Source organism: Poecile atricapillus, chromosome 23 (genome assembly GCF_030490865.1).
Source record: "Poecile atricapillus isolate bPoeAtr1 chromosome 23, bPoeAtr1.hap1, whole genome shotgun sequence".
Lineage (NCBI taxonomy): Eukaryota > Metazoa > Chordata > Aves > Passeriformes > Paridae > Poecile > Poecile atricapillus.
This window is the reverse complement of record NC_081271.1, coordinates 4,576,601-4,711,883: the sequence shown is the minus strand read 5'-3', so window position 1 is coordinate 4,711,883 and position 135,283 is coordinate 4,576,601. Positions and strand designations below refer to the sequence as shown.

The following is a 135,283-nucleotide window of genomic DNA, read 5'->3' as shown; positions in this document are numbered from 1 at the left end:
AAAACTACACTGAGGAAGCTGCTCTGGAAGCTGAGTCTGTCCCAAGGTCAGTTTTTACCTCTACAGAGAGAGAAAATCCAATTCCTAATCAGCAATAAATAATTAAAGATGGGACTTCAGTCTCAGCTCTACAGCCAGGCTGAGAATGTCATGCTGCCACGAGTGAAACCAAAGGAATTATGTTACTGAACAAAGCCCAGAGCTTTCTCTCTTCATGCAGAGGTTTGCAAACCAAATCCCCCTGAATCGAGGCACTGAAGTGATTGTGCTGTGTTCAGAAAAAGCAAAATTACAGAATTATGTCAAATATCATATTTAACTCCAGGATTTTGTGTTGGATACAAAAATCCAAGAGAATAAATCGATGGAGCAGCATTAAGTGGCTTTGCTGCCCCAGAACTGACAGAACCAGAATCAGAACAGAACCCTGTTCTCCCTGGCCCAGCAGGACCACGAGGGATTCCCGATGTAAACATGCACTGAGAAAAGCCCCACTCCAGCCCAAACCTGCCTTGTCTGTGGCTGGAACCCACGTGTGAAGGATTAGATGGACTGGATACAGGAGATAGCTTGGCACAAGAACAGGGAGTGACTCAGGATCACACTGGAAGCAGAAGCATTCATAACTTTGTTCAGAGCTCCCAAGCTGCAGCAGGGCAACCTTGGAGCAGCTGACATGGCCTGCAAAGGGACAGCAGCTCATGGCAGTGTTCCTGAAGCCATCCACAAGGTCCCTCATGCTGCTTAGATAAGGACAAATCAAATTTCTTTTGACTTTCTCCCCTCTAACCAATTTCTGAGGGAAAAAAAAAAAGACAACTGTGTGAAAAGAACTAATGCTTTAAATGAGCCTCATTGGAAAATTGATCAGAACATGTTCTAAAAATCACTGTCAGTCAGTCACTCCCACTGTCCAGCCACTCCTGCTGCTAGGGTGCCCTTCCAGCCCCTGGGGACCCTGCATGGCTCAGGAATTACTGGTGTTTTCCTCACTGCAGAATTCCCCTCAGGCTGGGAAGTTCCATCTCTGGTTTCACTGGCATTTCCGTGGTGTCTGTTCACTGTCAGCCTCCTGTGTCTCCTGGAAGTCAGTGGGATACTGCAAAGGCTGGAGATTTTGAATTTCTGCCTTTTCAGAGCTGGACCTGGCTAATCAATCATCTTCAGAGGTTTTTCTCCTGGAACTCCTGAAGGGAAGGTTATTCCCATCAAACACTGGGTAGTGTCACTCTGCAGGGCACCCTTCTGCCTTTCCTGGGGTTTTCTGCTTCTGCTCTTTCCTGATGACTCCTGGTTAAGCATTCCCCCCTTTCAGCTGCTCCACAGTCACCTTATCACCACCAGGTGTTCTGCCTTGGATCCTTCCCACTGTTTCTGATCTTCCTGGCTTACTGAGATGCCTTTGGGGACTGGCTGACCTTCCTCCATTCCCATGGAAAACTCTTTTTTGTCATGATTTCTGTGGTTTTACTCTCACTCCTGGAACTGTCAGATTTATGTTTTGTTTTTTTTTCAGGATCCCCATTCCTGGGGCTGTGGAATCCCATGTGGGGGTGACCCTCAGCAGCCCCTGGCTTTGCTGGACTGGCAGATCCGTCCCTTCTGGTCCCTGCTTCCAAACTACCTTTAGTGATACCAAACCCAGGGCTGGAGGGACATTCCCATCTCTTCTGTATTTTCTGGGAAGAAGACTGAGGTGTATCCTGTCAGGCACAGCGTTCTCTGCTTGTTCCACCTCCTCAGACACCTGAACTCTGGTAAAGCTTCTTCTGGTGCTGGTAAATAGTGAGTTACGCAGATGAGGAAGCAGAATGGGGAGATGAAGATCATGGTGACTGCTCCTCATAGATTACATTTGTTGAGGCTGGATTGTTGCTATGCCAATCACCTGGAAGTGAACAATGAGAGATTTGACCAAATAACTACAAGAAAAGTAATAATCACTAAATATTTCAGAATTTCAGGACCTCAGCAGCAAATACTGAGCTCAATTTAAATAACATTATGGAGTGGCATATTCTCAAAGCCTTCTTTAGCCAGGTTTCTGTATTGTGTTTTTCTAAAAACCTGCAAAAACCCTGAGGATGTGATTTTGGAAAGAATCCCTGGTGCTCAGAATGCTGGATCCCTGCAGGACTGACACGGTCTGGGTTCAAAACAGTTTTAGAGCCTACACAGCAAAATTGCAAAATAGAAAGTCCCTGACCTACATTGTTTAATAAAGCTAAATGAACTGGAACTGTTATGCTAAAAAAGATTTGAAACAGTGGAAGGTTGGGGTTATTCATAGCAAGAGATGAAACCCAAGACTTACAGATTTACCAAGTCTTTGAGGAAAGAACAAGGAAACCACTGGAAGCCTTTAATGTTGCTCAGGTTCCACATAGGGAGAGACTGGAAGGAGCCAAACCTGAAGGAGTTTGGTGCTCCAGAGGCTCCTTCTTGTGGGATTCTGTTTGTCCCTTGGTTCAGGGTGTTTCTGTGAGCAGCGGGGCCAGGAGTGATGGTCAGAATCCTTTTTCATCTCTCAGGAGGAAAGAAATGAAGACAGTTCCAAGCAGATTTTCCTGCTTCCTGAAGTTCTGGCTTTGAAAAATAAAGCATTCTGTAATTTAGAAACTTAAAGCAGGAGTAAATCTGTACAGAAATATTTTTACAATATTTGAAACATTGAACTGAGCACTGGAGCTGAGAATTTTAATATAAATTAAAAGGCAATAAGAGTTAATCAGCACATTTCTGTAGAAAAACTTCATTAGTTGGGAAGAGTTGAGAGATTCATTACAAATATGTAATAATTTCACACTGTGCAATATTCCTACATACTTGTCATGTGCTAATTCTACCAAAAATATTCTTTATGTTTTAAAGAAAATATTTGAATTTTAAATTTTTATATTTTAATTTTCAATTCAATAATAAAGCACCTAGACTCTCTCACAAAGGGAAGTGACAGTGAAGAAACAGCAGAACCTCCTGATCCTACTTTCCTGCCCTGCCTTAGACCCTCAAAACCAAACAGCCAAATTTTGGCACAGTCACTGCGCTCAGCAGCAGCAGAACTTTGTTCCCTCAGCCTGAATCAGCTCAGTGGCTCCTGTGTGAGAGACGCCTTGGGTGGGCTCTCCATGGATTTCCACAATCTGGTCACCAACCCCAGGAGGAAAGAGCAGCAGGTCAGTCCTTGGGAATCTCTGACACTGGGGACTGATTTTTAATTGAGGAAAAAAATAATACAGGCAGGTTCTTCTGTTTTCCGTCTGGGGCTAAAATCCAGTGGCAGTGGTGACAATTCCTGGGATAAAGGCCAGGATGTGACCCCAGGCTCAGGAGGTTCAGAGGTGCATGCTGGGCATGTGCTCAGGAAAAGACTCCAGGGAATTGAACCCAAATTCCTATTTATTTACAAACAAACAGTAATTATTTATCTTCACATAAGTAGGAAATACATGAGGAGCTGTGTCACACCTGCCCGAGGTCACATTGCCCTGCAGGGGCAATAGGGATTTGAAGGCCCAAAAAATGGAGGAAGATTGCCAAATTATTTAAAGTACAACAGAGTTTTCCACAGCATAGCTCCAGGAAAGGTGAGGAACAGGTCCCAGAGCCACACTGGGGGAATGAGTTCACTGACAGGAATTTTTAACTGTTTTGTCTTCTCCCAAAAGCTGGATAAAAATTGGAGTATAATATCATTTTAATAAAGCCATTTTAAATAACTTCATATTATTTTCCCGTCCATGGAAAATAATGTTATTGTGCACTTTACAATAAATCCTGTGCATTTGTGGAAGAAAATTTTCACACATTTCAGGATACAAAATTATGCTGGCAGAAGGATAAGAATAAGGAGCCACAGCCTATGCAAAAAGCTGCCTCTTAGGTAGAACCTGAATGGCAAGAAGTGGCCTAAGATGGACTTTTGTGCTCAATTATAAATGGATAAACTCTTTTTTTCTGAAAAGATTAAAAAAAATCATCCCAAGCACCAAAACTAGAGATGTTCCAGCCTCATTGGGTGCATTACTGCATTTCTTAAGAACAAACAAATTCTATTAAAACATAAAAAAGTGCTCAAGCATCTTAAGGGAAGGGAAATTTAAAGCCTATTAAACTGAATTTTTCAGGTATGTCAGGCCTCCCAAACCCTCCACAGCACTGCTCAGAACCCTTCCTGTGACATCCTTAAAGAGGTTTTCCTCTGGAGTTAAAAATATCAACTTTCCTCCTGGTTCACACTCAGATTTTTAATTCAGAAGCACAGGCAAGGAAAATGCCATCTGTTGGTAGGAATCCTCCAGCCCTGCTCCCAGCTGACACAGGGCAAGAGATGACAGGCTCCTGCTTTGGCGAAAATGTTAAAAAGTCTCTTCTGGCGCAGGAAGGGATTCATTTATTCCCAGGAAAAAAATGCCAGGGCTGGCAGGGAGGGAGGGGACTCAGAACAGGATTTACTGCCAGGCTCAGAGGGCAGAGCACAAATTCTGCCAGGGCTGGTGCCCGGTGAGGCTCCACAGCCACAACAGAAAGGACATTTTGGATTCTCTGAAGCTGCACCCTGGGCTCTGCTGGCTGTGCAGCAGCCCTGGGAGCCCTCACTGACTCACCCCCATCGCTCTGGATTTCCCCTCTGCACACAGGGCTCTGCTGACAGCCAAACTCTGCTCCTGCAGCTGCATCCAGGGGAATTTTAAACTGGAGATTTATTCCCACTCCAGTGGAACAGCTTCTGCTCCTTTCTCCTTCACTGTCACAAAATTCTTTACATCTGAGACGCTAAACCGCAGCTCCCCTGAGCCACTGATTTTTTTCTGACTGATCTTCACTCTGGTTTCACCACCTTCTATTGAGGGGTTTTTATTCCCTCTTTTTGTTGAGTGTCCTCAGCTCCACTTCTATAATTGAGGCAGTGGGAAAGGTTTTTACACAGAATCCAGGTAAGGCCGTGCATAAATAATGACTAGAAACATGATATTCAGAAAACTTATTTTGGAAACAAGTGGAAGGGGTCCCTGCCCGTGGCAGGGGTGGAATGAAATGAGCTTTAAGGTCCTTCTGACCCAAACCAGTCTGGGATTCAAAGATTAAAAGCTGCAGAGAAGCAGGTCTAATTTAACCAACCCAAACTTCAGCAGCTTTATAATCACCCTGGGCAACTGCTTTGAAGTGTGTCCCTTCAAACTGGAATTAATCAGACTTGATAAAAATAAAAATCTTAATAGAAAAATAACAATTTATAGAGTTTTCTTTGCTTCAAGCATTAACAAAAAGGAATGTTAAGTCTTTGAAATTCTGTGTAGCAGGCTGAGATGTCACGTTAAATATTTGAAATGAATGTGAAATTAGAGAATCATCTGCTGGCTTTAGTCACAGACTGGCTTTAGGTATTTATTATTTAAAAGGTGAAAAAAGCCAACTCTCTGACAAAATAATGACCAGGAGATTAATTAAACCCATAAGCAGCAATCCAGAAAAATGCAGGGTTGAAAAACAGCTTTTCTCTCCAAATTATTGGATTTTATATACTTACATTTTTGTTTAGAAATAATAGCACAGTGTTGTGTGGGAGCTGTCATTAAACCCCAGGCTGGAGATGGGACTGTGCAGTCCCCAGGACTCTTCTGCTCAGGGTGAAGGATTTGCAGGAAAACACTGTCAAGGGTTTTTCCCACACTTAAAAAAAAAATTGTGACTCTTCTTCAAGGGGAAGTTTTGGCACAGAGAACCACGAGATGTTTCTGTCGTATCCCAGAGATGTAGCTTGGGGGAATTTGTGTGTTTTAACAGGGAAGAAAGGGGAAAGTCAGGGTTTAAATGGAGAGGTTTGGAGAGCAGGAGCACTCTGGGGGCACCAACCCCACTGGGAGCAAAGCCCTGGCAGCTCCTGCATCACCAGAGACCTGAGCAGGGGGAGATTTTCTCACTGAGCATCATCCCACAGTGCTGCACCCCCCTCAGGAGGGGTCATTTCCCCTCGGCTGGAGGACACAAGGTCTGGACAGGACCCGTTTCCATGTCAGCAGCAATTTCCCTCTCTCACACATGGGAACTTCTCTCATTTCACACCATGTTGTTAATTCTTGTATCTTCTTTTTGGCACAACCACCCTGGCATGTGCCTCGCTCTGCCCAACCTGCCTTCAGCTCTTCCAGAGCAATGAGCTCCCAACTCACTCACCTTCCAGGAGCTGATGATCACTGTGGATCCCACCCAGCTCAGGTTATTCTGGGACTCACTCTCTTTAATTTTGAACGTCTTCAAACACTTAATTGAAGCAAATAAACATCAGCAGTGACAAACATGAGACTCTGGCAGTGTGTTGGCACCTTCCTTGCCTTCCTCAGCCACCCCTGTGAAGCATGGTGCCCAGGTCCCTGATGAGCTGCAGGAAACTGTCATGGGAGAGCTCCAACATGCACTGGCCAAGATCCAGTCCCCCACCTTCAGCTTCCCACTCTGGCCAGCCTTGATAACCCTCCCAGCCCTGTGAGGAACCACCAGGAGTCAGCAACAGCACAGCAGCACCATCAGGACTCGTGGAATCGTGGAGTATCCTGAGTGGGAAGAGATCCACAGGGATCAGAGTCCTGCTCGTGGCTCTTCACAGGGCAGCTTTACGGATCCCACCCTGTGCATGTCAGAGAAGCATCAAACAGACCCAGAATTGCCTCAGTCAGAGAACCATGGAATATCCTGAGCTGGAAGGGACCTACAAGGATCATCTAGTCCAACTCCTGGCCCTGCACAGACATCCCAAATCCTACCCTGGGCCCCCTGGAGTGGTGCCCAAACATTTCTGGAGCTCTGGCAGGGCTGTGCCCATTCCCTGGGGAGCCTGGCAGTGCCAGTACCCTCTGGGGGAAGAAACTTCCCTGAGATCCAACCTAAACTCCCCTGACCCAGCTCCAGCCCTTCCCTGGGTCCTGTCCCTGTCCCAGGGATCAGCATCTGCCCCTCCTGTCCTGTTCCAAAGGGTGGCACTGCTGGTACAGGAAAAAGCTGCAAATAACGAGGGATGTTACACTGGAGGTGAGCGGAGACACCAACCCGAGCACGGCCTTGTCACCTGCAGGGTGTCCTGCCTGAAGGGAAGGAAATGGGTCACACCTGCAAAGGGATGACTGAGCCCATGAGGCCCCAGAGTGCTCTGGAGCACAACTTTTGCCACAAACAATGCAGTTTTCCATTTCAGGCACGGAAAGGAAATAATACAGAATAGGAAAGGAATAATACAGAAAGGTCTGGCTGACCTCTAGCTCCTGTGGGCAGCCTGTGACAGGGGATGGCTGCTGTCCTTCCTGGGGAAAAATCCCTAGCAGTCTTTCAGCTCCTGTTTGTGGTGTTGAGCCCCAGTCCAGGGGTTGCCTCAGGAGCTGAGCTACAGGGGTTAGGTCCATGTAAACACTCAATGGTTATGGGTTACTCTCAATGGGGCTGGAGGAATCAGCCCCAGCTGTAGGTTTGGAGACTCTGGTTTAGCCTTTCTGATCATGGACTGATCAGCTGTTAGTTTTGTGTCTGTAATCCATGACTCTGGTTTATCTGGGGTCTTGGAGCTATACCATGTGTAAATCCTAGCTTTGGACTCTATGGCCCCAAGCGAGGAAGAAGATAACCCCAAATTTGCACTTAGCTGGGAAGGAACACACGTTGCCAGTGTTTGAGGGGCAGATGAGAGATGGCCCAGGGGAGGCCAAGGCCAGGCCTATTTGCTGTGACAGCTTTTGTCTGGGAGCCATCCTTGGCTGCATTGAATTTCAGAGAAATTGGCACTGAATGTCTGTCCCAGAGTATTCCATGCTCTGGGTGCTAAGGGGGCATCAGGATTCCAGTATCTTGAGGAGAATGGCAGCTCTTTTCCACGGGAAGGGAAGAGTGCAGCCCCAGCATTTCAGGCACAGGCGAGAGGCAGCCCAGGGGAGGCCAGAGCCAGCCAGACCTGACAGTCCCAATTGTTGTAGTGCATCTAAAAATCTTGGTATCTCCCTAGGGTAAAACTCACATCTGGTTTGTGTAATGTTAGTTCTTACCTGAGAACTTTCTTTCCCTTCCCCCTTCCCATTGGCTGTGACCTCCCTGTATCCCCCGATCACCCCTGCCCCCTAGTATAAGAGATAAGACCCAAGGCTTTTCGGTCTCTTTCTTGCCACAGATGGACGCCAGACAATAAACCTGGGATTATGCCGTGCAAGTTTGGGCCTTCTGTGTCTAGACACTTTGAGTCCGTGTTGTATCCACTCCAGGACCTCCTGCGCTGAGAGGCACCGGGCTCTCGCCGCGGGGGGTGGGACAGAGGGGTCCCCCCCGAGAGAGGATTGCAACAGAGTGGCGCCCAACATGGGGCTGAACAAGCCCATGTTCAAAGGCTTATTTGAGCCAGGGCCAGCTGTTCTTTGGAGACTTTGGACGCCATTTAAAATACAGCAAAAAAAGTTTCCAAAAGGGAGTCAAAAATCCTTCAGCACCAGGGGACTGACTCCAGGGCAACGGGCATCTTTCCACCGCCAGAAATGACAGAACAAGGTAAGATTTAACTCCGACACCGGGCTGGGGGAGGGGGGGGTGGGACGTGGAGAGTGAAACAGACCCCGGGGCACTGTGTTCCGTGTAACCCCTTCCGAGCGGCAGCCATCCTGGGCCCCGCCACATTTAAAGCGGTGGGGTTCCCCCAGCCATGGGCAGAGACAGGGCGGGGGGGAGAGGAAATTCTCTCTGCTGTCTGTACCAGTGTGAGCTTAATTGTAACCCTTGCGGTGCCAGTTTGTTTTCTGCAGTAGGGAAAATAGAGTGTGTGCAGAGCTGCCGTAACCTCCAGAATGGGACCCCAGCCCTCCACACAAGAAAGGAGTCATACACAAAAAATACAGGATTTTTTAAACAGCACAAATGTAAAAATTTCAAAAAATATGTTAAAACAGTTTGTATCATATTTGACTGAGCAAAGTGAACTGATCAAATTGTTGCAATTAGACTCAGTAACTGCCTGGGATGAAATTGGAAATTTATTAACCTTAGAAATAGAAGGAGGAGACAAATCGGCTCTGAAATTCCTCACGGTTTTTCTTTTAATTTGAAAAGAATTGGTTAACAGAGAAATAAAAATGAAAGACAAACGGGCACCGCAGTATCCACCTAATTCTCCTAACTTTTCTCCCAAAACCTCTGCTCCTCCACTGGGAGAAATACCCAGGACAAACAATACAAGTTCTAGTCCCGTGTGTCTCTCTCAGCCACCCAGTTCTGCTTCACAAGCCATCAAGGCTCCCTCCCTATACCCTTCTCTTCCCAGTATTAAAGAAAATGTACCTTCCTATCCCCACATGGCTGACAGCCAAAATGGCACTGGCCACGTTACCTGGCCACCTGGTGAATTCCCCGGTGTATGCCTTTTCTCCTACCCATAATCCCTTCCACCCACTGCTTCCCGCCCCTAACCCTTATCAAAATCTCTTTGTTCCCCCTGACATTCCCCGCACTAACCCCCAGCCCTGCTTGGCCCGACCCTATGACCCTGCCCCCAGAGGCTGTAACCCTATCCCCTATCCCTCTGCCCCCTGCCCCGCAGGGAGGAGGGGTGGGGAGAGAGAGAGTTACACCCCTTGCTCCTGCAGGGGGGCAGGGGGAGGGGTGTCCCGGCCCTGCCCCCCGGGGAGGGGGGTCGGGGTGCGAGCCTTCAGGGCCTGGCGTGGGGGGGCGGGCTCTCTCCCGGCTCCTGCAGGGGTGGGGCTGGGTCTCTCCACAGTCCCGGTGAGGGAATGGAGACCCCGGAGCCTGGCATGGGGGGAGGCGGACCCCCAGGGCCTGGCGTGGGGGGATGGTGCAGGTCCCCGCATGGCTCCTGCAGGGGAGGAGCTGGGCCTCTCCCCAGGTCTGGGGTGGGAATAGGGCCCCTAGAACCTGGGGGGGGGCGGGCAGAGAAACCCAGAGAATACCAGCCCTGGAGAGGATGAAATGATGCTAACAGCGGCTCCTGTAATATACAATAGCAGCAGAGGAGCAATGCGATTACAACATCAACCTTTCAATTATCAAGTAATCAAGGATATTTGTAAAATTAAGAATGATTTTGGTCGTGATAGCGAGGTCTTGAGGGGAATAATAAGAACTACATTGAAATCACAGGATTTAATTCCTGCAGATATTAAAGATTTATTTCGGTGTCTGCTAAATCCCTCTGAATATGATCTTTGGGAAAGCTTATGGAAAAAATCATTAACAAAACTCCTAGCTGAACTCAAACAAAGTAATCAAAATGCATATGACACAGTGAACAATGAAATCACTTTAGAACATTTATGTGGGGAGGGAAATTTGATTAATCCTGCTGATCAAGTGAGAGTATTAAAAAAGTTTATTGCAGATAAAGTTTGTGATGTAGCTGAAAACATTTTTAACCAATTACCAACAGTTGATATTCAAGTCAGTTATGTTAATATTAACCAGCTCCCATCTGAGAGTTTCTTACAGTTTGTAGATCGACTTAGGCTACAGATACAGAAACAAGTTAAGGAACCAGTGACCCAGACGGAACTGCTTAAAGAAATGGCGCAAAGGAATGCCAACGAGGCTTGTTGTAGAGTAATTCTGAGTCTACCTATTAATCCTCCACCCACCATAGCAGATATGATTGAAAGCAGACTTGTACAGTGTACATGACAAGAAACCAGGCAACCCGAGGACAGTGGCAACAGTGACACCAGGAATGAACAAGCCACAGATGTCACCCGAACAGCTGCAGCACATCATCTGTTTCCAGTGCAAGAGGCCAGGACATTTTGCAAGGAACTGTCCTCAAACCCAGCAACAAGGGAAACACCAGAAAGAAGCTGTGGCTTTTCTGTCATAAAAATGACAGACCTGAAACTGGAAAAAGACTCTTTTAATGGGAAAAGGGGAGGAAAGGGGGTGGGGTGAGAAACTGCAGAAATATAATTGTGAGGAACGTTTGCCTAATAAGGTCTGGCAACCACAAAAGCGATTCAGACTTGTAACTGCTAAAGCTTTTTGTTTCAGATCTGATCATTGGACTGTCGTTGGAGTAGACTTGCAGGATAATTCACAAGACCTGGCTGGACTGGATAGTAGGTATTTTGTTATTGGAGACACAGCACACACACCAATAGAGATTGAGGTGGCTCCCATGACAATTAAGGGAGACCTAACACACCTCACTCTCTTGGCATGATGTCCTCAGCCACCCTTCTATGTAGAAAAAGGGTAGATAATAGCCCAAGTGATCTCACAATTAACAGGGAAGCCCCAATGAAACGGTACCACTGGACAGTATTACCTCAGGGGATGAAAGCGAGCCCCTTCATCTGCCAGTGGTAGGTGGGGTCTTTGCTGTAATCAGTGCGTGCTGAAAAAAGAGATGCCATCATTTCGCATTATATGGATGATGTCTTAGCGTGCTGTTCTAATAGCAACATGCTGCAAGACACCCTTGGCCTAGTGGTTAAAGTTTTAACCTTTGCTGGATTCCAATTGCAGGAAGACAAAGTTCAAATGATGCCACCTTGGAAATACCTGGGCCTGGAAATTACTGCACGGACTGTTGTTCCACAAAAATTGGAAATTATTGGTAATCCTAAAACTCTAGCAGATCTCCATTCCCTATGCGGGTCACTAAACTGGGTCAGACCCTGGCTAGGTCTTACTAATGAAGATCTGAGCCCCCTGCTCAATTTATTGAAAGGGGAGAGAGAGCTGCTGTCTCCCAGGGAGCTGACTCCAGAAGCAAAAACTGTGATTGAAAAGGCACAAAAGGCCTTGACAAAAAGACAGGCACATCGCTTCAAACCTGAGCTGCCTTTCAAATTTATTGTCCTGGGGAAATTGCCACATTTACATGGGTTAATATTCCAGTGGGCCGACAGGCAGAGAGATCCACTCTTAATAATAGAATGGGTTTTCCTCTCCCATCAATGACCCAAAACTATCACCAAGCCACAAGAGCTGATGGCTCAGCTGATTCAAAAGGCCAGGGTAAGGCTGCGGGAACTGGCAGGTTGTGACTTTATGTGTATTCACCTCCCAGTCAGGCTCTCTGGAGAAGGCAAAAGCTCCCCTGAGAGACTGGCCAAAGAGATGTTTGAGCATCTGCTGCAGAGCAATGCTAACCTCCAGTTTGCTCTGGACAGCTATAGTGGGCAAATTTCAGTTCATGCGCCAGCACACAAATTGTTTCATGAGGAATTCCACCTCATTCCTCGTGAGAAAAAGAGCTGAAGGCCACTCAAAGCTCTCACAGTGTTCACTGATGCATCTGGGACATCCCACAAGTCGGTGATGACTTGGAGAAATCCAGAGACTCAGCTTTGGGAAGCTGATATTGAGTTTGTAGAAGGATCACCCCAGATAGCTGAACTGGCTGTGGTCGTGAGAGCCTTTGAGAAGTTTTCAGAATCAATGAATTTGGTTACTGACTCAGCCTACGTAGCAGGAGTAGTGTCCAGAGCAGAGCAGACAGTTCTCAAGGACATTGAGAACGAACATCTCTTTAGATTGCTTTCAAAACTGATTTATTTGGTTTCAAATCGAGAACATCCTTTCTATGTGATGCATATAAGGTCGCATACCCCGTTGCCAGGTGAAATCGCTGAGGGAAACTGGAAAGCCGATTCCCTTGCTGCCCCAGCTGAAAAGGCACGTCTCCCAGATGTGTTTCAACCGGCAAAGATAAGTCACCAGCAATACCATCAAAATGTGCCAGGACTGATTCGTCAGTTCCAGCTGACACGGGATCAGGCTAAAGCCATCGTGGCTACCTGTCCCAATTGTCAGCTCCAGGCAGTGCCATCATTAGGCCTTGGGGTTAATCCCCAAGGAATTGAAAGCTGTGAAGTGTGGCAAACAGACATTACACATATCCCTAGTTTTGGTCACCTTAAGTATGTACACGTGAGCATTGATACATACTCAGGAGCAGTGTATGCCTTGGCTCATGCAGAAGAAAAATCTGTGTGAGAGTGAGTGAGATGGGGGCTGGCAGCTCAGACCCCCGGAGCAAGTGAGGGCCCTCTACTACTGCGGTTCCAGACTCCCATGAGGGGCCTGGCCAGGAACGAGGGGAAGCGATTGGATAAAGAGGGTTTGAGGCGTCTCCCTTAGGAAAACTCCGAGTGGGTGGAAGATATAATTTGGTGTGATGACCCGCACACCCCAAGTAGGCCTGGGTGCGTAGGGACTTGGGGAGGTGTGAGTCATGCACAGGGGAGTGCCGGGAGGGGGAGCGCTATCCCGTTTGGACCAGACTCTCAGAAGGGGCTTAGCTACCCCTGATCGAGGGTGGGCAGGGGGCCAGGGAGAGTCCCATTGGACTCATCCCTCGAAGGAGAGTTGAGGGAACTATAGACAGCTGGATTGAGGGGCTAGGCTTCAAGATCATCCAGGCTATAGAACCCTGCTAGGGTTAAGGGAACTATATGCTGCTGGATTGAGGAGCTAAGCCTCAAGATCATCCAGGCTATAGAACCCGGTTAGAGTAAGATCCAAGTTTGTGTTGATTAGAGATTAATTTGCCTCTCTTTAATTCTTTTGTTGGGGTAGAGGCACAAGAATGGGGAAGTGTATAAGTAAGGAAGTAAAACCCCAGAAAAAGAGGAAAACACAAAAGAACATCTCTCTCGACAGTCCATTGGGGCGATTGTTAGACAAATGGGAGACATATAATACCACAAAGGGCCTTGATAAAGTTAAAATTATTCATTATTGCATAGAAGTTTGGCCCAGTCTAGAATTGCAAGCAGAGTGGCCATGGTATGGGTCCAATGATCCCTGGGTTTGTTCCAAACTAAACCGCTATTTAAGGGATCAAGATACCCCTGATTTAGAACAGATAGCCTATGGGGCTTGTTGGGAAAGAGATCTCACTAAAGAAGAGACTGTTAAGATGTGTAAACTTAAGAAGCAAGAACAAGAAAGAGGGGCTAAAGAAGGAAAGGAGTCAGAGAAAGAAGTTCAGAGCAAATGGGATCCCCTAGACTATCTTCCTCCTCCCCCTGTATACCCAGCAATACCCCAAATCCCTTTCCTAGACCCCCCTGCAATTCAACCCTCAAACATCTCCCCAGTTACCCAAATAAACACCTCGAGTTCTTCCCCAGCTTCTCCTTCCACTGAAACCCCATTCCCTCACTCCTTGAAAACTGTAACTTCTATTTTTCCAGCAGAGGTGTCTTGGTTCTAGAAGACAGGTGTCTGCTAGGGAGAGCAGGAGCCTCCCTTGGGATGAAAGAATGTAGACCCCCTCCCTCTGAATTATTATAATTTTGAAATCAAGGGGCTTTCAGGCAGAGATCTGGGGATAGGAATAACAGTTCTTTACTAGTATAACCAGGTAAACAAACAAACAATAACTACAGCACTAACAAGAACACAGAACCAGGGACCCCCGTGACAGCTTTCTCGGCTGAGATGGGATGAAGGAGAGGCTTTGTTTTCACAAACCCCTCAGGCAGTCAGTCCCGGTGCTCCTGCAGGGCTCTGAGGAACAGGGCTGGGACAGGGACGAGCTGAGATCCTGGGCTGGTGGATGAGGTGGATCAGCAGCTCCGCGGCGGTGCCTAGCACTGCCACACGTCCTGGCAGGACAGGGGGTGCGAGGCCACCAGCAAAGAGGGGAGAAGGAGAAGAAGCAGCAGCTCTGTCTGGGTGATGGCGAAATTCCCTTCTCTCCACCGCAGCAGCTCCGCGACCCAGCACACGAACGTCCTTCCCCGAAAAAACCGAGGAAAAGCCAGCTAAAAACTGTCCCCACCCTCCTTTTCTGCCCCCTTCCCCCCCCCACCCTGGGCCCGGCCACTCTTTGTCCTTTGTGAGCACCCCTAAGTACCGGTAGTTAGGTTGTCCCAGCACATAATGGGTAAAAATTCCCTGGGCAGGCCAGAAGACAAAATAAAACAAAAAAAAAGAACACCTAACCCTCAACACTATCCACCCCGAATTTTTTCCCATTCCAAAATGTTACATCAAATATTAAACATTTAAATTATACACAAACACATACTACTTTAACTATATACATATGTACATGCAGATACAGACACAAGCACAGTGTTATGGGTAGTTCACCCTAAAACCAGGTCCCCTGGGGGTATGCACCAGGTGTCTCCATCTTTTTGCATCACCCACCAAGTGCAACCCGGTCCTTGAGCAAAGACAACCCCACGGATTGGATTGTCTTTGCTGGAGGCAGAATTAACCCAAACAGTTTTTCCCAGCATACCTCTCATATGTACCACTGGAACCTTATCTCCATCTGTCGTTCTAAAGGGCTCAGATTGGGCTGGGCCTGCTCGGTTAGTGGAACCTCGGGTGTTCACTAACCATGTGGCTTTTGCTAAATTAATCTCCCAGTTCTTGAAAGTTCCCCCACCCAGTGCCTTCAAGCTGGTTTTAAGCAGGCCATTGCACCGTTCAACTAAAGCTTCGTATTTTCGTGGCTCTGATGTGCCAGGCCATTGGATCCACACCGTCCAAAAGACCCGGTTTTCCCGTGCCTCTTCCTGGCTAGAGGCAGGGCCCCTCTAGCACTGGTCATCCTCTCCTCCCTGGGCATACATGCTAGAGGTTCCTTCAAGGGGATCATCCTCTTTTCTGTAATATCTGGCAGTTTCGTCACAGGAGGTTGAGGCTGCCTTCACTTTAGTGGAACCTTTCTGGTTACTGGTTCCCTGCCTGAGTTGACGCACTCGTGCTGCCAGGGCAGAAGTGGGTTTCCCATCCCACTTTCCCATGTCTTCCCCATGGTCACATAGAAAGAACCACAGCTCAGTTCGTGAGGTGTACCCTCTCTCTCTAGCTGGGGGATGTGGGGCTTGGAGTTTTGGGCTTGTGACCCGCACTGGTGCCATATGGGAACTGCTCTTCCTCATCTCTTCCCTCATTTCCCTCATCTCCTCTTTGAGTTCCTTAATCACAGCAGAAATCTTAGCCTGATGTGGGCCATGGACCATACTGTCGTAATTTCTAAGCCTGGTGGCAACAGAACCCACCGTCTCTCGGCTGTTATCAGCATTAATCGTTGCAATATAGGTGGTGTAGTCACGTGGCCCAAGATTTGCCAGACTCCACAACATCTGCCCAGTGCACCTGACTTTGTCGGGGTCATTATCATGCTGTCCACCCCTTCCAAAAAGGACCTTTAATATCGCCACTTCTCTCAGCTGTTGGATCCCTTCCTCAATGGTTTTCCATTCCCTTCTATGATAATGCTCTTCCATTCTCTCTCTATGGACAAACCTCTCTCTTACACTCATCAAAAGCCACTCCCAGAGGGAAAGGGTCCTTTGCTCCCTGACGAATATCTGATTCACACCTGAGTCCTGCGTCAAGGGTCCCACATTCCTTGCCTCACCACCATCCAGCTGCACGCCTGTACCCATAAGGTCCCAGACCCGAAGTAACCAGGTGGTATAAGGCTCACGCCCCCGCCTCACAATGTCTTTTTGTAACTTACGGAGACTGTCATATGTCAGAGACTCAGTGATGATTTCAACTTCTGGCTCCCCTGTGGGTTGTGAGGACCCTCCTTTCTTATCCTTATCTGCAGGGTGCTGTGATTTCATCTTAGACTTCCTCATTTCCACAGGGGCAACAGCTGCTGGCTGTGACTGTCCTTGTGGTTCAGCTGGAACCTGGACGGTTGTAACATCTGTGGGTTCCACTGCTGCACCATCAGACTCTCCCTCTTTGGGGCAGGGGGAGGGTTTCCCAGCAGCTGAGGAAATGCACTCCTTTAGCATCTGGCCCATCTCATGCATCTCCTTCACCAGCACCCCCACCCACTCTGGGTGGTTCATTTCTGAGGTGGGCTGTGGGGCAGGGGCAGGCTCTGGAGCAGCACTCCCTGTCTCTGGGGCAGGGGCAGGCTCTGGAGCAGCACCCCCTGTCTCTGGGGCAGGGGCAGGCTCTGGAGCAGCACTCCCTGTCTCTGGGGCAGGGGCAGGCTCTGGAGCAGCACCTCCGGTCTCTTTCCCTTTGTCTCTGAAGGCTAGGTAGAACAGGCCTATCAGCAACACCAGCCACTGTATGATGTCATTAGCATCCAGAGAATATTTTAACCCTTTGAAAACTGGTGGGGTAGGCCCAAGGAACTGGGTGAAAGGTTGGGAGAAAATTTCCCCAGCTGTCTTTTTCTCCCAGTAGGTACCATTATTAAAGTAACCTGAAAACCATCCAGTTAGTGTGTGACAGCTCTGAATCCATGAGCCTGCCGTCCAGAGGACGTTAAACATCCATGAATTCCTCACCTTATCACCCACAAAACAAGCTGGATAATAGCCACAGTAGCCTTAGTTATAGGACCCATATTTAGGTAAGGTGCAGCAAACGGGAGAAATATAGCTGTGACCACATGGCCCACGAACCTGGGTAAGCTCAACAACATGGTTCTACCTAACAAGGTTTCTAAATCCAGCACACAAAAGTTAGGTTATTTAAGAACTGTTATTCCTTTTTTGCCCTTTTTCTCTCAGTGCCCCACGTTGGGCGCCAAAATCTGTCTTGGTTCTAGAAGACAGGTGTCTGCTAGGGAGAGCAGGAGCCTCCCTTGGGATGAAAGAATGTAGACCCCCTCCCTCTGAATTATTATAATTTTGAAATCAAGGGGCTTTCAGGCAGAGATCTGGGGATAGGAATAACAGTTCTTTACTAGTATAACCAGGTAAACAAACAAACAATAACTACAGCACTAACAAGAACACAGAACCAGGGACCCCCGTGACAGCTTTCTCAGCTGAGATGGGATGAAGGAGAGGCTTTGTTTTCACAAACCCCTCAGGCAGTCAGTCCCGGTGCTCCTGCAGGGCTCTGAGGAACAGTCGGCTGGGACAGCAGGGACGAGCTGAGATCCTGGGCTGGTGGATGAGGTGGATCAGCAGCTCCGCGGCGGTGCCTAGCACTGCCACACGTCCCGGCAGGACAGGGGGTGCGAGGCCACCAGCAAAGAAGGGAGAAGGAGAAGAAGCAGCAGCTCTGTCTGGGTGATGGCGAAATTCCCTTCTCTCCACCGCAGCAGCTCCATGACCCAGCACACGAACCGAGGAAAAGCCAGCTAAAAACTGTCCCCACCCTCCTTTTCTGCCCCCTTCCCCCCCCCACCCTGGGCCCGGCCACTCTTTGTCCTTTGTGAGCACCCCTAAGTACCGGTAGTTAGGTTGTCCCAGCACATAATGGGTAAAAATTCCCTGGGCAGGCCAGAACACAAAATAAAACAAAAAAAAAAGAACACCTAACCCTCAACAAGAGGTGACCCCGCTACCACCTCCACCTAACACTGTAAGCTCAAACCTTCCACCAGCCCTGGTTATCCCTTCACCATCTCCTGCATCAAATGTAAACATCTGTGCCCAAAATCCAAAACCCCTACCTGTCACACCTTCAGCCCCCTCTTCAACCCCTCTACCAACTTCCTCAGTTCCCTTCCCTGTGTCTCCAGCTATGGGCTCATCTTCCTCTCCTGCTCCTGCTACTCTCCCACTACCTCCTCCTAATTGGGGACTAAGTTTATCCACCTCCTCTTCAAGTTCTCCCTCTAGTATACATCCGGCAGAGGGGCCATATTGCAATACCCGATCTAAAATCTCAAAAGTAGAAAAAATCTTTCCCCTTAGGGAAGTTCCTATGGGAGGAGTAGCTAGGGGAGTTGGCTTTGTGAATGTCCCCTTGACAGCTTCTGAAGTGTGAGGTTTTAAGAAAGAGCTGGGAAATTTGGTAGAAGACCCAGTAGGAATGTTATCCTGGGGTGACTTTATGATACTGGTATCCCCAATCGTCTGGTTTATGTTATATATTAAGTTCTGCACCTTTAAGGCTGGCTTTGAGAGCAAGAGAGGGGGAAGAAGAAGCTGCAGTTTGTGTTAAAGAAAAACATCACTCCCACACATCTCGCTCCTGGACTGTGGTGTCTGCAGCACGGACAGACAGCGGGACAGAGCTTCTCTCTGGTTTTTAGTTAGTTTTAGCTAGCTGAGGCAGAGGAGTTCCCTGGACCTTTGTTTTTTTTCCTTTTTTCTTGGATCTGTGCAAGCCTGCTCTGGACTGAACACCCAGCCAAACCCCGGGAGCTCACGCCTGTGGCCCACCGGGGCCTGGGCCTCGGCACTTTCCAGCTCCAGAGGGACTGATAAGAACCTGAGCGAGCCTAGCTACACCACATGAAAAGGACTTTTCTTCCTAGACTTGCCATCCCATCGAACAGCAAGAGGTTTTATTATTTAATATTATTTAATTTTGTGTTAAATAAACAGCTTTTTCCACTTCTCTCCAAGGAATTTTTTTTTTTCCCTTTCCCGGACCAGTTGGTGGGGAGGGGCATTTCCCTGGGGAAATCCCCATTTGGAGTTTTCCTCCCTAATTTGCCCTAAACTAGGACAAATGTCTAATCAAATAGACCAGTTCTTGGGTCCAAATATCTATACCTGGGGAGAACTAAATTCAATCCTGACCATGCTCTTTAACCCAGAGTAGGTTAGATTAATCAGAGCTGCAGGCATGAGAATTTGGGAAAGGGAGAACCGGCTGGGGCCTCCAGGGGATTGTAAACTACCTCAAGTGAACCCCAGGTGGGACCCAAACGAAGAAGAGGGGAGGAGAAATATGGAAGACTATCGATCTCTGATAGTTAGAGGGATAAAAGAATCTGTACCTCAAGGAAACAACACCAAATTGGCATTTGATGGGACTCAAGAGAAAGACGAAACACCAGCCTCTTGGCTTAACCGACTAAGGCGAAATTTTCAATTACATTCTAACATTGACTCTGATAGTCCTGAGGGCCAAGTGTTATTAAAAGTGCAATTTGTCACTAAATCTTGGCCAGACATTAGAAGGAAGTTAGAGAAATTAGAAGATTGGCAAGAGAAAGGAATGATCGAATTATTGAAGGAAGCTTTAAGGGTGTATCTGAGAAGAGAGGAGGAGAAAGCAAAAACTAAGGTGAGAATAATGGTGGCTGTGGCTAGGGAGGTGGATAAAAACCACTCAAGTGGAAATGAGACAAGATTTCCACCAAAGGACGGTAAGAATGCACCTAGACCACCTTGGGTTACCCCCAAAAGGGTCAGGGAGGACCAAAAGTGCTACTACTGTGAAGAAGTAGAGCATTTCAGAAGAGACTGTAGGAAACTGGCAAAGGACTAAGCTATTGAAAAAGAACAAGACACCCTAGAGAAAATCCTAAAGAGAGAGAGAGATTAGAGATTAGGCTCTACCTAATGGGGGACCCAATACACCATCATGAAGAGCCCTTGGTAAACTTTGAAGTGGGTCCCCAGAGCGAAGAATTTGAGTTTTTAGTAGATACAGGAGCAGAGCAATCAAGTGTTAATAAGCTTCCAGTAGGGATAAAAGCTGGGGAAAGAGCTTGTGATGTATTAGGGGCAGAAGGAAGGCCTTTCAAAGCCTTCATAGCAGAAGGCATAGAAATAAAGGGGAATTTGAGGCAGTGTTTTGCAAACTTCATTTATCTACCTCATTTAGAAAGCCACTTATTAGGCAGGGACTTACAGGTCCAATTAGGTGTAGGAGTTATCCCAAAAGGTGGAAAAATGGTAGTCCAGATCATGAAGCTAACCACTCAAGATTTAGAAGAGATAAACCCAGAAGTATGGCCCAAGAAGGAAAATTTGGCTATCTGGACATCCCACTGATCCAGGTGGAAATGCAGAAGGAGGGCCCCCCTGTCCGAGTAAAACAGTACCCAATATCTTTAGAAGGATCACAAGGACTAGGACCTGTAATAGAACACCACTTGGCTGAAGGTATTCTAGAACCCTGCATGTCCCCACACAACACTCCCATCTTAGCAATAAAGAAAGCAGAAGGAAAATATTGATTAGTCCAAGATTTAAGAGAAACAAATAAAAGGACAATTTCTAGACACCCAGTAGTGCCCAACCCGTATACCATGTTAAGTAAAATACCAAGAACACATGCATGGTTTACCATTGTTGACCTGAAGGATGCCTTCTGGGCATGTCCCTAAGCGGAAAATTGCAGGGAGTGGTTTGCTTTTGATGGGAGTGCCCTAAGAGGGGTAGGAAACAGCAACTGAAGTGGACATGCTTACCTCAGGCACTCACTGAGTCCCCTAATCTTTTTGGACAAGCGTTAGAAGGTATTTTGGAACAATTTACTCTGGAAGAGGGTGTTCAGATTCTACAATATGTAGATGATCTGTTAATATCTGGAGAAAAGCAAGATAAAGTAAAAATAACAAGTGTCCAGCTTCTAAATTTCTTAGGTACCAAAGGCCTGAAAGTATCTCTGAACAAATTACAGTTTGTACAATCGGAAGTAACTTACCTAGGACACATTATTGGAGAAGGATTTAATAAACTAAGCCCAGAAAGAATTGCTGGCCTGATGTCCATACCTGCTCCAAAACCTAAGAGGGACATAAGGAAACTATTGGGATTATTTGGCTATTATAAATTGTGGATAGATCAGTACACCCAAAGTGTCAAATTTCTCTATGAAAAGGTAGTAGACCCTGAGCCAGTCAAGTGGACAGCTGAAGATGAAGGACAGCTAAAAGATTTAAAGAGCAAACTATCTTCAGCACCAGTGTTAAGCCTACCAGACCACCGGAAAGAATTCCATTTATTTGTTAACACAGAGACAGGCACCGCATATGGTGTACTAACTCAGGAATGGGGAGAGAAAAAAAAAACCCATAGCATACCTTTCAAAATTATTAGATCCTGTCGCAAGGGGGTGGCCCACTTGCCTCCAGGCAATTGCTGCAAGTGCCATCCTAATAGAAGAAACAAAAAATCTGACCCTACTAGGAAAGATTAAAGTGTACACACCCCATGACCTAAAAATGGTACTTAGTCAGAAAGCCCAACAATGGTTAACAGACCCAAGAATATTAAAGTATGAAATTATTCTAATGACCACTGAAGATTTGGAAATAGTTACCTCTCAATGTCTGAACCCTGCTCAATTTCTTTCAGGCTACCCTCTAGATGAATTAGAACATAGTTGCTTAGTGTTGTAGTATGTTTATTCAGTTCTGTTAAAATTGTTATTATTTTGTCTGTTTGATATGTTCCTGGTTCTCCCCCATTTACTGCTTTGGTTGGTTCCATTTGTCTGTTATGTAAACCCCTCCCAGCTTTCCTGAATGTTCCCTGTCAATTGCCTTTACCCTGCCTCATCTCCCCATCCATCATCGTAAACCCCACCTCTCTTTCCAGCTCCTTCCATGTACATCATCCCTTTCTCGGCATGTTATTGGTTGTTATGTTATGTTCCCGCCTTCTTTGTATCTCCATTGGTCCCTGACATTGTAACCTCCTTCCCTTACCCCTCCCTCCATGAGCTCCCATTGGACCCTGGACTGTGCCCGCCCCTGAGATAAAACCCAGTGCACAGAGGTGCTCTGGGCTCTCTTCAGTCCTGACTTCTCCCAGCCCAGAGTCTTGTGCTCATCCCCTCTCCCGAATAAACCTGTTCCTGGGAAGTACAGCCAAGTGAGTCTCCTCCTTCCTTTTGCCACCACCCCTGACGCCTGATTTGGCAGAGCCCGGCAGGATTCGGTGCTCTGAAGGTTCTGCAGTGGGATTGCCTTTCCCCTGCAGTTCCCCACTCCTGGCGACTGCCCATGCCGGAGTGGCACTGTAGAGCTAGCCCGGAGCTCCGGTGCGGCCAAGAGCAGCGTTAGTTTAGAACTCATAAATTATCAGACCAGGATAAGGGAAGATCTTGAAGATCTCCCCTTACCCTATGGAAAGACCTTATTCATTGATGGGTCTTCAAGGGTGGTAAATGGAAAAAGAGCCTCTGGTTATGCAGTAGTGGCGGTAACAGAAGGAGAACAACTAAATACTGTAGGAAAGGGAAAGTTACCAACCAACAGGTCGGCTCAATGCTGTGATGTTTATGCCCTAAAAAGAGGATTAGATCTATTAGAAGGGGAGAGAGGGACAATCTACACGGATTCGAAATATGCCTTTGGTATAGTCCATATGTTTGGAAAGATCTGGGAAGAACATGGGTATTTAAATTCAAAAGGAAAAAATTTAGTACATGAAGAACTGATGAAATCCCTAATAGAGTTCTTACCAAAACCCTTAGAAATAGCTGTTGTACATATAAAAGGGCATCAAAAGGGAGATACCCTGGAAAAGAAAGGAAATCAATTAGCCGACCAGATGACAAAAGAAGCAGCCACAGATCCAGGTGATTCAGCCAAAATCTTAAAATTAAATGAAACACCAGCAGACAGGGGAAAGGAAAAAACAAAGCAAATTTTTACAGAAAAAGAATTAAAAGCAATAAAAGAATTAGGCCTACATCAGGGAGAATGTGGAGAATGGATAACATCTGATGGGCAGAAATTCCTAAATAAGGCCTTAGCCTGAAAAATCTTGACAGAAATCCATGGACTCACCCACTGGGGAACCCAGGGACTGTGTGATCATTTCTTAAGAGACAGTTTATGCATAGCGGTGTATAACCTAGCAAAGGCAGTCACTGAGAGATGTGTAATTTGCCAAAAGGTAAATCAAAAGGTCATGAGAAAGACCATACCTGGGGGAAGAGAATTTGCTCTGAGACCATTTCAAAATATACAGATTGACTTCACTGAAATGCCTACAGTGCAGGGCTATAAATACCTGCTGGTGATAGTTGACCATTTGACTCACTGGGTCAAAGCTTTCCCCACCAAACGAGAAACTGCCGAAGTGGTATCAAAAATATTAATAGAACAAATAATCCCCAGGTATGGTCTAGTCAATAACATCAACTCTGACAGAGGCCCCCATTTTATTCCCAAACTCTACATCACATCATCGAGGCTTTGGGAATAAAATGGAGGCTTCATACCCCTTGGCACCCCCAGAATTCTGGAAGGGTAGAGTGGATGAACAAAACCTTAAAAAACATAATAACTAAATTAATCATAGAAACCCACCTAAGCTGGCTCAAGTGCTTACCGCTCGCTCTTCTGAGAATTCGCACGAGACCCTGAGCAGACACAGGGGTGTCTCCCTATGAAATGATGTTTGGGCTACCCTTCCTACTCACCCCATACAGTACAGCAGACTATCTAGAAGGAGAGGCCTTAACCCGCACATATCTAAAAACTATCAACAAAACCTTAGAAAGTCTAAGGAAAAGAGGGTATCTTCCCCAAACTTCTCCCCTTGATGTAGATGTTCATCAAATTAATCCTGGAGACTGAGTTTTAATAAAATCTTGGAACACCACCCCACTAACCCCTAAATTTGGGGGTCCATTCCAGGTACTGCTGACATCCCACACCACTGTGAAAACTCAAGAAAAAGGCTAGACACATATTATTACCTGAGTAAAAGGACCAGTATCCTTACCTGATGGCGGACTGAGCTCAGATGAATCACCAAAGGTTTCCTCTCAGTGGATTGCCACCAGAGATCCAACCAACCTTAAAGTAACTCTCAAAAAACATTCCAAGGTGAACTGAAGAACTTACAGACTCAAACATATCAGCAAGAGACTAAGAGACTGTGGTAACTGAAGTTAAAGTTGCTGTTAATAGAGTACTACAATTGTTGTTACTGTTGCTAATTGTTGCTATTGTAAGTTTATATACTATTATAAAAGTTCACCTCTCCCTCCCACCGAGCATTTCTTGAGGGCTTACCAAAATTACTAAGCATTTCTTCACAGCTTACAAAAATTACTAAAAAGTGGGAATAATAAGAAAGGACTCTGCCATCCCCACAAAAACACCTTGTCCAAGAGGCAAGACCGGGTGAGGCTAAGGATGCGAGTGAGCCATGAAGCTTGCTGCAGGAAAACCAGCTCATACCGGACTCTTGGTAAAATTGGTGTTAAGCTTGCTTCTAGTCTATGTGAGAGGGAAGGAAAATCCCTGCACAAAATGCTACCAACCCCTTTATGATGGGGAGAATCTGGGATCCTTAATGAGAGTCCATACAAATATAAATCCCTCTTGCTTTGACCATTCCCAGTTGGACACATGCCAGGAAGATGGGAAAACCTATTGGATCACAAAGAACACAGCCACATTTAGGCAATGCCTGCCTGGGGAATGTCTGGTTGGAGAAACTTGGGTTTGCTTTGAAAATGAAGGAAAAAGAGACATAATTAAAGAGAAACAGTTAATGGTAAAGAAAAAACAGGTGGATGAACCTTTGGGAAAGAATTTATTTATAGACCTGATTAAAAAAAATTAGTAGAGAATTGAATTTAACCAATTGCTGGGTGTGTGGAAACACGCAGGTCTGGCCCTGGGAGGGGATTGGTTTAGGACCACTAGATATTCTAAGATGGAAATTAACAAAACCAAAATTCCAAACCAAGGGACTGAGAAGAAGAGAACAGTGGGGCTTAAAGGCAAAGATAATTGGAGAAGAGTGTATAAAAAAGACTGGAAAAGGATATACAACCTATGTAGGAAAAATGGCTTGCAAGAGGTACTTAATGATAAAAGATTCAAGTATAAAATGGGTCCTTCGAGAACCAAACAAGTACTGGTAAATTGGCAAAAAGGAAAAGGGGTGCATTTTCCATGAAAGATACCAACTATATGAATGTGCTGGAAAGGGGGTAAATCCCTTTTGGGGAATTAGGGAAATATCCAAATATTGGGAATACCCAATGGAACTAAAAGATGCATTTTGGACAGCTCCAGAACATCTGTTCTGGATCTATGGAAATATGGCCTATACCCACCTCCTAGGGGACTGGGAGGGGAGTTGTGCAGTAGGAATCATTAAGCCTTCTTTCTTTCTCTTACCAAAAGAATCTGGATCAAACGTACGGATCCCACTTTATGATGATCTAAGAAAGGGAAACCAAAAAAAGAGAAATATAATAGATATGGGGAGTTCCCAGGCATGGAAAGGTAAAATATGGACTCCTGAGGAAATAATTAAGACCTATGGGCCAGCCACTTGGGCCCAGGATGGGTCCTGGGGCTATCTACATGCTAAATAGAATTATCTGACCCCAGGCAGTACTGGAAATTGTGTCCAACAAAACAGCTCTGGCCCTAGATCACATCAGCAAGCAATTGGCTCAAACTAGAGCAGTAGTATACCAAATTTGACTAGCTGTAGACTACCTATTGGCTAATGAAGGAGGAATTTGTGGGAAGTTTAACTCATCAGAGTGCTGCCTGGAGATCGATGATAAGAGCGAAGTCATCAGAAACATCTCTAGAGAAATAAGAAAAATCTCATATGTAGGCACTCAAGAGTGGACCCCCTTAATAAATTCCAATTGGTGGAATGATTTTTGGTCTTTCAAAAAGGAGTGGTGGAAAAAAGTAGCCTTCATTGCAGCTAGTGCATTTTTAAGCCTTCTATTTTTACCATGTCTCCTTCCCTGTGTAATTTGGATCGTAACATTGACTGTGCAAGCCAGTCTCCAAATCCCAGAAATAGCTGGCCAGAAACAAACTAAAATCATGATGTTAGAAACCCAAGAGTCTGACCATAAAACAGCCCAAGAGATGTATGACCAATACCAAAAGCTAAGAGAATTATGCCCCCAAGAACCACAAACCGTCAATTGATGCAGGTTTGAAAACCTGATCAAATAAATAGAGGGGGGAATTGTCATGAATAAAATCTCTTAAGAAATCCACCCCGGTTAAAATACTGTGTTTACTTATGTACAGTTAATGTTCTTATCCCATTGTAAACCTTGTACCCCTTGTTTACTCCGATGGTTAATAGTAATGTTAATTACTTACCGGTTTCTGAAGTGTTTTAAAGGTTCTTATGAGACATTCCTCTATCCCTTTCCCTTACTTCCTTGCTACTATGTTAACAAAGCTGCTCCCATGGGGGTTGGGTCACATTAACAAAAGCAACCCATTAGAAAGGTATGCCGCAGAAGCTGCGCCCAGGGACGCTGTGCCACACTAGAACAAAGAAAGTCCCATGAAGCTGTGCAACCGAGTAATATGCAAACTAAGGCATGCAAGACACCAAAACAACAAGTTAACAGAGGAATAAAAGGTCAAGGAAACATATTCTAGCAAGCTATGTTGAAAGATCATCTCCCTACATCACCTAAGCCTGCTTAGAAACCATCTTCTTACATCACCATGACCTAAGAGGACTGGAAAGGACTGTCACCCCCTAGACAACAAGCCAAAACAACAGGCCTCCTGGCAACTCTCATGAGGAGGGAAGCTCTGCAGTGTGTGCTGTAAAGCTGAAATGTGTCTCCTTGGAGCTGCCAGTGTGGGAACGGCTGTGGTGCAAGCAGCCCCTCAGGCCCCCCACCCCAAGAGCTGAATCCTAATAAAGACATCAAACGGGAGTCTTGTCTCCTGGCCAATTTGTTTCACTAACCACATGGAACTAGCTGACAGAAACGAACCTAATCGGCCCACCAATCATGCGTGATGGGCGAGCTCATGGTAAAAGACAAAATGATCTAGAGTTTTCTTTCTTTCTTATTTTTGTATAATAGAAAAGGGTGAGGTGTTGTAGTGCATCTAAAAAATCTTGGTATCTCCCTAGGGTAAAACTCACATCTGGTTTGTGTAATGTTAGTTCCTACCTGAGAACCTTCTTTCCCTTCCCCCTTCCCATTGGCTGTGACCTCCCTGTATCCCCCGATCACCCCTGCCCCCTAGTATAAGAGATAGGACCCAGGGCATTTCAGTCTCTTTCTTGCCCCGGATGGATGCCAGACAATAAACCCGGGATTACTCCAGCAAGTTTGGGCCTCCTGTGTCTAGATACTTTGAGTCCATGTTGTATCCACTCCAGGACCCCCTCTGCGGCCTGTGTCCGGAGAGGCGCGGGGCTCTCACCACGGGGGGTGGGACAGAGGGGTCCCCCCTAGAGAGGATTGCAACACCCAATGGCCTCAGGTTGGGAGAAATCCTCGGATGTTTGAAGGTTTAGGAGGTGGAATCTCACTGTCAGGCAAAGGCACCTGTGAAGAGTGGTTCTTCTTCTCAGGAAGGAAAACCCAGCACCTCAGAGTTTGAGGAGCAGCAGAGGGGCCACCATGGAAAGGCTTGGGCCATCCACACCCAGAAGCGCCAGCAGCTTCTGGCTGGGAGCAGCTTTAGGACAAATGTTGGTTTCCAACGCTGAAAATTTTAGAATGAATGTTGGTTTTCCACTCCTAAAATTGCCAAAGGCTAAGGATTGGTCCCAGAAAAAAGCTGCTGGGAACAACGGCTCTGGTTGGATTTGGTCCTGCAGGGGTCATCCCACAGCTTCTCCTGAGACACCAGGGACAGCTCTTTTCTTCCCATGGAAAACAACTGTCTGTAAACCCAAATCTAAACCTAACACTAATGACTAAATCTAAAGCTAAATCAAACCCTCTTTCCCCTGATCCCAACCATAAACTCCAACACTAACACCGATACCTAACTTTAATCCCCTTACCCTAAACTTAACCACACATCCTAACCCTCACCATTAACCATAAACCTACCCCTAACACTAAAATCTAAACCAAACCATAAACCTGAGTCTAAACCCTAAATCCTAACCTGTAACCATTAAAGCCAACCCTAACCTTAACCCTAATACCAATCCTAACTCTAAGGGTAACCCTAACAAGTTAGGTTAGAAAGATAAATATCAAGGTGAGTAGAAAGTAGATACTTGAAAGATCAATAGCAAGGTGAATTGAAAGATACTAAAAAGTATCATAAAATGTACATACCAGAAACATGAATAAAAGGAAGAACAGGAAGTGGGTACCAGAAACATGAATAACAAACTGAATAGAAAGTAGACAAAAAAAAAAAACCAAAACAAAAAAACCCCAAACAGATATGAAAACTATAAATAGAGGAATAGAAAGTAGATATTAGCAAGATTGATAGATATATGGATACTCAGACCATAGGTACTTAAAATGTGGAAAGAGCCAGTTCCAGGCTGGGATTCTTTGTTTCTGATGGTCCTGGAGCAGTTGCCAGCTTTTTAATTTTTTGTAATGTGGTTTGGGTTTTTTTCTTTTTATGCTGTTCTATTTTGTACATGTGTGGGGTTTTTTTTTTGTGTTTTTTTTTTTTTTTTTTCATTTATTTTTGCCTTTTTTGCAGTTCTTTGTGCTGCAGGTGTTTGGTATTGGTTATGGGGTGGCAGTGGGAAAAAATTTGTCCCCTAATTTGCATATACAATAGAATATTTGCATAATTTGTCATTAGTATAATTATTCTTCAGTGCTCCATATGGGAGTAAGTGGGGTGGAGAATAATAGTAATACTATGAGAGGTGTTACTCCAATCTGGAGCACTGTTTATGGGCTTTATGCACTATAAATAAAAAGAAGACAAATAATACCGTCTGGTGCAGAAAATGCGACGCTGCCTAGAGGCAATTTTTAATTTATTTAATATTTTTAATTCTAAAAGTCTGGACAGAAAGAGCTCCTGTGTCAGACCGAAGCAGGCACTTCACCGGACCTAAAACGCCACAAGACAGGCGAGAGGGATCCAGGGCGGGGAATGAAACCGCGCCGCGAATTCCCTGGAAAAGCAGAAATCCCAAAACCCCAGGGAATGTCACCGCGCCGCCCCGGCAGGAGCCGGGTGGTGCCGTCCGCGCCCCCCCCCCCGCGCCCACCCCGTGGTCTCTCCCGCCCCTCCGGCCCAGCGGGCCCCGCCCCCCGCGCGTCACGGCCGTGCCCGCCCGCGATTGGTGGATCCGCGACCCCTCGCGTGCAGCGACCAATGGCGGTGCTGTGTCCCCCCCGAGCCAAGATGGCGGCGGCGCGGGCTGCGGGCGGGCGGCCCTGAGGCGGCTGCGGGGGCCGCGCCTTGCTCCGCGCCCCGCGCCGCGCCGGGGGCCGGCCGGCCGCGGGTTCCCGCTCCCCGCTCGCGGGCTGGCCGGCCCGCCGGGCCCGCCCCGCCCTCCGCCATGGCGGCCGAGAGCGGCAGGCAGTTCTGGAAGCGGAGCGCCAAGCTGCCGGGCAGGTGAGCCCCGGGGAAGTGGTGCGAGGGCCGCGCTCCCCGCGCTCCGGCTGCGGGCTGGAGCCGGCGCTCAGCCTGGGGAGGGGGCTGTCACCCAGGCTGGTTCTGGGGCTGAGGGCACCCCTGTAAGGCTCGGGGGATATCAGGAGGGTTTGTCTCGGCTGCGGGGCTGAGGAACTGGTTGGGGGCCCCGGTGTTCCTCACCGAAATAGGGGGAATGCCAGGGCCACCGCAGTCTATGGGACGGGAATTTTGATGGTGGAAGGCTTAATGTATAGGGGACAAGGGTAGGTCAGAGCTTCTTCCTCATCTGGAGGACAAGGCAGGCTTGTGGGGGCTGCGTGGGGCCCCTGTGCGCCCCCCATGGGAAGCAGGGTGGAGGGATCAGGGGGCCTTGAAGGCCTCTTTGGGGTATTCCCAGAGCCAGGTACCCAGTGTGCCATCTTCCTTTCCACAGATACTGAAGAAGACTCATCCTTGCCAAAGTCCTTAGAGGTGTCGCCTTGGGTGGCAGTAGCTCTGTCCCCAAGGGGTGACCCTGATAATGCACGGAACCCCCCATTACCCTCAGCTGTCTGGGTTGTCGCTCCTGGTCCCCCTCTGCTCCAGAGGAAGGACTGTGAGGGCTCTGTTTGTACCTTCCCTGCCTCAGTTCCTCTGGCTGTGATGTCCTGGTTCCTCTCAGGGCATCTTTACTCACTCAGGGATGGGAGAAACAAGTGAAATGTGTGACTGACATGGTATTTAGGAAGAAGAGGCTAGTGTTGAAGGAGAGGCTCCCTGCAACGCCTTGGGAGCAAGGCTGATGTGGAAAGAGGGCATCAACGTCTCTGTGGAGGCTCTCTCAAGTGCTTTTCCTTCCTGGTGCTCCTCACTTTTGCTCTCATTTGCCTTATCTGAACCCTGCCCTTTGCCTCCTGGGGTATGGGTGCAGTCTGAAATGCTTAGTTGGCTTTAAATCTTGCTGGGCCAGTTAAATATCTCTTTCTAATGTGCTTTCACTCATCTGCTTGTCACTGTGCAACTCCTTTAGTTGGCTGGACAGTCCATGTCTGTGGTGAGCAAAGGGAGTGCAAGGACCTCTCTATTCCTCCTCTGCTGCTCCTGTGGGAGGAAAATCCTGTGCTTTCCCTGGGTTATTTCCTAACTGCTCCTGTCTCTTACCTGAAGGTCTCAGCCATGCTCTCAGCTGGTGGTCTTGGACACCATCTCTCTTCTGCATGGGCTTCTGAGCTTTGCCTTGGAAAGCTCAAACCAGGTGAACCGGTCTGGCAGGCAGCCGGTCCTGCCTGTGACACTCTGCATCGGGAAGTTTTTGGCAGTGTTCTCTCCTTCTCCTAACTGCCTCCTTGGCAGATATCCTGGAACCAGGAGCCTTGTTACCTCTTGTGTGCTGTTTGTTTCCAGGGACAGCCACCAACAGGTCTTCAGCAACCTGACTCGGAGGGTGGAGGTGGGATGTGCTGCATCCATGGTCACTAGACATGAACCATGCTTTCTTCTTTTTTGTCCAAGCTTTGGGAGACCCTCCTGTACAGATTCTTGGCTGTCTCCTTTCTTTCCCCTGACAATCTGGCAGAGGGAGGCATTGTAGGAACTTGGATACTGTGTTAGCTTCCTTTTCCATGACACTTTGTGTGTTTGGTCACTTAGTTATATCAGCTTTTATTTGCTAATAAAGTTTATTAGCTTGTGGTCCCTGTAGATTTAGGGTGGATTTTAGATGTAGCTTTAGAATTGGTAAATGCTGTTTTGTTTTTCCAGTGCTATCTTGTGGTTTTTGCACTGGCTATTCTCTGCCTGGTAATTTTCTAGGGATGTGTTGGCTGAGTACTGTGGTGTGTTGTCCTCTGTCATGGGTTGTTTATTCCCTGCTCTTTAGACAGCCAGGGTCTGCTGGGGTTATTTAAATGCTGTTTTAAAAGGGGAGAAACGGCCTGCTGGAAGTAAATGTGTTGTGTGTCCAGAAGGGCAGTGGCATTTCATGGCTATGCTCTGCTGCAGTGTCAATAACCCACACCCTGGGATGATCCTGTGAGATGTCACACAGGGAGCACAGCCATTGTTACTCACACCATTGGTCACCCCTTGTACCCTGCACTGAACACCCAGGCAGCAGGAAATGCCTGCCCCAAGGAGTTTAAGCTGGGACAGAGCAGGGGACCCCTCCAGTCAGGCTGGGAGCACAGCTTAGATCAGCTTGAGATTCTTTGGGAGTGTCTGGGTTGTAAGAGTTTAAAAAGAGCTGTGTGCAGGTGGGACCCTCTGCCATCGTATCAAACATTGATTCAGAACCCCAGGAAAGGGTTTCCTCCCCCAGCACTGGCTGCCACACCCCCTCCTCTCTCTAACACACATCCTTCATTGGTCTTGTGAAGTCCGGGCCTTCACAGGTGAATCAAAGCAGTTCCCCCCTGGCAGCCTGTGGGTCCCTGACAGGGAGCAGGAACCTTGTGCTGGATATCCTGAGACAGTGTGACTTTGGCACTGGGCATGGGAGAGGCTCTGCTGGCTCCTGTCCTGCAGGGAGCTGCCACAAGTCACTGGGAAGCAATGCTGATCCGGAAGGCTTCTTCTTCTTTCTCCTCATCATCACTTCGCTATGTCCACCCATGGAAGTGCCTCTGCTTAATTGCTGTCCTGACTTCCAGATGCTCATTAGTCATCACACTCTGTCCTAGGCTTAATCCTCGATAATAAAGCCAGTGAGGACTTCCAGCCACGAGGGACAGCCACTGCAGGGGTGATTCCACCCCTAGCTCAGCTGCTCCACCAGGATCTCTCTGTGCTGTGGTTGTTTCCAGCCTCTGCCCTGGCTCTCTGCATCTCTTCCCTGCCAGCTGGACCTGTTGCTTCTGCATCCTCAGCTTGTTCCCAGCTGCACCAGGCTGCCATCCCTCTCCTCCATGGCTGGTCTCTGCTGGTTTTACTGCCGGGCACCATCTGCAGCTTCTAGAAACCAGGCCAGCTCTATTGACCCAAGAGAAGCTTGTTCCTTGTGTGCCAGCTCTGAAAGGGCCTTTGTCTCTGCCATGGCATTGCAGGACTTGTTTTCCAGAGGTTGTTTTCCAGGGTGGGGTGACTGTGAATAGCTCGTCCAATGCAGGTGATAACTCAGGATCCCCGTCTCACCTCCAGAGCCTGTAAAAACAGTGATGAGCATGTTTTCAGTAGTTGCTCTCTGAGGTGATGCTCCCCATGTAGGGCCTGGAGCCCTCAAGCTCCTTGTCCCACGATTCCCAAGGAAACAGGGACTGAGAGGTGGAGACTCACTTCAGGCCACATAGGAAGTAGTTGATTAAACTGGGATTTGGACCCAAGTCAAACCATGTACTGTACCAGGCATTCCTTTTCTGTGGCATTGGCTGTGATCCTGAGAAACAGCATGGGCTTCAAACCCTGAACTACATTTTTGGAGGAGCCCAGTGTTGGTGCATGGAGTCCTTCCCTGTCCCACAGGGCCTGGGAGGGTGACTTCCCCAAACTGGAGGTTCCCTTGTTGGAAAAGAGAACGAACCTCAGTGTATGCAGCAGGTAGACTGAGACACGTGGTCAAATGGAGTGAGCTGGTGGTGCAAAAAAGAGCAGATCTCAAATCCCAGCTCAGGCTGGACCAGGCCTAAGAAGTTAAACAATGCTTCTCTTTGCTGCTGCAAAGAACAAATCTTCGTCTGCACGTAGCATTTTGGATTTCAGGCTTGTAAATTAGAAGGTTTTTGCAGCTGCTTTTGTTCTTCCATTCAGCTCCCAAAAGCAGGCAAGAAGCGTGACCCCAGTTTAGGCTGAGATTATTTGTAGGACCTCTTTTTACAGCATCTTGGGTTTTTTTTCTTTTCTCCTTCCTGCAGCATTCAGCCTGTCTATGGAGCACAGCATCCTCCACTGGATTCCCGGCTCACCAAAAAGTAAGTGTTTGTCTCCTGGAGATGCAGGCCACAAGGCCTGGCAGGTTTGGGGCTCAGTTCTGCAGTAGGTGGAAGTCTCCAGCATCCCTGGCACTATGATACTGCAGCAGAGAAGGACAGCAGTGGGGTGTGGTGCTGCCTTGAGCTCTATGAAAGCTTGCAGGGAGAGCTTATCTGCTGGTGCCCTTTATGGCCAGGAAATCCATGCAGTAACATCAAAGGAAACAGACTTTTTTTTATTTTTTTTTAAAACAGTGTCTGATCCTTCTGCTCCTCTTTGGAGCTGGAGAAATTAAGGGAAAGGGAGGTAAAGCTGTCCAGCAGCTACAAGGCTGGAGAACTGCAGCAGCCTTTCCAGCAGGAAAAGGCAAAATTCTTGGTTTGAATTGCCTCCTTGACCCTGTCCTGTGCTGCGTCAGGTGGTGGACTTTGTAAGTTTCTGTAGCTTAAGGGTAAATTCCTTCTGTGTCTGAGGAAAGACCCAGGCTGGTCTGGCTGCTGAGAACAATTGCAGCTGTTTTGGGAGTGTCCATGGAAGGAGACCTGCTCTAACTGCCCTCTGACATGCCTCTCCCCAGGTTGCAAGACCTTTTTTTGGGTGTTAATCTACTTGTTTTGTGTAGGGTGGGGGAAGGCAGAGCTGGAGGAATTGTACCTGTCTACCTTTTGCCCTTCCTAGCCAGGAAGGCTGGCACTCCAGCTGTGTGCTGCCACTGTGACCTCTGAGACTGCTGTCACAGCAGCCTGTCACAGCCACTCCTGACGGTGGGCAGCGCAGAGAGACTTAATGTATTCCTTAGATCTGAGAGGGGAAACTGGAGAAAGGGATTGGCTGATTGGAGTGAGGGCATGGGGAAAGAAAATGAACTCATCCATGGCTCTGATCCTATTCCTGTGGCTCACAGCTTCATCAAGGACCGCTCCAAGGCCAGTGGGCTGCCCATGAAAAGCAAGAAAGCCTCCAGCTTCCACGAGTTTGCCCGCAGTACCAGCGATGCCTGGGACATTGGGGATGACGAAGACGAGGACTTCTCCTCCTCCTCCTCGTCCTCTTTGCAAACTCTGAACTCTAAAGTGGCCAAGGCCACGGCAGCACAGGTTCTGGAGAACCACAGCAAGCTGCGGGTGAAGCCCGAGCGCTGCCAGCCTGCCCTCAGTGACCTGCCCACCAACTGCAAGGTCATAAAGTCCAGCAGCGAGGCCCAGCTCTCCAGGACCTCTGGTAAGAGCCATCTTCAGGAGCAGCCTCGTGCTCCAGTGCTCTCTTACTTGGCCACTGAACTCAGCTGCTTGTTGCTTGCAGTATGGGCAAGAGGCTGTGACACAGCCCATGAGCACAACGGAGGCTTTTTCTTCCTTTTAGTATCCTGTACTCCAAGGAGCCATTTTCAGAGGCCTGGCTTTAAGGCTTGTGTCCTCAGCTGCTCAATATCCTGCATACATGTCTGTCCCAGAGTATTCCATGTTCTGGGTGCTAAGTCAGTTTTGAGGTCTGTTAAGTTCTTGCTGGGACTTGCTCACTGTCTGCTTCCACAGTGGTTTGGTGTGCTGCTCTTAGCACAGGTCTGGCTGAGGTTGTGTTGACACAGCTTGGGCAGGGAATTGGGCAGCAGCAGCCCCTACTCACTCTGCCTTGTCTGCCTGTGCAGTGAGATTACCTCAGGAGATGGCACTCGCAGCCCATCAGCTCCTCTGTCTGCACTAGCAATTAGCTTGATTGGTGTTTGGATTGGGAGAGCAGAGCAGATCTGGACATCAGTTCTGCCGTGTCTCCTCTGTCCTACCCACATGTGGAGGGAAGTCTGATCCACTTGCAGCCAGGTGTCTGGATGCAGGAGGAAGAGAAGGAGGGAGAAATGGGGGAAAGTTGTGGAAGAGCCACAACAGATGCCTGTGAACGGACCCCTTGGAGTGGGCCGGCGATGCTGTTCTGTGGTGCTGAGGAACAGAAGGGTGAAATCTGCAGTGTCTGACAGTGGCTGGGGGAGCGAGGTGGAGTTGGAGAGGTGGAACCTCCTTCCCCAGCTCAGTGCAGCATCTGGTTCTTGCTAGAGGAGGCCTGTGTGCGGAGCCCCCTGCAGAAGCAGCAATCCCTCCCCCTTCGACCTGTCATTCCCCTTGTGGCCCGAATCTCTGACCAAAATGCCTCCGGGGCTCCCCCCATGACCGTGCGGGAGAAAACGCGCCTGGAGAAGTTCCGGCAGCTCCTTTCCAGCCACAACACTGACCTGGGTGAGTGGGGCAGAATGAGGGTGCCTCTGGGTGAGCAGGGGAGGGCACAGGGGGCCTGCTGCCTGCATCAGGTCTGCTTTGGGGTGGAAAAAATCACTGTCTGCAGTTGTACCAGATGGGTGTTTGCAGGAATTGCTCTGTTGGCAGATGGTGATGTCCTCCAACCCCTTCCTGTCTGTCCCTAATGGTTCTCCATCTTGCACATGATGGTTGGGATCACTGGGGGCTGTTGGGCTCTGCATGAGAACTGAGGTCCTGGCACACTGGTGACTGTGCAGCTCCCAGTTCTGTGCCTGAGCTGGGCTGAAATCATCTCTGCTCTCCTTGCAGCAGACCCACATCCCCAGTCATTGCTAGTGTGGGAGCCTTCCTGGAGGCTCATTGTCTCCAGAGCCTGCAGGAGCAGACTGGGCTTTCCTCTCCTTCTAGGTGTAGTGGTGCCTGGACGTGCCTAGGATCTAATCCATTGCCACCACTGTCCGTTTGCAGATGAGCTGAGAAAATGCAGCTGGCCTGGTGTGCCCAGAGAGGTCCGGCCTGTGACTTGGAGACTGCTGTCAGTAAGTACTGGGAGCTGTGCCTCCGGAGTCTGGGAGGACTGGGCCACCTCAGGGACACATACTCTACACCTCCCTGTGTCCCATAGCTTGTGTGTTCCCAGTGCCCAGCTTCCAAGTGAGCTGTAGGGATTTTTGATCAGGGAGTGCCATTGCTGCATCCTCTCTGAGCTCAAAGCCCAGAGTGGCTTGGGGGACTGGGTGGTTCACTCTCTTTTGGGGGCTGGGAAGGCCAAATTCCATGAATCCTATTTCCTGAGCTCCAGAGTTGTGTGCCTGATGTCTGTGGGTGCACAGCTGGCAGGATTACAAGGGCTGGTGAGGAAAGAGGGTCTCCCCTGAGCTGAGTTTTCCCAACACAGGGCTATCTCCCTGCCAACTCGGAGCGCCGGAAGCTGACCCTGCAGCGGAAAAGGGAGGAGTACTTTGGCTTCATCCAGCAGTACTACGACTCCCGGAATGAGGAGCACCACCAGGACACCTACAGACAAGTAGGAACCCTCCTCCTGCCTTTCTGCTTTGGGAATAGCCCTCTCCTCTTCTCTTGTTGCTGCTTGTCCCCATGGGTGTGGTCATGCCAAGACTTGCTCTAGCTGTAGCTAGGAGGAGTCTCCTCTTTGGGGAAAAGGCACCATGGTTCTGTCCTTGTTAAAGCTTTTCCTAAATTGGTCTAATAGTAAATTTCAGCTCTGAACTACCTGCCTGCACATGAGCAGAGCAGACGGCAGATAACTGTAGATGATTTTCTCAGTACAGCTGTCATCTGTAGTCCATTGTGTAGCTCACTGTGCTTGTCAGCTCTTGCCTGATGGAAGATTCCCCTCTGTTAGCCTGTGACAAATTATGGTGCCCCTGGAAAGCACAGCTGGTGTGTGTAACCCACCTTCTTTTCCAGATCCACATTGACATTCCAAGGACCAACCCACTCATTCCCCTCTTCCAGCAGCCTCTTGTTCAGGAGGTAAGGGGGGGGTGAGGCTCCTGCCCTGCATTTGCCATGGGATGTGTGTATGGAGTGACTGCTCCTAGGGAATTAACTTTGTTGGGAAGCTTCCCTGCCTGACAGCTCCTGATGCAAATACCTCCTGGAACTGTCTGGTCTTGTCCCATGTTTCTGAAAGACATCAAACTTGGAGCTTTGGGGTTATGAGATGATCTCTTCTTTGGCAAGATGTAGCCAAGAGCTACATCTTGCCAAAGAAGAAAAAACTTGAAGCTTTTGTTTCGAGACAAATTGAAGGTGTTTGAACCAGAACACAGGAATAGTTCTGTTTTGCTTCAAAACCTCTTTTATGGGAGCAACCTGGGCAGGGATCGGTTTGATAGGTAGTCAGGAGGTGTGGGTACCTGTCCTCTCTGGAGACAAGCTCAGTGTGTGTCAGAGCATGGTGTCTAGGGACTTGGGGCAGTCTGGGAATGTTGGTTGTTGTGAGGGAGGCTACCCTGTTGGGAAGTGTCCTGATCTGTGGTGTTTTTCTGGAAGTGCTGTGCTGATACCTCATCTTCCCAACTGATGTTCTGCCAAGAGGCAGCCCTGTCCTGTGGATATTAAACTGTCTGGGATTTGAAAAGTTGGGTCTGCATTTCTTCAGGCAGAGGTTTTGATGAAGAGCTTGGACTATCTTGTCTGAAGAGTGAGCTGGCCTGTGTGTGGGATTTGTGGATGACACAGGAGTCTCTCCTAGGACTTTTATGCTTCTAACATTACCTTACTGCTACAGAAAAGCCTGTCAGTGCATGGTCTGCACTCCCTGAGCTTGGCAGTTACACTTTTCTGCCTTCTCTTTGTGCATGGCTAATGCAGGTACCTGCTTTCCCTGGTTCTTCCCTAGATTTTTGAGAGAATCCTGTTTATCTGGGCCATTCGCCACCCAGCCAGCGGCTATGTGCAGGGCATCAATGACCTGGTCACCCCATTCTTTGTTGTGTTCCTCTCTGAGCATGTTGGTAAGTGACACTTGCTGCTGTAAGCACTCCTGACCGTGGGGTTTGAAGTGGTGTGAAATGCTGACAGGAGGAAAACTTTCTCTGCTGGAGAAGGGGATGATGTTCTTTTCCTTCAGAGCGCCTGAGCCAGGCTGGAGTTGTACCTCTGTATCTCTGCTCTCTGGTTGAATTGACTTCAGTTTCATAATCTTGCTGAGCCCCACAGAAGGTGAAATACTAAGGGTGGGTTTGCATTTCTATGCACTTAACAACCTCACAGCTTGGAGGGGAATGGGATCTTCTAGGCACTGAGGGAGCTCAGGCAAAGCCCTGATCTATAGAATTGGAGGAGAGTCTTGCTCTCAAAGCTGGGACTTGGCAGACAGTGCCTGCTCTAGAAGGAATGTGTGAAGTTTAGAGACCCTGCTGAGAATGTAAAAGAAACTTTAAATACAGATTCCCTCCTTTGGTGCTAGTACAGGTGTGTGCCTCAAACTGATAGTTTCAGAAAGCAAACTGACTTCTCCCTGCTGCTTCTGGATTTCTTGTCAGCCACTGGCTTTTAGCTGGAGATCAAGTCCTTTCCACCCATGGTATTTTCATTCCTTCTCTGGCTCTAGCTGTGTTTTGGAGTTGACATTAATGCTGGGATGTCATAATCCCTATGTTTAAAGGCTCTTAGCATCCACTGTAAAGAGAAGGGAAAAGGAATTCATAAGGCTGTATTAGTGTCAGAAATCCTGTTGAATAAATATTTTTAAGATCTGATCCAAAAGTTGAAGTGAGTGAAAGCCTTGCACTATCAAGCTAAGGCTTTGTAAAGTGGTAGTAATCTGCCTCTGCTGAGGGCCTTGTGAAGGGCTGAGCCGCCTTGCTTGCCACTGAGAGAGCCAGTGTGGTCAGGGTTGGTCTCTGGGAAGTGCTGTTGCTCCTCACAGCCTGAAGGAGAGAAGGCACCAAGTGTGTCTCTGATGGCAGCTGGAGTGAATTCCCTTCTGTGGGAAGAACAGATCAGATCTGAGCAGGTTCCCTTTGAGGGACTTCTCCTATGGCCTGAGCAGCATCCATGGCATTCATGTGCTGGCAGAGGCCACTTGCTCAGAATTGATTTATTGGGTTAGGAGCAGAGCTGTGCACAGTGAGTGACCTAGGCAAGAAGGGAGCTGGTGTGAATCATCAGAGCTGCCTGTATTACCTGGTGTGACTTCCTGCAGTCTTGTACCCTGTTGGGTGTCAGGGATTAGCTCTCCCTGCATGTGGCAGCTGATGTTGGCCCTATTAGGCTCTGTGCTGGGTTTGTGCTTCTCACCATCTACCAGGGCTGTTTTCATCCCCAGCTGAAGCTTCTCCCCATCTTTACAGGGCTGTTTTCACCCCTACTGAAGCTTCCTCTCTGGATGTGGCCTTCCTGTTTCCAACTCTCTCTGAAACTTGGGTTGCAGGGAAAAATTCCTCTTCGGGAGAGCAGCTGTACTGAATTTGGCCAAGCAACAACAACCCTTCTGTCTCCAGAGCCTGTGATTCAAAGCCAGCCATTGGGTCATGAGCTGTCATGGTGGCTACCTGCTCCCTGGTCTGTGTAGCAGTTAAAAGACAAATCAAAAATTGCCTCTAATTTCCATGGGGAAGAGCTGGCAGTGGTCAGTCCCTTATAACCCCTCTGCAACAGGATTTATGTCATTGATTTGGAGCCTCCTCTCTACAGCTGCCTTTGCAGACAGGCCCCTGAGGAGCTGGGCAGGCAGGGCTGAGGGCTCTCCATGCTGGATCACTGATTTTCAGGATCCTTGGAGCCTGGATCAGCTCAGTCTGTGCTGCACCCAAGTCCTTGCAGCAGGAGAGGCCTTGCACAGGTTGGTAATCCTTGTGCAGCACACCCCAAGGGACAGCTCACCTTTCTGTGGGAAGTATCTTCAAAGGAAATTCTCCCTGTATTTTTCAAGCTGCATCTTTCTTGGGAAAGGGAACAGCCTGTATGGCTCAGCGAGTCCCTCCCCACGGAGCCACTGAGGGCTCACACACCTGTGTGTCACCTGTGGGTATTCCCATGCTCACAGGGGAGTGTACAACTGGCCTGGAAAATTTTCCCTTACATTTTCTGGAAAGCTTCCTCTGGGAAGTTGACACCAGCACTGGCTCCATCCTCAAATCTCAGTTTTGCTGCCCCTTCTCTCCTTTCAGAGCACGTTTTCTGCTGACCACAAGATCCCTGAAGGAGCCCAGTGTGCTGCCAGCTGGCTCCTGTGCTTGGTTGCCCACCATTGTCCCCTGGGATGTTTGCATCAGAGCTGTTCATGTTGCTTAGCTGTGAAGCACAAGGCTGGGATAGCACCCTGGTCTTCTGCTGCTCAGTCCAGGGACTTCTCATGGAGCAGCCTCACAGGCTGGTCCCAGCTGCCAAGTCCATTGTAGACTTCTGATCCATCATCCATGCTTTGGGCAGGTATTGCATTTGCAGACAACAAACCATCTTTTCTACGGATGAGTTAAAATCTCTCTTTGGAGCTCACCAGCTGATTGATGTGTCTGGTTGTTAATATCTTCACTATTTTTGTTACCAGCCCAAGGCCTGAAACATCCTTCAGTGGGCTTGTCTGGCATCCCCTGCAAGGACTGGAAAAGGGGAAGACGGAACGGGAAAAGGAGGGTGCTCTGGGCAGGGAACGGTTTGTAGCTTAGCAGTCATTTCCATGGAACAGTTTGGCAGCTTCCTTTGTTTGAAGTTGACACAAACAATGAAACAGTCAGCAGTTACCCAACTCCAGGTCCTTGTGTGCAGTTAAACACAGCTGCCTCGGGGCAGGGTGAGAGCACCCACAATGCAGTGCCTCTGACTTGATTTCTTTCTATCATCACCATGGAAGGTGCAGGAAGGATGTGGGCCTCTCCAGGTCCTGAAGGAGGGGGCAACTGAAGGGCAATCATTCACAGGAAGCTGTTTCTCTCAGCTGCCCTGGGTGCTTTGGGGACTGGATGAGCCCATTATTAACTTGCATCTCCTGATGCATCCCACTGACATCCCTCCTGAAGGCATCCCACTGACACTGTTTGCCTCTTCTTTCTGAGCAATACCTTGAATCCAGTGTGTGTGTGCCCCTTTGACCAGCTTCAGAAAACACCAGCTAGGCTGAGGCAGGAAGAAGCTTATCCCCCGAGTTTTCCAGTCCTTGTCTGAACTCCCCAGACCCCTTCTGCCAGTTGGGACCAGTTGCTTTTCCCATCCAGTCTGGATCCAGACCTGCTGCTTCTTCCCAGTGCTGGGCAGACTGCAGACTGCATCCGTGGCAGGTGGGGTAGGCTTAGCTGTGGTGTTTTCTCCTTTGCCCTAACATGGCAAGCTGGCTCATCTGTGATGCTCTCCCTGCCTCCTGCATGGATACCACTGCCTCAGCTACTTGGCAACAAGCATGGAAGCTTTGGGCTCCTGCCACTGACAGATCTATAGCTGGAGTAATTCTTCCTCCTGATTGATGGCTTCTGCTGCAGGTGCTGCTGAGGAAGAGCTTGAGGGAGGTGTTGAGGCTGCAGGAGCAGCTGAGCTTGTTATTGGTGCCCTCTGGATGGGTACAGGCTCCCAGCACCTCTGGAGAGGATGGGGATGAAGGGAGATGGTCTGGCAGCTGAGGAATTGGGGCAGGAATGACAGCTCAGCACCTCCTGGAGAAACCATATCCCTGTTTTTCCAGGTCATCAGAGAGGGCATAACAAGCACAGGGATACTGAGCTTTCAGTCCCTCCCAGCTCAGGCCCTGCAAGCCCCTCTGCTGAGTCACTCCCAGCTCTCAGGGCTTGTCTGCATTTAGGATGGCAGTGACAGCTGAGGTGAGTTCAGCATCCCCAGGAGTGCCCTGCAGTCTCTCCCAGTACTCTCTGCCTGTGTGACACCACTTCCATCCCTGATTCCAGGCCTTGCCTAAGAGGTTGTCCTGGCTTTGGGACCTGTTTGGTGCCACAGCAGGGCTGTAGAGAGGAGCAGTGCCATGGGAAGTATTGAGTTTGTTTGCTTCTAGCTGGCTTTGTCGCTAAATCCTAATCACAGTGCAATGAAGACACTGTTTCCCTGCAAGCAGGAGCAGAAACTTGGGTGAAGGGAATGGGGACACTTGTGTCACCACTCATCCTGACCTCCATGGGCCTGGGGCTCACTGCAGGCACTGCAGATTTGCCCAGAGCTGTGGGAATTTGTGAGCTGAGACTGGGCTTAACTCTCCTTCAGCTGTCCAGTCTTGCCCTGAGCCCCCACTGCCAGAATATGGAGAGTCATTAAAGCCTCCCTATAGAAAGCAGAGATGGGGGTGCATGGAGCCCTGGCCTCTCTGGTCTTTCACTTCTCCTGTGCCCTCCTTGAGCTCTTTTGAAATGTCACTCACAGGAACTTTGCTTTTGTTGAGCCCTTGTTGCCCCTGGGCTCAGTGTGGTCATCACCAAGCCAGTGGTTTCCTTTCAGTCCCTCTCAGAGCCATATGTTGGGCATCTCCTTTTCATGAGGCCTCTTCCGTGCTGCTGCTAAGCAGATGTTTGTGCTGAGCCACATCCCAGGCACCTGGGGTTTGGTTCAAAGCCTCCTGCAATGTGTGGTGGCTCCTGCTGGGAATCTCCGGCCACTGTTTTGCTTTGACATGGGGGTGCTGGCAGAGCTGCTTCTCTCGTCCCCATGCTGGTGCAAGCAGCAGGCTGTTCCCTGCCAGGTAACCACAGTCCCTGGTCCATCATGATCCTCCATCCACAGGCAGATTTTTGCACAGGGCTCATGCCCTCAGGGCTGAGCCAGCCTTTGCCACCAGTCCTGGGTGTCCACATGTCCCTGTCCTGGTCCTTCCTGCCCATCCACCTTCCTCTCTGTGAGACATCAGGAAGGAGATGCACACTAAACAGATTTTACCTGCCTTTGTCCCTACCTGGACCATGTGAGAGTGGCTGTAGAAAAGCCAGCAGAAGAGTGATAGTTTTGCACGGCGATGATGAAGTGCAGCTAGAAAACAGCTTTGCTATTCTTTCTGCACTACAAGATTGTGAGATGAGTGGGTTAAGCTCTTGTTTGTCCCTAAAGCTCCTGGTGGCAGTTTGCTCTGGAGCTGAACTCTGCCCCAGAGGAGAAGCAGAGGTGGGAGCAGTGTTGGAGTCACTGGCTCTGTCCTGCCTTTCCTCCTTCAGGCAGGATCTGCTGGTGTTGGTTTTCCCAAGCCTGTGGCAGTGCCTGCAGTGTATCTGAGCCAAGAGGGTGGCCTGGCTCCAGCCCCAAGCCCCATCTTCTCCTTCTCTTGCTTTTTTCTGAGGAATATCAAAGATGCTTGCCAGGATTTCTGAGCCTCTGAAATGGGAAATGGGCCAGCTTAGCTCTGTTATTTGATCTGATTTAGTGGCATGACAGCAGCGTGGTGGGTGCTCTCTTCCCAAGGAGAAAAGGGAGGGAACTGCTGGGTCAGTCAAGCCAGGAGAGCTAGACCTGTGTCTCCTGTCTCCCCACCCCAGTCCCACTGCCTTCCTATGGCTGTTTCCCCCTCCAGCTGCCAGTTAAGGTGAGCTGGGCTTGGAGCAGGTGATTCTGCTCCAAGCTCAGCCAGGACCACTGTCATTTCATCCTCTTACACGCCCTGGGGAGTTCACAAGCCCATCTAAAAGCAAGGAGCCTTTTTTACTCTGTGACAGCCCTTTGGGGACAGAGCTGCCACTGATGCTTGTGCTGTCAAACTCCCACTGGGTTTGAAAAATAAACTTGCACAAATCTCTGCTTCCCCACACTGAGCCTCTTCTGTGCTTGCGGCAGCTTCTGTTTGCTGGAGCTCTCCTGCCAGCTGGGCTCCAGGAGAGGCAGAAACCCCATGAAGCTGAGCCCTGTCTGCCACATTGCCCAGCTGTCCCTGTGCTGGATTTAACTCAGTGTCTTTTTTGATGCCCAGGAAGATCTTTGCATGCTTTTGGGTCCTCACAGCTATGCCTGAGGGTCCTGCTCTCCTAGAAAGGTTCCTGAAGCTTTGGCAGTTCTTTCTCATGAGTCCTCAAAGCTGGCAGCCTCTGGGCTGGGTGCCTTTGTTGTGCTTTGGTCCTGGGGTGATACTGATGAATCCAGCTGGGAGCAGGAACTGGCAGCTCCCTCGTGCTGCCCCAAGCCACAGGCAGTGTTTCCTTCCCTGGGTTCTGGCTGTAGTGAAGCCAGAACCTCTCCTCTCCGAGTTCTCCCTGTGGTGCTCCCAGCTGGCAGAGACCTGCTGTCCCCCACGGCAGGCGTGCTCTGTGTAAACGGGTTCCAATGTGCCGGATCTTTGTCCCTGCAAAGCCCTTGTCCCAGAAGGATGACAGAAGTGCGGGGATCCCTCCCGTGCTTCCCTGAGGAGCTGGACTGGGTTCAGGGCATGATCAACAAGTCTTTTGGGGTTCTTCAGCTCAGCTGGAGAAATAGGTGAGTGCATGGGTGCTGTGACTGTGCCAGGCACATCCCTAACACAAAGGGACTGTTACAGTGCCTCCTGCAAAGCATTAGCCTGATAAAGTCCCTGGGATTGTCCCATGTCCCTGGTGTCCCCCATCTCCCTGATGCTCTTCCCACTCTGTTTTGCAGAGGAGGATGTGGAAAACTTTGATGTGACAAACCTGTCCCAGGATGTTTTACGGAGCATTGAAGCCGACAGCTTTTGGTGCATGAGCAAGCTGCTGGATGGGATACAGGTGAGCCCCTAGGGCCACGGGAATTCCTTTGCTCTCGCTGGGGTGGCAGTGTGCTTGTCTCCACTCCCTGATTAAGGGAGTATTCTGCATGCTCCAGCATTAGGGAGGTTTTGCTACTTCACTGAGCTAAATCTGTTAGTGAAATCCTGGGGAGGTGGGTGCTGTGGCTGCCCAGATGGCCCTGTCCTGACCAGGGAACTCACAGCAGGCAGGCAGTCCTGGTGCTCAAGAGCCCTGTCTCCTTGGCTCATGATAATCTCATCCCAATTGCTGATCTGGGTTTGATAATTTCTAGCTGCTATTAAAGCTGCTGCTTCTGACTCAAGGCCTCTCCCCACAGGACAATTACACCTTTGCACAGCCAGGGATCCAGAAGAAAGTGAAAGCCCTGGAGGAGCTAGTCAGCCGCATCGATGGTAGGTGACACGGGAGTCTGCTCAGGTTTGTCAGCAGAGGGAGGGAGGCCTCCTTTGGGACAACTCTCAGGGCAGGGTTAGAGATTTCTTACAACACCCACAGAACCAGAGCAGGGCAGGGTCAGCCAGAAACCTCCTGGTGACAGCACAGGGTGAGGAGAGGAGGAATTTAGGAGAAAAAGGTCTCAGCTGTGAGCAGCGTGCAGGAGCTGGGGCACTGTGAGCCCCAGGTGTGTAAGTGAAATGTGCTGTTTCAGAGCAGGTACATAATCACTTTAGGAAGTACGAGGTCGAGTACCTGCAGTTTGCCTTTCGCTGGATGAACAACCTGCTCATGAGGGAGCTGCCCCTTCGCTGCACCATCCGCCTCTGGGACACCTACCAGGTATGCAGGCTCCACTGCCCTCCCTGCCTGGCTTGTCACTGTCACTTGGGTCCCTGTCCCCATGAGGACAGAGGTCTCCTGGCACCAGCTGGGGTGCTGAGGGAAATGAAGCAGTGTGGCCCCAGGATGTTTACAGCCAGCTGGGTGATGGGTAGCCCAGTAGGACATCTGTGTCTGGGGGTCATTCTCCAGTTGAGCTGAAGGAATTCACCCAGAGTTTTGCTGTCCACAGTCAGAGCCAGAAGGATTCTCCCATTTCCACCTGTACGTCTGCGCTGCCTTCTTGATCAAGTGGCGGAAGGAGATCCTGGATGAAGAAGATTTCCAAGTACGACCCTGGGGTTGGGGGTGATTTCCTGGGGAAGGGAAGTAGAGGGGAGGGAGTTGCTCTGGTTGGGAGCCCAGTGTGGACATAGACAGATGTCAGAGCTGGCTCCAAGACCAGGTCTCAGGAGCTTTGCCTAGAAGTAACTTGAGCCTTGGTGATAAGGACAGAGAACTGAGCTGTTGGAGGGTTCAAACATCCCATTCCTGATCAGGATCTCAGCTCTGATCAGTGTTTGCCCTCCTGTGTCCAGCTGTAACCCTGTAACAGCACCCTTTATTCCAAGGGGCTTGGGGTGCTTTACTGGTTCAGATCTAGACCCAAGCACATCTTGATGTTGTCCCTGAGCCTTTCAGACTGCAAGTGTGGTGGGTAAAAGTTACTGAGCACTGCTGCCACTGCTCAGGCCGGCCCCCAGCCTGCACTGGATCTGTGCTCTGCCTTCAGCCTCTCCAAACTAAACACCTTCCCCTCTTCCAGGGCCTTTTGATGTTGCTACAAAACCTGCCCACGATACACTGGGGTAATGAAGAGATTGGGCTGCTGCTGGCTGAAGCTTACAGACTCAAGTACATGTTTGCAGATGCCCCAAACCACTACCGCAGATAGGTGCCCAGACTGGCTCCTCTCTCCCATGCCCGCCCCTCATCCTGGCCCAATCTGATCACTGTGGCATTTTTGTCATCCCAAGTGCTCGGACACTCCAGCCAGGAGCTGCTCCTTGCTGTACAAAGCTCACCTGAACTCTTGTCTTAACTCTGAACGTGTGCCTGTCTGCCACTCCATGCGCCTGGATGTGCCATTTTGACAACTCTCAGTATTTCATTCCATGCTGGTGGCTCACGCCAGGAACGGAGGCTTCAAGGGGCTGAGGGAGAACATGGGGGAAGATTTGCAGATAAACTGAGCCGGAGACGAAGCCCTCCTGTCCTCTCCACTCCCTGTCCTGGACTTGTCTGTCTGGGACCACTTTGGCTTTGCTGCCTCCCGTTGCCCTACACCACATGCGCTGCCCCATCTGCTCCCTCCTCTCTTCTGACACTGTTTGCGCCAACTCCCAGATGAAAATGCCTTATCAGAGACCTGCCTGGCCACAGAATCCTTCCCCACGAGGGTGGCAGGGCAAGAAGTTTCTCTCAGGGCCTACCTTTGCTCCAAGGGTCCAGAGACCCCCCAAGCACTTTGTGGGTTCACAAGAGAGTCCCTCGTGCCTGCCCTCCCTCCTTCTCTCCATCCTCTTCGCCTACCTCTCCCCCAGGGCAGCAGGGCAGGCACGATAGGGGCCACGACCACTCCATCCACACACACCTGGAATGACGTGTGCCAGCTTGGTGGAACTTTTGGTGACTGATGTTGAGTACAGCCCCATCCAGCGTGTGGGGAAGGCACAGAGGGGGTGCTGGTAGGGGAGCAACATCTCTCAAAAACCTCCTGACAACATCCCCACTCCTCCGAGGCGTTCTGTGTATATTGTGTTCTTGTGTATATGGGTCAAAGATGTACAATATATGTCTTCTCTTTGTAGCAGATTTTATATTTATAACATGCACCCCTTGTTCTCCCCATCCTCTCCCTGCCTGAGAGGGATGCCTGGCTGTGGTGTTGTAGGGTTTTGAACCCTTCTGGAGGAGGGGGGTGTTCCAGAGCTGCAGGTTTCTACCCCGACATGTTCTTGCAGTGCTAGCTCTGCCCGAGGTGTGACAGAAACCCATCTCAGGGTTTGGGCAGTGGAGGAGCTTGGAGCTCCCAGCAGAAGCGAAGGAGAGCCCGTTGGAGAGCCATGGGCTGCAGTGCTGGCAGTGCCTCCTGGGCCCTGCAGGGCAGGGCTGTGCTGGGGCTGCACTCCAGGGATAGGAGGAGGAACAATCCTGGCTGCAGGAGTGGCTGTCCCCAGCAGCAAGGGCAGCTCTCGGTGCTGTCCCCCACAACACCCTGCAGTGAGTGCTGTTAACTCCCCCAGCTGGGGATGTTTCTGTGGGCAGAACCTCTGTGCTGTGCCATGGGCTGGATTTGGGAGGGATTGAGGAGATGGAAACCCACCCTGGGTTTCTCCCAGTGCTCCTGCTGGGCCACCAGGGCTTTCCTGGCAGGGGTGGAGGCTCCCAGTACCTCCACATTCCCTTTCTGTTCCCAGTGGGGAGAAAGCAGCAGGCAGTGAGGCCAGGGCCAAGCATGACAGGCAGAACCTTGTTGCCAATAAAACTCCAAACAGTATCTCAAGAAATCACTTTCCTAAGGTGGAGTTGTTTTTCTCAGGCATTTGACTTTGTGTGTGCCTTTTGTTGTTTTTCTCTAAGAAAACAGAGTGGTCCTTAGTTTAACATCAATTAAAAAAAGAAAGAATTAAAAAAAGTCAAACAAAAAAAGCCCCAAACTCTACAAACAAAGACAGCAAAAGGTGGGACCTCTCCATGCAGCACCCATTTGTGTCACCCACTGCAGAGGGGACACAGGACGTGGCAGAGGCAGGACAAGAAACCCCTCCCTGGGTCACCTCACTGGCGCTGCTCTTCCCATCTGTACCTGGGACCACTGGGAAAAGTAAAAGCCATCACGGTAAGTTCTGGATTTCAGGACAACATTAGCAAGGAAGAAATCTTTTTGAGGGTAGTGTTTTGTTGTTTTGTTTTTTTTTCCATACATTAGAACATTTATTTCTCAGAGAGAAAATATACTCTCAGACAGTCAGATTATAGTAGGTAAAATTAGCTTTTTTTTTCTTTACAAGCATAAATTTTCTTATTCCTTCTCTTATACCATCTGATATAAACAATTCTAGAAAGCAAATAAACTCACTTTCTACAATAAATAGAGCAATCTGTGCTTTACAGCAGACTGACAGTAACATTTAGGTTCTGTAGCAACAACAGGAAATCAGCCAATCCAAATTCTAAAATCATTTAAAAAAACTAAACAAAATGAAAAAAAAAAAAAAGACCAACTCCCAAGACCTTAAAACATACACAGGTCACTAGTCCACAGCTGAGCTACCACCTGGAAAACTGTATGTTCCTTCAAATAAATTACACTGTGTGCATATAAAAGACCCAGCAACACAACTGAGGACTTCAAGAATGGTGACAATAGGTCTAAATAATTTAGAACATTTTACAACTATATACACAACATCCTTCCCTAGCCACACTCCATGGGCATTATTATCACTATTAATATTTTTACAAACTCCTATGCCCCATTTCTATATGGTACAGGAATCTTAAAATTCCTTCAAATGCAGTTCCATGCCCCAATGTATAAGAAGTGGTATTTTAAAAAAGTAGAGCAAGTAGAAATGGCAGTGATTACTCCCTACTCTTAATTATCATTAATTATTATTTTGACTCCACATTCTCTTCAGTATGAAAAAGTTAAAAATAATAAAAAAATACTGAGTTAAAAAGCAAAATGATGATATTCAATCTACAATCTTGCTTTGCACCTTTGGCTCTTTAAAATGGGAAAGCAAAGAGGGATATGCAACAGAAGAGATCAGAGAAATCATAAAGTCCTTGGCTAATAGAAAAGATGTAGTCACCAAATTCCCAAACATCAGTTTGTCCCCGTTTTTTTGCAATGCAAACCCAATCCAAGGGGACTGTCTGGGTTTACCTGGATGACAACACTGGAGACCCACACACCAGGAAAGGATGTGCACATGTGGGAGAAGTGAAACAGCAGAAGGGTTGTGTGCTCTGGTCAGTGCTTGGTTTCAGTCCAAAATGTGGCAGAAGGAAACAGGGAGACAGAAAATAGGGGGAGGAAAAAGGAAGAGGAGCCTTACACCAAATGTGCATAAACCAGCACAAAAGATGCATCTCCCTCCAACCCTGATCAACCTCAGTGCCTGCAGAGCTGCTCCAGCTCAACAGACACCTCCAAAATTACTTCTTAAAAAAAGGAAGTTCTCTTTTCTTAGGTACTGTGCTAAGTCATGATAGGAAATGTTACTGCAACAAGCAGTCACAGAAATCAGAACTGAAACGTGAAACTATAAATTAATTGCTAGGACATACATATAGACACAGATCAGGTAATTTGATATTCATCTTTAAAGCTCTGTGCATCTGTGCATGAAACTGTGCAAGGGGGGAAGGTTACCAAAATCTCAAGCTTTTTGTAATGCAGTGAGAGAAATATAAACATGAAAACACAATGTACATAGGCAAGAGAATCACAATCAGAGCTCCCAGCTACGATTCTATGGGGTTTCTATGTGACAGGACAATGTCATATAAAGAAAAATGAAAAGGCCAACAATGGTTAGGTTAAATTTGGCACAAGAAAGTCCAGTTGGGATTCCTGTAAAGATCCTGGGGTGCCAGGTTCCCAGGAATTACCTGGGACTGGCTGATGACTCAAAACCCTGGCAGCCCAGGGGAGGCAGGAGCAGGGGATGGTGCATGAGGTCCAAACATCCAAGAGCTGTGTGCTCTGCTCACTGCAGCAACTCACCTTGGCTCCTGCCACCTGTCAGCTTTTCCTACCTACCTTACTCCCTGTAGACTACATTTCATCTCCTGCCAGCTCTTCAGCAAGACACATTCAGGAAGAAGCTGGACAAGGTGTTTTTTGGCACATTTCGGGGTACTCCGAGGAGTGCTGACAGCTGCTGGAGGTGCTGCACCCTGCAGTGAGCTGGACGTTTGGAGGAGCAGGAGGGCTGGCCCAGCAGCCCCTCACAGGTAGGAGGCCGGGATGAAGGGGTTGTCCCCCTGCACACGGCTCAGGTGGATCATGGCTCGGTCGTAGGCCACCTGCACCGATTTGCGGATGCTGGTTTTGCGTCCCTCCATCATCTTCAGCTTGTCCACGGTGTCATCCACACCCAGGGGAAAGACTTTGTCCCGTGGCAACCACTGCCTGCAGCAGAGAGGAGTGCAAAGATCTGTCACCTCCTCCCCAGGAGCTTTTACCCTTGTGTAATGTATTTATTTATCATTAATGCCCCACAATGATGGTACACGTTTAATTCGCTGCGTTTGACATAGAAGAAGCCCCTGCAGCCAAAATGCCTTCTGAGCATTGGAATCCTTACTCAAAGCTTTCAATTCTCCTTGGAGCTCAGGGGAAAGTTGGAAATTCCTGTGTTCCACACAGCAGCAAATACAGGGATGTTCATGGTACAAAGTGAGTTTCTATCCTCAAAAAAGCTCTGTCTTGTTCCAAGAAGCTGTAAGCATTAGTTTATAGTTTAGGTGGGTACAACTATCTGAGTATCATCCAGAACCAGGATGACACATCCCAAGCCCAGACTGACCCCAAAAGATTGCTTTAATTGCAAATGCCTTGTCTGTAGCAAGCTTTTATTATGTGGTCATTTGTCCAGGTTAACTGGACACTGAGAAATGTGTCACCCACCTCTCCTAATGCCATCCAGCCCCCTGAAGCTCCACCTCAACCACTGCTGGCACAGCTCACCTCCCACTCAGCCAGTAAGGGCAATCCAGAGCAGCTCAGCTTCTCTTCACACAAAGATGATAATTTCAATCTTTTCCACCCTTCTGCAGCATCACTGAAGTCAATCAAAATTAGATCTGACTCCAAGAGGGGTTTTTAGTACTTTCCTGAGGCACCTCAGCTTCCCACAAACTGTAAACAAGACTCTGAGTGGCCTCTGAAGAGTGTAAACATGCAGCAAAGCTTGTATTCAACAAGAGCAGGACAAAGCTTAGGAGATGTTTACTTTTATTGGGAAAATAGCTTCAATTACAACCTTAGATTTAAGATTTTGAAAACTGATGACTACAGCAACAGAAAACATGCTGCCATTGATTTTCTGCTACAAATCATTAGTCTCTCTTTGCAGAACATGCTCTTTATCAAGTGGTTCCTGTAATCAGGAACAGGGGAACAATGCAGTGTGCTAATAAAAAGCCTCAGGAGTTTGTCTCCTGACACCTCTTTCACCCAGAGGACACAGGCACCCTCACCAAGTGATGTAAACCTGATCCCCTTCCCAGCTTCCCAAGCAGATGGCAAATACTTCTCCCTTTGTTGTACCTTGTCCCCATCTCTTCAGACCCCATAAAACCCTGCAGAATCCCCAAATGTCAGGGGAAATTTCCCCCTGCAGCTTTACCCTCTGTGTGTTTGGTTCTGCTCTATTTTCCCTCCAGCCCTGGCAGTGTTCACCTCCTTCCTCCAGCCTTTCCCTGACCTCTTGGAGCTTCCCTGCTCTTCCTGGAATGCCAGCACAAGCCTTCCTCAGAAGAAGGGCCCTTCAAACACCACAAGGCTTCTTTTTAAACTCCTTTTTTTTACATTTTACAGAGGCAGCAGAAGAAAAGGCAAGCCCAGGTCTTCTGTTCCCACAGCATGCAAACAATCCAGCACCCACTTCGTCCACAAGATAAACCGTGTTTCTGTGACCCAGCTGCACACAGGTTCTGCCTCCTGTGTCACTGTTCATGTTCCCATGTGGTATTTGCTGGTTCAATAATCCAGTAGGCTCAGCATGCAGCTGTCACCTTTTCCAGCATAAATCTCAAATTTTACAGATTTCCCGTTGTTTCACACAGAGACTTTGAAGACTTATTGGTAGTTTTAAGGCTCTTCACTGATTTATGTTTTATTATATCTGGCTGGTTGACTGTTACCATGTGAGCATGGTCAGCAACTAATCCTAAAATCAGCAGATTCATCCTGTCTGAAACACAACAACAAAAGGCCTTCAGATATTTTTCTTGCTTTGAACCATTTTAAATAAAAAACTTGATTTGAAAACTGCTAGTACTCAGCACCTCTGAAAAATCAGCCAAGTCTAAATATGAAATAAACCCTGCATTTTGAAAAAGTTAGCCTGGAAATTTTTAGAAAGTCTTCTGTGCAGCATAGGAACAGACTGCTGATGTTCTGAAGTCAAATGTTCTCTGTAATTTGCTGTCAATTCTCTTCATGTGCCTCAGTATTTTTGTGGTGATGTGAGCTCTGGGTGAAGGATGCTGAACTGCTCACTGTGGAGGTGGAGCTGTCAGATGTTGTGCTCTTCAGCCAGGAAAAACAGGCTGTCTTCCTTATTTAGACTCCTTTTGCCTGCTGCATGTTTAAATACCCCAATTTACATCATAATCCCTGTATGCTCCCACATCCCAAAGATTATGTTAAATCTTGCTCACACTCATCATGGAGCTGTCTGCACACACTCACCAGGTTCTCTTGTTGTCAAAGAAAAGGACAAGGAAGAGCTTTTCTCCTGCCTCTGTCTGCCTCTGCTCCCCCAGCTTCAGGACATCCATGGGGGGCACAGGGATGGGGACTCCGTTGTGCAGCAAACCCTCGCGTGGCATCTTGGGGTCGATAATCTGGGGACACAGAGGGAGGACATTTAGCACAAAACTTCCCAGCAATGAACAGAATGCATTATTTTTCTGTTCTTTCAGTGTATGCAAGCTATACAAATTATGTCTGCTTTGGGTGGGTAAGCAAAATTGCTTGTTTTCAGTGTCTCTTTCTACAAAAATTTCATCCTGAGGCTTCCTGTGAGAGGGAAGCCAGTCAGTCCCAAAGCCAGGCACCTCATCTTGAAAAAGGGATGTGCGTGGTTCTGTGTGGCTGCAAATGCATTTACACTAATGTGTAATTCAGTACAAACTCAGCATTATTCTGTTCAGCAAAGGATTTCCTTCCCTCATGCCAAAGTCCAAATAAATGTAATGCTCCTGCTGTACTCCACAGGCAAAACACTGTTTCACAACAGCTCCATTCTGGAACAACTCAGTTGACATCAGTGGCGTTGCTTAGATTTACACTGCATTAGATCAGAACCAGGCCAAATATTTTGAGAGTTGACAAGCAGTGCTGGCTCCATCAAGCCAGGGGAACAGAGACTAAAGTGATTTTGAAGATAAGTCACAATATATCAGACCTCCCCCTATAAAGCAGAAATGTCCATGTCCACGTTTGTGCTCCTGTCAGCACAGGAGGAGAAGAAAACGGCAGAGGATGGCTGCAATGCTCAGTCTGTTCTTCCACTCCTAAGGACTTGAAAAAGTAGACTGGCTTTGACATTGGCCATCTGTAGGAATTTATTAAGACACTTTGCCACCACAACAGTCTGCTATAAAAAAGCCTTTTTTGGAGGCAGTCTCGGTGGTTAAATCCATTCAATGTCACAGTTTAACTCTGACTGTAGCCACATGGAGAACTAAATCTGGTTTGGCTGGCCAGGATGGCCAGCAGATCCAAGTATGCTCCCTCTTCTGGGCTCCCACTTGGAGTAAGAACATAGATGAGGGTCACACCTCCAGCAGAATCTGCCCTTTTTGATGGCATTAATAGATAAATATCCAAAGGCAGATAAACAGTAAGAAATAACGTTCAAGGGACATGCATATATGCTCATATTTAAATCAAGCATATGGTTGTTGCAAGAGGATGTAGACATGACAGGGCCAGCTGGGCACCTACAGATCTGTGCTCACCAAACAGGAAAATGTGCAGGCAGCAGAACCTGGTGCCTGCATTTATAAAATTTAGGTCTTCTCATCCCTACAGTACTGATGACTTTCCTCAGAGGAGAGGAGAGTGAAAAGAGCTCCTACCCCTCACATGAGAGACCAATGTTTTATGAATCCTCTGCAAAGCTCTGAAACAACAAATACAGGGAAAATTCACTATGCAAAAGGGAAAGGAGAAAAAAAAGCACATATCACATTATTTTGGGAAGTCTTCCGTTTCTGTCTGGTTATAGTGCACAACAGAATTGTGTTCTGGGCTACCTGAGCTGCAAGGTCAGGCTGTGGGAGAGCCACAGGGCACTTACCAAGGCAGGGTAGGAGGGATAACCACGGCATTTGGCCCACACGAGCTCCAGGGGCTCCAGCTCAGCCTGGCTATCAAAGGACATCAGGAGAGGCCTGCCTAAGGGACAGCAGGAGACAGAGCTTAGGAGCTTTCATAACCAGCAAGAGGGTTATGAAAACACAAGGAACCACACTGTCATCTCTTTGTCTCAGTAGCAATCAACTAAAACAGAACTACTGTAGTACTTAAAGCACAATGACAAGACAGGAAAATCACTTGTTGGTTGTATCTGTATGAATGGGTGTTTATGATAAAACTCAGCATGTACCAAACTCCAGCCTTCTTTATGCTCTGTCAGCACAGTCAGGTTCAGCACTAGGATAAAGCCACAATCTCCTAAATCATGGGTCTGTGCATGCATGTGGCTTCACATGAACTCTTCAGCACAGAAATGTAATCAAAGTGAACTGAAATCAAATGGCCCCACAAGAGATGGATTTGGTCACAGATATGAAATCAGCCATTGATTTTCCTTGTCCTGGAAAAGGAGCAATCTTCATTAATGAAAATTTTACAGCAAGTACTGCTTGCTCTGGGGAAAATGGACAAATACTGGCATTGAAAACTGAACCTAGAAAATGCTGAGTACAAACCCAACTGAGCACTCTGTCAGGACAGACCTGATGTGGTTTTCCACTACTGCACTCCAGATGTATTCTTTCATTAATGAAATTATATTCCAAAGCCCAGAACTGTCCCACTGATTCCAGTTCTCATGGTACCAGCCTCACTCTGTGAGCTCATCTCCAAAGCAGACACACAAGGTGCAGGATAATAATGATTCTCAGAGAGCCACGACAAGAGCCAGCAATGAAGCCGCACACACAGGCAACAGGAGTACCAGGGCCTCAAAGCTGAATCCTGATAAACCTGCAATAACTCTATCCCTGACATACCCTAAGAAACACAACAGTCTGGTCATGTGAGCACTGAGGGGATGGTGCAGTGCCTTGGGGAGAGCAATGTGACAATTTTACAGATGTACAACACAGCCTGACAAAGACAACTTTTGCAACAAAGACCCTGCAAGCAACACAAGAGGGAACAGCTATGAAGTCATCTCCAGAGAGATCCCTCTTTAATTATGATTTCCTGTTGGTATTACAGCATCATTAAAGAGAACTAGTCCCAAAACAGGATGAAACAGTGAAAGGCACATTACACACATCAGCCCTACAGAAAGCAGCCCTTCAAGGAGAACATAGGGCACAGGCAACCAGGAAAGGTGGAAGCAGGAAGAATGTTATATGCAATAACCTAAATCTGTAGCAAAGCAGGTAATAGTGCCCAGGCAGGTCCAGCCTGGGTAATTTGTGCAGGACTGGCTCCTGGTGTGCTTTGAGATGTGTTCCCCCTGGTTGAGGTGGGTCCAGAGCTGGTGCTGGGCAGCAATTCTCACCTGAGCCACTGAAATCAGAATCTCCATTCACACCCTCCAAGAAGGGCACCCGAGAAAGAGCCGGCTTCCCTCGACTCCGCTTGGGAGGCATCAAACCACTGTCAGGAAAATGTGGAAAAGTAGGGCATTAGGGGAAAACAGATTGTCCTGCACAACAATGGGTTCCCCAAACCAGGTTAAAATAACCAAAAAATGACTGCACTAGTGCACCACTGACATGAAAAGAACACTGAATACTTGTGCAAAATGTGATCTCTTCTGGTGAAAGCACAGGGGACATCATCCCAGCTTTGCCATGAGCCATGAAAAGACCTCACAGAAACCCAGATGTAAACATGAGGAGAAAACCTAGTAAAAACTTCACGCCTCAGAGCTGATGTAATGATGCCTGGAGCTTGCACGAGCTACACCCGTTGTGTATAAGCTTGAGAGATGACACAGCAGCCCTCCAGTACAACTCCTGTATGAAACTGGACTTTATCAGCCCATACATATCCTGAACATCCTTTCACCCCCTTACTACAAACATTTCATAAAATGGACTAACTCCACCTCAATCATATTTTTTGCATACTGTAATTTGCTTTTTCTTTTACAGATTTCTAATAAGCAACCTACTGTGAGTGATTTTGGTGCTGGAATAGGACTGGAGAAGAAGTAGTAAACAGAGCTGTTCCTAAACAGAATAATTGCACAAGTTATCCACGAGACATCAGAAGATGTCAGGTACTTGCTTTAAGTCTGTTCAGTCATGTTTGAAGCCCAGTTCTGCCCCTTAATTTCTGAGAGGAAGAAAGCAGCTGTTTAGTAGGTGGTAGCTTTACCTGCAGTGCTGAATTGAAAATTAGAATTCAAGTTTTTCCAAGTTTTGGATCTCAAGAACTGCATCAGCAGAGAGGATGTGCATGCACTGAGAAAGAACAGTGTAACACACACCCACTTGCTTGAGAAAATCGAACACTTGCACAAAATGCTTGAAAAATCAAACACTGCTTTTGGGACCTGCAGCTTAAGAGGACAGGATGAAAACAGCTTTTTGTTTTTTAGAGTCAACACATAAGTAGCAACAGTCTGGGCTGGGTTTGGAACTAAGAAGTCAAAGAACAGAATCAGAGAGATTAATCCAGACACAGAAGGTGTTCCAGGGAACAGTTCTGCCTGGGGCACTTACCTGCAGGCTTCAAACACCAGCCCACTGCCCAGGGCAGAGCTGCACTCCGAGTCAGAGCCACTCCCTGCATGTTTTGCAAAACCATTGGTCACTCCTGCCAAGGAGACAAATGAGAGTGACAAGGCATGAGAGCAGCCCCAAGGCCAGAGCAGGCACAAGAAGCCAGGTGACCATGGCCTTCCCCCAGTCCATAGACCAAGCACCCCCACACTCCCATGGGCTCACAAGTCCAACAGCCACACAAAGGGCAAATTCATGGCAAAGCCTCTCTTGTTTTTTCTAGCTGTAAATATGGGATTGTCACAAAGAGCACATTCCTGGGAAACACCTTGTTGTGAAAATCCCCCTCACACTGACCTGCTTCTTCAATAACACAGATTCATCACACCAGATGTTCCCTCCAGTTAGGACAAATTAATTGTGTTTGAAATTGTGGAAGGAGATGGAGCTGAATCACAGAAGCAGTGGTGCAACTCAGAAAAAAGCCAGCTGTGCTTTAGCAGAGGAGAAATGCCACTGCCTATTATCAGTGATTTTCCAGCACCCTGCCTTTATTTTTCCTTTTTTAAATTTCAGCCTCTCATTCTGACCTCTACCCAGTGTGGATGACAATTTTCTGCTTTAATTACCAAGAGATGATGATGTTGAGTCCCTCCACTCTTTGGAGAAGTCATCTGCATTTCCCTTAACCTGTCCTGGCAAGTCAATCCCCACATTCCATTGCCTTTCTCCCAGACTCAATATTCTTGCAACTTTATGATAGCCAAATAACTATAAGATGGTATTTCAGGTGTAGGCTAAGTCAAACCTTCCAGATGGGAACTGTCCCACAATGGCTGTTCACACAATTAAAAAGAAATTAGAGTGATGTCGCTCAGATGTTCCTTTCCTCTTCTGTCTTTCCAAATTTCATCTCAGCTCCTTATTCTCGTTTGCAGATCTAATTTGAAAAGGAACCTGCTTGGTATTCCCACTAATTTTATTTAAACTCCAAAAATGATTTCAAAGTAGTATTTAAGTTACTCCACAGTGTGAACACTTCCAATCAAAAGCATCATTTCTTCAGCAGGAAACTCTTGCTCCTAGGAGTGACCAAGCCAACACAAACTCTTCCACAAGGGCAGGAATGCCAATGCCTCAGCCCACAGGCTCTCAAGAGCTCTCCAGCCAGGCACTCAACAGCTCTCTGAGCTGCTGTGCACATTGGCTTGCCGTATAAAATAACTGAAAACTCCCTCTTACAGCAGCCTGGCAAATAGGAGAATTACTGGCGACTGCTTGGGCTTCATCTTGGTACCTTTAAATTCTAAAATGGAGGTGACTGGAGATGAGCTACGATACCAAAAACAACATGTACAGTCAATGGAGAAGTGCAGCTCATTATAGACATGGCTGCCCTGTTTATAAACAGCTTTCACCAGGCTGTGAAACCATCTGGTTATGAGGACTGTGCTTTCCCCTAAGTATAAAGTCTGTTCTGGGTGTGTAGTTTGGATGTAAAAGTTTTCACTCAGCTCCAGGATTTCCCCTTCCTCAGCCCCATCTCACAGCTTCCAGAAGGAAAAGGAATCCCAAGGAATTACAGAATATGGATGCTAACTATGAAGCAGGGAGCACAGTGCCTGTGGAATAGCAGGCCGCACAACTTTCTCAGTCTTGCTTGAGAAAGTGGCCTGGGAAATCATAAGGAGAAATTAAAACAATCCTCAGAGATAGAAGACAGCTTTGTAGGTGCTGATTGTGAGTTTCTTGTTTTCTTGCAAGAGAAGGTCGAGGGGTGGTGTACACCACTGACCAATGATGGTGATGTGTTAGTTTACTAACCAGTAAGAGTTTTACTTTTCTGTACTTTCATGTATCGGCCTATAAAAGAAGATCTGAGGTAATAAACCTTAAAAGAAGAGAAAAGGAAGAACTCTCCTGTTCAACTCACAAGAGAGTCTGTGTCATTCTTCTCGCTGTTCCCAATAGAGCAACAACAGAATCACAGAATCGTTTACAAAAGACCTCTGGGATCATCGAGTACAACCTAGGATCCAACAACACCATGTCAACCGGCCCTGAGTGTCACATGCAGCCTTTCCTCACCTCTCTGTGCTGCCTGCCTGGGTGATTTCTCTCCACTGCTGTCACTGCAGGTCCTGCTCTGGGGCCGTTTCCGTGCCTGTCGCTCCCCATCGGGGCAGGAGGGTGAGCCCTGCCCGCCCTGCCTGTGCTCTTCCCCATTCTCCGGGGAGCACTCCAGACCCCTCTGCAGCTTCATGCCATTCTTGGCTTTTTTAAAAAGGACAGATGTCCGCCGGCCCACGCTGCTGAGGGCAGGGCTGGCAGGGCTGTCTGCAGGGGGCAGAGCCAGGCCGTTGAGGCTGTTGTTGGACAGCAGGCGCTGGAAAGCCTGGCTCTCGTGTTGCAGAGCCTTCTTGTCAAAGAGCTCCCTGTCCGACACCATCCTCCTCTGCAGCTGGTTCAAGGACCTGCTTTCACTGATGGGTTTGAGTGTTGGAGGGTCCTGCAGAGAGTCCAGCTCTGAGAGGTTGGGTGCTGGTCCTGTGGGCTCCAGGGTTGGAGGGTGTGGGAGCTTGGCACCATCTCCTAAAGGAATAAAGAATCTGCTTGAACATTTTAGCGAGAGTCATTCCCAAAACTATCAACAGCCGTTTCCATCTTTCACTAAAGTCACAGGAGAAAAAGCAGGTTTTGACTGCTGACAAGTGCTAGAGACCTGGAATCAAAATCCTGCTGCTCACCTTTCTCCCCTTCCTCATCCCCTTCCCTGGATGTTGTCTCCAGCCCCTCCCGTGGCACAGTGTCCCCGTTGGGCAGGGCCTTGCTCTGCTGCTGGGCCAGTTTGTGGCGGATGGAGTTGATCTCGCGCCGCAGGAGCCGGATACGCCGCGTCCGGGCACCGCTGGAGCGCATGGTGCTCACCGTGTCCAGCTTCTCCAGCAGCTCCTTCAGTTGTGCCTCCAGGGACAGGTGAGCCCGGTTCTCCGGGACCAGGATGTTATCCACTGCAGCATAAGAGATGGGAACAGTGAAGGGAAGGAGTAAAGCTTCTTGGAGAAGCATCTGGGGCCAGTGCCAGGCCTCATTCCCTTTGATGCTGTCCATGAATCAATCACTTTAGCCTGGGGATTTAGCAGTCAACAATCTTAGAGCTTGGACTTCCTTCCTTTGGATAAAAAGCAGCTGATTCAACTTGCACTGTCCCTCAATTCCTGTTACTGCCCCGGGGCAACAGTGAAAGGACATTTCTGCACCCCACACAGAACAGCTTGTGGTCTAGGCCCTTGTCAGAAACCTATTTCATTGGCAGATTAAATGCCAAACTCAGACCACAAAGATAAGTGGCCAAAATGTAACATATTTGCCATTCCTCTGGCTCAGCTGGAGGGCTGGCATCCACTGGAGCAGGACAGATAGCTGAACACCTACACAAATTTCATAGTGACTGTCCATCTGCACGCAAGAGGGCTTCAACATTTAGGAACCAGATGGCACACTGCAAGCTCTGTGTGCTCGATGGCTGTACTAAGTTTAGCCAAGTTATTCAATGAATGATTTGGAGCTGCATCTCAAGAGGGCTGTGGGAATGGATGGGGTTGTATTGGGAATGGAAAGTCTCAGCTAGAAGGATTGCTTAGGTCCCCAGTACCTTCACCCCTCATCATCCTCTTTAAGCCCTCAGTGCTCTATCTAACCCAGCTGCCGTACATCTTGCCAGTTTACAGTGAAATGTATGAGCTTTCCCCAGAGCAAAAAATTCCCACCCTTTGCACTGCTCTTTAAAATAGTGAGTTTGTACAACACTCCTGGTACAAATCAAAGAGCAAGGGCAGATTACAAGACTCTGCCAACACAGACATGCACTAGAAGAGCTGGAGTTAAGCTGCACCTAGCTCAGAGTGCCCAGCTCATCTGGAATCCCACTCTCTGGGGTTTTAAAGGAGGTTTTCATGTCCCTAGGTCAACAGATGGACAGGCAAATTCTCTATGCAGAATGGCTACAATTTCCATGCAGGCTGAACGATGTGCTCAGAACTAAAGCTATGATCTGCCTGAGGGGGAAAAAAACATTAATCATTACTCACCATCCTCCCAGGAAAAGCGGTAAAAGTCATGGGGCTTGGGCGACTCAGGCAGGTGAATCCCCACGCCAGTGTCAAAGCCGATGCTGTCGGCCTGGCGCCGCGCATGACGCAAAATCGCTCCCCCAAGGTCCCGGAGCCGGACAGCTGCTCGGTGGAAAATCGTGTCTTTAGCATTATACCTCATGCAGTTGGCAACTATAAGGTTAAAGTCTTCCTCAAACTCATCCAAGGTTCGGTACAGGTGGGACTCCAGCTTCCGCCTCATGGTGGAAAAATCCATTGGGTTGGAAATGAATTCCAGGTAATCTGGAACCTAAACATATAAAACCTGTACAATTACAAAAACCATTTACTAGCCAACCAGAGCGCACCCATCACAAGCACTCTTAATATCCTTTCCACAGGCAAGGAGCAGCAACAGATGTTCATTTCTGTGCCACCCAGGCAAGGCAGACACACCCTGGCTCAACAAAACATTACTCATCCAAGATGTGCTAAACTTCCAGAAGAAAATACCCTTTTTTTGGCCTGGAAGGATACACACATCATGAGTCCTTTTTTAGACAGTTTTTAGTCCACCAGCGGCTTGGGACAAGGTGGTTTGTGCTTCTGCCCAGCAATATCTCATCTACAACCCATTAAACACCTCTAGGAAAGAGACTTGCCTCGTTCAGGTTAACAGGCTCTGTGAAGATCTGGGCAGCATCCTTCTCCTGCAGCAGGTCCAGGGTTGTGCGGAGCAGGACATTGAAAGGGGTTAGCTGCAGCTCCATGGCAGCCTGCTGCACCTTGACCTGGCAACAGGAACACAGTGAGGACACTCACTGAGGGTAGGATCTGTGGGTGGTGTCTCCCTCCAGAACATCAGGCCAGCATTGCTGTAGAACTTCTGGCAAACACCTTGTACTTTCCATGTACATTGCCCAGTCCAATCCTTTTACATGGGGAACTCCTGTTTATTCAATCTCATAAAGTCAAAACAAGAGGAAACCCCAGGAAATCAAAGGATACTACAATTAAAAATGAAAACAGGCATTTCACACATGGTAAATTATCCTGGAGAACTCCATATTATGCCAATTAGCAATTATATAAAAATTAAAACTATGCAGGCATTTATATGAACAAAAACATCCATAATTAGACTAGAGAACAAAAACAAAGTTTAAAACATAAGCTCTCAGACTTCAAGGCAGAAACTGAACAAGAGTATTTAGATGTCTGTAAATTCCTAATAAAGGTCCTTCTATCCTTTAGGAAGTCTCTAATACTGTTTGATTTCATGCAAACAAGATGTAGCACTGAAAATCTCTTGCACAGAAAATCTATTCAAAGAAGACTGGAACAAGATAAAAGTATTTAATTTGTCCTTTAACATTGTCATTTCTTTGATCCTATAATCACTCGTTATGTCATTAAATCAACACTTCAATAACAAAGGTAAGCAAGTCTGTTTACACAAAGCAAACTGTATTTGATGTGCTCAGCAACAAGACAGCATCAATAAGAGAATGAATATAGACAAAGACCACACTTTTCCCCTGGAACAGGAAAAAAGCCAAACAGAGATGCACAATTCTGGAGCATCCTTCTGCATTCACCTAAAAACTGGGCTGGGATAGAGCCCAACTAGATACACTTTTCTCTGGTATTTTATCCTTTTAAAAAGCATAGTTCCCATAAGCTTCTATGCATTTAGCCAGCTGTGATAGGGTTATACCAAGATATCAAAAACAAACTAAGCCCAAGAATTATTTTTGGGTTTTTTTATCTTGCTACCTAAAATATGTTCACACATCAATGAGGGCTGAGCCACTGATGTAAATAAAGGACAATGCAGTAAATGAACCATCAAGAGGACTCTAGAAAAGCTGTGGGTAGTTTCTGGCCATAAAAAAATTGCTCTTAGAGGAGCTGTGATCAGAGTATGCTGCTTTCTCTCCCTGCAGACAGCCTGAAAGCACCCAGGCAAGGCCTGAGGACGTGTAAAGGCTCAGTGTGTGCCCAATGAGCATTTCCTGGAGCTGTCCTGGAGGATACTCCAGCCAGAGAGCACAGCTGTGGGTGCAGCAACCAACAAGATAAGGACAGCAAAGACAGGCAAGGTTGGCAAGCAGTGGAAGGAAGCAACTGGTAAGACTTTAGAAATGTACACACAGGTCAAAGGAGAAATTGGAAAAATTAGTAAATGGTCTCCATCTTAAAACTTTTTCTTCTAAAAATGTCCTTAGAGGAAAAATAGGAATTTTTAGCTTAAGAAATAAAGAGCTGAATTGTGATTTATACTTCTCCCTGGAGAAGGTGTTACCAAACTCCTGAAATAATCATGAAAGAGACCTAATTCTACTCTGCAAAACACCTGGTCCATGCCCAGAAATAGAAAGGGTTCTGTAGGTCAGGAATCAAATCCACTATTAATGATGCAAATATATTTTGTCAGCACTCTGCAGCTGAGCCCTGGTTCTGAGGGCAGAGGCTGCACAGTGCAAACCTGTGACTGGCACAGGGAGAGGTGGCTCTGCACACCCAACAACCAGAACCTCTGAAAAGAGGAAAAGACTCAAGAAAAACTGTCATGCTCTTCCTGTGCCTTCTGCAGCACAGAGAGCTTGCATGGGACTGAAGTTAAGAGGAGGAACTTGACAGCCAGAACTCCTTACCTGCTCCCGTTTGAGCTTTTCCCTCTTTCGGATGAGCTCGATGAGCAGTCGAGCCCGCTCCAAGTCATGCCGGAGCTTCTGCCAGTACTTCAGCTCCTCCTTCACTGCACTTGTCTTCTCATCCTGCTCCTTCTGCAAGACGTAAGTGGGTGAGATAGAAAACACCACAGGCTTCCTGTGTTTCCTTCTTTTTCTAGGAATCCTCTGGGAATTGCTCTCAGAATCTTTCTCTTACTGTCTTGTTCAGTCCATGTCCCCTCCTTCCTCCAGCATTTAGCTGTCTAACAGAGAGAACATCAGCTTTTCTAGATTTTACCTTATCTGTGAAATTACCCCAAATTATCCTGCAGCTTCACCCTGGGAACACACTTCAGTGCATGCTCATTTACACCCTCCCTGCTTTTACATCCAAGTTTATTACAAACGCTGGAAATTTTTCTGTGCATTGGAGCAGCAGCCCAAAGCATTTACAGTCTAAAGGGAAGGCAACCAAAAGCAAGGGAGAAAAGAGCTATTCTGTAACCCATAAAAAACAGAGCCATGGAAAGACATTTGCCAACAATGGCCAACATTGGGAGATGAGCTCACACCTTCCAAGACACAGTTCAGTGGCTTTGCAACACTATCATCCTTCCTCTCCTAAATCTGTAGATTTTTTAGTGATTTGGATGATATGCCTCAAGTGCAGACACTTTCACATGATTGCCAAGAGGACAATTGCTTCACAAGATCTTCATGGTTTATATTAATAGGACATTTGTTTCTAAGATCTTACTTATGGTAAATTAGCAGTGTAATACACCAAGGAAATGCTGCACTTTCCCAAGCTCTGCACTGATGAGTGGGGAATAATTTATTTTTTTTTTAATTTATTTAATTTAATTTATATTTAATTTTTTATTTAACACCCAAAGCAGTCTTCTTGCCAAAAGTCTATAAATTCCTCCAACAATAAAAATATACATGTTCCCTACTGACAGGCTGTGTTAGAGGGTAGAGTCCTACTGCTTCATTACTTCAGCAACTACTTCTCATGCCAAATGCAGTGCTGCTTAATAGCACCAAGATAAAGTGACTACTGATGCCAGTTCAAAAGAGGAAGCAAGAGTCCAGGGCTGATGATTATGTCTAAACGTGCATGGGATGGGCAGAAACTGCAGCTGCAGGAAGAATAATCAGAACTGGAATTTGGCCACAATTCTGGACTTAAAACCCATTTTCTTTACTCATTCCAAGGAATATGTTTTCATCATTCATGTAAAAGATCATTCCACCAAGGGCCCATCACACCCTTGCACAATCCTAGGTCTTCTGACTCAGGAGAAAAGCTCCTAACTGCTGTCTCACCAACACCAACTTTAGTAGTGTCATGGATATCCCACTAATACACTAACTCAGCTCTTCAGGCATAAGCACACCAAGAGGAGACCGAGACAGACTTAAATCTGCTCTTTTCACCCTCACTCCCCTCCCCAGCCATGTGCTAAGCTTATCTCCTCCTGGAAGCTAAGCTGTGTGTCCTGCCATGTGAGTTGAGCTGGGGAGCACCCGGTACCTGCTCAGTGTTCCTCTGGGACTGCAGGTGCGAGTGCAGCCGCCGGATCAGGGGCACCCCGTTCCTTGCCTGCCGCTTCAGCAGCCAGTAGTTGTGCAGCCTCTGCATGAACTGGTTCTTCCTCTGCAGGGAGAGCCCGCTGCAGATCTTGTTCAGCCTGAAGGAAGCACAGAGCATCATGGAGCCAGCTGCAAAGCAATCTTGGCCCCCTTGGGTCTCCTGATGAAGTTTTGCAGTGTTGTGGCAATGCTCACTCTGAAGTACACACAAACTGGGACAAGCTGGGATCTCCTCGTATGCAGACATATGTGGCCCCTTTTCATACTGGAGGGTCCCACCAACCACTTGCCACAGCACGAAGTATGAAATCATCAATTCAGCTCCAAGCCTGAAATTCAAAACTACTTCCTATGTCAAGAACCTTCCAGGGGCCATTTAAGTTTGATGTTATTAATCTGGAGCCTGGGAAATTACCTTGACAGGAGTCCAAGAATAATAATCAGCTATTTTAACCTTTGCTTACCATTCTTATCTTACGCATGGTGCCTTATCAGACTGTCTGTTAAAAGACACATCAACACACTTCCTAAGGCACCAAACAAGAATTCAGCACTACCTAGTTCTGTATGAGGGAGAGCTAGGAGAAAAATAAAAAAATACAGCCAAAGTCAAAGCTGCTTGCAACACTGTCAGGTTTGACAAGCTCTGTGGTAAAAGGAGGAATTAAAAAACTATGAAATGAGATTTCAAAAATCTTAATAGTGGGATGTCCCCTATCTGCCTACCAACCTGTAATGCCTGAAGTGTTTTAAAAATACCTTCATGGTAGATGGGTGCCTGCCATTAGGGACCACCACAGAGTCTTCATTACACAACAGCTTGGAATGGCTGCTCAGCAAAGCCAGAAAACCACAGTGACACTCAGAAGAAACCCAGCCACAAGTTATGCTGCAGAGCACTCTGAACACAGTTATTGCTAAGCCTTGACTGAAGTTTTAGTGTTTCCAAGGTCAACAATGAGAGGGACTGAGTCCTTAAAACAGACCCTGTTCTTCTACAGGTGTCCAAGTCCTTCCCTAAACCCACAACACTCACCTGTAAGAGGGAATTTGTGCAACGGTCACCACAGGCACAGACGAACGCCCTTTGGTCACGTCACCAGGCTCCTTTTTGATCTTTTGCTTCAATTTCACTTGGTTCTTCTTCACAGACCCTTTGGGAGGGCCAAAATGGGGTTCTTCCACTCCCTCCTCCTTCACAGTGACTGCCTGCTCATCACCACCAGCAGCTGGAGACCCTCTTCTCACCGTGCCAGGCGGGGAGTGGCTCTCACAGTAGGCAGTCTTGCGCACGGTGAACGTCGTGCCGTTGATGCTCGTCTCCCTCATGGGTTCAATCTTCATGAAGAGACCGGCTCTCTGTGCACAGGTGACGTGGAAGGCAGTGTAACAGTTCACCTTGTGGCATTGGATAGCAGCTCCCATGCCCTTCTGCTTGCAGATACAGCATGTTAGCTTCCAGCGAGCTGGAGGGATGTTATTGATCCCTTCGATGGGCTCCAGGAACACAGTGTTTGCAAAGCAGACCTCTGGGATCCAGATGGCACAGACCACGTGAGCCCAGCGGCCATCACTGGTCTGCTTGAAGGCTCCCCCTTTGTTCGGGCAAAGGACACAATCCACAGGGCGAGAAGGGGACTGTAAACAGCAGCGGCAAAGCCACTGTCCCTCGGGGATGTAGGGCACACCGTAACACTCCTGGTGCACGGCCAGATTGCAAATGTCACAGAACAGGATGACATTGCTGTTGTGACACTCATCATCCATGCAGACACAGCAGAAGGCATCCTCATCGATGAGGGACTGCTGAGCTCCGTTGTTCCGGCTCTCAAGGTACGACTCCTTTTCCAACCGATCCACCAGCAGCTCAAAAGTGTCAGCAGAAACTGTCCCATAACCATCAGCCCTTCTCTTCTCATTGACCATCTCAAGCCATGCCAGATCCTCCTCATCCATGTCATACTCCACTTCTACATCCAGGTCCTCAGGAGGCTTTTCAATGTACCGGTAGTAGGCAGCAGGGAGGGGATGGGCATCTGGCTGGCTGAAGGACTCCACCACACGGAACTTGGGCTGGGGCAAGTGCAAAGACATCCCTGGTGCATGTTTGGAGCAGGACTCCTTCTTCTTGCCTTTGGAAAGTGTTTTCTTAGATTTGGAAGTGAAGAGGGGCTGCTCACTGTTCTCCTTGTTGCTGTTGCACTCGGTCATGTCCTGGGCTGTCAGCTCGTCCTCGGTGATGAGCTTCAGGGGGTCGTAGATGCTGATGCGATGGAGCCGCCCGTCGATGTCCACCTCCACGATGCGCTGGGCCTGGGCATAGGTCAGCGTCTCGCGGGTAGGGGAGCACTTGAGGCTGTAGGGAGAGGGAGAACGCCGCCCCTCCAAGTGCTGCCGGCACCTCCTCCGAGGCTTCCTCATCCCTGTGGTCCAGACACCCTGGGACACAACAGGACAGAGGACAGAGTAAGACAAGGAGACAAGCAAGAAGCAGTACAGACTGAAAAACTCACTCAATGCTGCAATAGATCAAATTTCTAACAGAGACTCCAGCAATTTCAAGCTCAGAGTCTTTACACCTTAGATACAGGCAGGTATTTAATATATCAGCCATTTCTTGCAATCTGTATCAGAGCAATCCACAGAACCCTCCAACTTCCTCTATTTGCACCTCAGATGTACATTCCACCCCATGACCAGCGAGAAAAACTCCAAATAATTTGACAGCACAATATACAGTCTGCTGTGCACCCAGATCAGCAAACCATTCAGATCCCCTGAAATTCAAACAACATGGTTCACATCTTCTTGCACCATTCACATTAAGCTCACACAAACCAAAAAGTTCTCCCCTGCCCTTTTGCCTGTGACTTTTCTTTTATATCCCTGAATGTGCTGGACGTTTTCCTGGTGAAAAGGAATGCACTGTTCAGGTCTTATGAAAGCAGTTTCCAATTTTTTTTTTTTTTTTTTTGGTCAGCTCCAGATGAGAAAACTAATGGTTCTTCCTCAGTCCAGGAGGGAGCTCCTCCAAGTTTCACAGCTCAGGGCTGCCACCACCAATCCTTCCAATCTGACACTGCAGATGCAAAAAGTCCCATAGTGAAAAATTGTCCTCCAGTTTTGCTTTTCCTTCTCTCAAGGGTTACAAACAGAACCAGAGGATGAACTTGGTGCAGAGAGCAGAATGCAGCAGAGACCAGATGTGCATCTCTTCTGCTCTTCCACGAGGAAGCAAAGAGGGATAATCATGGCAAAAGCAGCATGGATCCCAATGGACTTACAAGCTCTGGCGTTAGCCCCTCTGGAGCCACAATTCCCATTCATCCACCTGAGCCACCTGGCTATGGAGAATCCACAGGGCTACGAGCAGGAAAGCAGCAAGACAGCTTCTAGCACCAGGAGCCATAAAATGGCATTTGCTCAGAGCCTTAACAAAAAGCCCCAGGCAGCTCTGCCCGCGCAAACTGCTAATCAGCAAGCCAGATAATTAGCTGAGAGTCGCTGCTGACATTAAGGAGGTGCCTGTCAGAGGGGAGCAGAGGAGAAGCCTGGGGAGATGGTCTGGGGGAGGATTCAGACACGGTGGCAGCAGCTCGGTGATCAGAGGGTGAAGGAGGGAGCTGGCAGAGGGAAAGCAGAGAGGAAGCCAAGTGAGTAATGCAAGAGAGAAGGGCAGAGTCAAGGATGTGAACATGAGTTATGGGAATAAACAAGCTGATGCTAAAAGAAGTCAGAAAGGAGACAAAGAAAAGCAAATGTAAATTCTCTGTGAGAAGATAAGCCAGCCCAGAGCTTATCTGTTGCTATGCAGAGGCCTGAACCAGCACCTCACCCTTATTTAAAGCAATCTACACACTCAGTCCCTTTCTGTGGGACCCACAGACAAGGAAACACACCACAAACCCACAATTTGTACTCAGCCAGTGCAGTATTTGTGCTTCATGAAGGACATAGTTCCAGAAACTCTCAACTGTGTGCCACAGCAAGCAGCATCTCACAGGACCTACAAGAAGTCCAAGCTTATTCCAGAAAGAAGGAGCAAATTCCAGGAGCAATACTTTTTTCAAGTACTGGTTCTGTTAACCATGAGATTAAGCCATGACACCACCTGTGTCTTAAGAAACAAACAGGCTCAGGGAAAGGTTTCCAAACTATTCCCTGCATCCACAGAAATAAACTGCAGGTGCCAGTTTCAGTATGCACACCCATAATGATGGAGCCTGTAAACACAATTTTACTTCAGATGTAAAATAAAAGATGATAACTTCTATCTGCACATATAGGTACCACAAATTTTGGTGGTACCTTTGCCTTAAAACTTTAATCAGTCACTTGATCCACACACTCTACAGACACCCAACTTCACTCATCCTAGCTGAACTCCAATGGCTTCAATCAGTAGGAAAAAAGAATTTTAAAAAGAAGTTATAAAGGCAACTTGATCATTAAATAAAATAAAATAAAAATTAAAATAAAAACCCCAAACAAACCAAAGAAAATCCTGCTGCCAAACAGCTCTGTTACAATTCAGGCTGGTACAAGCCAAGAGGATATTGGAGGCAAAATGATATATGGAGGATAAAGTAATTATTATGAGCTGATCACACAATTCATTAATATTGTGTTCAGGAAAAATGAGGCAATAGCCAACTGCTTGGAATGCTGAGGGACAAGGAAATTTCAGTGAAACAAGCACCTGAAGGAAGGGCTGTTTTATCTGTTAATGGGAAAAACAAGCATGCAGAGTTCCTCTACTGAAACAATCAGTGTATTTCTAGACAAATTACCCCAAAGTGGGCTTTGCACCACAGCAATCAACTGCCATAAAACAACCCTTTTGTAAAGCACACAATTACTTAGCACTATGAAGAAGCATTTAAAATTGCATGGAAATTGCTGCCAGCGAGAGCTGAGTGCCTGGAATGAGACATACACCTGGATATTAGGAGAGACACCTCCAAAATACCTTGAAAGCCGCAACAAAATCAACTCAGACACACCGATCTGAGCACTGTGACCTTGTCTACAACAACAGAAATTTCTAAGCAGCAACCTAGGAATGTTTTGATTCCCTTGGTACACTTGAGAACACCTCCCAGCTACACATAAAAAAGAATCCCTCTACAAACAGCACCTGTGCACACTGAAATGCTAAAGATACTCAACATGTGTGGGGTTAAATGCTATTTCAGCCCATGCTGATTCTGTCCTGCCATGGACAAAGGTTGCTGATGTGAAAGCAGAAAGTTCAAGCATCATCCCTTTGCATTGCCACAATATGCTCAAGGCATTACTAAAAGCTCCTGTCACCCATTTCTACTGGGGATTACAATGGGAGCAGGGGGTGAAGTTCCCAGAGTACAACAGAGCAAACAAGGTGGCTACAACTCATAGAGCTGCTGGGAATGAATTTAACTCTACCCAAGGAGTTCCTTCGGGAGTGGTTTGATTCTCCTGAGCAGCAGCTTTCACACCTGTGGGCAATAGCTGCAATAGGTGACTGAAAAACCAAGCCCACCATCATGATACTCAAATTTACTAAAAAGGGAGCTCCCCTGAAAAACACAAAGAGATCAACGTGTATGGTACAACACCACAGTACAGGCTCCTATTATACACACAGCCTAGAATAGACTTTCTACCCATACAGTGCTGCCTTAGCCATCTCCAAGGGTCAGAAACCCTTTTCTCGCATTGCAGAAGACCTCAGTCTCTTTCCCAACTCTCCTTCATGCAGAAGTCCTTCCTTCCAGCTTTCCCATGCTGAACAACCAACCTTTTACAGCACCAGGTTTCTCATATGCAGAGGATGCAAGGCTGGAGCGCAAGGCAGTGCAGCTGGGGGAGTTTCCTGGCCCTTTCTTTTGGCATAGCTTGGTGATCCCAGCAAAAAAACAGGTCCCTCAACAATGAAGAACTTCAGTGACTTGCAGCAAAAAGGGCACCTGGACTTTGGTATGCAGCAGAAGACAGGAACAACATGGCTATCATTGGGCTCTGGTGCACCATGACTACTGGCTGTGGCTACAGCTCCCTATAGTCCTAAAGAGTTTGGGGTTTGTTGTTACCAAAGGCTGCCCCTCTTTGGGACATCAAGCCAAACAAGAGGTCTGGAGATGTTCCTCACCACCACTCTCCTGCACTAGCAGCCACTCAGCTCTATGCAGCCACTGGATTTAAAAACCACTGCTGTGCAATGGGGAACAGACACCCATGGAGCTATTTAAGAAAATAAATCTGTAAAATAAAACCAGTGGATGCCAGAGAAAAGAAACAACCTGAAACAGTTGCAGCTCTCTCTCCACCTCTTGCCAACCGAAATGCCAGCAAAACTCCTGCTGCCCTGGACAATGTCCCTTCATGTTCGTGCCATGTCTGTGCTTGCTTACAGGCCCATTGTCCCCTCACACACCAGCCAAGGGTTTATATTCCTCACACCCACACAGACACCTACAATGAAATATGCCGGTGCTCAACAGATGTCATGAACAGCTGCCTGCCCTGGTGCATGCAGACATCTTGATCTTTATCAATGTCCTGATACTTCTGTAACCGAGTCTAGCTGCCGGGCGATACACCGGCCTCGAGAGAGGCCCTACCTCTGGAATGGGGAGGGTACGAGCCGGGCTGTGGATGAAGTTTCAGGTATAAGTCTGGGCTCTGCAACAGATGGGTTGCGCCATGAGCGGTGCTCAGCAGCAGCGCTCGGAGAGAACTGTGATGTGCCACGAGCTGTGTCCGGCCTCAGCAGCAACTGAGGGAACGGTGACATGCCCTCAGCTGTCAGGCGCCGGCGAGAGCTCCACTCAGGAGCTACCCCGTGCACCGAGGGCTCCCTGCAGGGGACTCCAGTAGCAGCCAGCGATCTGGGCCAAGGCACAGCAGGGACTCGGACAGAAATTAAGCCGTCCCGGGAGAGGAGGCGATGAACCCTGGCGGGACCGAGCCCCAGCTCCCCACGGATGTGCCACAGCCTCCAGAGAGAGGGAGCGGGAGGGGATCGGTAGCGTCATCACAGCAGGCCTGCAAGGCCATTGGCTGCCTCCGCCATCCATCACAGCGCCACCACCAATAGCAACGCGAGGCTCTGCGGGGCTAAACGGGGTGCGCTCAGCCCCGCCTGGGCCAATCGCGTGGGAGAAGGTGGGCGGCACCCCCGCCGCGCCGCGAAGAAGGGGGAACAAGATGGCGGCAAGGGGGGGGCTCGGCTGACAGGGCGCTGCCCATTCGTTGTCCGCGGACGCTCGCCGCCGCTTCCCCCTCCTCGGCGAGGGATCACGGGCCGCTCTCGCCGCACGGAGACGGAGCTGGGACGCGAGAGAGGCCCGCAGGCTGCGGCGCACCGGCCTCCCCCAGCTCCTTCCCGCCCGCCCGGTCACCTTCCCGCGACCCCGGCGCGGGGGTGTGTGAGGGAGGAGAGACCCCTGAAGGAAGGGTGTCGCGGCCTCCCGCGCAGAGCTTTACCTGGCCGGCTCAGCGCGCCGCCGTCGCGGCTTCTCCGCCGTTGCCGCTGCCTCCTTTTGGGGGGGAATTTTTGTTTTTCTTTTTCTCTTTTTTTTTCCTTTTTTTTCTTTTTTTTTTTTTTTCTTTTTTTTTTTTTTTTTTTTTTTAATTCTCTCCGCCTCCCCCTCCCCTCCCCCCTGGGGCGGACGGGCTCACCCAGCCGGCGGCGGGAGGGGAGGGCACAAGATGTCGGCTCCGTCCGCTCCGGCTACCGCCGCCTCCTCAGCGCCGCCTCCTCATTGCCGATGCCGCCGCTGCTCCCACCGCTGCTCCCGCCGCTGCCGCTCCGGCCCCGGTGCCGCTTCGCCCCCCACCACCCTCACCTCCCCCCCGCTCCCCCCCGGGGCTCCAGCGCCCCCGATGCTCTCGGTGCTGTGGAGGCGGGGCGGGGGGGAGCAGGGGACACACGCTCAAGATGGAGGCGGCAGCGCGGGCCGGCCGAGCGGCGGGGAGAGGCGGCAGCCAGCGGCCAGGCGGGGGAGGGGGCTCCGCGCTCCGCTCCCCCCGCGGGCAGGCACCGCCCGCCCCTCCCCGATGCCTTCCCACAGCCGGGCCGCGGCGAGCGGGAGGCCCCCGGGGGCTGGTGGTGACGGGAGGGGGGGGGGGTCCCTCCGCGCTGCCCTCATGGGTTAGGCGGGGGCCGCCACTGCCCGTGTCCCCCTCCATGGCTGACGAGGCAGCACCGGGGAGCCACGGCCTCCCGGTGGCCGGAGCGGGCTACCCCTGCTCCTGGCCTGCCTCCCACATCATCCGCGGGGTTGAGGTGTGGGAGCTCGGGTGCAGCCGTGCGGGCCCATCCCAGGCCGGTATCTCACAGCCGCGAGCCGTCAGGCCATGGGCAATGGGTGGGATTTTTGTCCCAGGCTCATTTGGGGTGTCTTCTTTTTGCAGCCCACTTTTTTTGCAGGAGGTGTGGGGTCCCAGGAAACACCCTGGAACATTGCCAGGTGCCAAAGTCCAACCCGGCTACATTCCCAGAGAACTTTTGCCTGCCACTGTTAGCCTAAACAAGCAACATTAAACAATGTAAATAGCAAGAGCCTGTATTTATTTTATAGACCAATATTTCAGGTCCAGATGGCCTCTTCACATGCAGAGGTGTGACAGGGTGGAGGGACAGTGAGGGAGGGACTGAGGGGATTGAACAAGGAAGACGTTAAATTAGCAACTGATATAAGAATTGAGATAGGAGTTGCAGAGGCTCCCACTCTTACTTTTTATAGAGCATGCCACATAGTTGAGCATATGTGTATTCCACCTCCCACTCTGCGCAGAGTATTGCATAATATCACCATCTGAATTTATAGAATTAACTGTTTTAGAAGGATGCAATGAATGCTGTTTTCCCTCATTTACAGTCCAACTGGAGATCTTTTGTCTCTTAACGTATGTTAACCACAGAATCTGAGAACAGCCAGTCTGTGACAGTCTGTTTGCCAAGTACTCAGGTTGGACCAGAGCTTGTTGCAGTTTTAAAAGCAAAGGGAAACATTTTACTTACTGCTGAACAGTCTTTACATATCACCTTTGAAGTATATACTATGTATATATGATGTATACTTTGTTACATGTATACTATTTACATATCAAAACTTGAAAAAAAATAATAAGCTATTATTGTCTTGAAAAATAATATACCAAGGATTTAGAAATGAAGTCCCAATACTCTCACTGATTTACCCTACTGTATCTCACCCTACTGTATAACAGTATGGTCCCAGCCTTGAAGGATAAAAGAAGCCCTAAACCAATCTGTAGCTGCATTTGCGTCCTGATTAAACAGTAAATAAAATAATTTCAATAATTGATGTGCAACTTCAAAGGCAGAAAGAGCTGGGTTTGTTCAGCCTGGAAAAAAAAGAAACTTTGGGGTGACCTAATTGCAGCCTTTCAATACCTGAAAGGAGCTTACAATAAGGATGAAGTGAGACTTTTTACAAGAGCATGTAGGGACAGGGCAAGGGGGAATGGTTTCAGACTAAAAGGAGGTTTAGATTAGGTAATAGGGTAAAAATCCTTCTCTGTGACACTGGTGAGGCAGGTTGTCCAGGGAAGCTGTGGCTGCCACATTCCTGGAATTGTTAAAGGCCAGGTTGGATGGAGCTCTGAGTAACCTCCTCTAGTGAAAGGTGTTCCACAGCAGGGGGCTACACATAGATGTTCAGTCCCCTCCAACCCAAGCCAATCTGTGATTTTCCTTCTTTATGTGGGAGTTTTAACTGTGTTTGACTTGATTTTTTTTTTTTACCTTTTTTTTAGTATGACCGACTTTTGCAAACTTTCATTTTTACCTCAGTTTTGAAACTTTATACCCTTAAATTTGCACTGAAATTAGCTTCTTATAATCATTTTAGGTTCCCTATTAAGAACAGTGGGATGACTTGTGCACGGAGGTGTCCAGACATCTCTGATGACTGAGGGCCATGTGTTACAACATCAAGTTATTAATCATTTAGTTTTATATCAAAGCTGTGGAACTAATGTGTTATTTGAAAAAACATTCTGAACTTCTCTCAAATCCCAGAGGCAGATCTTAATTCAATTTCTTTGCTGTCCCAGTTTTCAAAGGGTACAAGTGCAAAATTAGTGATGTTGCTTCAAATGAAAACAGCAGCCAAGACACTTCAAACAGAGTTGGGCACCTTCATTCATATTACAGTTTTCCCCATGTTTATTCAAGCATATAAGATGTACTTTAAAAGGGAAGATAATTATCATTTAGAATTGAGAGCCGACCTTTTTCTTTGTTGATTTACTAAGCCTCAAAACTGAGTTACGTTTGTATCTCTCTTAGGCTGTTTGTTCTGCTGCTGTTTTCTTCAGAATTGCTGAAATTAGAGCAATTGCTAATCAAGTTCTTTGGGCATTAAAGGTTAAAACCTAGTATCTCAAGTGATTAGCTTCAGTTGCCATGTATTTTCACTGGAATTTTATATATATATATGTTTATAAACCTCTTCAGCCTCACTAACATCAGAGAGGTTACACAAGCACGCAGCACTACCTCCTCAGAGGTCCTTATATTTTTTATCTCAATGTCTTCTGCTAAAGCATTTTTTGGGGGGGGATGAAATGTTCTGAAAACAGATCTGAAATGATGGTTTATGGCAGGAGAATTTTTATTTTTCCAGCCAGACTTGGCTAAAAGAAGTTAACTCACTTTTATGTAACAGCAAATCAATGAGGGTTGCAGTTATACTAATGCAGTATTATTTAATGGAGTGCATTCCAACAAAAAAGGAGAGCTGACTGAATCAGCTGTGAGCCAGCACCAGCTGAACATCACATTAAAAGCTGTGTAAGCTCATGTGCTCAAAAAATGGCCTTGTGGAGAGAAATCAGGCAAAACATCCCCTAAACCACATTCACTTGGAAACTGACATTTTCAGTGTGGGTTTGGTCTCGATGATCTTAACGGCCTTTCCCAACCTGAATGATTCCATGGTAAGTACAATTAGTGCAGTGAGTGTCTGTTCTTTGGGGCGGAAAGCAAATTAGTACTGGCTATTCTGGTCTTCATTCAATCTTTAATGTCTTGTTTCTCTCAGCTGTGAAAAGAAAAACAGCCATAATCACATTTCCAGCCAACACTCTGCTGACCCATGATACAGGAAAAATGCAGAGGATTAGGAACGCTTTCCCTGGTTGCTCAGGCAACAGCAAGACATGGGAATATGAAAAGGTATTACCATCCTTCGTACAGAATCTCACTAGAGTTCTCAGACATGTTTATAATTTTCTATTTTTTCTATTTTTTTATAATTTTCTAGTTTTCCTTCTTTCCCATTATCACATACTTAAAACATGAACATTATTTGTTTAGTCTGCTACCTAGAATGTGAAAATGTTAAACATGAAAACATTTCATATGTCTTTTTCCTACATAAATAAAATACATAGTTTTCTAAGAGGCTGTGGAAATTTTCAAAATTATGCACTGAAAGGTTTCTAGGTGGTATCCAAAACACAACTACTACTATCTCCCTTTAAAAATCCTCTAGTTTTGTGGCATCTCTTAAGAAAATAAAATGATCATTCCTTCATCTGCTTTTCTTTCCCACTTACATGTGCCATTACCTAACAAATAGGCCCCATAAAGTTGCAACTTCACAGACCTAATTAACTGTCAAAATAAACTTACAGAGAAAGATTGTTTCTGAAGGCTTTATTTTCCAAATTAAAAAGAGATGCTTGGAAGTCAGAAATGAATGTAAGACTAGCAAGTAAATAGTATTCAAAGTTAGACATCTGTATGTAATCTGAGACAGGCACAAAAATTCTATCCATATATCTGTGTAAATTTTTATCATACAAACAGAAAATATATTTTTGGCTGGCTTGATTTGTGGAATTTTGGACCACTTAATGGCTGAGGAGTCTTTATCACTCGGTTTTGTATTTTTAAGTATGTAAACTATACTTGCAATGAAAGGAATGTCCATGAATTATGTGTCAGTGTGAGTCATCCACCAGGCACTGCCTGCACCTCTGCATGAGGTAATTTCTCCTTCGACTCACAGTGTCTGTCAGGGTCACACACCCCTTCTCAGTTCTGGTGCTGATTTTGAAGGATTCCAGCCTTGGCCTGAGTCACTGGCTCTGTCAAGCAGTTGTCCTTCAAACTCCTTTCAGGAAATGTCAGTAGGATTTCCTCCCACCTCTCCCTTCTGGTAACTCATTTGTTCATTGAAACAGGTCCTCAGATGCCATGGGAGCATTGGGATGGTTGGTCTATACAGATACTCTTTCCACTACCAACCTGCTGCATTTTCTACTGTCTGTTTTGAGTTCTGGGATGATACATACCACAAAAACCAAAGACACATACACCTCCAGGGTTCCTGGGCTTACAGAGCACCTGCTCCCCATGTTCGTTGGGGTATTGGGTAATCCTTTTGCACAGTGTTCTGTCACTGTATGGGGTTGGTGGGTGAATGAATGAAACCAGAGAATGGAGCCCACACAGCAGCTGTTGGGATTGCTCTTGCAATTTCAGAGCACTCAGGGTAAGTGTAAACCTACTGAGAAACCCAGAAACCCAATCTCTGAAACTGGATATATATACTCAGCAGAAAGAATGATGCTGAAGAACCTTTATGTGCTATCCCTAAAACAAGTGAGACTGATGTTTGCAAAATCTATGTACCCTACTCAGTTATGCTCACAACTGTTCTTCTCACACCTATTTGTATTACATGTCCCCAGTGCCTCTTCACAGTTGTCCTCTGCTCAGACAGATGATTCCCAAGGGGCATTTTAAATTATTCTTTAAAACTATCCAAGTCTCTTTTCAACAACCAGCAGACTGCTCAGTACATTCCTTTATTGTGAAGATGTTTTCCCCCTCAACTCCCTCAGCTGAGACAGAAAACTTCAGGTCTACCTATCCCCTTGTGAAGGAGGGCAAGATGATTAACAAATACCCTGCATTCCCATTTACAGTGGTTCATGAGCTCTGACTGTATGGGACCTTTGCCTTAACAGATAACTTTGACTTTAGCAATGACTTTCTGAAAGAAAGCTCTCTAAAGGTCTCCATAGATGTACTCAAATTTGTCTACCAGACTGAGCTTTTTAGACTTACCTGTCTCTCCATGTCCAGGGTTTCATATTGTCAGGAGGGAAGCCTGCTCCACCCACAGCCCTGAAACATCTCCCTGTGCACTCACCAACACCTGGACAGTGACCCTGCACTGCAAAGCACCAAGCCTCATTTTACCCTGGCACAGGCAGTTCTGAACATCTGCAGCTCTCCGAGATGTTAATGGCAGCTGCAGAGAGTTTCTCTCCAACCTCTGCTCGAGATTATGCACATGGCAGCCAGGTCAGGTTCAAAAGGACAGTGTTCCAGCTGCAGTTTGACAGATGCAGCTAAAACTCCCTTCTGCCTTAGCAAGAGGAAAAAATTAAGCCTAAATCTCATCAAGCTGTGTTTTTCAGGACAAAGTCAACAGAACATTACTGCATATCCCCCAGCCTAGCTCTTTACAAGCGTGCTGCTTAAGAAAACACTGAATTTCCAGGGAATTGAGGACACATGACAACAGTTCTATGCTCACTATCCCTACCTAGGAGTGAAGCGAAGGGCTTTTACATGACCCAGACAGATACCAAAAGAAACCTCATCTTATCATCATGGACCATCTGCGCAGCTACAGCAAGCAAACATCAACACCATCCTATCAAAAAGCTGCAGTCACTGCAGGGTCATCCCCAGTGCTGCCTGCCATGAGCTGCAACAGGGAGGCAGCCAAGCAACATGACATCACTGTGTCCAGTTCCCAGTGGAGAGATCAGAAAATTCTGGAAATGTTGCAGTTTTCCCTTATTTGTGGGCTGCAAAACTCACCATTACTTAAGAAGAAAATTCGAGAGTACTGAAAACAGCCTGGCTAAACCAAACCAAAATAAGTCAGCAGCTACAGAAGAGGGGGGGAGTTGAGAACCACTGTATGTATTACAGAGGTCAAATATCTTCTCAATACCTTTCTCTAGTCCTGGGGACTCTGAGCTCTGATACAGAGTAGGCACTTGGCTCTTGGCACATGTTCCTTGGGATGGACTTTGGAATGGTTGGCTGAACCTGCCTGATCACCCTAGGGTTAGAAGGTGTTGCAGTCCAAAGGTGTTATCACAACAAGCAGCTGTGCCTGCACTATCAAGTGACTGTATTGATAAACCACGGATCTGCAGATACTCCAGTTTCAGCAGAGGCTGGAAAACTTCCTGCAGATTCATGCTCAAACTAATTTCTTTTGTGCAGCTGCTTGAGACTCCCAGTCTGTCACTATGGGAAGCGGCCTTGAATTCCCAGGCTGTGTTTGCTGTCAGCAGTGAGGAAGAGACAGCACTGATCAAATGAAATGGGAATGAAATAAGCAGGGGAAAAATTAAAAAAAAAAGAGGCAGTGGCTCTTTGGAGGGGAAGCATCTGAGCAGAATTGTGTGTATAGGATGAGAAGATAAGTTTGTAGCTGCTCTGAACATAGGCTGATCCCCTGGTGCCCTGGAGCTGACACCATTCCAGCAGCCTTGCTCTGCTGGGTGCTCTGTGACTGCTCAGGGAAGCAGTCTCACTCTGGGTGAGACTGGTTAAGGTTTTGTTATGCTGACATTCAGTATTTCTGATCCTTTTGCTTCGGACTCACTTCCCAGTCAGTTTTACCTTTTCCTTTGCCTCATCCATAATTAATGTACTAAACCCTGTGCTTGAAAAGACTAATGAGAAAGAATGAAACCCCTCCTCTCACAAGTGGACAAACACAGGGGGAAAAAACAAAAACCAACCACCAGGTAAAATTCTCCCACTTAAAGTTTCAACAAGAATATATTTGTCTTTTACTTTGGAAACTGTCTGAGGTGCTTCCCCTTTAGTAGAACAAAGTCCAATGCCCACAGCACGGTGTCATCCTTATGTTGGCACATGGAGAGAGGTCCCACAGGCCAAAAGTTGGCCACCAGCAATGCAATGTGGAATGAATTTGGTGTCATCAAGGAGAACTGAGTCCCAGCTGCAGCTGCACCCATCGCTATAATGACATCCCACTTCTCTTCTTTGAATCCTTCCGTGCAATGGGACTGAAGGTCAAGATCTCCTTGTAAATGTGCTCTTGAAAAACAGAACAAAATAACCATGAATGTATGATTTTAGAGGGCACAAAAGTTGGAGCGTTGGATGTGCAGAAAAAGGCATTCAGTGGCAGCTGAAAGAGACAAAGGAGAGAGACAAAAAAAGTCTGCCTGAAGAGCTGGAGGGATCTTTGCTGAATGCATAAAAGCAAGAGATCTGTGCGCTATCATTGAGGCATCAGCAGACAATCACAGCCTTAGCATCTGTACAGGAAAGAAAGAGGGGTAGGAAAGTCCCATGCTAGACAGGAACCTCAAAGAAAATAAACTTACTTTTCCACTCCTCTATTGAAAGCTTTTCATGTTCCAGAGAATCATCATAGGAATGTTGTGCCTCTGTCTCCTCCTCGATGTCTCGGAACTGGTCGAAGTAGGGGTGAGCCAAGGCCTCTGTGGCTGTGAGGCGCTTTTCCACATCCAGCTGCAACATCTTGTCAAGCAGGTCCACAGCTGTAGAGGATGGGAACAGGGCTAAGCAAGGTGCAGGGGAACACCCTGTGCATGAACCCTGCAAGTGTGGCACTGGTATTTCCAGTGTTTCATCTCCAGACCTGAAGATTGACAAGATTCCTCAACCCAGCCAAGGCAGCAAGGAGCTCCCGTCAGTGGAGATGCAAAGTCTGCCCAACAGCAGCCTCAGGGAGCTCTTACTAACAAGAAGTTAAATTGTGCAGAAATAATAAATTAGACTAGCATAAGCCTTGCTGCACAGACTGAGTTGCAGAAACATGAGGAGTAAGCCAGTAACCTCAAGATATTTTTCAGTTTTAATAATTTTCTTTAATTCAGAGCCCTGCATCTCAAAGGAGTCTTAACATGAGTAATCTATATAGAAAAGCTATACATCCCTAGTAAAGAGGAGGACGGAAAACTCAGATGCTGACTAGTCTGCCAGCCCCATTCCCACTCGGTTTTAACATTTTAAGACTTTCTTCCATTCAGTTTCTAGAAGAGTTCTGCTTGCTCTCACCTCTAACCAACCTGAGAAGAGAGCTCTTTTAAGAGATTCCTACCCTGAAAATTTCACATCAGCTGTCTGTTAATTATTGCTAGATCCAGGTATTCAAAAAAGAGGATCTACACTGTACTTAAAAATAATAATTTTAAAAAAAGTAGTAAATGGCCAAGAGCAGCAGAACATCGCCATTGTAATGCCAATAGAAGATCATTCTGCTTTTAATTGATACATATTTTCCCTAAGGAAGGGCAGGGGCACAAACTGCAAGGGGAAAAAGTAGCAAGAAATTATGAGAAGAAGTAAAGTTGGGCTGTGGCAGTCAGCTTGCCTCCTTTCCAGCTGTGAAAACTCATGAGAAATGCTGAAGATTACTTACCCTGATGATTTGCTTTAGGGAAAAGCACAGACAAATCCTTCTTGGGGATTTTAGGAAGGGACTTGATATAACTCTTTGCCTGAAAGAGCAAGGAGAGCACAGTTACTGCAGGTGGACAGGTGTGAAATGCAGCTCTCAGTCTCATGGCTCCGATGAGCAAAGGCAAATGAAGAGCAAAGCATCCCAGATGTCCCATTTCAGCAAGCAGTTTACAAGGAACTATTTTTATCAGTCAAGACAGAGAAATATTGTTTTAAGAGCCAAGCTGGAGAACAGAGAAGATTGGTGGTTTGCTGGGGCATCAGGCACCTCGCATGGGAGTCCTAACACAGCAGCTCCCAGCACAGCACCAGGTCCATCAGATGTGCCACCAGCACAGAGAAATTATTTCCTAGCCCAGGGCAAAAGGCCGCTGCTGCCCTTCCCTGCTGCTGTAGAGGCAGCACCTCTCCCACGCTAAACACAAGTCAACCTCTTCCCCTGACACCTCTGCCAGCAGGACAGGACCCAAATCCACAGGGAACTTCCTTACTGCTTTGTCCTCCAGCTTCTCCAAGAAGTCCTCTCCTGGGTGCCCTGTTACTTTCAGGATCTGGGTCAGCTGATCCAGGTCTGGCAAGCTGTGTTAAGATCACCCTTTGAGGAGCAAACCCTGGACACCCCCACCACAGCTCAGCCTGCCAGAGTACAATTAGCTCAGAATACAAACCTACCACAGTCACACAAGTGGAGATTCATTATACTGGCAAAAAGGGCTCCAAGACTTTCTTCCTGGCATGGAAGCCAGGACACACATCCATGGGCTTGGAAGGATATGCAAAGCTTTGGGAATAGAGCTATGGCCACACAAGGTTGAACAGCTGATGAAGAGCCAGACCACCACAAAGGTGCATTTCTGAGGTCTCCTGTTTTCCTCCCCAGAAAGACTGGTCCTTGTGATTACCTCCTGATAAACCAGACTGACACTTATTTTTCTCAGTAGCTTCATTTGTTCAGCCCCTTCCACACACACCAAGCATTATTACTCCGCTCAGGAAAAAGGTTCAGCTTGAAAGGATACAGTCTCTTCCTTTAAAGAGTGTTTTCCCAGTCAGCATTTCTGCCATGATACAGCCGATAGACCAGATATCCACTGTTCAGAGAGAAAAAGGAGGGAGGGAGGAAAAGGAAGAAAAAATTAAAAAAAATAATTAAGAAGGCAGCAGTGGTTACTGGGGCTGTCCCTTTTGCTGTTGCTTGCAGCAAACACTGATTTAAATTTCACTCCCTCCCACCCTCCTTTGTTCTTTCCACGCTGTTAAAACCTCTGCTTTCATAATTTCCAGCAAGCACTAGCTCTGGGAGTTGTGCAACATCTCTGGGACCTGCTCTGCTCCAGGGAATACTGATGATAAAGAGGAAAAACAAGTGGACAATTCTGTGAGATTTGAGCCAGCAGGATTCCCCAGCTCATCACCAGGGAGTCACACTGCTGGGCAGGGCTGCTCACCTGTCTGGTTGTAATGCATCCAGTTCAGGATGACTTCTGGGGCTCTGTACCACCGTGTGACCACGTAGCCAGTCATCTCAGCATCAGCCTGTCTGGCCAAACCAAAATCCAAGATCTGCAGTGCCAAAGGAAGAATAAGGAGAAGGGAGGGCAGGGGAGAAAAGAGAAATTCTATGGGCAAGTGAGACTCTACTTCTATGAGAAAATGGAGTAGCTACAATCAAATAATAACAAAGTTCCAACTATTCCACAGATACCCATGGGATGGTTCAAAGAATTAATATGTCTTAATTCCACTGTAAATTGCAAGCCAGCTGCAAACCCCATTGTCATAAGATGACCCTGCTGAAAGGATCAGTGCTTTGTGCTCCCTGGAAGGTCACTGCCTTTCTTGAAGCTTATGTCTTGAGTCAATGTGCTTTATTGGAGTTGGTCTGTGACCTGGTGGTGAAGGCATGCTCTCAGGTCACCACAACTCACCCTTTCCTATAAGAGCACCTTGCAGGTGACACAGCATGGCCTCTCCCTCAATGCTGAAGATGAACAAGCTTGACCCAACCTTTATGGGCAGCAGAGCCACTCCCTGAAATATACGTTACAGAAAATGCATGCTAGAGCACCACACCAGCGAGCAACAAGCAAACCCCTCAGAGCAAGCCTGAAAATTACTTTGTCTGGAATCAGAACCACAATGTCCATGAGAACAAAGGGCAACTGCAGTTGAATCCAGTTACCCTTCAGGGATAATTCACCTGCTGCAAGTATTGCTCAACAGTGCCAAATGTCTCTAGGAAGTCATTACACACTGCCATCTATGAGGATTACAGTGACAGAAGGCTCATTTGAAGTCTTGTGTCCTGATTCAGCAAGTGACATCAGCAGGGGAGTATTTCCCACTGCTGCAGCTGCCAAGAACACAACACCCAGAATGGAGGCTGGGGAGGAAAGAGGAAACATGCAATGCCAATTTCCTGCTGGCAGAGCAGTTCCTCCATGAGCTGATGTGCTGCTAAGTGCTGCTTTGCCACCTACCTTCAGCTGGCAGTCTTCATTCACAGCCAGGTTACTTGGCTTCAGGTCCTACAACAGACAGGAGCAGAAAAACGGGATGTTCAAGTTGCAATACATCAACACAAGTCTCAGTTGGACTGCCCGCCACACCCCAGGTTCAGTATGAATTCAGCAAATGACTGAATAAACACCATGCCTGTTATACTGTACAGCTTTGGATTACCACTTGATTACCATTTGAAACAGTTTCAATTCAAAAAGCATCATAAAATGCTTCTCAACTCATCAGAAAATACAGCATTTTCTCAAAATGCTGCATAAATTAGCAAATCCAAATATATATAAGGTATAGGATGGAAAAGAGAGCAGACAGGATGGAAAATTAGAGCACACAGTGAAATGATGGTTAGGAGTTTATTAACTTTATACTGTGATTCTCAGATAAAAATCAGAATATAGCACACATGAACTTACCCTGTGGACAATGCCAGCTGAATGAATATACTGCAATAAAAAGAGGAGCCACAATGTGATCACCAGCAGACAAAATTTTCTGTTCTCCAGCAGAGAAATGAGAGCTACAAACAAGAACTTTCTGAGAACAAACGTTTGCAGCCTTCTACAGGTCCCTGGTCCCTAGAGCAGCAGTTTGCAAAGGAATTTCTGCCCCAAATTACTGACAGTATTTACAATGCTATTGCCAGTCTAAAGAAGATGCACAGAGCAGAAGAGGAGGGATGAAGCAATAGTTCCTTAGAGCAAGTAAAACAACAGCTTCAAACTATCAAAGTCATCAAGGTTACAGCAGATGACATGAGAGCATGGTTACTTTGGGTGTTCAAAAAAATAATCTCACCCCAAAAACATAAAATTGTGAAAACTGACTACAGGGTTTTTAGCACACCGGTGAAACCTTCTGTGTGTTTTTCCCCGCTTTATTTAAACTCAAGGGAGCAGAAACCTGATTTAGGTGAACCCATTGATGCCTGAAAGCCACTGCTGTGACTCCAGGTGAAGGATGTGAGAGGAGAGCTGGAAAGCTCTGTCTCTGCATCCCAGAGTTTGCAGTGATTGCTTTCAGCTCCCTCAAAGCCAGTTACAGAAACATATTCCTTCCTTATGCTCCTGAATAGAAAATCATTCCCTCTGTGTTCTCCCCTGAGAGTCTCTGTGACAGGTTCGAAGAAGCTCCTGCTGCTGCCAGTCTCTCCCTCTCGCTGCAGTTTTGCTGAGGGTTTGGGCAAGGCAAAGAGAGAAAAGCAAGTGCTGCCGTGGAAATACCATCCCAAGGCCTGTGGCTGCTGATTACTTCAATACCTGACTGACTGATGTGAGGAAACACTTGTTTTATTGATGTGTGCTGCAACAGGAATGGTTCAACAGCCAATACCTGTTCTGAGGGGATGCCATAAACTCCTCACATCCTCCTGTATTGGAGTAGTATTGGAGGGGAGTTTAGTTAGGCTCAGCCTAGAGGTGACACACAGAGGAGACACAGGGAGTCACTAAGCTCCTCCAGACCCACCTACCTTCAGCCCTTTCAGCATTTGGTAGACCAGGTACTGGATCTTTTCGTCACTGAATTCATGTCCCATGATCTTTTGTAAATCTGTCCGCATGTATGGCATCACCAGGTAGCTAAAAGGCAGTAAGACAAGGCCCTGAGTCTGGAAGAAAAATGCAGGAGACCAGGCTAGCCTTGTTCTCACTTGGTTTGGTTTTTCTGGCTGTGTAACTCATTGTAAGGAAGATGAGTTGCTGTGACAGTGTTCCTGGCTAACTAGCACATCCTGCAGAGAAGCTGGAATTTCAACCTGTTCTGAAAATTGCTCTTTCTCCTCCCCTGAAATCAGATATCTGATGTCAAGTAAGAACAAGGATCTTCAGGATCATGAAGTAGTTTAGACCTCAAGTGAAGTTAAATTTTGGACAGCCTTTCACCACCCAGGAGCTGAAACATCTTACACAGCAAAGCAGCTGCACTGGCCCCCAAATCTGTCATTGTAATGTTCTTCAGCCCTGCCTCAGAAGACAACATCCAACTTCCTTCAGTGCCTGCCTGCTGAGGCTGCTAATTAATTGATGATCTTCCTGCAGGAACAGCTCTGAGAGCCTTCAACTGCTCTTCCTCCAGATGCTAACACTCAGCAGTCAGCCAAACCCCAAACCCAGGCACACACTGCTCATCTGCAGTGATGGGGAAGGGAAAAGGACTTGTCCAACCTGACCACAAACACAGAGGGAAAATGCCAAAAAAATTAATTAAGAAGAGCCAGAATCAAGAGGAAAAGAAGGATAGATCTTTCAAATTGTAAGTTTAATTGCCCTGAGGCCTGATGAACAATACTTCTCCCATTCTAAGTGCAGCCCCTTAGCTCAGCAGTCACACAGTGCATGGATCACCCTCCGTGTGATGCACCATGGAATGTAACACATCCTCATTGCCCAGGTTGGTCTGTGCATGCTGTGGTGTCCCAGCTGTGAGCAGGGGTGGGGTCTGGTTACGTGTTCTGGGTGTGTCAGCCATGGGATCAGATGTGTGCTCTGCACTTTTTGGGGATGCCTGGATTCAAGTCTGGTCCCTTTGCACCTCAACCCTCTCTGTTACACTGCTGCTAAGACACAGCTGTCTTGGAAAAGTTAAGGCTACATAGAGCAAACAATTCTAGACTTACAAGTCCTGGAACCCCTGGTAGGAAGCAGTGGAGGTGAAGACATCAAGCAGCCCAATGACCTGAGGAAGGAGAGAAGCCCACATTTAAATCTTGAAAGCATTTTCTGTGCACATGGGACTCATCAGCTCTCAACTGGTACATGCACATGGGTGAACACAGAGAATTCCATCTGAGCAACCCATGGACTTCTCTCTGATGCTGCACAAATGGTTTCCCTCTTACTAACACCTGGGCTCACCCATTACACACCTGCTCCAGCCTGGGCACAGCAAACAGGTCACAGGTAAACCCTGAGACTGCCTGCACATACCAAATGTCAATTAAAATACATGTGATGCCACCAAAAAGACCTTGCTCCCAGGTGGCAAGGAAACACCCCTTGTGTCAGCAGGAAGAGGAGAAATGAGCACTCACATTCTCATGCTGCATGTGCTTCAACAGCATCAGCTCTCTGTAGGCTCTCTTGGCAAAGATCTCTGACTGGAATGGGCGGCACAGCTTCTTGATGGCCACTTTCTCCCCGGTCTTCTTGTCTATGGCTGAACTGCAGTGGGCAAATAAAAAAACCATTCTGATGTCAGCAGTATGTTTTAACAGATTCTGCAACCCCACAGGTCATGTCCTAGAGAAGAGTTAATTCCTGTGCTCGCAGAAGGACAGCAGAGAAAGGTCCTTTGAGGAGCTCAGCGGGGCTCTGAGATGTTGCCCTGTGTGGCTTTGGGCAGCAGACCACATCCTGAGGTGAGACACCAAGAAAAGCATCAGTGGCTCATCCTTATTCCCTTGAACCTGCAGAAATGAGCTGGAGGTAACAGAGCTGAGAGCAAAGGGAAACACAAATAAAGGTCAAAATTGGTTCTAACTCTGCCTTCTCCTTCCCTAATGCATGGAGATAAGGGAATAAAGATATGTAAATTTCTGCTTTGCCATCTGCTTGGAGGTTGTGTTTTAGGGCAGGCCAGCTGCCTTCACTGTATTCTGGAGCAACGACAGTGGATGTCACATTGAAAATGCTGCTGCAATTAATCCTGCTGTGTTCAGAATCCTTGATTACACATCTGCTTCTGTGTAAGAGCAGGTCTGGCTGAAAGTGAGACTTCTCTAAAACTGATGAAAACCTGGTACAGCAGCCATTGCTACAGACATACTGTTCTCTTCCTGCTGGTCACATTGGACATGGCAACCCGGTGACACTTCCTCTTCCTCTGGAGGATCCTTGCTCAGATTGTTAAGGAGGGAAGGGAGGTCCTCAGACAGACAGCTGTAATTCAGGGTTCCCAATGGTGTTTTCCAGCCCCCTCCTTGACCCCTCTCAAGAGGCAAACAGATGAAAAAAAGGGTTTTCCTTGCTAAATCCGACTCTGAATTCCCAGAGTAGTTCTCACTGCTTCAGAAACCCCTGTCCCATCTCCCACAGAACGGAAAAGTTGCAAATCATCATGTTCAATCCCATGGCTTCCAGCTGCATCTTCCAGCCTTGCACTGACAAATACTGAATCAGGAGAAGCAAAGGAAGTGCAGGAACAGCTACACAAGGCAGCTGAAGCACTGAAGATGCTGTAGGGTGTCCTAGGAGGACTCTTAGTGAGGTTTTGTCTCAGTTTCAGGACTTCAGCAGATGTCAGCAGAGTAAAATTTTACCACATAAAATTTTTTGAGAAGCCAGGAATATAAGAGGAAGGGACTCAGACCAGGGAGTCAAACTGCAGAATCCAAGGCAGATTTCCTGATCTGGGGGTATCCTTCCCTCAGACCTAAGGTCCCTGCTGACCTAAGAGCCTCTAACCCCAGCACCCAACACAGGAGAGCTGCTGGTGGAGCTTCAACCTGCACAGCACAGACAGCACTGGGTACGGCCTTGCCATAATCACAGCCCAGAGCCGATTCAGTCTGTGCAGCTGGGAGAGCCCCCCGTGCTCTCCCAGCACAGATTTAGTGAACAGATGCAGTTTGGGGTGACCTCAGGCAGGCAGAGCTGTGTCCCTGCCTTGGCTGGCAGAGATCAGCAAGACCAGTGTTGGAGGGGTCAAAGATTCTTCTTTCACAATTACACTCAGCTGCAAGCCAAATCACTACAGATTTTGGCAAATTAATAAAGGCAGAAACAAGCCTTTGCTGTTTCTCATGAGATACCTTCTCAGCTGCTCAGGGTGTAAAAGCCACTGCTGCGTAACACTGCAATAGGAAATTTTCCCAGCAATTCCCAGCAGAGGACAGCAAATCCTAACTCCACATTTTCTGCCTCAGTTTTTTACAGGAATCAGCATCGAGTCCTCTGCTGAGCTCTGTCCATTCAAAACCACCACACATCCCCGGGCTGCTTCAACACCCTTCTCACTTTCCCTCCTTGGGAGCTCCAGAGCAGACGAGAGTTTTACAGGGACCAGTAAAGATTTCTTCTGATGTTTGTTGTCTTTGGATGGGCAAGAAAACTTTAAAGGATTTCTCTCTCTTTTTTTATTTTTTTATCCTGTCTTTATTTTTCTTCCTGATTTTCTCTGTGATAAAAATCAGAGAATACTGTACAAATATAAACTAAAAGTAAAGTCTAATCTTGCCTGATTTTGCAGGACTTAAGAATCTAAGAAGCATGAACAGATCTGGGCAGCCAAGTGGGTGTCCCTCTGTAAATTGGAAGCTGGGGGAAAAGGACAAAACCTGGGCACCAGGGTTTCAGGATTAGTGCCAGTGGCAGGTATGACTTCACCCAATACTTAAGAAAATGGACACACCTTTATCTTTTTTTCCATTTATTTTTAGCTCAGCATGTTATGAAATAAGGGCTCTGTTCAGATTCTATCAATGGACTGTTTCATATTTAACGTTTCAGAGTTGCCCATTTCTGGTTCATCAGTGTGAAGCCAGCAATGTTTGACTTGTGCTTGCTCTTGCTTCAGGCACCTCTGCTCGGCTGAATAATTAACAGCAGCTCCTGCTGCTGTCTTGTAGGCTGGGGTTTATCAGCCATGAAGAAGTCCCAGTCTGTTACTGATCCTGGTTTGCGATAATTTCTATCCACTTTATGACTTCAAACTGGAAACAGTATCAAGGTGGGGGTTGTATTACCCAGCTGCTTCCCCCAGGCAGCCCAGCATCAGCAAGGACAGCCTGTTCCAGCTCCGACCTCTGTAATCACCGACAGATCTCCTCCAGACACCCAGGTATTCCCCCGCCTCCTGCCTGTGCTGCCAGACAGGAACCTCAACGCAAGCTCGAGTCCCAAGCAGCTCAAACTCTGCCCGGCCCCGGAGCCAAGGCGAAGCTCGGCTGCCCTGTCCGGTCCCCTCTCTGCCCACCCGGGCTGACCAAAGGGGGAAATTCTCCAAGCGAGCGAGTCCCCAGCCGTGCGCTGGAGCAGGAGACAGCCGGCCCCCATCACACATGCAAATGTCCTTCCATAATGGAGGGATGCAGCCCAGCCCCTCCTCGCCTCCCCCTGCACGGAACTCCAAACTCCCCCAGCCCGCGGGTGCGAGCAGGACCCCACTCACCACACGGAGCCGTAGGCCCCGGAGCCCAGCGGGTGGAGGGATGTGTATCTCCTGGGCAGCTCCCAGAGCGTGTTGTTCACCTCCTGTCTGTAAAAGCCTCTTCTCCTTGCGATGTTCATCGCCCGACGGGTGTGGGACAGCCACCCCCCCAGAGTAATGGAGTACGGGAGGGCTTCTGGGGTGAGAGCGGGACAAGGAGGCTTCCTGCGCTGGTAAAAAACGCTCTAGCAAGTTTCCTTCTCTGTTTTCAGCTGTTGCGATCGTGAAGGGACATGTCTTTGGGCCCTCCTCCCTCCGCCTCCACATTGGCAGAGGTGAGGCATCAGGTTTCCTGACACGCCTCGGTGCTGTGTTGGTGCCTCTGGGCTGTGCTGCAGGAGGGGAGCACCGGCTCCGCTCGGGAACGCCTCTGTCATCCACAGCTCCCGCTCTGCTGCTCCATCAGCCGAGAAATATCCTCACGGGGCTCGGACAGGGGCTCGTGAAATACCTGCTCCAAACAAGAGGATGAGTAAGAACTCGTCGAGCCGGGGAATTCGAGGTAAAAGCCACAGCATCGCGTCAGACACGCAGGGACATCCTCGTTTCAAAGCCCGTGGACAGACAGCTCCAGGACACCACGGGGTCACAGCGATAGCGATTTTCTCCTAAGCCCGGCTTCCCAGCAGCGTAGGGAGGTGCTGAAAGTCGGCTGAGGTTCTCCAAGTGATTGCTGCGCGGGGTTTCAGGAGCACCTGTGAGATGGGAACGTCCCGAGATCGGTTCGTGCCCCAGGCTTTGCTGAGCGCGGTTTCATCTCCTGCAGCTGCTTTCAGCCCTTCGTGGCTCTTCTTGGACAAAGCCAAGTCCGTGCTCAGTGCCGTATCTGTGCCCAGCCAGCCCAGCACTCCCAGCCATTCCTGGTGAGCAGACAGCACCTCAGCATTTCGCTGCAGCATGAGGAGGCTCAGGTGGGGCTCCCACACAGGAGGTGCATCCTCCCCACTCCCCAAAGGAAGTGACTAAGCCGAGCCTTACCAAGCTAGCCTAGCTGCTTGCACAGTGTCCTACCCCAGCAGCCCTCCACCCTGGCCAGAGCCTCTGCTCCTTCCATACAGGTCACCTGTAAAGGTGTCCCGACAGGAAAAGCACAATCAGCAGGGCGGGGAAAATTCACTGTGCCTGCTTTCTGTGCAACCATGGCATTGCCCCTTATGCTCCTCAAGCAGCCCCATCAGAGCCTGCTGTTCATAAACACAAACAGGGACAAGGCACTATGGCAGTGTCTGTGTCCATCAGCCCCGGCTGCAGCGGCAGCACAGCCCGGAAATAACCCACAGCTTGTCTGGCTCTGTAAATAAACCTGTGATCAAGAGGTGTCACAGCAAAAGCTCCTGGTGCTTAAGCAAATGTGTAACTTCTCGGATATTTGATGAACACAAGCCTTGACCAGCTGCTGGTGCACACGCAGGAAATCAGCTCCCAATTAGGGAGTCCTGAATAGCTGGGGCATGTCTGGGCTGTACCAAGATGAGTTAAGTTCAGTGACTAAATCAAACAGGAAACTTTAGAATCATGGAAAGCTTTAGGTTGGAAAAGACCTTCAAGGTCAAGTCTAACTGTGAGCCCAACTCTGCTAAGTCCACAAAAAAAAGTGGTGGGATGATGCAAAAATCCTTCTCCAGGCACTCTACAGTGCAGCTGGGGGGGGAAATCAAGGTTACAATTTTGTCCATGCTTCCCTTCTAGTAATAAACATTTCATTATGGGCCTACCCAAACTCCCTCCGTATTGTTCCCACCTGTGATGGCCTCATCACTGACTGGAGCACAGGTGGACAATAATTTGCAAGTGTTGCACACTGACTGTTAAGCTTCATGAGTTAAGTAATTTGATTTTATAGATGTAGTTTATTTTTTCCCCCCAGTTCAGTTCTCACTGATTCTAGAGTTTTTTTGCTGATCAGGATATTTTAACAGCACATTCTGGAATTGTAAGTCTTGGCTGGAGAGATTGGTTTTCTCCCAGAAAACAACACACAACTGGTCCTGTTTGGTTTTTTTTTCCCTCTCTCCTCCAGCTAGGAGACAGCAAAAGTGAACAGGAAGGCTCATGGAGCTGAGAGAACACCCCCAGAACTGTTCTTTATCCTTCCTCAAATCAGCTGCTGTGGGAGCAGGAATCAGCACCACCTCCCTTGGTTCATCAGTGCCTAGAACTTCAGTGATTGTGGGTTGTGAATGAAGAACAGCTCTGGTCAAGCCAAGTTCTTCTGAGGGAGTGACATTGATACACAAGAGAAACTGGAAAAGCTCCACTGTGGTGATCCTTCCACCACCACTGAGATGACAGCTGAAGAGGAAAAAAGAAATAATTTTTAAACAGCAAACAAGCACAACCCACTCCTACTGGTGGAGGGTCCCAGCTCCAGGGAAGCAGCAGGACTGCTCTGTTAGTGTTGAATTAGTGCTGCCCTGCACTAAACAGAAAATAAAAGCTTGGGGGGGGTTGGGGGGGGGGGGTGGTTTCTGTGTCCAGTACTCATGGTCTAACTCCAGATATTTTTGTAGCAAAAAATTCTCTTGGGACAAACATGGACAAGAAGCTCCAAGGCAGCAGAGTCAGCCAGAAGCATGGCCTTGTCCCCTCCCAGCCCTCACACCCAGGATCCAGCACAGCAGAGAAATTCACGCCATGCTAAAACTCAGCACTTCAATGCAAGAGGTTTCCAAGTACCAGCAGCGCAGTAAATCTGAAAAATAGAGTTTATTTTTAACCAGTGGTATTGTGACATCTTATCTGGCATAACCAATTACAGCAAAATCCATGGATAGAAACAAAATAGCAGATCTCTGCTTTTGGGTGCAGTGTCCTGCCCAGGCAGCTGAGCACAGCACGGCACTGGCAGCAGGGAGTTTGTGCCCCAGGGGCTCCCTCAGGACAGACTCCAGTGAACCATTCCCACTCACACACACAGACACACCCACACACACAACACTGATACTTTTTAAAAATCTTTAGCAATATTTCCGCATGAAATCACACTGTAGCATCTACACATAAAATGGCTGATAAAAATAATCTTGCTGTAGGTTTACGTAGTATATCTACATTTTCATTTGAATACCCAGACTGCTGGCCCAGCAGAAAAGGGAGGTTTTTTTGTCTTGATTTTGTTGGGCTGTGGAGAGTTTTATCCTAGAGCACAACAGAGCTGCTCTCTTCGTCTCAGCCCAGACCTTTATTGAACATTTGGCCTGAGGAGATCTCTGGGAAGTAGCCTGGGAAGAATCAATGGCTTTGTCATCCAGGTCCCATCCCTTTGTGCTGCCTCTTCAAACATGGGACAAAAACACTATAAAAACACTCTGTGCCCCACAGGTAACAAGAATACAAAATACTGCAAAAGCCTTTCTCCTCACATACACGGGTACATTGCCCACAGGATGCCTGCAACAAATTAAGGTCTAAAAATGTTTCCTCAAACATTTGCCCTCAAACTGGGCTCCTGAGCTCCCCAGCTACAGATGGAGCACACAAACATGCGGAGAAACCTCCCTCCTGTCAGTCTCTAACTCTGGGCACTTCACTCATGCAGAGTCCTGGAAAATACAAAATATTTGAACCATGTTTGTATTCAAACATACTCCCTTGTCAGTTTCCTAGGGCAGAGATCAATCTGCTAAGAAATAGCCAAGAAGCTCTTATGTGAGAGGATGAAAAAACCTTCTAGTAAATGTTAGTTTCATGTATATAAATATTTGTATTTATAGATATAGACAGTGAAAGGGTGATTGTGTGTTTATGCATGCTTATTTCTTTGCTTTGGGTTCCAATACTTCCTAAAAGAAAAATCAGGAAATAAGTTCTGGTACAAGATACTATAGTAATTTCTTTTAAGAACACTTTTTACACTTGATCTCACAAGAAACCTTTCAGCCCAAGCTCTCCTCCTCTGCAGAGAGGTGATCAGAACAAAGAAAAAGTTGCATGTTTCTCTGTTGTTGGACATGACATCCTTCCCTCGTTGAAGCCTCTAGGATGGCAGGTATTTCACAAGGAGCTGCAGCACAGGAGGAAGGGTGCTGTGATTTTATGGCACTGCCTGAGGTACTCAGTAAACATTTCACTGTCGACTGAACTGCCCCCAGTGCCATCCCCAAAAAGTAAGGACAAAAATCAAGCAGCTCTACATGCACATACAGCTACAACATGCAAAAACACACCACCTTGTAGGGAACAGAATACACAAACGTGTGGCTAGTAAGGATCTTCCCCAACCTCTGGCTCCTGGGAGATAATGCTGAGAAGCCTCAGAACAAGAGGAGGAAGAAGGGGAAAAACACAGGAATACACAATCCAGGGGTTGAAGTTGTTGCCTCAAAGTTATTTCCCAATTACATTGAGTTCGTGCCTGGCTATCTGGGAGCCTTCACCCTGAAGAACAGTGGGTCAGATTTCTACCCCAGACTTCTTTTCCCCTCTCTGCCCATTCATTTAAGGCACAAACACATTTAGTTTCAAACAACATCTTTTTGTGTTCCAAGGATCAGACACTGGAAGGCCTCTACACTCTGCTGTACCAGGAAGATCTGGATGTAAATCAGACACCTGGTATTGAACAAGGACATCCCTCAACCCCATCTTCAGTCCTGAAGAAAACCGATGACTCTCTAAGCTTATAAACCAACTTTCATTCTTCTTGAGGTTACTCAGTTGTAGGAGAATTGATAAATGGCAATGATTGCAACCAAACCTTTAACTGTTACCTTCCTACCTCACCCCAGCAGTGCAGACTGGTGGTGGACTGTTACTCTGGAAGAACTAAGTGCAGTCAGAACAGGTCTCCAGAGGCTTGCCCCAGGCTGTACACAGAATACAAGAGCATGCAGCATGTTTACATAGACTCAGCTTCCTTCCCTCCCCCCTCCCTCCCCAGTTCAACACACACAAAACCCCTCCACTAAGGAGAATATTGTTGTGATGAGGCACTTGAATGATAATTGGAGAGTCCCTATGAAAAGGCCTTCCCTTCACAGTGAAGTGGGACAAAGAGAAGAGAGCAGTTTCTCAGGACTCCATCTCCTCTTGGTCAAGTGGCGGTGGCACAAAGCTGATTACTTCATCATAAGTCAGGCCTGGGGGGAGAAGTGGGACAGAAACTTAGCATCAGGACTGTGATAGCACCACCAGACACCTCTTCATGCAAGAAAACCTGCAACAATCTCCAATATTCCAACACTATTTTAAACAAAAAGTATTGCTTAATTAAGATAAAGAAGAGAAGAACGCTTACACCGCTCTCAGAGACCAACATACACCATAAAAGATACTTCCAGGGCATTGAGAGATGTGAGTAGTTTGAACACAAAGATATGTTTGTGTGCTCCTAGTAGTAATTAGTTACCAGGTACTATGCTAAATATTGCACAGCATGTGGTACATTCACTCAGTGGAACAACAGGATGCCCACGTTTTTATCACTTTCTTCTGTGCCTCTAACCATGGCTTAGTTGAACCTCAGCTCATGAGATGGCGAAAGGACTGAGGGGAGACTCACCAAGATCTGAGAGTGGCAGCTCCAATCTCTGCTCTCTGTGAGCAGTGACAGGACCTAAGGGAGTGGCTGGAGCTGTAGCAGGTCTGTTTAGGATGGATCTCAGGGAAGTTTCTTCCCCCAGAGGGTGCTGGGCACTGCCCAGACTCCCCAGGGAATGGGCACAGCCCTGAGGCTGCAAGAGCTCCAGGAGCGTTTGGACAATGCTCTCAAGGATGCAGAGGGTGGGATTCTGGGGCTGTGAAGGATCCCTGTGAAGGGCCAGGAGCTGGACTCATGATCCCTGTGGGTCCCTTCCAACCCAGGATATCCCATGATTCTACAAACACAAGAGAGGCTGACTGTCTCTCGCTCCCCTCCCCCAGACTCACTTTTCCATTCTTCAATCTCAAGTTCCCTGCTTTCAAAGGACTGGTCATAGGGGTCTGCCACAGGCTCATCATCGGGGTCGTGGTACTGGGCAAAGTAGGCATGGGCCAGCGCCTCTGCTGCCGTGATGCGTTTGTCCGTGTCCAGGACCAGCATCTTCTCCAGCAAGTCCACGGCTGCAAGAGCACCAGAGAGGGTTTCTCACATGAGCTGTGTGACTCTATTCTGAAATGTAAAGCTCCTAAAAGCCCAACATAGATGGGGAATCTGTAGTTTCCCAGGACCCACCCATCATCTAGCATTTTCTTCCTCTTACACCCTTGGCTCACACGTCCTTCATAAACATAACTCTGTTCTACTCCTGCAGGCAGAACAAAACTTTGGGTATCTCTGTGTCCCAACACATGCTACCTTCAGTTTCAGGAAAATTTAATAAACAGGTCTTACCCAGGGGATTGGCACCAATAAACACGTTTTCAAAGTTCATTTTTGGCATGTAAGACAAAGACTGGATGTAGTTTCTTGCCTGTGGAAATAAATGCTCTGTTGAAGTATCCGACAATCATCCAGCCAGCAAGACCAAGTACTTTTCAACCATCCTGAAGCACTGGTTATTATGGTCTGTCTCCTTGCTTATTCTGACACTTACTAAGCACATCAGCATTATCCTGCCCCAGCTATGGCACTCATGACAGTAGAGGAAGAGCTGACATTACTTGGGGTAAAGACTGAAAAGCAGAGAAGTGCAGGAAGAGCTGACTCCCTGGTGTCCCAGCAAGGCTGGGTACAGCCTACTGTCCTGTGCTGACCTGCACAACACAGCACACAACACAAAACCAGCTCACAGCCAAGTCTCACACGTCTGTGGTTGAGTACGCATCGTCCAAATCTTCATTTAGTACAAAAATTTTGCAGAAGAGCAGGTAGTTAATTGCCCACCCCATGCCACATGCAAGCATTTAATTCACACTCTAAGTGAAACCGTGCCCTGCAAACCCCCTTCCTCTGCTCAGATCTCACCTCGTGGCTGGGCATCCTGTTAATGAGATATGCAGGGGGCGTTCCCGTCAGACGCATGATCTGCTGAAGCTGGTTAATATCTTAAGTGCCTCGTCAAGGGCTTTGTTAAAACCAGTGCAAAACCCATCTCAAACAGAAAACAGTCACATACAAAAGCATCTCTTCTGCAAACCACAAGGCAAAAGCCATACAGGCAGGGTCCAGTAATTTGTTCAACTACCTGTGAAATGTTCAGCAATTACACGAGTGCACACTTAAAGCAATGGAGAATCTCTGCTCAGTTGGTAACTGCCAGTAGAGAAAGTATTTCTGTCCAAAGGAAGTAGCATTACACTGCAACAAGGTTGTGTTCACATTTCCCATCAATTTTAAGCCATCAGAGTAGATATTTCCTTTGGCTGAGGCTACTCCACAACATTTTCCCTGTGCTGTGCAGCTACACACAGCTTCAGGAAAACGAACAAAAATTAAAACAGAAACAAAAACTGTACCCTCTGCACTGGTTACCAGCTTTTTTTTCTTGCTGCATAGAAAGTGCTTAAGTTTCTTGTGGTGCAAAGTGAAACTCGCTCACAACTGACACCTTCTGAACAGCTTTCAGTGCCCTTTGAAGTGGGCTAGGTGACAGAAGGCTTTATATGCAAAATTAGCAAAACATTAAAACATTGCATAAAACAGAGTTAACAGGTATCAGTGAACAGGGAAAGTGAGAGTAAGTAAAGTAATGCAGCAGAAAACCAGAATTTGTTATAGTGACACACACAAAACCTTCAAACACTTCAGAGTTTTGCTTTCTCCATGCAATGGAAAAAGAGTAGAAATAGTATTTTACTGCTTTTATTTTTTTTTTTTTTAAACAGACTTGTTTCAGACCTGGATAAAAGCAATTATTATTTTTATTGTGCAATAATGTTTAAAAAAAGACCCACTTCAACTTACACAAGCAAATTAATCTTCTGCTTAATTTAGTCAACCTTCCACCCTATGTCTCTTCCTAATCCCCTGTACTTCAAACACCAGAGTAGCCTTAAAGTCAGTTCACAGGGCAACCAAATCAATCTGGGTTATTCAGCTTTAACCTCTCCAAAGATGGAACATCCCAGGGCTTTTTACATTGGTGGGATATTCAGCAAGTTGACCAATTTATCCCAATTTGCACTGCACATCACTTCAGCAGGTGTTATTCAAGGCTAATCTCACATTGGTATTTACAGTCACAGTTACAAGAACATTAAGCTGCAGCACAACATAATCTTCTCACCACTTTCCACAGCTCTGATCCTCTGCTGCACCTCACAAACAGCAGTGACCTCAGTGCTCACTGTGCATTCACCGGCTAATCCCTGGCTCTGATTTATTCACTCCACCTTCAGGAACAGGTAGAACTAAAGGCCATTTCACACTGTCTTTGCACAAGTTCTGAAAATAGAGGTCACTCCCAAAGTGGACTGCAGGAAGCCTTTTTGCTGCTCCCTTGGTAAAAGGCCCCCATACATCAACATCCCACATAGCCAAGTGCAAAGTCTGCTGTGTGCCCTGGAACAGCTGCTACAGCAAGGCACCTACAAGGTATTTTCTGCTACAAAAACAAAGATATGGCAGCAGCACTTCAGAAATTAATCACACTACAGAAGGAACTGTGTGTTTAGAGGATAACACACCTGCTCCTATTTAGAAAGATCCCTGGGTATGCAATCTGGAGAAAAAACAACTGAGACAAGCCTCAAACTCTTAGCTGTGAAAAATACTACCCCAGTAACATCTGATCATACAATAGATGACAAAGCATAAACCAACAAACTGAGAAAAAAGTCACAAAGCAGTAAAATGAGAATATAAAAGGATAAAATCATACCATGAGCAGAGGTAAGAGGAATAAAGATCAGATACACAAAGCGTAAGAACTTAAAGCCATCCAAGTGCAAAGAATTACAAAGGAAGAAAAATAACAGAAAATAAATCCCAACACATTCTACAGATAGACTACAGGAGAACGACACACAAACTTGAGACTTCTTAAAGGGCAGATATTACAATCAAAGTGTAAACTCACAGACTCTGAGGAGATTTTCTTCAAAAGCTCTGGCCCTGGGGTTCCAACGAGTCTCAAAATGAGCTTCAACTGATCAATATCTAATGATGGACCATAAAGGAAAATGCTGGGAGAAATCAAAATGAAAAGCGCAACACATCACCCTATTAGGGTTGAAAATTAATTCCTGCCAAGGCCTTGACTGAAAAGCTATTTTACGCAAACCATATTCCTCTTGTTTACAACTGAATATAACTGAGCTCTCTGCATCAGACAGATTGAACATCTTGTCTACAGATACCCCACATGCACTGAATTGAGCACTGCATCCTGAAGTATTTTGGAGCAGAAATCTTTTGCCCCACTGGCAAAGGCCAGATTTCCATGCTCCCTTCACCCCCTCAGGCCCCACACCAAGCTGCAGTTAGCAGGATTAGGTTGCATTAGTGACAGCTGAAGTAAAGCAGAAGGCTGGAAAGGGTAGGCACTCATATTAAGAAGAAAATCAAGGCTTTTTGTGAACACCTTCAAGCTCATTCAGCCACTTGTAAAGCTGGGAAGGTAAGGAAATGATTGGACTCTGCTCATACCCTGCAACATCACCTTACCATGGCACAGCCTGCCCACGGCCAGGGCAGCTGAGATGCTGCCGCTGGCACAGGGTCCCATCCTGGCACCTCCTGGGGACCACCAGGGCAGGGGGATCAAAGCACCTGAACATCCCTTCTGCCCTCCAGATCTGCTGGAGCAGCAGGGAGAAACAGAAGAGGCGCTCAGGTTTAACATATCTCTGTGGGAAGCTCTCAAGAGGGAACACTGCAGATGGAAAGAATGTTTTACCAGGAACAGACCTCCCCCCAGGCCACGTGCCAGCCTGAGCTGTCCCCTCCAACAAGGCCTAGGTGACAAAACACACGACTGAGGGGAGGAAAATCCATCAAAGACACTGTTTTATGTCTAAATCTCACAACACTAAGGAGACACAAAATATCCTTTTTAAAACCATCAATGCAGAATCTCCCTTCTTCCCTGAATTATCCTTCACAGGGATTTCAGTCTGTCTGTAATGTTTATATTTGCCTTTAAAATTATACAGAAGTAGTTACATAATTTTTTTAGACAAATCTTGTTTTCTGGGATCAATGCCTTCCTGATGGCTGAAGATACAGCTTCAGTTCCTTCTCAAGAGTATCCTTTGAGTACCACAAGAACTTCAAGAACTGTCACCTATTTAAAAAAACCCTAGCAAACAACTCAGAGTTCCTGTAATATGGCAAACTCTGTATGAAGGAAATCACCAATACTTTGCTAAAACCTTTATCTTTTGAGGTAAACTTTGGTCTAAAGTTTTATCTATAAAATTAAGAGCCCTGGAATTAGCACTTTGTCAGAACAGCTGAATTCATTTTTCACTTGTTAAGTTACTTGGCAAACTTCTAGCCAGTCAAAACACTCAAAATCTAAGAGTAAACCCAATATCTAGTTGGATTTAGCACAGCTGAATTGCTAACTCTGAACAGTCAATGCTTAAAATGAGATCAGAATATCCATTGCTGTAGAATTAGCAAAGGACACTCTACTAACCACAACTGGCTCATTTAAATCAGATTTTCTTCAAAGCTATTTAAAACAGTCCTTACTTCTTTCACTTATTCTTGTGCAAGCAGCAGTTGAAGTGCAAATTTTAGAGTACTAACATGCCACAGCTCAGTTTAAATTATTTAAAGGCATTTAAAAGCCTTTGCACTGGTGTGTCAACAATATTGCTGCCCTATTTGCTAGTGGAATATACTTCTCAATTAACACAGAATATGGAACTGGCACCGCCAAAACCCAACCTTGCTTCTGGTTTTAGGTCTGCCATCTATAACCTGCTGAACTGCAGCATTCTTTAACTACAGGGCCCATCACATCCCAGAGAAATGAGCCACAAGCAATTAGACAGGAAAGAGATTTAGTAAATAAAAAGCAGAAGAAAAACACCACCACGTGTGCATGGAGAAGGAAAGCACAGCATGCAAACCCCAAGTGCCAGCTTCAAGAAGGACTGATGAGGGATTCTAAAGTTCAGAAAATAACCTGCTGTCACCACCAGCAGCAAGTCTCACAAGACTGTAAGAGCAATCCAGGCAAAGCAAAGTTCCAAGTTGTTTTAGCTGCCACCACAAGCAAGAATAAAGTGTATCAGAAGAATGTGTAATTTTAGACTGGTTAGTTATTGTGGAAGTTCCATAATACTGAATAAAAGTAGTAATAAAAACACTTCAGAGTTTAAGGGAACATAGTCAACTTAAAACACACAGAAAAAGCTAAACTAGTACAAGAAAAAAATCGAGGTAGTCTTATTTTTACTTTATATTATTTTATGCAAGTCAAATATTCAAACAAAGTCAGCTTTCCTACTTACTTTTATGAATCATTCACACTACAAGAGCTGTAAAAATTTATGTGTTTAACAGAAATTGATCTTGGCATCAGACAGATACAACAACACCATCAAGAAAGCCTCAGAGTCCAATGCCTGAAGGACTCTGATTTTCATCACCTCATTTTTTGGTCTCTGACTCCTTTTCCACAATCTTGAACCCCTTTTCCACCTCCTGGCAGAGATTTTACCAGTATTAGAAATCCATCTTTCATCCAAATGCTTCACCCATAGATTACAATAGGAATAATTCAATTTCCTTACATTCAGTTGTAAATTAGGAGTACTTCAGCAATCCTGCGGAGCTAAGCCCAAATTAACCACAGGGTTTTTTTCTAAGAGTATCTTAATTCTTGCTTTAAGTCAATGATAGCTATGTTTAGAATCTCTACAGATTCAGAAATTTAAACTCAACATTCATTTATCAGAGGTACAGTCATCACAGATAGCACTGAAGATCATTATTTCAGAGTCCAACTTTATTACTTACCTGAAAATGAACTTACAGCTTACCTCTACTGCACAGGTGCATCCCAGGGCTGTACAATGAAATATGTGATGGACTGTAAATAATATCACAGCATTTCCGCCAAATCCTTGGTGAAAGGGACCAACAAAAGAACCATCTGAACAGGGGGATGATCATCCTGAGAAGCCATTACATATTCTGTCACTTTAATTTTGGAAACGTAAGGCTACACAGTCGAGAAAATTTACATCTTGAGACCAAAAAGCAAGAACTACTTCAAATTTTCAGTTGTCAAACAGGAGCAGTTTCCAGCAACACAAAGTCACATTGCCTCCAACTGCACAGGGAATTTTCTAGAACTGCAGTGGATTTGTATATACAACATCTATGGCTACTGGACACAAGTCAAACATACCTTAAATTATTCATGTTTATATTAATTCTAAAGTAAGTCAGCAATTGTACAGAGACACTACAGGAGGAACAAGGGCCTCTGCAAATCTGCGGGTACAATGAAATTATTAAGAGCCCAAAACCACCCAACAGGATATAAACCTGGAAAACCCCTTCAACTCTCTCTGAAAATAATGGACATATGAAGATTTCAAAGAGCCTTCCAAGACAGGAAGAAACTATAACTGTTATCTTAATTCTGCTTGCTGTCTTCAGATGTCAGCAGACTGGAGTGAAAGCTGCCAGCCTGCTCCCCCCCTTCCAATCCCTGGGTAAGTGTTCCATGCACAAGCAAGATTCAGAACCAGCCCTGTTCTCCTTTTAGTTTTAACCTTTTGATCAAAAAGCACAAACATAAATTGGGGAACCACACAGAAGGACTGGAAGAATTACAGTACTACAAAGTTTTGTCTAAGATAGGAAAGGATTTAGTCTGTTTTTCTTAAATCTGAGAAACTCAGAACAGAAAGAGCATTTAATTAAAAAGCATTACTGCCATTTGCAAAAGAAATTGAGCATTTAAAGTAAATTATCACAAGCATCTGCTGGGAGACATAAATTAGTGAAGTACCTTATTATGATAAAGCAAATTAGACCCTAGAAGTAAACTTCATTTTGCATTGCAGATATCAGTGGCTTTAATTTAGAGCTAAGAACAGAGCTGGAGAAAAAACTTCTCAGACTTGGAAGAATCACCATTTTGTTCAATTCATAAAAACCACAAAATAAATCAAAATCATACAGCATTTCACATACATTGCAAATCCTATTACAAATAATTTAGTTGCAATCATCAAGTTCTTTAAGATGTGAAGTGTCACTGTTGCTAGGGTCAAATAATGGCAACAGCTTAAAGACTTTTGCTTTGTTTGAATGAACAATTCTTGGTATCTCAGTTTTTCTTAAAAGAAACAAACAAAAAAAATGTCTGTCCAAACCAACCTACACATGGTGAATCAACAGATAAAAATATACCAGCTTTTGTTTAATTCAGTTTCTGTCTCTGACAACAGAAAAATAAAGGAGAGATGACTACACAGTACAGTACAAATACAACAAATTTAGAGAGAAATTAAGAGACGGAGTCAAGCAGAAAAAGAGGAGAGGACAAAGTCAAAGCACACGGAAAAGGGAGGTGACACTCTGAAAGCTGGAATGAAAGCTTCTCCTCAGGAGGGAGTTTTGGAACCCAGATGCTTTCTGAAGGTAAATTAAACAGAAGGCAGCAATTCCAACACCATTTTTTTTTTTTTTTCATCAAGTGCTAACATACTTGAATTAACTGACATAAATACTAACAAACTAACAGAAGTTATTAAAATGAACAAACTGTGGTTGAAATAATAAACTTTGGTAGAAGGTGGGCAACATAATTTTCTCTGGCAAATGAAAGCCCAATTTCTAGGCAATGAAAAATCTTGCCAGTAATAAATTACATCCCAATCTTGTGTGGTTAAACAAAAATGTTAAGTGCAACAATTTGCATCAAGTCTCACTTTCAGTTTTCTGGGGAAAATATGACCAAATCTCACAAAGTCCTCTCAAATTTGCTGAAGTGTCTTACTTTGATGAGGCAAAACAAAAATATTCAAGAATGATTTTTCACATCAGTACAAGCACACTGTGAAAGAAAGTTCACAGTCTGTTTCCAGTCAAGCATGGAAATGGAACCTAAACATTTCAGAGCAACTTTAGTGAGAACCTTGGCACTAAAGAATCTGCAAACCCATAGCTTTCACCACCAGGATACCTCCAGGATAAAAGGAAGAGAGGCCAGAAGGGAATCACATTTGCAAGAACCCTGAAGCATGAGAGGATTCTTGGCAGACATCCATGCAAGTATTATCTAGAAACTCAACTAATAAATTTAAATAAACTTAAAGGAAAGTAATAGAAACATTATGTAAATCTAGTGATGACAACAGACAATAAAGAGGAACAGATGTGCAGCAAAATCAAGTACTCACCTTCTTGTACTGTGAGTAAAAGAAGCCATTAATTTAAAAACAAATTAACGCAAGTCCATAACTAAACCCAGAATTTATTTTCTTGTCAATTATGTGAAAATGAAGAGCTAATTTCAATTTCAAAAAAAAAGTTACTTCTAAAGGATACGGTCTGTGCCAGGGAACAATGTTCTTCCAGTCAACAGTTCAGCCATAATGCAACCCACTGACCAAATATCAACTGCACAAAACAGAAAACAAAACATGATGCTTAAAAATACAGTCTCAGCAGAACCACCCCATCCAACCAGTGCAAACAACTCTGTTCTTACAGTGTCTCATGGCACTGAGGCAATCTGAAACACATTGCAAGCTAACTGATACTATTCTGTGTCATCTAAAACTTCTACAAATAAGAGAATTCAAGATCAGGCAACTCCTCCTTCCAGACTATAACCTGACCTGAACACCGAAGAGCTGGGGAGGAATCTAAACCATCAGAGGAAGAAACCTGTGCAAGAGGACTCTGAGGAATGGATTTGCATGTGGCCTTACATAAATGCCACCCAAACAACCACCAACTATTTCACTGAAGATACAAGACAAGCCCATACACATGCAAGAGGGGGGAAAGAAACCCTGTAAGGTACTGATATATGAAATTGGGGTAGCACATAATTTTCTTTGGTGCTCTCCTGTACAAGAACTATTCTCAGACTTTGATTTTCTTCTCTGCACCTGATCTGCAAGTATTGCTGGAGAGAAGATACTGGAAACTGTGAGGAAGATAAACCTATGAAGAAGTGGCTAACAGGAGAGGAAAGGATGGGAGATTTATCCACTTTTTATCATTTCTTCACACTACAGCTCCAGACATTCTCCTCAACCAGACACATTCCACTGACTTATTTTAAAAAACACTCTGCCAGGAAAAGCAAGGGATAAGTGCCGACAATATTTTGCTGACTGCAGTTTCAAATGCTCAAATTTAAAGAAGCCTGGTGAATGCTATTACAATGTTTCTTAACTTCATCTGACAGACTGTGGCTCAAATACCAGCTCTGAAGCACAATTACCAAGAGTGTCAACATATGCAATCAAATGAAGTGGGAGCACGTGCAAGGACAACCTCTTTTTTTCCTCCCCCTCACAATTCAGAAGCTTGACAAAACAGAGAATTCTTGTGCTAAAGGCATTACCTGTCTGGTTGTAGTGCATCCAGTTCAGCATAATCTCAGGAGCCCGATACCACCGGGTGGCCACGTACCCAGTCATCTCATCATCCGTGTGCCGGGCCAGCCCGAAATCCAGGATCTGCAAATACAAAACACCAAGCACTGCAGGGCAACAGTGCAAACTACCCAGCACAAACAACCAGACAATCACTGAACCGGGGACAGGAGGGGTGGGAGAGCTGCAAAAACAGATTATGAAACCAAATTTCACAACCTGTGAAAAGACACTAGGCTAGAACAGCATAGGACTCGACAATCAGAATCATGTCTGGGTATCTTGTCTCCAAAACAAGTGAACACAAACTAAAGCTGTTACCTCTGCACTTTCACGATGATTCACTAAAAACACAGGACCAGATACAAAAACCACTTCCTTATAACTCTACTGCTGGGAAGCACATTATTCTTTTTCTATGAAAGTATTTTCAAAAGGAATTGTTTTGACACTTCAGCTGCAAGGGACATTCACATGGCACTCACTCAATTCTCAGTCAGACAAACCAGATTTTTTAATTACATTACCTTTAGCTCACAGTCTTCATTAACAGCTAGGTTACTAGGTTTTAAATCCTAAAAAAATTAAACATCAGCATTAACAGCGGAGTATGTGCTGTTTCACAAATCTGAAGTAGATAAAATTTTAAATGGAGATAAAAATACAGATTCTAACTGAGTGCAAATACTAACTTTGGATAAATTACTTTATCACAGAGTCAGAAATCTCTCCTGTGGTTCTCAGAGGTGTCACATATAGCCAAAAATGCATAAAGGCAACACCGGTGCTGCATATTTGTATTTAAGAGAAAAGCAAATTCACAAAAGAAAATTATGGATCTTGACAACCACTTTCCCTGGTCAATCTTTTTACTACTAAACCAAAATAATTCTCAGAAAATTTTCTCTTGTTTCTCTTGGTGCTACATTGTAAAAGTCTATGCTTCATTTTTTAAAGATATTGTTTCACTACAGGAAATAATCTTAGAATGAATACTCACCCTGTGTATTATGTCAGCTGAATGGATGTACTGTAAAATAAGATGACAAAATTTATGTAACAGTCCAAGCAGCCACCTCCTCATCTCTTCCCTAGAAAATACTGCCCTACCCCAGCCCACACAATTCAGATGCTCCAGACTGCCTGCAGAAGGAGCCAGCTGTGTGTCTGTGGGTTGCACCAGGTGGGTGTTCCAGTTTGCCTCTCCTTAGGAACACCCAGGAGTGCTGCCACCTGAGTGGAACAACACAAGTAAACAAAACTGAAGAAATGGAAAATTCATAGCAAGAGTAGACCATAGAGCATCACAATTCATAATTTTTCAGGCTCTGCCCATAGGAATACATAAAAATGATAGGTAACCTTACTGATGCAGAGCTCCTGAGAGGCAGAAGTGAAAGAACAACAATAAAATATTATTATACAATACTTTAGGGAAGTTACAGAAGCCCCCCTATGCACTCAACTGAATCTCTGAGGATGTAACATTCACCAGGAACTTCCACCCTCCATGGTGAGCTGTGCTCATTCGGGGAGGACAGGAGCACTCACCTTCAGGCCCCGAAGAATCTGGTAAATGAGAAACTGCACGTGGTCATCAGTGAGCTTCTGGCATTTCACAATGTTGTTCAGGTCTGCTCCCATGAGATGTGTCACCAAGTACCTGCGAACAAAAGCATACACGTGGGCCATGAAGCAATCTCTTGAATAGGATTAGGATAAAAATTCCCTATAGATCTCCAGTGGCAGAGCTGACTGTCCCAAAGCACGTTGTTCAGTGAAACACAGATCATGACACTTTAAATAATGTAGCGATTTAGTACAGTGATTCCAACAGCACTGGGCAGCAAACCACAGCAAGTGAACAATTCTGATTAGTCCAATAGCTTAGAAGCTACTATAACTTTGTGCTGGAATTCAGGATTACTTGTGAGTGATGGCAGACAAATTAAAGAGACAAATATTTCTGTCATAACCTGGGAGGCATAAGGAGATATAAAAGACATTTTGTTGCAATCTTCAGAGAAGTTACCTACACATCATTGAATTCTTCTAGTGATTTGGCAGGGGTGAACACGTCCAACAAGCCAATCACCTAAAAAGAAAACAGTGAAGAGAAAAGCTGTGAAATATATTTATAGCATACAATGATACAGTTACTAAGATCCTTTGTGGCACTGAAGTATTTATTCCAGTACATGTTTAATTTCCATCTGTTCAGTGTTGTGCTTTATGCAAGCTAATGAGGTCTCCTGGAACTTGAAAACCTGATGCAGACACACCTGAGAGCTCTGCAGCTCCATTTACTTGCTCAAATCTTCATGAACTAGATACAGGATACAAAAAACTACCTTATGTCCAAGCCCCTCAAACCACCACACCTTCCACATTCACATGTTCTGTGCCACATAAAACCAAATGTTTTTATTCAAAATTGAGATCTGAATAGTCAAGACAGTAGCACTAATATGCCTGCCTGAATCAGCTCTGATCATCTCTGCATCCGCAGGATTTTTAAATCACAACCTAGACAACTTTCCACAGATAAATGAAGGTATGATGAACTGATAATATATATATGTGTGTATATATATATATACACACACATATATATCTGTAAAAATGACTTAACTTCCTTTTATTCCTTACTCTTAAAGATACATAGGCTCTTTGCAATACCAATCAAAAAATATTAATGAATCTCATACAGTTGTAGTCACAAACTAATTTTAATTGCTTATCCTTATTAGTTTTTCTTTGGTGCGTCAAAAGGTAAATCAAAGCTTTCCTGTTTGAAGAATATCTCAGATATGAGAAAAGGTCCAGAAAGAAACTCTTGAGTACTACTGGGGTTTTTTACAGGGGCATGTTATGCTAGGACAAGGGGCAATGGCTTTCCACTGAAAAAGGGTAGATTTACATCAGATATAAGGAGAAATTCTCCCCTTCGAGTATAGGGAGGCCCTGGAATGGATTCCCAGAACAGCTGTGGCTGCACCATCCCTAGAAGTGTCCAAGGCCAGGTTGGATGGGACTGGGAGCAACCTGGTCCAGTGGAAGGTATCCCTGCCATGGCAGGAGGTAGAATTGGATGGTCTTAAGGACACTTCCAACCCACAGCATTTGATATTTCTATGCATATTAAGCAGGATCAGAAGTTACCTCTACTGCTGAGACAATGGTATCCCACAGGAAGAAATACTGACAGTAATACAAACATGCATCACAAGTTCCAGAGATGTGAGCCACACCAAAAACATCAAGATGATTTATGGGATACCAGCTGCTGACTGCAGTGGTCAGGAACCACACCATACAACCATTCCTGCCACAGCATGAAGTTCTGAACAGATCAGCCCAGGAGATCCTTACAATCAGACTATCCTTGGCTTTTTTGTGCTAGGTAACCATCCTGGCTTTGCTCAGCTCATGTCCAAACAGTATTTCCCTTCTGCCAAGACAAAGTTTGCTGGGACAAAAGAAATCAAGAGCCTTCCTTTCTTCTTCATGTTCTAACAGCTCTACAAAGAGCTGGTTATGAGAATTTTTGCTCCATTGCACACAGAATTTGCTCTAAACACCATGCAGTATAAATACATTGGCATGTTAATGTCACACACAGAGGAAATCGGTCAGGCAATTGTCATCTATACCAAACGGAAGCTTTATCAAAAAATAGTTCAATATAACATTTGCAACATTCTGGTTTGCTTCCTTGTTGATGATTTAAGTGGATGGCTCGTATGAACAGCCATCTAATTTCCACCCCTTCATCACCACCCCTTTTTTCCTCCCTATTTTACCCACAGAAATCTAATGAATGTCTGCTTCATAACTTTCTGACACAGGCAAGCCAAAAAAAAAATAAAAAAAATAAAAGCCCTCCAGAAGTCACTAAAATCCAACAATCTTTCTTTAAATAAATGCTTAACATTACAAAAACTGCAGTTTACTACAACAAGTAAGCAGGATAATGTGTTCCAAGTCCTTATGAACTTGCTAAATAGTGATTTTGAGACTATTCTAGAAAACATTATGATTTTTTAATACAAAATTGGTTACTGTGGGGTTTTTTGGTGCTGGTTTTGTTACTCTGCATGATATGCTACAGCTCTAATACTTTGGACTACTGCAAGCTTTGCATTTAGCACTACGACAAAAAACACATCCAGCAAGATATTTAAAAGCAATCTTGATGGATGCTCAGTCCAACTTCAGAAAAGCACTTCATACCCTCTCCCACCACTCACATTTTCGTGTTTCATGTGCTTGAGCAGCCGCAGTTCCCGGTAGGTCCTCTTGGCGTGGATGATGGACTGGAAAGGCCGGGACAGCTTCTTCACCGCCACACGCAAACCAGTTTTTGTGTCAAAGGCAGAACTGCAACAGAGAGCAATCAAATAATCAAAATTAACCTTTTATGAATGCCTTCAAATCCACACTTATTCTAGACAGAATTATCTAGACATTGAGTTACAAGCAACACCATTTCTCCAATGAAAATGATTTCCAGGTATCCTGGTCCATAACCTGCATACCACCCAGAATCCCCAGATATTTACACAACTGTTGGTTTGTGCAGAAAATGTTTAAAAGATGAGTCTTGTCCACAAAGTAAAGGGAAAGCTTGTAGAAAAAAGAGAAAGGTTTACGACTTTGCTGTCTGAAGTGCTCTTAAACATCATTATACACTAAAACTCTGGAGAGAAGAGTACTTGTAAATACTACCACTATTCCTAAAAATACTTTCAAACAGCACACTTGATCACAACATGCTATGCTCAAAATACTATTTTCATGGTTTGAATCCATACAAAATTCCAGGACCTGGTCTTAATAAAATCAGTTATGACCGTTGTCAATCATAACTGAAGCTGAAATTAAATTTCTTTGGTAAATCTCATCCAATCACCAAGTTCTGTTATACAAAAGTGCATATAAATAAATGATACATAGCTGTACATTACAAAATCTTGTCCCTTTAGCAGAAACCTTGTACATATAAATAATATTTTTTCTTAAGAGTCCATTATTTAATCCTACTCAGCATACATATATATATATACACACACACACACACATATATATACACACACATATAGAGTACAGTAAAATTATATTTTAAGTAATTCCTTATGCAACTTACAAAGCTCTGGTCTGTTCAAAAGGAAGAGGGAGGAGAAATAGAGGATGTGAAATCAACACTTGAACCAAGACAACAAATATGGGGAAAGTATGGAATGCAGAGTCATACAAGGACAATACTGGTTGATTTTCCTGCTATATTTATGGTTCAGGTGAACTCCTGATTCCATTTAAAAGCGAGTATGCACTAGTCCTTGATAAACATCAAGCAAAAAGGAATGCTACATATTTATAAAGTGTGAAATATAAAGCTTAACTAACAAAGCTCAAAACCAATCACAAAAGCAGTCCTAGAATAAACCCACAATTGCATATGCAAACCACAACGCCCACCCCACCAAAGGAGCTATTTGAAATAAATGAAGATGTCATTTACTTTTAAAGCAACCACCAAGAATTAACCTCCAGACTCTTTATCTCAAATTTGCCCAGTTTCCAAGGAATTTGGTAAGTGAAGATTATGAGAAATAGAAAACACACCACAAGCACCCTTTTAATGAGCAGTGACCCTTCCCCCAGGCCCTGGCAGGGAATGGAAAAACCCTCTGTGCACAGTGGAAGAAGAGCATCTTGCTTTCTATAAAGGGCATCCTCAGAGTGGAAAGAGCTCTCTGGAAAACACACAGGAGTACAACAGGTCACAGGAGCAGCAGCCTGCCAGAGCTGAATTACTCAAGCTACATCACACTGGGTCAAAAAACACCCATTAGCAACTTCCACATGCATCCTTTACACCTCAGCCTGGCAGACGAAAGAAGACATTGAGCACGAATTTTTTAATGTTGATTTCAAATTCTCAAGTTTTCATATATCACTAAGAAAAAAAAAAAATCAATATTTAAGCAGCAGCACTTCATGAAATTCTGAATTCAATTTTTTTTCAGCCTCAGGTAAAATTCACCATTTTGTAATACACAAACATCCCAAGTTCAGCCTGAAATTACATGCCAGCATTTTAATGATACATAAGGTGCTTTCTAGAACTTAGAGCAAAAATAAGAGTAGTTATCATCATTCAGCACATGCACTTATAAATTAGTCATGGATCTTCACCAGTTTCCAAACATTTTAGGTACAAAATGCAGCAAATACCAGTAACTCTTTCATCTTGTAAAGAAGGGGATCCCCTGCATCTCAAACCTCCACAACTCCAGAGTAAAGTTTCTCTTTTGGTTTCCAAGATTTTGAGATTTCAGAGCCACCAGACATAAGATAAGCTATTTTTCAGGATTCAGATGAAATTCAATTTCACTTTCTGTTTTTAAATTACATCTTTTGGGGTTATATCAAGTCACTGTACTGTTGTAGTAGCTGTACAACCTCCAAGGGAATTGCAGTCAGCAGTACTGGTTAAACAGCACAATGCACAAGCCCAAGAAAGAAAATTCTTTAAAACTGCACATTCACAATCTAGACTTAAGGTCAGAACACAAAGTTTGGTCATATTTGAGGCCTAAAGACTATTTCCCCGCAGATAAAATCATGCTGAGTAATCTTTTGCCAATACAGATAACTGGCTAATGGTTCCTGCAGAACTACAGAACAGCTGTCAGCTGGAGAGAACATTTTAAAGGACACTAAGCTGCCTTTCATCACAGACTTAAAACAGCTGCATTACACTGATCATATTTCAGCTAAAGAAGCCCAATTAGGAAAAAATTGCACGATCCATAGTTTTAAAACCATTTTAAAACAGGATCAGCACAAATTTAGAATTTATCACACTATTTTAAACCTCATACATAGTACGGTGCTACAGCAAACAAAATGCATCCACCTCACCCTAAGCAAGCTAAAATTACAATTCTGATCTAACCTGAATTGAATCCAGAACACAGGAGCTAGAAGAAAACAATTATTTTAGAGAACCTATCCACTGACAGTAACATTTGAAGCAGTCTGAGGAACTAAAGTATGCACTAGGTTACTTATGAGCACAATTTATTTAAATATTAGATAATCAGAATGTTAATTTTTGTGCAAAGGCTGTTTTGCTAAATATATGCTGCTCATTGCTAGTGCCTCTGCAAATACCCAAGCTGAATCTCCTTAGTGCTAGCTCTGAAGTTAATTTATGCACTCCTAAGCAGACAGAAAAACAGTTAGTACCTGACAGATTATTACTGACTGCAGTCACTTCTGTACCTGCACTTTAGTCATTACCTCCCAAAAACACTATAAAAGTTGCAAATATCATTCTCCTGTGCTAGATTAGCTTCTGCTTCAAAGAAAGCTGCAATAAAAATCTCACTGTAGGACAGACGTGCTCTCACTAATTTCCCTTCTTAATATACCAAGTCCCCCTACAGTTCAAACTTCTCGCCAGCACTTTCAGAGCTCTGCTCACAGCTTTTCTGTACCTGCCCTTCTCCTACTCAGCTTCCCCTTCCTCACATTTTCTGCCAATCCTTCCTGTGTGGCTGTTTCATCCCACTCAGTTTTACAGTTCTGTTCCTATCACTCCTCACAGATCTACTACACCTTGCTGGAGGAGCAGGCACCTGTCCCTCCAAGCACACACAGGATTTGGAGGCACTTGCACCCTTTGATAAGGGATTAGAAAAGAATCTATAGAGGAACTGTTTTTACAAAGGTGATGTTTAGGTTTACTTCATTTCCTCTGAAGCCTAATGTTTTAAAATTTCTTAAATCTATAATGTTTCTCTGTATCCAAGAAATTCAGACTCGGTGTTAGTACAACCGTGGGTTGAAATGGGAAAAAAATCACAGGTTTTGGAGGGGTGTATCACCTGACAGTCTACAAAAAAAAAAAAAAAGCGAAAAAAAAAAATCTTATGCAAGATTTTGAAGAAGAGTAAATCTTGGCTGTTCAATCCTTTCCAAATTAATTAAGGCAACACAGATAGCTTGCAAAGCAATTAAACCAAGCCCCTTATTTTACAAAAGCATCAATACAACAAGAATGCCTGCAAAAATATAACAATTAAATAAACTAAGAGTATACAGAATGTGCTTCACAGCCTTTTAGAAATTGATGGCAAAATCTGTGAAAACACCATTTTGCTTAGCTCAGAGCTGGCTGAATTGATGCCAGGAGTCAAGACTTCCCTCCAGCACATGCAAGAAATGAAGCAATCCTCCAAGTGAAGTGTGAGTCACCAATCAATCCCATCTCTGTTCAGCAACTTCCCACTGCAAGATGTTGTATTGTCTAGGCCCCTCGCCTCCTTATGTGAAATATTACAAAATGCATCTATCAGGAACCTTTTTTTTTTTTTCAATCCAGGCCCGGTTACAAAAGCATGCAAAAGACTGTGTTGTATAAATACACAAAATGTTGCAAGAATGAATGAAACAGCATTTCATACAACAGATGCCACGACAATTGTTACATGACTTGGGAAGAATCAATCTGAGGATATGTGTAGATATTTCTCAAAGTTTTGGAATCGAATCCCTGTTTCTACCTCCAACACTTACAGTTTTTAAAAAATGGATCCTGAAAAATACCTGACCTGGCCATTTGAACCTCATTCTTCCAACACTGCACATCACCCTTCAGAAAACACTGCAATATTTGCTCTCACTTCAGGCACATGTTTCAGGTGTCTCAGGCTGCCTGCAGAAAATGCCTCTCCCTCTACCCACCGACTCCACAATAGTCAGGTTTGTGTGTTAGGGAGTTCCAAGACATACTAACAGCACATTCAAAGCAGCCTACAACAGCTCCATAGTCTAAGTGACTCATCTGGCAGCCTAATGCTTTCTTTTTTATTCATTTTCCCCTCCAGTTTCTGCAGATTCCTCATTTTCAAATGCCTCGTTTTGACAATTTAAACAACAGAGCATTGATTACATTTGAATGTAATAATACATTCATGAACATACATGAAAATATATTTATCATTTTAAGGATTGTTAAAACACCACTATGTACTATCCTAACAGGGATACACCAAAGTCCAAATGAAACTAGGTAGCTTTTTACTGGAGAGAAGAAAAACAACTCTAAAGAGACAGAGAACAGAACAAGTCCTTGCAGGAATACCCTACATAATATGCATCACCACTTGTAGCTTAATAAACTTCCATAAATATGCGAAGGTTTCTGTTGTTTTCTTGAATTTTTCAATTCTGACATACTTTCCATATCACTATATCTTTTCTGAATACTATTTTTAGAAGAACATACAGGAAGCCATTAACATGGACTGTAAAAAGACTCTGTGCCACATATCTGAAATTGCTTCCAATACAAAACTGTCTCACTTGGTCTGAACAAAGTTGCACAATCTTTGAAAGTTTTGACACAGCAAAACAGGAAATTCATGATGCAAACTCTTCAGTTACTGGTTGAAAACAAACTTTGCAAGTATTACATGTACAGTGGAGATTGTATGGAAGGGGAAAAGAAAATAGTGGGGTATATCATGTCGGATCAACCTTAAAATACAAAGGACGAGGCACTGAGCAAATTAATTTCCCATTACATTTCAGGAGTAGCATAACTCTGTGACACTTAAACGGGTATTTATCAGCTGTGTCAACAAGGTCCTCCTTTCACCAAAAGAAACCTGTCTATTCCCTTCCAATCAAAATCATTCTATAATTGTATTTAAAAAAAAACAATCAAAAACACACCTCAGCAAGTATACTGGTTATTCTTGCTACAAAACTGACCAGCCTAGTTTACTTTTATGAAATGCAAGCTCTGCACACTTCAATCACAGCATTTTAAAAAATGTATGTTATTTAAGCTCAACTTGCCAACAATTTTATAACAGGTAAAGAACAGCTGAACATTTAATTAAAACTGTAGCACATGCGAAGCAACTTATTTTCTTTACTAGCAGAATGCAGCATGCGTCCCTCCTTATAATAAAACTGATATCCATAATGTAAATTCGCATACTATGTTAATAAAAACATAGGCATGCCTGCTCAAAATACAACAGCAAAGCAGTTTTGTAATTATGCACCCATATTTCAAAATTCTGCTCACACTTTGACAGAACCAAGGAACACAGAATAAAAACCAGAATGCTCATGTAGAGTATGCTTCTTAACTAAGGGAGGCAGTAATCTGTGAACACTTCACTAAATGACTGCTAGAGTCTAGAATCAAACTGATTCAAACACTACCTTGTCTTTAAGCTTAAGCAAAGTATGCAGCTCCATTTGTGTTTAATGATCCACTGCACCTCAGCGGAGAAGCTACAAATTAAGGATGCATTGTATCTCACACATGTAGCCTGGTTTGTTCCTATTAGGTAAGCATTAAAAACCAAACTCTTCAAGCTCCCTGTATTTCTGCAGGTCTCACACCAGGACTTTACTCTCCCAGGGAGCACATACTGCAGTAATTCTATAGCAATAAAACAAGTCTTCCTGTGTTCATCTATTACTGTCAAGAAAACATCGGTGCTTGTAAATCCACTATAACAAGTCAGGGATACAAAAACAGTCCTCACAGCATTCTCTCTACTTCTTGCCTATCAACAAATTCTAGATAAAAATACAATTGCCTCAAATATAATCTATCCTTTAGGCCCAGAAAGAATCTGGGACAAGAGCTGCCAAGCCCTCAGTTCTGCAAAGCCAGATATGGGGGGCTTACCAGGCTCCATCCGTCTGCACTCCCCACCTACTGACTGCAAAAAATCACACTGAAAATATGTCCATAAGAGATCATTCGGGGCCGGGGGGGGGGGGGGGGGGGGGGGGCGGGGCCGGGAACAACACATTATTATCTTCCCCTGCAAAAATGTTTCAGAGCCACCTGCCATGTGGTGCAATCCCCGACCGCATTCCAGAGACGAGACTGCGGCTTCCCGGCAGCACCGCGCGTAAACCCGGGATGAAAAATATCTCTTGCAGGAGGCTGGTGAAGAGCTGGGGGACAGGAACCTCTGGGGGACAGACAAGCCCCGCTCGTCGCAGTGCCCACCCCGCACTGGTCCCACCGCGGGTCCCTGCAGGGCAGAGGGGGCGCGGGGCGGGGCGTCAACCTAACGCGACCTCTTCCGCACAGCCCCGTCCCCTCCCAGCACTCACCAGACGGAGCCATAGGCCCCGGAGCCGACCGGGGAGAGGTTCTGGTAGCGCTCGGGCACCTCCCACACCGTCTTGTTTAGCTCCTGCCGGTAGAACTTGGGCCGCTCCTGAGACATCTCGCTGCGGAGCCCGCCCCGCCCGGCCCGGCGGGAGGGGGAGGCTCTGGCCGCGGCTGCAACAGCACCACCGCCGCCGCCACTACCTCCTTCTTTTCCTCCTCCTGCAGCAGCAGCAGCAGCAGCAGCAGCAGCAGCAGCAGCAGCAGCAGCGACTTCTTCCTTCCTTCCTTCCTTCCTTCTTTCGCTCCCTCCCCTCAGCGCTCCCGGGCGGGGGCAGCCCCGCAGCAGCGACACCCCCGCTGCCACCGCCGGCCTCTCACGCCCCGCCCCGCGCCCCCGCCCCCGCTGCTCCCCCTCCCACAGGCACGGGGGGCGAGGCCGAGCGCGGCTCCGTCACCGCCTTCCCCCGCCGCTCTCCCTCCCCGAGCTGTGCCAAGAGGGGCGGGATGGCCGCATGAGGCGCGGCTGGCGGTCCTGCGGGCAGCGGCGAGCGAGGAGGGGGCGCCGGCGTGCGGGGCGGGGATACGCTCTCGCCGCAGGTGGGACGGCGCAGGCGACACCGCAGCCACCGCCTCCACCCCTCACGCCCCACCTCTCATGGCACAGCCCGGGCGGCGGGCGTGAGCTCCGGCTCCGTACACCCCACACAGCCCTGGGCGCTAGCCGCGGGCACCGGCCTCGCTGTCCCCGCACAGCCCGAGCGCAGAGCCCGCTCCCCGCGGGCGGCACAGCCCAGAGCCGCCTCAGGGCTCCTGAGGCTCGCGCTCGCGAGAGCTGCGGGCGCAGGGCACAGATGCCCCAATATGGAGCCTGCGCGGCGCTGTCTCGCGAGAGCGGCGCTGAGGGCGGCGGGCCGGGGCACGCGCCGAGCGCGTCCCGCCTCCCCCCAAGCGAGCACCTCGCTTCTCCCTGGGCTGTTCTAAAAGTAAAAAGAAAAGGAAAATCGATAAGAAAGCTTAGTTAGGGCAGCACAGGGTGAGTAACTGCCTGACAGGGTGTATCTCAGCCCGAGTGCTCCTGAAGCCTTGCAAGCTGGTATGAATTGTTCCTGTGAACTTCCCAAGGATGTTTTGTTCCCTTCCAGAGGTGTAAAGTCAGGGGTGTTGGGGAGAGCTAAGCTCGCATTGCACGTATTTCCCAGTGTCCTGATCCTTCTCTGTGTTTTTTGAGAATAAGCTACTTCTCGATACTTTTCAAAAGGCCTTGTGATATCAAAGATGCAGTTGTGTTTGCTTCCAAGTGCATGCTTAAGTCTCAAGTAATTAAGTGTAGCAGGTTAAGCTAATTTTGGAGTGGAAGCCATGGTGTCTTCACCAGGTAGTAAGTTCAGAATATCACTGCAAATAATTGACGTTGGGAATATGTGTTCAAGGCCACTTAGCTTTTCATCTCAAGCTTTAGAAAGGTGAATTGCTAGCAATACAGTGCAAAATAGACACGTTCTGAATGGGTTATGGAAGCTTGCTTTTAAAATATTTGGCTTCCCATACCAAAAACCTTCTTTTTCTCTGTACAAAGTGGCACCCTGTCCTATGGTGCTGTAAATCATTGAAGCCCACAGGAGTAAACACTTAAGAGTTACCACTGCTTGCACCTATACAGTAACTACTTCTTGCTGTGTTAGGGTTCTTAACACCTTTAATTCGCAGACTCTTGCTTCCTGTTGGTATTGCTGCTTGTATGCCTTTGCCTTGAAAAGGGTGATTGTGCTCAAGCATGTCATACACACCTCGCTCTCTCTGTGGTTTGGAGAGACTGGGGCATGCGTATGTGTACGAGACAGTAAATATAATGCTGGAGTCCCTGCTGTGATATCAGAAGAAACAGGTCTCAGTGATCATGGTTTTGTTTCTTTGTTTTGGTTTGGTTTGGCTTTGAATATTGCAGTTTTCTTTCTGAATCTTTTTGGATCCAGCCTGGACTCTAAATGGTTATGGCTTTGTCTGCTCTGCTAAATCCTCTTGTGAAAGTAAACACAGATCTCTTATTCATAATTTATTTGGGCTTTGTTTCAGTGTATACTGAAACTTAAACTTGTTTTGGGACCGTGACAGGGCTTGAGACTCAAGACTGAGACACTGGGTGAGGTTCTCCAAGGTGTGGTGAGCTAATCTGTCAACCTGCTGCTGCCAAAAGGGACGGAACCTCACAGGGAAAGGAAAGCAGGGGAGCAAGCCTTCTCTTTCTGGATAACCAGCTCTTTCATCAGCTTAGCCATGTATGGTACTGAAGCCTAAAACTATGAGTCTTGTCCAACTTAAACTGCTGTAAAGGAATTTTCTGGTGATAAATGCAGGCAAACAGAGCTGTAGGTTGAGTTACTGTTATGTTTTCTTGTTTTCAGTAACCATGAAGACATGTCAACAAGGTTACTTTCTCTAATAGTGAGATCCTTTACATTGTGCAAAAGCCTTCTGTTCCATCACTGTCTTTTTATATCTTAAAAAATATAAGACGGAGATTGGATGAAATTCTGAAGTCAGAAAAACAAAATCACTTGATGTTAAGGGTTGAATTGTATATAATTATGACATGTGGTGTAGAGTTAAGAGTCTATCCATCCAAAATTACCTGATGCAATAAAATACGTTTTGTCCAGAATTCAAAGGGAGAATTTTGCTAATATTATTGGAAACTTTATCTCTGCACTCGATGTTTAATAAGAAAACCTCTTTTATTTCTTCCTCCAGCTCATTGTTTAAGAAAAATTTCTGCCTTGCTTTTTCATGATCTTTTCCCTATTTCTTTGCCACTTCCCTCTTTCATGTGTTTTCTCTGTTCTCCATTTTGTATCCACTTGTCAGCAGAGCCACTCTTGACAGTGAAATTATGGAGAGGGATGCAGCTCTATAATGTTAAAGTGAGTCCTCATAGTCAGTGTTCACAGTTCAGGGATGCCAGAAGCCTCACTTATATTTGGTTTGTAAATTAAAAAAAAATCACCAACATTGCCAGGGAATTAAAAGGGGGAAGAAGGAGCACTGGGTGGTGGGGTTAGTCAGAGTTTAGCTACTGGAAGTTCTGATTCAAACACATACATGGAAAATAAATCATGTAGGTCAAGTCCTGATTTAACCCACTTACTAAGTAACATAATACAGGAAACATTTGTCTGGTTTTGGGGAGGTGGGATAGGTTTGTTTATTTTTGCTTCCTAGATGCAGTGTTTATATGGTTTTCTTCTAGGTCAGAACAAGAGGAATCAAAATACCATCCCCTCTTTTTCTGCAGTTTTAATTAGGTCAAGTAATTGATGTATCCAGTGCTGTGGACTTCTCCAGTGACAGGCTATCATGTGAACAGCGCACAGAGTATTTGTGATTCATGTGAGTGGAATGCAAGAGCACAGAGGTGCCTACCTAGGACTGGTGGTGTGTGCCAGCTCTGGGATATCTGTGCAGGTGCCTGCAGAGAGCAAACAGAGCAAACTATGGTGGTCGCATGAGGTCACACAAAAGCATTGCAGAGACAGAGGTTGTTAAAACGAATTGTTTATCTGTTCAGCTTCTCCTGTGGAAAGTTCAGGAGGATCACACTCAAGACATTCTGTGTCCTAAACTGGCCTGTTTTCATACTGGTTCAAAGATTGGATCTTGAGCGGTTGAAATGTTTGTGTGTTTCAGGTTCCTCAGGGTAAGCAGAGAGGAAAAAAATACTCAAGCTTCCCTTTTGTATATCATGGTTTTCATAATCTATCTCCTGTGTGGGTTTCTAATGTCATCAGGTTATGTGGGAGCTTTAAGCTTGGAAGTTCCTTGAGTCATTAGTAATTTATTTGCATATTTGCAGGAAAGTAACTTTCCTGTAATCAGGTATTACATGGTATCATTTCAAGGACAGGACACTACTCAAAATATAAAGTAATAGCAGCATTTTCTCGTAAGCAAAATAGCATGGTCCTTAAAATCCACCTTGCAAAATCAGATCTGTTAGATATTCACAGACATAACCATCCCACTTAAAGGTGACCTTACTGAACAGTTACACTGGTTCTTTGTCTAATTTCTAATTAGCAAGAGCCATGACAGAAAATGTCATTGGCTTTTGCCACTAACTGGCCTGGCTTTATCAGGTTCTCTACTGAAATTTTCATAAACATTATCACATTTTCAGCAGCAAAATTGTACTTGAAAACAGTAACCAAGGATACAAAATATATTTGATTTTAGAAACAGATTTTTACTTTCTGGGTCTTTTAGGAGTTTGACTGAGTTACTCCTACCAAATTTGAATGACTTCCTTTCTGCTTTTTGAAGTTCCATGACAGATATTATATGTGAGACTTCATATCATATCTGGGTGAGGTTTATTTTGTGCCATGAAATGTTCCTGCAGGACTTGGAGGTTTTGTTCATTACTGCTTCGAAATGTTGGTAAGATTACCTCTTTTTCATTTAACAGGTAGATGTTATTTAGGTGAGAATCCAGACCTCCAGATTCTCAGTTTATTGTTGTTCCACTCCTGCAGCTGCTTTGTGGTGAGAATTTCACCAAATTAGTCAAGTTTGCTTTGTACTCCTGAGGATGGGAGCTGGCACAGCTCCTGTAGCACAGAGTCCTGTGCAGAGGAGATGGTTGGAGGCTTGTGGAGGCGTCTCCTGCATAAAAAAACAGTGCAGGCAGCTTCACATTTACCCCCAGGATGTCACTGTGAATCATGATTTTGGGCCCTGATCTTCTCCATAGTCCTCTCCATGCAGTTTCTTGCCATGATTTAATGTTTGATGAGTTTATGTCTGTAGTTTGTTCAGACGCTAACTTATTAAAATGTTTGTTTACATGAGAGAAGGCCCTTCACATTATCATAATGTGTAGAGGTCTGGCCTGTCAGGTAACTTGGCAATTTCTTCTCTTTTTTTCAGTCCTTCTGGCAGCTCATTATAATGGGTCATGTTTTTGTGCTCTACATTAAAATCTTGTTGTGCATCTGATGAATTGAAGACTTGTAAAATGGTAGGACTCCGAAACTTTCAGACAGGACTTTGAAAACTTTAGGTACTTACACAGAAACAGTAGAAGCTAATTATATATGTGAATAATACATATGAATGAAAATAGACTGTCTCATACTGCACAGACTGATGGTGAAGGGAGGAGAAGGGTGTGTGGTTTTCAAGGCAAATCTTTGTAGCAACATCTCATGCAGTTCCATCTTCTGTCCGATCTAGGCTCATTCAGCATCCTAATTTCAACTAAGCATTGTCCCCTAATGGTTCTCTTGATACTTTTTTAGACCCTACAGTTGTGAAAAATTACATGGAGGCCTTGACACTTACTGCATCAATAATATTTTGGCTGGCATCATTCATGTAGAGGATGAATCTATTTTATATCCTTAGTGATATTTTCCTATGTGCATTCTTTATACAACTGTAAGGAGAATACTGTCTGCAGTCTACAAATGCTGGGATAGAGTTGGGGGTCACTTTGCATCTTCTTAGTGCTCATTTTCTCTTTGTATTTCATTCAAACGTTATTTAGGATGTAACAGTCCTAACAGCTGGCTGTCACTGTGAGTAGTTTTTGTTGACTGGTATTGACTTATCTCCAACACTAAGTTTTGAACATAAGTGAAATGTTTTACCTGTACTTCTTGGTGTGGTTTTGCTTCTTTATTTATTTTCCTCTGTGTTTTACAGCCTCTGTGTTAGAATCACAGAATCTCCTGTGTCAGAAGGGAGCCCACAAGGACCATCCAGTCCAACTCCTTGCCCTGAACAGACACCCCAACAGCCCCACCCTGGGCATCCCTGGAGCAGTGCCCAAAAGCTCCTGGAGCTCTGGCAGCCTTGGGGCTGTGCCCATTGCCTGGGAAGCCTGGGCAGTGCCCAGCACCTTCTGGGGGAAGAAACTTCCCTGGTATCCAACCCAAATTCCCCTGGCTCAGCTCCAGCCATTCCCTCAGGTCCTGTCCCTGGTCACAGAGAGCAGAGATTGATGCCTGTCCCTTGTGAGGAAGCTGCAGACCCCTGAGGTCTCCTCTCAGTCTCCCCCAGCTGAACAATCCAAGTGACCTCAGCTGCTCCTTGACCCCTCTAGATCCCTCATCATCTTCTTGTCCCTCATGTGCTTTCTAACAGCTTTCGATCTTTCCTATATTGTGGCACCCAAAAGTGCCCCAGCACTCAAGTTGAGGCCACACCAGCACAGAGCAGAGCAGGATAATCCCCATCTTTGACCTCCCGGAAAGGGATGTCTCTCCTGGCTACCAAGACACTGCTGACCCATGTTCACCTTGCCATGACCAGGATCCCCAGGTCCCTTTCCACAGTCTGTCCCTATATCCAGGGTTGCCCTATCCCAGGTGGAGAACCCAGCACTTGCCTTTGTTAAACTTCATACAGCTGGTGATTCCCAAGCCCTCTGATGTGTTAGCACCTCTCTGCAGAATCTCTCTGCCTTCAAGGGATTTGACAGCTCCTCCCAGTTTAGTGTTGTCAGCAAACTTACTCAGTATACCTTCAAGTCTTCTGTGTCCCAGTGGTTTATGAAGATGTTGAAGAGAAATGGACCTAAGATGCAGCCCTGCACATACCAGACTTTGGGAAAAATTTTTTTTTTGACAGCTGTGTCATCAAAGAAAAACTTCTTTCTTGCTCTTTATGATGTGGTGCTGGCTGCTTTGGACAGGCATAAAAAGTTAGGCAAGGTAGAAAAAAAACAATTAGCTGAAGTCCAGCTGAACAGCACAAGGTCGAATATTTGGCTTGACATTTAAGTCTTCACGTTAAATTATCCTGCCAGTAACTTAAATATTACCATGGAGTTGAGGAAATGGGGCTGGGCAGATCCTCCTTTGAATTATCTATTTTTTCATAAATGTAATGGATCAATAATCCAATTTGTTTCTTTGAGTCCTGTGTTCCTGTTTGGGAAAAGACATCACTGTGTGCAAGCTGGAAAGGCATCCTGCTGAGTTTTCCTTGTTGTTGCTGTTTTTATTTCTCTGGCAGAATGAGGACCCTGCCAGTGCAGGGCAAAAGCTCCAGTTTTTTTATTTCCTGAGATTACTGCACCAGCTGTCTTTGGGCTGATGGGGGAAGTGGAGGACAGAGATAGCTTGATTTCCTGAAGAACTGGAGTTTATGCACATGCCTTTTCAGTCAGTATTCTGCAATAATTTTTAAGCTTGGCTGTCTTAGCCAAGTTTTAATAGGGCAGGTGGTTGGAAGTTCTAGGAAAAGCAATTGTTCTGAGTAAAATATTCCACTAGTTGCCCCACCTAGGGAAAGAACCCAGTCTTGGTTAATCATCCTCTGCTGGGGTCCTACACCTGAAGGAGGCAGGAAGGAGGAGAAAAACCTCCCTAAATCTGCAGGAAAGCAGGGTTCATGTGTTCTGCTGCTCATGAAACAATTGTTTAACTCCCTTACCTTGACATTGTACAAAACAGTCTAATGGTAGGGTTTTTTTTAATGTAAGACCTTTCAGACTCTCTCCCATAGAAAAAGGTTCAAAGAATGAAGGTGACAGTAAATATTCACCAGTCTCTCTTTAATGCAGGTGGTGGGAGGGTTGGAGCAGCCCCCAGACAGGAGGTGACTGTTTCCCCAGGAGCCCCCTTTGAGATGAGGCTGGGCAGGGAATGCAGTAGGGCCCCACAGCAGCTTGGGGGTGTCATCTCCAGCAGTCCCTGTGAGCTCAGGTCTTGAGAGCTGGGGATTTGGGCTGTCCTGTGCTCCCATGCCAGCAGGGCCCTCTTGCTGCTCAGATGGTGTCACCTTTTTAAAGGAACTGCACTTGACCACCTTGACAGTCTGGCCACCCTTGGCTAAGAGTTATATCCAGATATTAACTTAGCTTTTTGAGAAGAATAAATTTTCTCTGCAAAAAACTCTGTCAACAAAATTCTATGTGAAGGGCAATGCCAGAGATCTCATGCTGAGCCCAGAATAAAACAGAGCCAAGCTCTTCCCAGCAGCGTGATACTCCACCCCTTCAATTGGTTTTTCAGGGCCCAGGCTGGAGAAAGAGATGGAAGTATACCAGCAATCCCTGAAGGACAGCTGCTGGGGGATTCACATTTCAGTAGAGAGGAGAAAGGTACAGTTAAGCAACAATTCTGGTGATTATCAGCTGTTGATCCTCTTTTTATTCTTTCTGTTCCAGAGTTCGTAAAATATTCTAACTGATGCCTCCAGAAATTCTGTTGTTCTAGAAAAAGAGCAACACTTCTTTATTTCAAGTATTTTCAAATAGATATGCTCCACAGCAATGCCAAAAGCAGAGAAATTTCAATGTATAATTCCTAGTTTTGTAGTTAATTCTAACAAACTATTTGAACTTTGTTTTTAGAATTCTGTAGGAGTTTAAATGTCCTAACTTAGCACTTATTAAATATGTCTTGCTTGCAGGTAAGTAAAATTAATCTAGTGTATTTCAACAGATCACATTTAGGCAGTTTTATTATTTTCAGATGTATTTAAAATGATGTGAAGCTTCAAAGAAAACATTTTATTACTATTCTTCATCACTGTGCTGAAGCTGATATTGACTGCATCAGCATAACAGTGTGTCCCTCCATCATTTCTTCCTCAGTCCCCTTCTAATCCACCGGAACTAAACCCCAGTAGACAATCTAATTTTTTTGTTCATGTTTTTGTAGTCCTGTTCTGAAATAGTGGAGAATGGAGGAATATATTCCCTTTGTTCTGAAGAGGCAGGAAAATTGTAGACTGAGCACTTGAGATAAATACACTCAGCACTTGAAAAAAAAAAAATCTGCTTAGTTATATTGTCTGTAGATCAGCCATGGAGTTTGATGTAGTATCATGCAGTAATGTCAGTATAAAAATGTGACCTAGGTTTACTAGCTACACCAGCTACACCAGCAATACACATCACAAGGCTTCACCATATCCTGTCTGAAGAATTCTCTCCTGGCACAAATTGCCTTGTGTGAAGAGCTGCAGGTAATTATTTTTGATGGATGGCCAGCACTCTGAGTATATACAATTCAGACACCATTTTAGGGCAAAGCTTGAATTCAAATGATGGATCCTTTGTATACTGATCCTGTGCTCTGGGCTAAATCTGTTAACATGTGAACAGATCTAAGTTTTGCTGCTGGGCATTTTGTGGTTTCTGGGTGTGCAGTAACAGCAAAGTTGCTCCTCTGAATTCTGTTCCTCCTGGCTGTTAAATTGTAGCAATGATGTGATGGATAATTTGAATATTAGTATTAAATTATCTGTAGTGTTTTCAACTGGATTCTTTTAACATTATTTTTATTTTTTGCCATTTAAATTTCAGCTGCTTCCAGGCAGTTTCTAGATGGAAGCCACAGTATTGCAGCGCAAAAAATATAATGGTAAAGGATTTTAGTGAACGTTACTGTGTAGAGTCCCTTACTGCAGAGGAAACGGAATCCTGGAATTTCTTGGACTGAAAGACAGGAAAAACTGAAGGCCCAAATGGTATTGAGTAATTCTCAAACCACATATGCTTCCCTACATTGTTCTGGATGGTGGCTTCATGCCAAGCTCCTCTCAGCTCTGTTCAAAATGGGTAATGTAAAACCCATGAAAGGCATAGCCCTCATTTCCAGATTCTATTGGCTCTCCTGTGGCAGCCTTGATTTAAGATGAAATGGATTCCTAGCTATTGGCACCATGAAAGGTCTCCACTGAAAACTTAATTTTTTTTTTTTTTTTTCCATCTTATTCAGCAAAGTTCCAATCCTTCCTACCACAGTGATTGCAGAGTTTAGCACTAGGGGACAAATCAGATGTCAGAATGTCAGCGTGCAAGTTACGGGAATTCACCTTGCAAAACAAATATCCTGCTGAGAGAAAGTCCAGCCAATCCTGATCTTTTTCCCTTACAGGTGTGCAGTGCCATAACATTGTTCCCACATATGGACACAAGGCTTCCGTGTTCAGCCAAGCACAAATCCCTGGACATGGGCTGGGAAGTGACAAAGCACCTGCTTTATAGCCAAATATTCCACCTGTAACTCTAAAAACCCACAGAAGTCAGAGTTTAAAGGCCTGTCTATAATTTTTGTTGGCAGCCTGAAGTTCTTATCTGACATAGTTGCAACAACTCCAGTTTTTTTGCATCCAGCAGTGTTCTAATATTCTTCCCAGCTGGTGGGATGCCACGATGCTCTCCTGGCAGGGCTTGCTGCAGAAACCCAGGCTGCTTTCCCACTGCACTGAACTAGAAGATACAGATCCCCAGACATGCACATGATCATTACTGATGCTGCAGTCTACAAATTGTGGTTTTATTCCATATCCCCTGCTCTGCTGTGGTTTTATTCACATGGTTTTTTCACATATTTCTGTACTCTTGTACAGAAGTAGCTACAGAAGACATAAAGCATCTGAGGAACCTCAAGTATTGTGCAGAACATGGCAAGGGCAGTTCTTGGAGCCGTACATAGCAGTGTGTCACTCTGCACTGGGAAACTTGGAGGAAGGACCAGATAAACCACTTAGGTAAGAGCAGAGTCTGGGGACATTTATTCGGCCCTAAAAAACAGTGCCAGGCTGGTTGTGAAAAGATGGGCCTATCTTGGCTTAGGCCTGGCTCAACAAACCTTTGATGGTGCTACTCTCACTGTGTTTTCTACCCCAAATTAGAAAAGTGTGGAAGAACAAGGGGGAAGATGCTGAGTAGTTTTTTTTTTTTTCTTGTTACTATAGCAGGACTCAGGGGGATCGTGTCCTCATTCAGACTGGTGGCAGCTACTGCTCAAGGGAATACAATGCTAGCCTGCACATGTGATTCACTGTGGCTTTCCAAGTCCAGCCATGGCTCTGTCATCCCCACATGAAGAAACTGTAGGGAACTATTGAGAGACTGCCAGCTTTTTCACCACTCTTCACAGAAGTATCAGTGAACGCCATTTATTTCTATCTTTAGCACACCTTTTATGGGGCTCTACAGGGTCTGCGGGCTAAGCAAGTTACTATTGGCTAATACACACAGGTTTACATTCTTTCTCTTATACACAAGGATATTGTTTTGCTTTACTCTCTCTTCTGCAGGAAGGTTTCAAGGACTTTAGCCTTTAATATCACAACTTATTTCAAAGACTGGTTTGTGCAGACAGGCCTTTACCAATATATAAAATATATCAACAGGGAACAAAACGGTCTGTCAGGTGTGAGAAAGCAAATTCAAGAAGGCGAATAAGGAAGGCACTTAGCAGCTGGCTTGTGTGCCAGGCTTTCGGACTGTGAGAGGAACATAGCTGCCAGTCACCCGCATGCCCAATTGATGTTAACTGTCATCTGGAAAGAGTTCAGCCACAGCTTCCTTGTGCTGCTACCTGTTGTTGTTGCTGCTCTCTGCAGGAACTCTTGTGCTTTCCCTTAGGCTCCGAGACGCTGAGAAATGGCCTGTGGAGCACAGATGCCAGGCACAGGAAGTGTGGAAGAGAGTGCTGCAAATCTGTGTTTGCGCACGTTGCAGGAGTGAGCTCCAGCAAGATGTGTTTTTGAGCACACTCTGATGGACTGAGTCTGATGCAAAGAGCCCCAAAAAGGCCAGGCTCCTGGCCCAGAGGCAGCTCCTGGCAAGGGCAGCGCTGCAGAGCGGCAGCTCTGGCCAGGAGCAGCTCCTGAGCACAGCCCGGCAGGGCATCTCAGGGACACGAGCAGGCCCAGACAGAGCTCCCAGGGGCTCAGCACTGGCAGGGGCTGTGCCATCGATGTCCCAGAGGCGCTTGTGTCCCAGTGGCACCTCTGTGACTGTGTCATGGAGCCCCAGAGAAGAGGTGATGTCAGAAAGGGGCTGTGTGACGGCTCTCAGAGTGGCTTGTGTGAGGACACTCAGCAGCCACGGCCTCATAGAAGGGACATTGTGACATCCCAGAGTGGTTCTATGACATCATAGAATGAGTTGTGATATCACAGGGTAGTATGTGACTGTTGCCCTGAAAACTCAGCTTCTGAGCTTGCTGACATAGTTTTCTAAAGGCTTTCCCAGGACAGTAACTGTAAACATAGATATGTGTACATTCTTTCTGTTACATGTCTTGTGATGGGCATCTCTCACGGCCAGTGCAGTGGGAAAGTCTTATCCTGACCATCCAATCCCCGGCCATGGTCAGAAACCTGTAAATTCTGGGAGGAGAAATAAACTCTCTCTTCCTTTCACCACACCTCAAGCTGTGTCTGTGTGATCTATTCATCTTCAGTGGCAACATCTGGTGACCTCCGACATGTGTTGCAGGTGACGGTTACAGGGTACTATCTAGCCTGTGGCTATGGCTGTTTTTGGGCTCTCTCCTGCGGAGGGCCTGGTTATGTAACTATGGCATGTGGTGTTTGATCAGAAAGGGATTGATGGTTCAGATGCTGACTTTCAGCGATTGTGTGAGTATGGGAGAACGGAGGGGTTTTTCCCTGTGGTTGAGGAGATTTTTTTGAAGTCAGCTTGGGACGCTTTAGGTGATTCCCTGCTCGAGGCTCTGCTGGTCGATTATGAGCCCCGGTTGGTCCGGCTGCTGGGGATCTGGTGACGGTGTGTCCACGTTCTGGGTAGTCGCTCGTCCTCTTCTGCCAGATTGAGAGCTGCTTCCTCTGCCCTGGGTGAGAGGTCTGGCTCTGGCTCCGGCTCCGGCTGTGGGAGTGAGGCAGGGCTCTCCCTCTCCCCCAGTGGCACGGAGCCGGGGGACGGCTGTGTCTCGGGTCCCAAGGTCGGCTCCCCCAGGATCACTGGGGCCCCCAGCAGGTTGAATGGGGGCGCCATGGAACCGGTGGGCGTGACCCCGCCTCGGCCGGCACCCCAGATGCGTAGGACTGAGGCGGGGTTGGATCCTTGCCAGTGGGCTGTCGGGAGCGCCGTGGAACCAGGGGGTGTAACGCCGCCTCAGCCAGTGCCCCGACGGTGTAAGCCCGCGGCGAGGTCGCCTCCTTGTTGTGCCCTCCCGGTGCTGACCGATGAGGGGCTGCCTGAACGGGGGGCTGCGCCAGCCCTGGGGGATACCTCAGGGTTGGTGCCATGTCCCTGCTGTGGCTGGGCTGTGCCCTGCCCTGTGGTGGGGCACAGGACGGGCCCAGGCTCTGCGCTGGTGGCTGCACACGCATACGCTGTTCCAGTGGAGGAGGGGTCGGCGCCGCTTCTTGGACCTTTTGCCCCTGAGGAACCACTGTTAGGGGCGATTTCAAGTGCTGCACCCCCCCGTGCCGGATTCATGGGGCCTCGGCATGGGTTCTGCGAGTGGTGTGGACGCCGGGCCGGGTTCTGCTGGCCCCATGCTGCGGGTTTCCCCTCCTGCGAGCCCAGGCTGTCCTCTGGCAGCGGAGCGGGACGGTACCGTGGCTCCGTGGGCTGTGCCTCTACTGGTGCCTTGGTCCCCCCCCAGCGCTGGAGGTAGGCCGGGCCAAGCTGGCTCCTACCCATCCAGCCTTGGGTTCCCGGGCATTGCCCGAGCCTGCGGCTGGAGGCGGCCTTCCCCCATCGCCTCCTACGACCGCAGCAGACCAAGGTCCTGAGCTGGTTACTATTGGCTTGGATGGTGCTGACGTGGGGGCGAAGCTGGTGGCCTCCACGGGCAAAAGGTCCCAGGCTGCTGGAGCCTCTTCAGCTGGCCTGTAGACTTTGTCCTCCTATCAGATGACTGTGCAGCTGAGCGTATCAGGCATTCCATGTGCTTCCGAATGCTTTGGTCCAGTGGGTGAGGGCATGAGTGCTCTTCTGGTGGCGTGGTTGAATACCACTGCTCAGGGCATCATTGCTCACCTAGGGGACGTTGATTCGGAATTCCTGGGGTGTATTTCTGCCATGGGTTCCACCCCTCCTGTTCCTATTCCTGCGGGACCCAGATTTGCTCACCTTGTGCCTTTTGAGTCTTGTGTTCGCAGAGCTGAGAACCAGCTGCGGGGAGATGGTGCCTTCAGGTTCCCTGGACCTCCCTGGGTTCACAGACTGCTGTTCTGACAGCCAGGGATCATCCTGAACGGGTCTGCACCCTGTCCATCCTTGGTGAGATGCTGTCAGAGATTAGCCTCCACAGGCTTCTTGACACTGGCATGGACATCACGATTGTCAGGTTTGCTGACGGGCCCCCAGAGTGACCCTTGGACCCGATGCTGACACATTCAGCGCAAAGAAGAACTTGAGACTGAATCTTTGTTCAGCAGATTCTGTTGTCCTCTCTCATAATAGACTAGTCACCCTCCGTGACTTGATGCAGGAACAGTTGGATCACAGTGATCTGGAGTTTCGACCAGTCCCTGGGACATTCCTGTTTTCTGTATCAAGGCAAAGTCTGGGAAATGGAGGTTGCTACAATACCTCCAGAAAGTTAATGCTATGATGGAAAGCATGGGATGTTGCAGGCTAGCATGCCTTCACCTGCCATGCTTCCCGCTGATTGGCTAGTCCTCACTGTGGATCTGAAGGATTGTTTTATGCAATTCCTTTGCATCCTGATGACAGACCAAAATTTGCCTTTCTGGTGCCAGCTATCATTAATGCTGTGCCCACACAAAGATATCAATGGAGATTTTGCCGTAAGGCTTGTGAAAATTTGCCGGCATTTGCCGATGATATGGGGCTCTAGCCCTCTCTGGAGTTTGCGAGCAGTTTCCTGCTGCTCGTCTCTACAACCTCCTTGAAATTATTTGAGGGTCAAAATAATTTTTGGGACAAAGAGTCCCGCATCTGAAGGTGCAATTATTTTTCTTGCATTCAGTGCAGACACTGCGTGAATGATGTCCAGATATTAATGGACTTTCACATGGTTGTGTCCCTATATGGGACTGACCACGACAGAACTGTCTCCCTTGTTTGGTCTATTAACGGGGGACTCTGATTTAAAGTCACCTCTGACACTGACCCCACAGGCACAGTAGATGCTGGAGGAGGTTCTGCGAGCAGTTTCTGCTCCTCAAGTTTATTACATTAATCTTTCCATTGATGTCGCTGTTTTTTTTCATTGCCACTCCAGATTTGCATTCCACAGGTATCATTGGGCAATGAAATGATGAATGGTTCAATCCCTTGAAAGGCCATTGCTACCTGGAAGGATGGATCTGAGTGGCTAGTTTTAGAGAGTCATGAGGTTGGATCAGCCCAATTGGTGGAATTACGGGCTGCTGTCATAGCATTTCAGTTTTCCCAGGCACCTTTCAATTTGGCCATGGATTCTGCCTTTGTGACCAAATTGGGAGTCATCCACAAGCAGGTGTTTATATTTTCACTTTTATTTTTTTTTGTTTATTTTGTTATTACAAAAGGTGAGATATCACCCTGAAATTATAGCCTTCTGATTGTATGGAGTATTGTATTTTCTTATTATTTTTCCTTTAGATTGTTTATAATGTTGCTAGTTTCTTTGTTCATTTTTCTTTTTCTTTTTCTTTTTGTTAAAACCAAAAAGGGTGAGATGTTGCCCTCAAAACTCAGCTTCTGAGCTTGCTGACATAGTTTTCTAAAGAATTTCCCAGGACAGTAACTGTAAACATAGATATGTGTACATTCTTTCTGTTACATGTCTTGAGATGGACATGTCTCGTGACCAGTGCAGTGGGAAAGTGTTATCCTGACCATCCAGTCCCTGGCTGTGGTCAGAAACCTATAAATCCTGGGAGGAGAAATAAACTCTCTCTTCCTTTCACCACACCTCAAGCTGTGTCTGTGTGATCTATTAATCTTCAGCGGCAACATGTGATGTCACAATATGAGCTGTATGATGTCCCAATGAGAGCTGTGTGACATCACAGAGCAGGCTGTGCCATTACAGAAGGGACAATGACATCATCCCTTAGCTAGATGACATCACCGAGAGGGTTGGGACATCCCAGAGCAGGCTGTGTCATCACTGGTTGATTGTGTGACGTCATAGAGCAGGCTGTGAAGCCTCATGGTGATGATATGAAATCCTTGAGCGGGCAGAGACATCAGAGAATAACCAGGTGACATCTCAGGACAGGTTGTATGACATCACAGTGCCAACTGTGACATCATAGAGTCAGCTGGGACATCCAGGGTGGCTATGTGACACGACAGGAGGCTGTGTGACATCACAAGGTGGCTGTGTGACGTGTGAGAGGGACTGTGACATGCCAGAAGCAGCGGTCCGGAGCGCTTGGCAGCCGGCACCACAAACGATGCGTGCCAGAGGAGGCTGATTTGCGCCTGGGAGCTCGTAAGCGCCAGAGCTGCCAAAAGGTGAACTATAGAGGAATGGCTAGAGAGCAAAGGTCACTTTCCCATGCAGCAGTTAGCTGGGAAAGAAATAGACAATGGAGTACAGTTGGTGTGAGATGTTGCAAAAGTCAGGAAGGCCCTGATGATAACTGTTAACTGAGAACAGAACACTGTAATCAGAAGAATGTGAATTCAGCATAGATGAGCGATCACAGGAATGTAGAATTAGGTGGAGTTGACCTTAAATGAAATATCCAATAATAAGCTTGCTTTTGCACTATGTATGAGCCTAATTATTGATGCTATATAAGTGGTTTTAGAGTTACCAATAAATGAGACTTGCTGATCATTCATATTGAGTGCTGCATTTCTCCCGCCGAACGCAACATTTGGTGCCCGAACAACAGGGACCTTAGGAACCTCAGGGACCTTAGGGACCTCAGGGACCTCAGGGACTTTTGGGACCTCTGGAACCCTAAGGACCTTTGGGACATTTGGAACCTTTGGAACCTTTGGAAGGAGTTGGCCAAGGGAGTCGGCGACGGGGGACGGGTCCTTTGCAGCAAGGACGGCGAAAAAGCAACAGCTGTGCTGCGTTCCAGGCAACCTCGGAGGAGAGTCCTGATCACACAGTAATGTTGCCGCGCCCAGGCGACCTCAGAGGAGAGTCCTGCCGTAATGTGCTGCCGAAACCTTGTAGGGGCTGCAACAGCGCGCGCTGACGGTAAGATGGAAAGGCTAGCAGCATATGATTTATTTACCTGCTTTCTAGAAAAGCGACAGGTTAAAAATCTTGATTTGCGCAAGGAGCTTCCTGAACTTCTTGCTTATGGGTATGCTCAGGGTTGTTTTCAGAATCCCCATACAGTCCATGAATTGAGTGGCGAAAGTTTGGAGATAAATTGTGGGAGGCTACTTTAGATGATGATAAAACTGCTAAAAAATTGGGAAAACTGTGGCGGATAGTTCATAATGCTCTCTTGCAGTATCAGGCTGAACAGGCAGCTGCCACGCAGGTGTCTGCAGCTATGTCAAAAAACAGGCTTTTACAGGGAATTAATGAGTGTCCATTGCCACCCGCCACAAATACAATGATTTTAAACCCTCCCGCGCAGTCACTGACCTCTGCTGCAGCTGCTAATTCTTTTGTGTCATCTCAAATTCCTTCACCTACTAACCTTGATTTTGGAACGGAGCCTTCTGCACTGTTACCATCCTCCCCTATGGGAAATAAATCTGTCCCTGGGGAAAGGCATGAATTAGGTGAGGCTATTGCACG

The 135,283-nt window shown here is 46.4% G+C and overlaps 4 protein-coding genes and 1 long non-coding RNA gene across 21 annotated transcripts; 2 read left to right on the top strand and 3 right to left on the bottom strand.

The window, feature by feature from the left end:
- Positions 1-29,672: 29,672 nt before the first annotated feature.
- TBC1D22B (TBC1 domain family member 22B) lies at positions 29,673-47,850 on the top strand. Its single transcript, XM_058855751.1, has 13 exons — positions 29,673-29,917; positions 33,763-33,819; positions 34,725-35,041; positions 35,872-36,051; positions 36,541-36,611; positions 36,971-37,099; positions 37,504-37,569; positions 38,441-38,555; positions 45,094-45,200; positions 45,541-45,616; positions 45,874-46,001; positions 46,234-46,329; positions 46,807-47,850. The coding sequence occupies exons 1-13, from the start codon at positions 29,862-29,864 to the stop codon at positions 46,933-46,935; spliced, it is 1,527 nt and encodes a 508-aa protein (XP_058711734.1). The 5' UTR covers positions 29,673-29,861; the 3' UTR covers positions 46,936-47,850.
- Positions 47,851-48,947: 1,097 nt separating this feature from the next.
- BRPF3 (bromodomain and PHD finger containing 3) lies at positions 48,948-79,292 on the bottom strand. Of its 14 annotated transcripts, XR_009279394.1 has the most exons (14): positions 69,348-69,994; positions 67,100-68,502; positions 66,005-66,161; positions 64,450-64,581; positions 62,455-62,583; positions 61,790-62,102; positions 60,446-60,709; positions 59,787-60,290; positions 57,699-57,792; positions 56,528-56,625; positions 55,088-55,185; positions 53,473-53,627; positions 50,815-51,186; positions 48,948-50,028 (listed from the first exon to the last, which is right to left on the bottom strand). XR_009279394.1 is itself a non-coding variant. In XM_058855742.1 (13 exons), the coding sequence occupies exons 1-13, from the start codon at positions 79,163-79,165 to the stop codon at positions 51,003-51,005; spliced, it is 3,543 nt and encodes a 1,180-aa protein (XP_058711725.1). In that variant the 5' UTR covers positions 79,166-79,292; the 3' UTR covers positions 48,948-51,002. The 14 variants fall into 14 exon arrangements, 10 of the variants coding, with proteins under 10 accessions (XP_058711725.1, XP_058711727.1, XP_058711726.1 ...); XM_058855742.1 differs by lacking the exon at positions 69,348-69,994 and adding an exon at positions 79,154-79,292 and having other exon boundaries at positions 48,948-51,186; XM_058855744.1 differs by lacking the exon at positions 69,348-69,994 and adding an exon at positions 73,726-73,864 and having other exon boundaries at positions 48,948-51,186.
- On the bottom strand, positions 75,800-91,450 carry MAPK13 (mitogen-activated protein kinase 13). Of its 2 annotated transcripts, none has more exons than XM_058855752.1 (13): positions 91,199-91,450; positions 88,122-88,251; positions 87,708-87,766; positions 86,562-86,670; positions 85,507-85,536; positions 85,054-85,101; positions 84,022-84,136; positions 83,593-83,664; positions 83,065-83,144; positions 82,533-82,611; positions 81,472-81,648; positions 79,154-81,178; positions 75,800-77,117 (listed from the first exon to the last, which is right to left on the bottom strand). In XM_058855752.1, exons 1-12 carry the CDS (start codon positions 91,315-91,317, stop codon positions 81,099-81,101), a joined length of 1,098 nt encoding a protein of 365 aa, XP_058711735.1. In that variant the 5' UTR covers positions 91,318-91,450; the 3' UTR covers positions 75,800-77,117; positions 79,154-81,098. The 2 variants fall into 2 exon arrangements, with proteins under 2 accessions (XP_058711735.1, XP_058711736.1); XM_058855753.1 differs by having other exon boundaries at positions 83,068-83,144.
- Positions 86,708-91,582, top strand: LOC131587655 (uncharacterized). Of its 2 annotated transcripts, none has more exons than XR_009279399.1 (3): positions 86,708-87,481; positions 88,322-90,402; positions 90,657-91,192. It is a non-coding gene; the product is annotated as an uncharacterized LOC131587655 (long non-coding RNA). The 2 variants fall into 2 exon arrangements; XR_009279398.1 differs by lacking the exon at positions 86,708-87,481 and adding an exon at positions 91,450-91,582 and having other exon boundaries at positions 88,291-90,402; positions 90,657-90,868.
- Positions 91,583-93,924: 2,342 nt separating this feature from the next.
- Positions 93,925-118,226, bottom strand: MAPK14 (mitogen-activated protein kinase 14). Of its 2 annotated transcripts, none has more exons than XM_058855755.1 (12): positions 117,839-118,226; positions 110,929-111,058; positions 108,715-108,773; positions 108,230-108,341; positions 107,679-107,708; positions 107,206-107,253; positions 106,648-106,762; positions 105,618-105,689; positions 98,124-98,203; positions 97,551-97,629; positions 97,106-97,279; positions 93,925-96,315 (listed from the first exon to the last, which is right to left on the bottom strand). In XM_058855755.1, the coding sequence occupies exons 1-12, from the start codon at positions 117,952-117,954 to the stop codon at positions 96,248-96,250; spliced, it is 1,083 nt and encodes a 360-aa protein (XP_058711738.1). In that variant the 5' UTR covers positions 117,955-118,226; the 3' UTR covers positions 93,925-96,247. The 2 variants fall into 2 exon arrangements, with proteins under 2 accessions (XP_058711738.1, XP_058711737.1); XM_058855754.1 differs by lacking the exon at positions 98,124-98,203 and adding an exon at positions 100,177-100,256 and having other exon boundaries at positions 117,839-118,224.
- Positions 118,227-135,283: the final 17,057 nt, after the last annotated feature.

What these genes read in the sequence shown, in the direction of transcription:
- MAPK14 (XM_058855755.1), bottom strand. Translation starts at nt 117,954, where the DNA reads ATGTCTCAGGAGCGGCCCAAGTTCTACCGGCAGGAGCTAAACAAGACG. An exon ending in CAGCTGACATAATACACAGG is followed by an intron (nt 107,254 to 107,678) that starts GTGAGTATTCAT and finishes TAATTTTTTTAG; the next exon opens with GATTTAAAACCTAGTAACCT. An exon ending in ATTGTTCCCTGGCACAGACC is followed by an intron (nt 98,204 to 105,617) that starts GTATCCTTTAGA and finishes GAGGCACTTAAG; the next exon opens with ATATTAACCAGCTTCAGCAG.
- BRPF3 (XM_058855740.1), bottom strand. Translation starts at nt 69,386, where the DNA reads ATGGGAATTGTGGCTCCAGAGGGGCTAACGCCAGAGCTT. An exon ending in AGCCTGTTAACCTGAACGAG is followed by an intron (nt 62,103 to 62,454) that starts GCAAGTCTCTTT and finishes TTATATGTTTAG; the next exon opens with GTTCCAGATTACCTGGAATT. An exon ending in TTCTGATTTCAGTGGCTCAG is followed by an intron (nt 55,186 to 56,527) that starts GTGAGAATTGCT and finishes GCTGTCCCTTAG; the next exon opens with GCAGGCCTCTCCTGATGTCC.
- MAPK13 (XM_058855752.1), bottom strand. Translation starts at nt 91,317, where the DNA reads ATGAACATCGCAAGGAGAAGAGGCTTTTACAGACAGGAGGTGAACAAC. An exon ending in AGAAGCTGGAGGACAAAGCA is followed by an intron (nt 82,612 to 83,064) that starts GTAAGGAAGTTC and finishes TTGCTCTTTCAG; the next exon opens with GCAAAGAGTTATATCAAGTC. An exon ending in CCCTAAAGCAAATCATCAGG is followed by an intron (nt 81,649 to 82,532) that starts GTAAGTAATCTT and finishes CATCCTCTACAG; the next exon opens with CTGTGGACCTGCTTGACAAG.
- TBC1D22B (XM_058855751.1), top strand. Translation starts at nt 29,862, where the DNA reads ATGGCGGCCGAGAGCGGCAGGCAGTTCTGGAAGCGGAGCGCCAAGCTG. An exon ending in ACCAGGACACCTACAGACAA is followed by an intron (nt 37,100 to 37,503) that starts GTAGGAACCCTC and finishes CTTCTTTTCCAG; the next exon opens with ATCCACATTGACATTCCAAG. An exon ending in GTTCCTCTCTGAGCATGTTG is followed by an intron (nt 38,556 to 45,093) that starts GTAAGTGACACT and finishes TCTGTTTTGCAG; the next exon opens with AGGAGGATGTGGAAAACTTT.